The 144,179-nt window shown below is 41.3% G+C and overlaps 3 protein-coding genes and 2 non-coding genes across 8 annotated transcripts; 1 reads left to right on the top strand and 4 right to left on the bottom strand.

Annotated features, from left to right (window-relative positions):
* Nucleotides 1–24,273: 24,273 nt before the first annotated feature.
* On the bottom strand, nucleotides 24,274–48,174 carry HSD17B3 (hydroxysteroid 17-beta dehydrogenase 3). Of its 2 annotated transcripts, XM_010967455.3 has the most exons (11): nucleotides 47,933–48,168; nucleotides 44,600–44,646; nucleotides 42,246–42,321; nucleotides 40,383–40,490; nucleotides 39,259–39,326; nucleotides 38,052–38,087; nucleotides 35,178–35,212; nucleotides 33,600–33,681; nucleotides 32,937–33,002; nucleotides 31,497–31,646; nucleotides 24,274–25,172 (listed from the first exon to the last, which is right to left on the bottom strand). In XM_010967455.3, exons 1-11 carry the CDS (start codon nucleotides 48,081–48,083, stop codon nucleotides 25,062–25,064), a joined length of 930 nt encoding a protein of 309 aa, XP_010965757.2. In that variant the 5' UTR covers nucleotides 48,084–48,168; the 3' UTR covers nucleotides 24,274–25,061. The 2 variants fall into 2 exon arrangements, with proteins under 2 accessions (XP_010965757.2, XP_045360598.2); XM_045504642.2 differs by lacking the exon at nucleotides 31,497–31,646 and having other exon boundaries at nucleotides 47,933–48,174.
* Nucleotides 48,175–56,840: 8,666 nt separating this feature from the next.
* Nucleotides 56,841–102,067, bottom strand: SLC35D2 (solute carrier family 35 member D2). Of its 3 annotated transcripts, XM_074363047.1 has the most exons (13): nucleotides 101,849–101,971; nucleotides 94,622–94,709; nucleotides 93,348–93,381; nucleotides 91,493–91,579; nucleotides 86,565–86,632; nucleotides 80,750–80,821; nucleotides 79,863–79,931; nucleotides 74,874–74,976; nucleotides 73,274–73,366; nucleotides 67,433–67,500; nucleotides 59,183–59,339; nucleotides 58,129–58,211; nucleotides 56,841–57,490 (listed from the first exon to the last, which is right to left on the bottom strand). In XM_074363047.1, exons 2-13 carry the CDS (start codon nucleotides 94,648–94,650, stop codon nucleotides 57,388–57,390), a joined length of 966 nt encoding a protein of 321 aa, XP_074219148.1. In that variant the 5' UTR covers nucleotides 94,651–94,709; nucleotides 101,849–101,971; the 3' UTR covers nucleotides 56,841–57,387. The 3 variants fall into 3 exon arrangements, with proteins under 3 accessions (XP_074219148.1, XP_074219146.1, XP_074219147.1); XM_074363045.1 differs by lacking the exon at nucleotides 94,622–94,709 and having other exon boundaries at nucleotides 101,849–102,067; XM_074363046.1 differs by lacking the exon at nucleotides 94,622–94,709 and having other exon boundaries at nucleotides 59,183–59,261; nucleotides 101,849–102,065.
* TRNAA-AGC (transfer RNA alanine (anticodon AGC)) lies at nucleotides 68,072–68,144 on the top strand. The gene has a single exon. It is a non-coding gene; the product is annotated as a tRNA-Ala (tRNA).
* A 2,023-nt stretch (nucleotides 102,068–104,090) lies between the features above and the next one.
* On the bottom strand, nucleotides 104,091–127,731 carry ZNF367 (zinc finger protein 367). Its single transcript, XM_074363044.1, has 5 exons — nucleotides 125,682–127,731; nucleotides 113,097–113,247; nucleotides 110,358–110,477; nucleotides 109,402–109,540; nucleotides 104,091–106,669 (listed from the first exon to the last, which is right to left on the bottom strand). The coding sequence occupies exons 1-5, from the start codon at nucleotides 126,096–126,098 to the stop codon at nucleotides 106,447–106,449; spliced, it is 1,050 nt and encodes a 349-aa protein (XP_074219145.1). The 5' UTR covers nucleotides 126,099–127,731; the 3' UTR covers nucleotides 104,091–106,446.
* TRNAA-AGC (transfer RNA alanine (anticodon AGC)) lies at nucleotides 122,162–122,234 on the bottom strand. Its single transcript has one exon. It is a non-coding gene; the product is annotated as a tRNA-Ala (tRNA).
* Nucleotides 127,732–144,179: the final 16,448 nt, after the last annotated feature.

Below are 144,179 nucleotides of genomic sequence, written 5' to 3'. Positions count from 1 at the left end.
AAATACAATTAATAATATAGCTAACACACACTACAAGGCTACAGGAAAGAAAAGGGAAAAGCCAGAGGAGAGAGATAAAACAGAATGAGTATAAGAGCTCGTACTATTATGTCCTGGGTTCTACACCCTTGACGGGTGTACCTTAAAACAGGCTTGCGTTTTCTAGCAGTCACTATAAGCAGGGAAACTAGATCACTGAGTCAAATATGGGGGCCCAACGTGACAGAATGCACCTTGAGAAAGTTAGACTTTCTAGCCTCTGCCTGCTGTCCGGAGAATACTGACTGCTCATGCCCTGAGTTTTCATGAAGGAGACCCCGGGTTCTGTAATGAACAGCATCCTCAGCTATACCATCTGAGAAGAACGAAGACAGACTCCATGAGACTACTGTGAAAGATGTGGTAAGCTTTCATACCTAACATGGCAGAAGACAACTGTTGCATCAAAGAGTATTTGATACTCTTGTTTGAAACAAGTCACTGGACCGCCAGGCTCCCCCAGGAGACCATGTCCGCTGGAGCACCAGCAGTCTCCCTCGGGCAACGCCTAAGACTCGAGTTACGGGTTTGGCTGATCACTCTTCACATGAATTCCTGGCTTTCTCTGAATTTCAGTTTCCTTCCTTGCAAAGTGGAGATACATGCCCCTGCCTACTACTCAGGACTAATATGAGAATCAACTGAGTTAGTATCCAAATACTATTACCAGGTTGTTAAAATATTGAACAAATGCAATATATCATATCTTTTCATTGTCTACAATTGTTCCAGAAGTCTTAATTACCACTGTGAGAAGCTGCACCGTCCAGCCTCCCATGGTCTGAGATGCCGTACCCATGACGCACTATGAAGCCTTACAACACACTGGGCTGACTTGTGTCCTGAGACACACAACCATCTCCCCCTCAGCTCTGAATGCCCTGAGCCTAGAGCAGAGAATCTAGCACAGAGGATGCTCGGTACAGGCAGAAATGCAGTCAGTAAAGAAGGCAACAGTGTAGGGCGGGTAGTGTCAGAGTCATTCCACATTCGCTCTCTCATTATGCCTACAGTAACCCAGGGTGCATGCTACTCCTCTCAATTTACAGAGAAATTAATTGAATTGTTCAAAATTCACGAAGTAGTGGGGCACTTCTGAGTCCTAACTTTTGTCCAGCGTCCATCACAGCCTAAAGAATTTGTCCAACCAGGGACAACGGTGAGAAGTGAGAGAAGCAGGGGAATTCTGTCTTCTGTTATCTGTAAGAGACACACTCATTCGCACACATACACACACCAAAACCATAAAGGATCCGTCATCACCCAAAGACTCTGGGAATAACTGTGACAGGCACAAAACAACAATAATAAAATGAAATCCTCCTTTCTGGGGATGAGCTGAGCAAGTTATTTAAATCTGGCTTAAAGTTAGATCGAAGGAAACATGCTTTAAGGAATCTTTGTTTAAAACCTTGGAGGATAAAGTCCTTTGTTTAGAGTCTGTCTCATGCCCCAGGAAAAGAACATTGTCTTTCTTGAGCTTTGTCTGAAATTCCCAGAGTGGAAGCCCCTTGGCCCTCAAGCAAACCACTTATAACAGCTCAGGGCCAAGAGTGGAAGGAAAAGAAAGCCGTTTCGCACAACTACCAACCCCAGCACTTCACCCCAAACTGCTGAGAGAACGCTCAGCTCCTGGGTCACCATGAAAGGCAGCAAGACGTGGAGGGTGGACGGCAAAATCCACTTGGGGCAACGTAATTTTGCTTCAGAGCCTCTGCGCACATGATGGCTGGGGTGCAAGTCCTGGGGGTAAACAGTGAACAGCATGAAGGTCTCAAGGTGGATTTGCTAAGAATTCTAATGCTATGGCTGGCTATTATTTAAACCAACCCCAGCCTCCCCCTACTGAAAACAACCAAAAATGCTGGCAATTTTTTAATTTTTTCTTTACCTTTTGGAAGCATCAAAGAGTTGATCACTACCAGGCCAAATCTAAACGAAGCCAGGAAACCAAAGAGCTAGTTGTGATTTGAAGCTCTTTGCCTTTAAGGGAGTTTGCTGAGCCTGGCACATGTGAGCTGCAGTTTCTACAGCCTGGGGGAGCACTGGGGAAGGAGATGACACCCAGGGACCACCCAGGGTGGGAAGTCTGGTACCAAAGCGTGACCTAGGAGGCTGCCCGCCCCGCCTCTCCCCGGGAACTGCGAAGAAACGTTGCCCAGGTGGGTCCTTGCCCTGAGCAGAGCAGGGGGAGGGAAAACCATCCCAGAGAAGTTGCACCAGCCAGCCTGCCCTCAGCGGTGTTTGCAGCCAAACATATAAAACCTCACGCTGTGAACTGAGTTAAAATTGCTCCAGATGGACAGTGGCCTCCGGTGGCAGAGGAAAGGACAGATGCTCTCTGAAGACACTCTCTCATCCCGAGCCTCAAGGGGTTCTCACAAATAACTTTCTAAGGGCAACAAGTAACACAGTGAAAAATAGCAAAGCGCACCAGGACAAAGGCATCGTGAGCGGGAACCAGCAGAAACAAAGCCAAGGTTCCCGGCTTTCATTTAGAGCCAACAAAGTTTATTACAGAAGAGCCACACAGACACCATCTGACCATACCGAGACCTGAGAACATTTTAGCCAAAAAAAAAGAACAGAGTGTTAGAACAGGGAATTGTCCCCAAGGCACAGAACCACACTGGTTGAGTGGTAGCGTGGCTCCCTGAAGTTTAAAATGGCTGGAAAATTAAAGATGTGCTTTGCGTGGCTCTTCCGCCCCTTGCTTTGTTCCCCGACTGCTTTCACTCCCACCTGCATCACGAGAGAAGCTGCTGCCTTCCTTCTATTTCCAACTGTCAGGGTCCTCTGCCGCATCCTGAGGACTCGACCCCCCTCCTCTCTCTCAGGAACCTGCTGGAGCCTGCTCTTAGCGCCCCAAGACCCGGAGGTCTCCCCTCATTCGGGATACCCTCAAAATCAATCTAGTCGAAGTTCGTTCCATGGAAATTCAGACGTTTTCTGCTACTCGGACCAGTTTGGCAACTGGTGATCAAAAACCATTTTTATCTACCTCAAGATCCTTACACTCTTTTCTGAATAACCATTTTCTCTTCAGGATCAGGGTCCCTGACCCCATGAGGTCTGGCTCCTAGTATCTCTATGTTTTCAACTTTCACAAGCACTCAGGTCAACCACCCACAGCACAGCCACCCTTCAACCTCTCAGACCCAAGCATGGCCTTCTGGTCTCCTCCAGCCATTCCCCTGGGGCTCAGCAACCCCCTTGCTGAAGAAATGTGCACCCCCACACCAGCTTCAGCCTCCTGCCCCTCCCCATTCACCTCTTTTTATACTGATTTCTCCACCCAGCCTGAGTTCCTGCCTCATCACTGCCGAGCCCCCAGTGCAGGAATCAGTGCTAAATTTGCTAACCTCTCAGCTGAGACCTGAATGCAAGAGTCTAAGGCAGGAGCTCTCCAGGCAGAATGGTAAGCAGGTGCAAAGGCCTTGAGGTAGGGACAAGCTTAGTGGGTACAAGAAACATAAAGGAAGGCCAGGGCCCTGGTTAGGGGGTGAGTGAGGGAGGTGTGGAGGAGAACAGGATGCAATGTTAAATAGTTGTGTACGTGTGAAAACAGAGCTTGGGGATTGGCACTAACATCTGCTCAGTAAACTTGGATTTCCTTTCCTTCTCGGTTCAGTGGTATCCAAACACACCCAAGCTTCTTGCATTGAAAATACAGTCAATGGATTTAAAAAACTGTGGTATATTTACATAATGAAATACTACTCAGCCAGAAAAAAAGAATAAAATAATGCCATCTGCAGCAACATGGATGGACCTAGAGATCATCATTCTAAGTGAAGTTAAGCCAGAAAGAGAGAGAAAAATACCATATGAGATCACTTATACGTGAAATCTAAAAAAGAAAAAAAGACAAATGAATATATTTACAAAACAGAACCAGACTCACAGACATAGAAAACAAACTTTCGGTTCCCAGGTGGGGAGAGGGTGGGAAGGGATAACTGGGAATTTGAGATTTGCAGATACTAACTACTATATATAAAATAGACAAACAACAAGTTTCCACTGTACAGCACAGGGAGCTATATTCAATCTCTTGGAGTAAACGATAATGAAAAAGCATATGAAAATCAATATGTATGTGTATGCATGACTGAACTATTATGCTGTACAGCAGAAATTGACACCACATTCTAAACTGACTACACTTCAATAATATATATGTATATATACATATATAGAAAGAAAGATCAAATGTGGCCAGATCAGAAAGAAAAATGCCATATGATATCACTTACATGTGGAATCTAAAAAATTAAAACAGAAATAATAAGGACACAAATGAACTACTATTTATAACTAATATGATTGATTTCTTGAATACGTGTAAGCACATGGGACTGTCCTTTATGACCGGATTACCGCCTTCTGTTGATTCTTATTTTGTAGTTGGCTTTATTCCTTTGATAACTATGTAATTAAAAAAGCTGAAAATCTAACCTGCTCTTAGAAACAATGATCAGTACATATATGTAAACTAAAAGAATGTGCAGTAAACGGTATATATGTATTTACATGCCATATAATGTGTATGTGCAGTTGAACTGTAATAATTCTACCTAATAAAACTGAAAAAGAAAAAAAAAGTGGCCAGATCATGCAGGGACAAAAGACAAGGTCAGAGCATTGGACTTCACCCCGATCCCCTGGAAAGCTGGTGGAGGGTTTCAAGCGAGGAAAGAGCCAGTCTGAATATTTTTTTTTTAATCATTTTGGCTGCTGTGTGGAGGACAATCAGTGGGAGTAAGGCTCATCGAGAGGCTCCTGCAGCAGGAAGGTGAGCAGGGACAGAGGCTCAGGCTAAGGCAGCGGCCCTGGTGAAAGCTGAACTAGAGAAAAATGAATGGACGGGGAGGCACTTTGGACGTAGGGCGCACTGAACGATGTACGTCCCGGAGTCCCAGCCGCAGCCCTAGACCTTCTGGCATCCGCCGCCAGTATCGGCATCTCTGGCCTGAGGCTTTCCCCCCAGAAGCTCGGAAGTCACTCTGCCATGTGCTTGGGGACTTAACACACCCCTGCCGCCCCCACTAGTGACCCTGAGTCAGTCCCTCTTAAGTTTGCTGCGTCAGTCCCCCAGCAACCTTGCGCCTGGGGCTGGCTAGATCTGAGATGTGAGTTTCCCGTGTGTCCCCAGGGCAGTGCCCTGGAACATCCCACTGTGCTAGCTGGCTTAGTGCTCACCGGTTGCCGGCTCTCAGGTCCGCCCCTCTTCCTCCTCGGTTCCCGCCAGGGGGATGGGCAGGAAGTACGGAGCTCCCCGGTGGTGTTCACAGGCAGAGGCCGACCCCAGGCCCTTCTGCAGTCCTCCAGTGATGAGGGCCCAGCCCGTCTGAGTATTTTGAACATGTCCGTCTGTCAGATTTCACCTTCCCTCTGGTCTGCTCCACCAGAGGGATGCCCCAGGGTGCTGAGTTCTGGAGGAACAAAAAAATTTCACCTACTTTAAACATCTCCCTCCTCCCAATGCCAGACTGAAAACTCCAATTAGAATGGCACCTCTGTATCCAGTGCCCCCAGAGGAGCGGGGAATGGGGTGCGGAGAGCGGGGCACGCCAGCAGATCAGCCGCAGGAATGCACCATCCCCAGCTGGAGCAGACGACTGGCAGCGAGAGAACAGAGACACCAGTGAAGGCAAGGAGAGCAGATACTCAGCGTGAACGTAGTGGTGATCTCTGGGTGGGGGGGGGACCTCCAAGTGATGTTTTTTCCCTTCTCCTCAACTCAACTTTTCAAACGATCCAAAATGTACAATGTAGGTGATGCAGGAAAAACGGATGTGGGGCGTGAGGAGGGCCTTGTCCCGGGTCTTGATGGAGCCCCTGGGACCTGCCCTGCCAGGTGTGGGTCCTGGGCTTCGCACAGGAAAGAATCCAAGAGCGAGCCACAGTTGAGTAAAGGTAGATTTATTTAGAGAGCTACATACTGCATAGAGCGTAGGCTGTTTCAAAAGGTGAGAGAGAGGCCACGAGGTGTGGGGATTGGGGGCTCAGGTTAGAGTAAAAGTGGGTACACGCTCCACGGACAGAGTGCGGGCTGTCTCTGAAGAGGAGGGAACGAGTGAGGAGGCCACGAGGCATGGTGTTGCCAGTCTTTATGGGCTCGGTAGCTTCACATGCTGACAAGTGGGAACTACCCTGGGGAAGTGGCTGGGGTTCCCAGGAATTGGACCACCGCCCACTCTTTGACCTTCTATGGCTAGCCTTGGGACTGTCATGGCGCCTGTGGGCACATTATTCACCTTGCTAATATGTTATAATGATCATATAATGAAGCTCAAGGTCTACTAGAAGTCAAATCTCCCATCATCTTAATCCTCAAGGCCAACTGGGGGTTGAATCTTCAGCCATTTTGGTGTTAATTGCTGTCATTCCTTGAATGGCTGTGCCCTGCCCCCTTCCATCCTGTCTCATAGGGAGGAGAGTATAGCTCATGTGGTATGCACAAGGTCCTGGGTTCAATAAGAAATATAAATACATAACAGTTTAAACATAAATAAATAAAATGTACAATGTATATCAAAAATAGGATATTCCCAAGATACTTATTAATTATGAAGGGGAAAACTCTGTTTACAATGGAGAAACCTGGCAGACACCAATTAATCAAGTGATAAAGCAACTTCTCTAGTATTGGTACAAACAGACGTTATCTGCCTCCTGACAGGATGCGCTGGGCAGAGCCCTGTGGGGTCCCACCCAGTCTAATCATGAGAGAAGGTCAGGCAGGCCCCAAGGCAGGGACTTCCTACAAAATAACTGGCCTATCCCCTTCACAAATGGCTAGGTCCTAAAAGACAGAGCCAGATTGAGGAACTGCCCCCGCTTAGAGGAGACTAGAAACCCAACAGCTAGTCCACAGCATGATCCAAAGAGGAACAGAGAGGGGCAAGAGGGCAATTACAAATAAAGTCTACAGATAACGTAGTAGTACTGTCAGCGTTAACGTCCTGATATGATCTTGATACTGTGGTCATGGTTCTAGGGAGCAGAGACAGAAGCACGGAGAGGTACAGGGACATCGTGTCTGTAACTCACTCTCACGTGCTGTTACTGAGGGGATCTGGGTAAAAGATGTATGGGAACTTATGTAATTTATCCACTTTTCTATAAGTCCAAACTTATTTCAAAATAACAAATTAAGAAATTGACAAAACATTGTAAGCCAACCATGCTTCACTTAAAAAAGAAAAAAAGAAAAAAGAAGTTAAAAAATAAAATGTGTGTTAACTCTAACATTTTTTTAAAAACAACCTTTTCGGAAAGGAAATGTGTCCAAGTTCATAGCCCATGCTATGAATCCCTGGGATAGATTTTTGCTGTCAGCAACGTTCCCAACAGCCAGAGACTGAACAAGGAACAAACGCCCCGCCCTGCCCTCGCGAGCTGTCAGAGGGCCAGACACACACAGAGCTGGCTCTGGGGGGCTTTACTGAGAGATAAGTGCTGATAAGGCCTGCAGGTCATCTTTGTCAGCCGCGGCCCCCCAGCTAGCTGAGCGGAGGCCAGCCCCTCCAGAGCTCCTTCCGACATAAGCCAGAGCACAGCCAGCGGCTTTCAAGTCCAAAGCTGCAGCTGGTGCTCCCCCCGCCCCCCTTATGAGCAGCCCCTCGGCGGGGTGCCCGCCGGAGTGGGGGTGATGCTGGCGCCCCTTCCCAGAGAGGCTGGGAGGTCACAGCCGAAGTCTCCTTCTGATTTACAGGGACGGCTTTCTGTTTGGTTCAGTTCAGGAAACTCAACAAATCCCCACATAACTCTTAGCAAAAAGATAAGCTGCAAAAACTAACCCGTGGCTAAAGCTGCGTCTCTCCCTTCAAGCCCAGTACAGAGTAGACCAGGGAGAATGTGTCCTTTGCCAGCCTTTGGGCAATGCCTGCCAGGCCTGGGTGGGTACTCAGTGACCACTGACCTCTGACACTGCTCCTTGTGGGACAAAGGACCCATTGCCTGGGGACCAAATTCTGCATAACCACCACGATCAATTTTTCCAGGCCAGGCTGACCACGTTGTAATTGTCCCAGGGAAGTGTTACCCTGAAACACAGTCTAGGCAAGTCTGTGCCTGCTCCCCCTTTAAGCAGGGCCTGGAGCTGGGCGTCTGCGTGGGACCCTGGACAGACGGACCCCAGCTGGATCCATAAGAACAAACAGAGGCCATGATCACAGCAGACGCCAGACACAGCTCTCCCCCACTTTAAGTGGGGAGCCGTCATTATCCAGCCCACAGGTTTTGTTTTTTTTTCTTTTTGACTTCTGGAACATGTACCGATGAATCAAACCCATTCCAACACCTTGCAATCATCCTGAGAAAAGAGAACTGAATGAACCTTAATGCCAGTGGGCCGGCTTTGCGAGGGGCGCCGCTGGGCGCTAGCACGGAGGCACAGTGCCCTCGTGCGGCGGCTCTGGGCACTACCCCGGGGGCCGGCCTTCTCCCCGGGCCCCTCACTCTCACCCCCGCCTCCTAAGGGTGTAGAATTTAAACAACGACCATGGCTTGCCTGTATTACAACTAAGATTGGTGTGTGGGCATCTGGTCAACCGGAAGCTGGAAAGAACGTTCCAAATGGGGAGTTGCAGCCCTTTAAGGCTTGGCTCTGAAACTCTGGGCAAGATGCTGGCATTCTCGGTTCTCCTTTGCAAAGGGAGGCAAAGAATTTAAAGCTGTGTTGTTTGCATCGCAGGGCTGTTGTAAAGATTGCATGAGGTAATGTGTGTGATACAGGCTTTACCACTACACACACGCGCGCGCACGCACACACATACAGAGCAAAGTAGTAACTGTCCGGTTTCAAAGGGATTTTCAACAGAACGCTGTCCCTTGAACATTGTCCAGCACAGCCCAGTCCAGCTCTCAGGCTCACCCGGGATCTTTCTGGTTGTCAGGAGCAGAGATCTCCCCACCTACCTCCATGAGGCTCGAGGCCCGGGGTGGGGTGCGTGCTGCAGTGGGGGCTGGGAAGTCCAAGGACAGAGCCGGTCCTTCAGCGGCGGATCAGGCCCAGCTTCTGTGGGGTGTCCACTCTGCTGGGGCCTGTGCCGCTCACGGCCTCTGCCAAGTGGTCTTTTCCACCTGACTCGCCGCTTTGCTGTGGTCGTGGCTTCTGGCTCTGAGAAGCTGTGCCCCAGTCCAAAGTATCCTGTTCCTTCACTTCCACGCATACAAAACATTGCCGCTAACCTCAGCCTCTCCGTTTCCAACCCCCACACTCCCCAAAGAGAAATGCGTTCAGCCTCACTCGTCTTCTAGAGCCAGGCCACTGGCTTCACTGACCGGCCCACAGACCACATCTAGGACCAGGGAAATAGTGTGACTTTGCACAAAATATGCTTGTGCCTTTGGGCAGGGCTGTGAGCCAAACAGGGGGGTGATTTGGGCCAAAGACTCAGGTGGAAGGAAGGCGGAGAGGGTGAAGGCTGCACCCCTTTCTTAGATGCTAACGTTGTAAGCTTCTTTCTTTGATTTTCACTGAGTTCCAGGAGCTAGCAAGGCACCCTGAAGCAGAGAGCAAAGCCTCATGGCTGGGGAAGACGGGACTCAGCTGCACGTCGAGGAAGCTCTGGGAGCCCCCTGGGAGCCAGACACCGTCCCGGGGAGCGCAGCGGACCTGCCCTCCGGCGCCCCCTAGCGGAGCGGCGGGCGTCCTCAAACCCGCCAGGGCGGTGAGGGGACAGACAGATCCGTGCTTCTCAGCCGCGCCCTCACCCCACCCTGGAACCAGACCTGAACCCTCGGTCCCCTGCAGCTTGTATGTCCTCACCCGGGATGAAAGATTCGGATTCATCTAGAACTACTTTTCCTAAATGCCTCATTTGCCTCGCTGTCGTCCCAGCCCTGCTTCTCAACCTGCTTGATTAGCGAAAATCTGCAGAGTTCACAGCGCTGGGCTTGCCTCCCTGTGGTGCTCGTCTAGCTGTGTGTCCACCTTCGTTTCTGTGATGATCTGGTGGTCTGTCTCCCTACTTGGACCATCAGCTCCAGGACAGCTTACGCGGGATCTCCAGCGCCTTGCACACTGCCTGGTGTGTACTAGACATACAAACCGTGCTTCAGTTTTCTTATCTCAGATTTAATATGAGACGCTTGGGGCTGGCTGCCCTATAGCGCTGACGCTGTGTATACAATGTTGACATCTCCTATTGACACCTCTTAATATGCGTGAGTGGTTTTGTTTCATTAATGTGGGAGTAGGCACTAGGTTAGGTTCAGGTCATGCAAATGTGGTCCATTCCAGACACCACCTACCTGTCAGGCACTGAGCCTGGAATAAATTCCACACGCCCTGCGTCACCGGCGAAGGAACAGGCTTTACCAGATGTCTTAGTCTATTCAGATGCCATGACTAAACTAAACAACAGAAATTTGTTCCTCAGAGTTCTGGAGCCTAGAAGTCCAAGTTCAAGGTGTCAGCAGGTTGGTTGTCTCCTGAGGCTTCTCTCCATGGCTTGAAGATGTCCACATTCTCCCTGTGTCCTCGTATGGTCTTTCGCTCTTGGTGGGCGCTGCTGGGGTCTCTGTGTGCCCACATTTCCTCTTCTTATAAGGACAGCAGGCAGATTGGATTAAGACCTACCCTAATGGCCTGATTTTAATTTGGTCACCTCTTGAAAGACAGACACATTTTGATTTCCTATGGGTTCAGACTTCTGTATATGAAACATGGGAGACACAGTTCAGCCCGTACCCCTGGGGCAACCCAGCAGGAAGGAGCAGCATTAGTCCCCTGAGGTGGGTTCCAGGACCAGGGCTCCCTGCTGGAGACTTAGTGCGGGCCTGCAGTCCATGGGAAGGTGGCCAAGCTCTGTTGCCCTCTGTACAACGCAAGAGGAAGCAGGTCAATGAAAGGATGTGCAAACCACTTGGGCACCGCCTGGATCTGGGTGCCAGCAGTTCTAAAGAGTTATCTGGGAAAGCCAACTGGCCAACCACCGGGGACCGCGGGAAGTTGTATCCCTTCCAACCAGGAGAGGGGAAGACGATGCAGCACCTTCTGCCGGGAGACGGGGGATCTCAGGGACCTCATTGTCCAGGCAAAGCAGAGCGGAGTCCCAGGGTCCCTTTGAACAATTCTGCAACTTGTGCCAGGTGGAAGAGGAGGGTGGGAGACCATGGAGGTGTTTCAACTGTCTTTTATTTCCCTTAACCCTCCCATCAATGTGGGACAAACTTGCAGCTTAATCTTGCAAATGTCCACGTTGTCCTTATAGAACAAGATCCCCTAGACCTATCTGAAATAAAATAAATTCGAATTAAAAGGATGGGGCCCATTCAATGCAAAACAGATAAATAAATACACAAAACCTTCTAATCTAGTAGTCCATGCTTTAAGTCACTCTCCAACAAGAAGGGAAGAATTAGACAAAAGAAAAAGAGAAGAATGTTGATAAGCCAACAGCCATCACATTAGCTGAGTGTATTTGCTGAGAAGCATCTCCCCAAGAAATATGCTGACCCAAAAGATTTCAGAGGCAAGTTCTTTCCGACTTTCAAGGAATGGAAAATGTCTTTGCTATTTAAACTGTTTGGTAGGATAGAAACAAATGAAAGTCTTCCAAGTTCATTTTACTAAATTAACACAATCCTGGTGCCATGGCTGGTGGGAGGATTCATTAGTAGCCATGATCTGGAGCAGCCAGGGAGGTAGAAGAAAAGTAGGGTTTGGTGTCTTGAAGTCGCATAAAGAAAGTGTCCCAAGAAGGATCAATGGGTGACAATCACACTGATAACCAGACAAGCGACCACTGGATTAGCAACATAAGGGGCAATACTGATCTTGGCAAGCATAGCCTCTCAGTGGGGAGGTGAGAACAAAGGCCGACTGGAATGGGTCCAAGGGAAAAGGTGAGATGAGGAAGTGGAGCCCATGACAAAGGAAAACCCTTCTGAAAAAATCCACGAAAGGGACAGACAAAGGAGGCAGCAGCTGGAGGGTGACATAGAGACAAGGAAGGACTACTTGTTTAATGGCATACAGACTAGATCTTATCCGTATACCAATGAGAATGATCCAAGATGGTAAAGAAAGGAGAGGAGATAATTACAGGCAGGAGGGGATGGAAACGAGAGGACCAGCAGCCTTGGATGAGAGCAGGGACCTTCCATCCGTAGTAAAAGGAGGAAAATGCAAAGTGTGGACAGTTAAGGGTATGCATAAAGCTTTTGCTGTAAGAATATTTATTGAAGCATTGTTTGTTATAGCAAAAAATACGAAACAAGCTAAATGCCCAAAAGAAGCATCACTTAAATATACCAGATTATTATGCAATCATTAGAAGTGATGTTATATACCTACAGCTAACATCATACTTAACAGGAAAGACTGAATGCTTCCACCTAAGATCAGGAACAAGGCAAGGCTCTCATCACTCCTACTCAACATAGTGTCAGAAGTCCTCGCCAGTGCAATAATGCAAGAAAAATAATAATAAAAGCCATACAGATCGTGGAATACTACTCAGCCATAAAAAAGAATAAAATCATGCCATTTGTAGCAACATGGATGGAACTGGAAGCCGTCACACTAAGTGAATTAAGCCAGAAAGAGAAAGAAAAATACCATAGGCCATCACTCATATGTGGAATCTTTAAAAAAAAATGACACAAATGAACTTATTTACAAAACAGGAACAGGCTCACAGACGTAGAAAACAAACTTGTGGTTACCAGTGGGGAGAAAGAGGGGGTGGGGGGGTGCTAAATTGGGAGTTTGGGATTTGCAGATACACACCACTATATATAAAATAGATAAACAGCAAGGTCCTACTGTATAGCACAGGGAACTACATTCAATACCTTGTTATAGTCTATACTGAAAAAGAATATGGAAAGGAATATATATATATATATGTATAACTGAATCACTATGCTGTACACCAGAAATTAGTACAACACTGTAAACTGACTACACCTCAATTTTAAAAAAGTCATACAGATTAGAAGAGAAGAAATAAAACTGTTCTTATTTGCAGATGACATAACAGTCTATGTAGAAATTCCCAAGGAATCTACAAAAACATTCTTAGTCATAAGAAGTGGCTTTAGCAAAGTCACAGGATACAAGATCAGCAGACAAAAATTAATATATTTCTATATACTAGCAATGAATGGTTGGAAAGTGAAATTAAAACACAATACCATTTATAATTGGTGGGGGAAGAAGAGAAAAAACGAGGAAAAGAGATATGAATCTAACAAGACATGTATAGGATATGTATGCTGAAAACGATAAAATTCTAGTGAAAGAAATCAAAGAAGACGTACATAAAGAGAGAGACATTACGTGTTCATGGATTATTAAGACTTAACATGGTAAAGATGTCAATTCTCCTCAAACTGATCTACAAGTTTAACACAATTCCTGTTCAAAAACCCTAGCAGGATTCTTTGTAGATCTAGACAAGCTAAAGCTAAAATTTATGTGAAAAGGCAAGGTAACTAAATGACTAAAATGATTTTTTGAAGTGTTACCTGATTTTAAGACTTACTGTAGCTACAGCCACAAAGATAATGTGATATTGGCAGAAGCATAAAAACATAAATCAATAAAACAGAATAGAAGATTTAGAAATAAGACCACACAAGGATGGCAAACTGATTTTTGACCAAAATGCAATAGCAACTCAATGGAAAAGAATCTTTTCAACAAATAGTATTTGTCTTTTTTTTTTTTTTTTTGGAGAGGGGAAGTAATTAGGTTTATTTGTTTGTTTGTTTATTTACTGGAGATACTGGGGATTGAACCCAGGACCTCAGGCATGTTAAGCACGCGCTCTACCACTGAGCTCTGCCTTCCCCCCCTTCAACAAATGCTATTTAAACAACTAAACAATCGTAGGCAAAAACATGAACTTCAACTTCACACATTGTACAAAAATTAACTAAAAATAGACCATAATATGAAACTATAAAACTTTTAGAGAAAAACAGGATGAAATGTTTGTAATCTAGGATTAGGCATAAAATGTTTAGCTATGACACCAAAGGCTCAGTCCTTTTAAAGAAAGTTCTGATCGATTAGACTTCACCAAAATTTAAAATGCTTGCTCTCCAAAATGCCCTGTTAAGGGGATAAAAAGACAAGTCATGGATTTGGAGAAGGGGTTGCAAGTCACATCTGTAAAAGTCAGACGTCTATGCAGAATACATAGAAAATTCTCTAGACTCTATAATAAGAAAACAGAGGGGGGATTGCCGAGATGGTTGAGTAAAAGGACACATAGCTCATCCTCTCCCAAGAATATACCAGAAGTTCCACCTGCAGACAGAACAATTCGCCCACAATGCCTCCTTGACTTTGACAGAATATCTCTTACTCCGGAAATACAAGAAGATTCCTCACAAAAACGGATAAACAACAAGTTTCTTCTGTATAGCACAGGGAACTATATTCAATCTCTTGTAGTAACCTATAACGAAAAATATGAAAACGAATATATGTATGTATGTGTACGACTGAAACATTATGCTGTCCACCAGAAACTGACACTTTGTAACTGACTATACTTCAATAAAAACAGAAGGAAAACAAACACAAAAAATCCTTTTAGAAAATGGGTAAAAGACTGAAACAGACACTTCATCAAAGAAGATACACAGATGGCAAAAAAAAAAAAAAACATAAAAAGATGTTGAATATCATCTATTTGTAATAACACAAGTTACTCTACACTGGGTCAAAAAAAAATGCATTTTCTACAAATTCAACTGGACACTCTCTGTTGAAGCCCTAAGTTGCCAAGCAAGATCTCTGTGCTGGGAGGAAGCTCCAGCCACATGGAGAGGTGTCAACTGACAGCCCCAGCTGAGGTCCCAGCCAGTTGCTCACATCAGTTGCCAGACATTGTCACTTCTATCCATCAAACCTTCCAGCTGAGGCTCCATGCATCTTGAAGCAGATACAAGTCTTTTCCATCAAATCCTTTCTGAACTCACAATCAGCAAAATCCAGGAGCATAATAAGACAGTTGCTTTAAGCTGCTAAGTGTTGGAGTATTCATCACACAGCGATAGTAACCAGAGCAAACGGGCACTCTGTTCTTTCTGAAAAACGTACCGACTGCAAATCAGTGAGTATGCTTCTTAAACGTCTACTACCAAGAATTCAACTCCTCTCTGCTACACACCCTTTCATTTCTTTCTACCAGCTGAGTTCAGTGCTTCTGAAGAGGCACTGTGTTTTTCCCAAGCCTGTTTATGTCAGCTGTTTTATTATTATAATTATGCAATTGAATTAAAATTATATTAAACCAATAAACCTTGGTAGGAAAAGAGAATTATCATTATTATGAAAACTAAGGTTAATGCTTTGGAAAGACTCAAGTGGAAATCAATAAAAAGTATTACAGTAGAATTAAATGTGGACAAGATAACCATAAGATATTTTGGGAGGATTTTGAAAGCCCAAAACGATTCTACGTTCAGATTGCTTTTAAATGCCTTTAAGTTCACATTCCTCTTTAAAGAAATAAAAACTATATGCTGTAATTGATTGATCATACGGGTGTGATTTATGTAAGAAAGACAAGTTGCAATTTCAATGAGTGGATCCATACTTAAAAGACAAGACTTGGCCCTGCATCAAAAGATTGGTAAATAAATATATATTTTAAAAATAAAATGTTTAATACACCAAACTTTTGACCCAATAAATACACTCTTGGCTGTAAACCTAAAAGAAATGAAAACACATGTTCACAAAAGTACTTAGACAAAGATGTTCATGATAACCCAAACTGGAAAACCAAATGTTCATCACAAGAAGACTGGATAAACAAATTGTGGTATGTTCCTATATGAAATAATACTCACTAATAAAAAGGAACAAATGAAATAGCATGGGTGAATCTCACAGACATGATACTGAGTTTAAACAAGTCAGACGCAAAAGAACCCAGACAGTATGATTTCATTTATATAAAATTCTAGCACAGGCGAAACTCGTTTATGGTGATAGAAGGAAAACTTTCTGGGGGTAATGAAAGTGCTCAGTAACTTGATAGGATTGTGGATCACACATCCGTCATTTATCAAAATTGTACAGTTAAGATTTGTGTATTTTAATGTACGTAAATTTTACCTAAAGAAAATGGAAATGAAAAACTCGCGTGGGGGATGGGGAGAAGACGGAGTCGTAGACGAAGCAAGAATGATGTGGATAATTGTTGCAAAGTACAATGAGGGTGCGTTATACTATTGTGATTGCTTTGTGTGTGTTTGTGTGTTTGGAATTTGCCATAATGATTTTTTAAGTCAAAATGGTTAAGGTATGTGTTATCCTCCGTGACTCCCAACCTTTGTGATGAGCTGCCCAGCTCCCTGCCCTAGACGAGGGCTCTGCCACACAGGTTCCCGCCTGCCCTCTCCCGGGGGCTGAGTCGCAGCTCTGGCTTGGGTTTGGCATCCGAAAGCTTTTAAAATCGCAGCTGGGCGGTGGGTATAGCTCAAGTGGTAGAGCGCATGCTCAGCATGCATGGGGTCCTGGGTTCAGTCCCAGGTACCTCCGCTAAAAAAAAAAAAAAACCTATTTTACCACCCCTACCCAAAAATAAATAAAATTAAATTAAAAGAAAGAAAGAAAGAAAGAATTCTGTGTGTTAAAAAAATAAATAAAAATAAAAATAAAATCTCAGCCAGAACTAGGGGCGACTGCTCTCTGACACACATTCTAACACTTTAAAAATAGGTGCCTTGTTTTTATAATTAATTCATGTCTTGGTACCTCATTAAAACTTTAAGTGAAAGGTGATGTGATGTAACAGAAAAAAAAAAAACACATGAATTTTGTTATCAGACAGAGCTAGGGTCAAATCTCAGATCTGGCATTTTTCATCTATGTAACATAACAATTTAAGGTCCTTAAAAAGCTTCCGTGTCCTTAAAAAGCGAGCAAAAATTGTGCACAGACTACTGTTGTCCCTCCATATCTGTTACCCTTTTTTCCCTGTCATAGATGTCTTGAGATTTGCATACGGTGTCACAGAATGCCAGCCTTCCTTGTAGCTAGGTGAGGCTTTAAAACTAAGCTCTGCCCGTAAGAAAGGAAAGAATGTATCATGTGACGGCTTCTAGGAATCTTCCTTAAAACAAAACTGGCATACATGCTTTGCTCTGCTCCATTTTTGTCATCCCTTTCTTCCATTTTTCTATCTAAATGTGGACGCGATGGCTGGAGATCCTGCTACCATCTTGGACACCTTAGGACCAGAGTTGTGGAAAGCTGGCAGGAAACCGGGCACAGCACTTCAGAACATCATGGAGCAGAGCTGTCATTCCTGCCCTAGACTATCTACCTGTAGACTTATGTGAAACAGGAAGGGGAGGGTATAGCTCAGTGGCAGAGTGCATGCCTGGCATGCCTGAGGTTTAGGGTTCAATCCTCCGTACCTCCATTAAAAAAAATAATAAGTAAACCTGACTACCTTTCCTCCCCCCCCCAAAAAAAGAAATAAATGTCTTCCTTTTTTAAGCCACAATCTGTTGTAGTCTCTATTACACAATCGTAAGTTCACAAGTGAACTGCAATCTAGCGATACATGATGTAATATCTACGTCATAGCATGCTGTGATGAGTGAAAACGTACACAAGACATATAAAGCATCAAAAACAGCAGTAAATAATTATCATTACGTCCTTGGAGTGAATGTCACTGTTTTTCTATTTCTGTTTCTTTTGTTGTTTTCTAGCAATAAGAAACAGGAAGTAGATCTCTATGAATACTCAAGGGAGTGGACTGAATATATTGTACTCCAGCTTTTAATTGAAGGAAGATAAACTGCTCCAAAGGGGGATAATAGAAAAGTCTCATGGTTAATCATTTGGCAGGTTTTAATTTTAAAACCAAGAACTGATGGATGAAAACAATGGTATATTGAGATAGATACCTCACAAAGCAAAGATCACAGTTTCTTAACATCAGTACCATTCATTGACATTCTGGGTTGGATAATTCTGTCTTGGGGGGAGGGAAGGAGGCTATGTTGTGCATCGTAGGATGCTTGGGAGCATCTCTGGCTTCTACTCACAAGAGATACCAGTAGTATCCTCCCTCCCTGAGTTCAAACAACCAAAAATGTCCTCAGATATTGTGAAATGCCCCCTAGAGAACAAAATCACACCCACAGTTGAGAATCATTGCTAAAGATGGAGTTATAAATTTATACGACTTTTCTAGAAACATCTTGGTAATAAATATCAGGGTTTTTTTTTAATGTTTAGATCTTTTCTTCCAGAAATTCTACTTCAAAGAAATAATCAGTAATATAAAGAGATACACACCAGAATTTTAAAAGACAACCTCAATTTAAAATGGGCAAACAATCTGAGTACACATTTCTCCAAAGAAGATAAAGAAGAGGCCAGTAGGCAGGAAAAAAAATGCTTTAACATCATTAGTCACCAGAAAAATGAGAATCAATACCACAGTGAGACATCACTTTATATCCACTAAGATGGCTGTAATAAAAAAGGCAATCGCGAGTGCTGGTGAGGATGTGGAAGAATTGGAACCCTTGCACACTGCTGGTGATAATGTAAAAAGGGTATGCCGCTCTGGAAAACAACCTGGTGGTTTCTCAAGGGGCCAAACATAGAGTTACCATATCATACAGCAATACCCTCCCAGGTATATACTCACAAGAAATGAAAACATATGTCCACGCAAAAAATCTGTACACAGATATTCTTAATAGCATTATTTATAATAGCCGAAAGTACAAACAACCTAAATGTCCATCAATTGATCAACTGATAAATAAAATGTGATATATTCCTATAATAGAATATTATTCTATAATAAAAAGGAATGCAGTATTGATACCAGCTACAACATGGATAAGCCTTGAAAACATTATGCTAAGTGAAAAAAAAAAAAACCCACATATTATAAGACTCTAGTAAAAGTTCAAATTAGGCAAATCCATAGAGACGGAAAGTAGATTAGTGGTTGCCTGGGGCTGGGGAGGGGGAATGTGGAGTGGGGAGTGACGGCTAATGGGGATGAAGTTCCTATGTGGGGTGGTAAAATGTTCTAAAAATGTTCTAAAATTAATTGTGCCAATGGCTGCACAACCTTGTGAATAAACTAAAATCAATCAAAGTGTACACTTTAAATGGGTGAACTGTACCGTATGTGAATTAATAAAGCCATTATAAAAATACTCAAACACCAACATCATCGACTCTAAAAAGATGTATATACAGGGATGTATATTGTTTGTATATTGTTTTAAGTTATTATATTATAAGATTTTAAAAGTTATTTATACTACAAGGTTTTAAAAATCAGAAAATGCCTAAACACAAAGCAAAAGAGGATGGTGAAATAAATTATGCTCATAGTAAGTAACCATTGTAAATCATCTTTTGAATACTAACACAAGGAAATCTCATGCTGTAATCTTAAGGGGAAAGGCAGAATGTAAAATCTGCACTTAGACATACACAGAAAACTTACAAAAGAAAACCCATAATCAATGAAGAATGGTTAATATTGGGTGATGAAATAAATGGCGGTTTTTATTTTCTTCTCTCTCTTCTATAGTTTCTATGTTTCCTACACTGCATGTATGTCTATAATCAGGAAAATTATTTTTTAAAAATTGAGAAAGTTTATTCGCAAAACGTACTTGAGAGGTATAGACGATAAGAGCTGAATAGAAAATTAGAGATCATGTGATCAAACCTTCTAAGTTTACTGTTGAGATAACCAGCACCCAAAGTAGCTAAGAGCCTGGACCCCTTGTCGGCCATCTTGTCAGAGTGCGTGAAACTGAAACACTTCCTTTTCCTTTGGTCTCCTCCTCTTCCTCTCAACGATCCCCCTACACACACACGCAAACACACGCACATGCAAAAGCAGCTCGAAAAAATTGAGGGCTAGGCCTTGAGGGCACTATGCTAAGACAAATAGGTCAGACAGAGAAAGACAAATACAGTATGATCTCACTTATATGTGGAATCTTTAAAAAAACAAAACACAAACCCAAACTCATAGATAGAGAGCAGATTGATGGTTACCAGGGGTAGCAGGAGGGGAGGGGCAGGGAGCAAAATGGATGAGGGTGGTCCAAATGTACAAACATCCAGATATATAATAAGGCAAGTCCTGGGGATATAATGAGTGTCACGGTGACTGTAGTTAATCGTACTGTGTTGTATATTTGAAATTTGCTAAGAGAGTAGATCTTAAAAGTTCTCATCACAAGAAAAAAAATTTGTAACCACATGTAACGATGAACGTTAACTAGACTTATTGCGGTGATCATTTTGCAATACATACATGTATCGAATTACATGTTGTACGCTTGAAAATACTATAATGTTACATGTCAATTATACCTCAATTTAAAAAAAAAAACAAACCTAAAACTAATTTGAGGAATTTCTTTCCCCAAATGGAATTCTATTCTAAAAGTCCTAAAGTGGGGGTGGGTATAGCTCAGTGGCGGAGCACATGCTTAGCATGCACAAGGTCCCGGGTTCAATCCCCAGTCCCTCCATTAAAGTAAATAGATAAATAAATCCAATTACCTGCCCCTGCAGAAGAAAAAAATAAAAATTAAAAATAAACTCACAATTTATAAAAAATAATAATAATAAATAAAAGTCCTGGCAGGATTATTACCCAACAGTCTCCGTTCTGGACCAGTAGAGGGCAGTAGCAAGTGACACCAGGCTGAGCCCTAAATACAGTAGATAAACTACAATAAGAATATTCATCTTCTTTTTGGCATCGGAAGCAGACAAACATGATTAAAATCATGCTGACCTTGGATTGACCGTCTTCAGCTTTCTCTGGCAAGCGCTGGCTCAAAAAGTCTTTTTGAAGTGGGGCATTCTGGTTCCCATCCCACAAGAACAAGAAATGGATGATGCCTTAGGGAGGTACCCCAGCAACAGCTCTCAACGTTTTTCAGAGCAGCTGCCCATAATCACCTCATTTTCCTGCTCCAAGTGTTGTCAGAGGGATTCTCCAGCCTTTGGCGTCCAGGGAGGTAGTCCAGATGGAAGAACCAGAGTAAACGTTCGTATCAAAATGACCAGCTGCTGACACTCTTTCTTGGGGTCCCGAGCCCCCCAGACAAAAAGAAGAGAAACAAGAGCTCAGGGGAGCTCCTCAGGGGAAACAAAAGTTCAGTGAAATTTGGCAAGCCTCCCTATTCCCAAATGATTCCCAGACGATGGGAAATTTGGAAAGTGGTCAGTGTTGAAATCTGGATACGTGGGCCTGGTTTGCAAAGCCAATTCCTCTCCTCCTTCCATGACATGTGAAGGTGAAAAATACGGAGTTGGGGGAATGGTGTTCATCCCTTGCCGTTAACCCCGCTTAAAGAAGCTTATCCAGACAGGCAGGGCTGTACTTTACCCGACTGATGCTGAAAGATGACCCACGTTCAAATCCCAGCTCTGTCACTCACTGGTCAGGTGACTCTGGGTGGGTTACTCAACTTTTCTGTGCCTCAATTTCCTCATCTGTAAAATGAAGGTAATAATAACAAGATTTCCTACTTCCTAAGTTATTCCAAGGATTTACATAATCCGTGACACATTATTTTAGTGCTCAAAAAATGTTAGTTATTATCTAGCGCTAGTGGTGATGGGAATAAAGATCTTAAAATAAGAAATTTTTCTTCCCTCGTTTCATCCAGTCCAACATCTTGGGAGGCCTTTACTATGAGGAGATTCTCTCTTAATTTAAAGACCCTCAAAAAGCTTGTTAGATAATTGATCATTGAAATCAACCCAGGATTAATACATTGGAAAAATCCCTATATCACACAACTAAAAATTATCTCTAAAGTCTGTCCCTGGTTGTATAAGGTGAAGTGCATTGCTTTTCTCACCTAAGCTGCTGGTTATATAGAAATTCTCGCCCAAAGGCAAATTTATCAGGGTTTGAAGTAAAGGTTTAGAAACAACAGGTCTACATTTTTATAAGTTTCTCCATTAACAGTTGAAATGCCAAGTAATTCCCCATAATGGATACAGGCTAGAGAACACCCTTATAGTAAGATTGATTAGTGTGGCTCATTGTATTTTCCAAAGATGGCCACAGCAACATTCCCTAGTGCATGTGATCTTTCTCCTATCAGGAGAGATGCCATGTGATTTCCAAGGTTAAGTCATACAAGACAGTATGGCTTCCTCCTAGTTTTCTTTGGGATGCTCGTTTTTGGAACCCCACCACCGTGCTGTGAGGAAGACATTTAGAGAGGCCAGGAATAGGTTTCCATCCAGCAGCCCCAGCCAGGGTCGCAGGCAACAACTGCAATCAATTGCCAGACATGTAACTAAGCAACCCTTTAGATGATTCTTGCTCTAGAGGCTGAATTGTTTCCAGGCATTGAGTCTTCCTGAGTCCCCAGACATCATTGAGCAAAATAAACCATCCCACTGTGCCCTTTCTGACCCACAGAATCTGTAAGCATGAGAAAACAGTTGTCATTTTATGCCACTAAGTTGGGGCATCTCTTGTTACACGGCAATAATAACTGATACAGCTAGCAAGCATGACTGTCTCACATTCAAGTAGATTAGTGTTTAATGTTTGTAAAATACCTCCCACTTTGCTGAAATCATAAGTTCCACAATGAGGTACTTATTCTTTAGGCTTAAAGTTTCACCCCTTTTGAAACACAGAGTGGAGGATAGTAAGAAAGAAGCCCAATGTCCCAATCCAGGAGCTACCAACTATTAATGGTATGATTTTGAGCAAATCACTTAATATGTGGGTCTTATGTTGCATCCCTTCCCTCCAGATCCAGTCCCTACCCTTCTCCCTCCCCACCCCCAATTTAGTATCTCAGAAGATTGACCTTTTGAATTACATCAATGAGCTTTCAGTTGGATATGATCAATAGAAGGCACCAGCAGAAGACCCAGAAGACACTAGGAGAATGAAGTTTGGGTATGCATTCCACAAAGGAGAAAACATCTTTGTTTTTCCTCTCAACCCTCTGTCTATCTCAAATAATTCTGATCACCAAATGTGTGGGGAGATTCTCCCACACCCAGCTGGGTCTCCTAAAATTTAACTCAATTCTGACCTATGAGCATCAGATCCCACAGGTTAAGGGCTCAGTCCCTCAAGACTGCTCCCACTTCATATGCCAAATGCAAGTCCAGCTTGTTGCCTGGGCTTCTGACCAAATGATCATAAATCAGATATTTCCACAACCCCTTCCTCAAGTTAGATCGTTTGCTAGAATGACTCACAGAACTCAGGAAAACAGTTTACTTACTAGATTACCAGTTTATTATAAAGAAATACAACTCAGGAACAGGCAGATGACAGAGATGTATAGCTCAAAGTATGTGGGAAGGGGTGTGGGGTTTCCATGCCCTCTGTGGGCATGCCACCTTCTGTGGGCATGAGCACTTCCACATGCTCACCAACACAGAAGTTCTCTGAACGCCATAGTTCATAGTTTACATTTATAGAGGCTTCGTTACATAGACATGATTGAGTTAATCGCTGGCAATTGGTGATTGAACTCAGTCTCTACCCACCTTCCCTCCTCAAAGGTTGAAGAATAGGGCTGAAAGTTCCAGCTCTAATCACATGGTTGGTTCCCCTGGCAACCATCCCCCATCTTTAGGGGCTTTCCAGAAGCCACCTCATTAACTTAAACTCAAGTATGGTTGAAAGGGGCATATTATGAATAACAAATGACACACTTACTGCTCTTATCACTTCGGAAATTCCAAGGAATGGGAACGAAGATGAGCTATATATTTCATATTGTAAATCACAGTATCACATTCCTCTCTCCCTCTTTATGGATGGCCACAGCCTGGCAGCATCTCTCAGCTGAAGGTGGCAGCTCCTCTAAAGCAATGTTTCTTACACAGTTCCTTTCCTCTCTCTCTCTCTCTCCCCCCACCTCCTAATATTTGCTCCCTACCCAGCCCCTTCAGGCCTTAAGGTGGTAAAAGCACCCCTCTATCACTAGTTCTGATGACTTACCTACACCCTTCTAGACGATTTTACTTTTTTCTTTTAACCTTCCCACACACTTGCAAACAACTTCTCATATTGCTCTGTTGTAACTTCCATATCCTTCCTATCCTGACAAAGAGTTTTTGATTCTTCATTGTATAAGAGAGATTCTACCCATCCAGCCTGCTTCCTAGATCAAGCAAGATAATCTGTATGACAGAGTCTCAGTCAGGTCCAGTCACAAAAAGACAAAAGCAGAGCCAAACAGAAGCACACTGAGTATTTCAAACAGAGAGAATTTAATAGAGGGAATTGATAACACCAAAGTCAAAAGTCTGAAAGAGGAAAAAGAGGATACCGAGTAACTCAGATAACAGTAACTGCAGGGCTGCAGGAACCAAAAGGAAGAGGTGATGTTTCTGGGAAATGGATGCTCAGAGGGGGATCCCTGCGTGATTAATGTTCAGATCCCTGAAGAGGGCTTTGTGGGGCTGGTGCTCAGATCTTTACAGGCTGCCTACTGGTTGGTGCTGTCTGGCTAAAGCTGCTCTCTCTGCAGAGTGATAGTAACAAAAATGCAAACAGGAAGGAGTTTCCCCAGCCCCTTCCACCTCCTTTTACGCTCCCAATTTGCCTCCCGTTGGCCTACTCGGACACAAAGCCAGCTGGCATGAGTGCCTTAGGGTCTGAGTCTGAAGCTTCCCAGATCATCATCACAGATCAGAGTACAAAAGGTGGGCTTAGGACTGAAACATACCAGCTAAATAATCAACACATATAGGTAGCATTAAAACGTTCTGTATTATGGCTATTATTGTTACCCATAATTGAGAAAATAGAAATATATGTCTGCGCCTTAGAATGAATAAACTTTCTTAGTTTTACTCTCCCAAAGATCTCCAGACCTGAGTAAAATTGGGGAAAAAAAAAAAAAAAGGTGGTATTCTAGGTACTATATCTGTGACATAGGCCCTCCAGCTTCAGGAAGATGTTGAGTCCTGGTCCCTTATGGCCAATGCAGATGTTGGTAAAGAAAGCAACGCTGGCTGGTGCATCAGCTCACCCGGACTATCTGATGTTGGCATTCTTCTTGAGGTAGTCCACATAGCGAGTCAGGAGTAGCTTCTGAAATTTGCTGCTGTAGAAGACCCACGACGGAATCAGGCTCAGAATGCTTGCCTTTAATAAACCAAAGCATGAGTGAGAGAAAAGAAGAGCATGGAAGTTGCAATAAAACAACTCAGTTTATATTCATCATCTTCAAAAACGTATTTCTGACTGCTGAAGTTGAGTCCCAGTGTCTTTTACGTAGTTACTAAAGTTTAAAGATCTTGTGACACTTTCTTAGCAAACAAGGTTTTCTCAGGAACCAAAGCAGTCACTTGCTGGATCAGCTGTGGGGAAATTCCAAATTAAGAGAACTCTGTCCATGGTAACACCCTCCTTCCTTCTTTCTCTTAGTGAGCACTTTCCCTTCCTGGTGCTTAACCTCCCAGTGTCTTCATGTTCTTTCTACTAAGGTTCTATTCAAATGAGATTTCAGGAAAGAATCAGGAATGCTTTCCACCACCTGACACAATGCCTAAGGCATGGTAGGGGCTTGGCAAATACCTGAATGCATAAAGGAGTTAATGAGTGGGAGAGCAGCCAAGATGGTGGAGGAGGAAGATTCTGAGTTCACCTCCTCCCACGGGCACACCAAAATTACAGCTACTTACAGAGCAACTGTTGATGAGAAAGATCTGAAGTCTAGCATAAAAGATCTTCTATAACTAAAGATATAAAGAAGAAAAACAAAGAGATGGGGGGGTGGCACAGATATGCTGTGTAGTCAAGAGCCATACCTCTGGGTGAGTGATGCACAAATGGGAAGATAATTACAATTGCAGAATTTCTCCCCAAGGATCAAGGGGTATGAGTGAGTCCTACATCAGGCTCCCTGCACCAGGAAGATGAGCCCCCAGAATGTTTGTCTTTGAAAGCCAGCAAGGCTTACTTTCACTAGAGCCGGGGGGGCCTTAGGAAATAGAGATTCAACTTTTAAACACAAAATCTCACATGCTCCAGGAGCTAGGATAGAAGCATTCATTTGAAAGGATCCTGAGTCAGACCCATTTGCTGATCTTGGAGACCCTCCTAGAAAGGTAGGAGGCAACTGGAGCTCACCCTGGGTCACTGAAGAAATCAAAGGAGAAATAAAAAACTACCTGGAGAAAAATGAAAGTAAAAATACAATGATGCAAAATCTATGGGACACAGCAAAAGCAGTTCTAAAGGGGAAGTTTATAGTGATACATGTCTACTCAGGAAATAAGGAAAATCCCAAATTAAAAAAAAACTAACCTTACACCTAAAGGAACTAGAAAAAGAAGAACAAACAAACCCAAAGTAGTAGAAGAAATCATAAATATCAGAGCAGAAATAAATGACATATAGACTAAAAAAGCAATAGAAAAGATCAATAAAACTAAAAGCTGGGTCTTTCAAAAGATAAACAAAATTGATAAAACTTTAGCCAGACTCATCAAGGAATAAAAAGAGGATCCAAATCAATAAAATCAGAAATCAAAAAGGAGAAGTTACAACCAACACCACAGAAATAAAAAGAACCATAAACGATTGCTGTGAACAATTACATGCCAATAAAATGGACAACCTAGAAGAAATGGACAATTTCTTAGAAACATACAATCTCCCAAGACTGAACCAGAAATAGAAAATATGAACAAACCAATTACCAGTACTGAAATTGAATCAGTAATTTAAAAACTCCCAACAAACAAAAGTCCAGGACCAGAAGGCTTCACCGGCCAATTCTACCAAACATTTAGAGAAGAGTTAACACTTACCCTTCTGAAATTATTCCAAAAAATTGCAGGGGAAGAAACACTTCCAAAATCATCCTATGGGGCCACCATCACGCTGATACCAAAACCAGACAAAGACAACACACACACAAAAGGAAAGTACCAACCAATATCACTGATGAACATAAATGCAAAAATTCTCAACAAAATATTAGCAAACCAAATTCAAGAATCCATTAAAAAGATCATACACCATGATTAACTGATATTTATCCCAGGCTGCAAGGATGGTTCAATATCCATAATCAATCAATGTGATATACCACATTAACAAATTCAGAATAAAAACCATGTAATCACCTCGACAGACGCAGAAAAAGCTTTTGACAAAATTCAACACCCATTTATCATAAAAACTCTCCAGAAAGTGGGTGTAGAGGGAACATATCTCAATATACTAAAGGCCATATGTGACAAACCCATAGCTAACATCATACTCAATGGTGAAAAGCTGAAAGCATTTCCTCTAAGATCAGAATAAGACAAAGATGTCCATTCTCACCACTTTTGTTCAACACAGTATTGGAAGTATTACTAGCCACATCAATCAGACAAGAAAAAAAAAAAAAAAGGAATCCAACTCGGAAAGGAAGAAGTAAAAGTGTCACTGTTTGCAAATGACATAATACTACACGTAGAAAATTCTAAAAAGGCCCCCCCCAAAATGTTAGAACTCATCAACAAATTCATGAAGTTGCAGGAACAAACTACTATATACAAAATAGATAAACAACAAGGTCCTACTGTATAGCACAAAGAACTATATTAAATAGCTTGTAATAACCTATAATGAAAAAGAATATATATACATATGTATTATATATAAAACTGAATTACTATACTGTACACCAGAAACTAGCACAACATTGTAAATCAACTATACTTCAATAAAAATAAAGTTGCAGGTTTTAAATTAATATACAGAAATCTGTTGTATTTCTATACACTAACAACAAGCTATCAGAAAGATAAATTAAGAAAACAATCCCATTTACCAACACATTAAAAAGAATAAAATACCTAGGAGTAAATTTAACTAAGGAAGTAAAAGGCCTGTGCTCGGAAAACACTAGGACACTGATGAAAGAAACTGAAGATGACACAAACAAATAGAAATACACCATGTCCCTGAGTTGGAAGGATTAATTTTGCTAAACTGACCATACTACCCAAGCCAATCTACAGATTCAATGCAATCCCTATCAAAATAGTAGTGGCATTTTTCACAGAACAAGAACAAATAATTCTAAAATGTGTATGGAGACACAAAAGACCTGGAATGGCCAATTGTGAGAAAGAACAGAGCTGGAGGAATCATGCTCCCTGACTTCAGACTATACTACAAAGCCACTGTAATCAAAACAGTATGGTACCGACACAAAACAGACACATAGATCAATGGAACAGAATAGATAGCCTAGAATGAACTCATACTTATATGGGCAGTAAATCTACGACAAAGGAGACAAAAATATACATTGGGGAAAAGACAGCCTCTTCAGTAAATGGTGTTGGGAAAACTGGACAGCTACGTGCAAAAGAATCAAACTGGACTGCTTGCTCACATCATTCATAAAACATAAACTCAAAGTGTTTTAAAGACTAAAATATAAGACTTGAAACCATAAAACTTCTAGAAGAAAACATAGACAATACCCTCTTTGACATCAGTCTTAATATTTTTGGATATGTCTTCTCAGTCAAGGGAAACAGAAGCAAAAATAAACAAATGGGACTACATAAAACTAAAAAACTTCTGCACAGCTAAGGAAACTATCAACAAGACAACAAGGCCACCTATCGAGTGGGAGACGAATATAGCCAAGATTTAGCTCATAAGGGGTTGATGTCCAAAATATACAAATAACACGTACAACTCAACATCAAAAAACAAACAACCTGATTTAAAAATGAGCAGAGGATCTGAACAGACATTTTCCCAAAGACATACAGGTGTCCAACAAGCACATGAAAAGATGCTCAACATCACTAAACATCAGGGAGATGGAAATCAAAACCACAAGAGATATCACCTCGCACCTGTCAGAATGGAGGAGTGAGCGACTAAATGATGAAGGCCCCAAGTTCCACGTGGACTCTAGGGTAGGTGCTCCATTCCCACCTCAGTTCCTGCCCCCAGACTCCTCAGGGGTGGAGAGGCTCTGTCTTTGTCTCATTGCTTGCTTGTTTACTGGTTGATTCCATTTGATTATCTATAACTTTAGATTCGAGGATCTTTCTAAATCCTGGCAAATTCAAAATTGGTTTTTGTGGTTTTAATGATTTATGTGCTTTTCTTCGTTTTCTCTTTTGCTTCACTGGGCGCAAAGACTTTGTCCTACTCTGTTCCTGGTATCTGTTGGCCAGTAGAGATTAGAATTTGTTACATAAGAAGTCAAAAGAGAAAAGTCAAAACATTTTTTCAACTTTTGACATTTAGATCTGGATTATGTAGCCAAATAAGTCTTCCAGGCCATGCTGTTGTCTCTAGAAAACATTTTCTAAATGCTGATGGATTCCATCTAAAACATTAGTATCCCAGAGGACTAAAATTACAGAATTCTCTTAAGGGGTGGAGAGGGCGTGTTACCCACTGGAGGTAGCTTAACCCCTCTGAGATGAACAGGATGTGGCACTGGGAAAGCACACAGAAACCCTGTCCTTTTTCTGTCCTGGAGGTAGTGGGAAGTGGACGAGAGAGAGATGGGGAGACATAGCCAGACGTGTGTCCTCTGATATGTGTGTTCTCTGCGCTTAGGCTGGAAGTCAGGGGCTGGAGGACTGGCATGAAGGATAAGGAAGGGTGATAAGTAATTAAGGGTGACACTAAGGGCGAAGGAGGGGTTACTGCCCCTGCTCTCCTGCAGTGCGACCACAGAACATTAGCTCAGCATGACGAGGTTGGTGCTGAGCTCTGGTTTGCCAGCACCCCTCAGGTTCACACTGGTGCTGATTCAGAGCTGAGAGTCAGAGGGCCTCTGGGAACCAAAGCTGCAGGTGGGCAGCTGGCCTCTGGCTGGATGAGGGAGGTAGCGGAAATTCAGGGGTCTGCAGGCATCAGTAGCTGGCGAGTCTACTGGCTTAGCCAAAAGGACTGAAAGTCATCCCTCTCACTCCCCACAGACATAAACCAGCAAAGTGGGGAACCACCAGGTAGATGAGGGACACCAGCCACACACACTTAAGGACCAGCAGGAGATCACGGGGGCTCTCATCCCCAGTGTCATCCTAGTGAGAGAGGCAGGAAGAAGGGACGCTCCCAGAAACACTGAACATTTTTCTCTAAATAATGGACGGCACATTTCCTCAATCGGCAGTTTAGATGATCAGACCAAACTAAGTTTAAGACATTCTACTAATTTGCTTTCCTGCCATGCAGCAAGTATAACCTAAAGAGAAACCAGATCAGCAACGGGCAAAACAAAGCTCTTCTATTCTTTCTGCATGTCCACTTTGCAATGTGAGTCCAAATGGTAATTTTGCCCATTGTTGCGAATCAGCAGTAAATGGGAGCAAGTAATCGACCAAGACGATGCAGGATCTCTTGCCAGAGTCTCAGTACTGAGTTCCAAGGAGGTAGCTGAATGCTTTGGGAAGATTTAGTGCATTGACTCGTGAATCCCTCCAGCATCAGAGAGAGACAGAGACAGAGAGAGAGAGAATCCTAACTCCCACCGAAGAAAAGCATATGAGGCAGAGGAGAAAGCTGACCATGGAAGGGAAGGAAAGGTCTGTCTAAGATTCTTTGTTAATGCTGGAAGCAGAACCACCCTGACACTCTGTTTGTTCTCAGTATCAGCATGCAATACTCAAGTCTACTCTTGTTTCAAGTTTGTGTTTTTTTTTCTAAAAGCAGCCCAGGGATGGTAAGGGCTCCTCGTGCCAGATGCCCCGAGCCTTACTCCCATGTTTGATGGAGTTCCTGGTGTGCAAGAACCAGCTGGTCCTTGCTCACGAGAGTTGATGGTGAAGCCTCCTTCTGAATTCCCCTGCAGCGACAACATGCTGGTAGCTTAAACATCAGTGTGGGGAGTACTTACCATGGCAATAGCAAATGTTACCAGAAAATAAAGGTTTTTTTTGTTGTTGTTGTGGGGGAAGGTGATTAGGTTTTTTCTTTTTTTTTTTTTTTTTTTTTTTTTTTTTGGTTTTTCAACAGAGGCACTGGGGATTGAACCCAGAACCTCACGCATGCTAAGCATGTGCTCTACCACTTGAGCTATACCCTCCCCCTGTTTTGTTTTGGGTTTTTTTTTCCTGGGTACTTAAACATTTACTGACACAGAGGGCCAGGGAAGTCGACAGCCCCTACAGGGAAGCTCGCTGTGTCTTGGCCTGACCCTTCCAAGAGCTCTGGGAACCCCCTTCCTTTCTGAGAGGAGAAGTGAGGCAGCCAAGGGTGCGGATGGCCAACTTCGGAGTTAATCTAGGTGAGCACTCAGGCCTCCAGTGTCTCCTTGCCCTTGCTGCACACGCCTTCTCACGGGCTGTGTCACCCTCCGCAGCAGCCCTCGGCCATCACTCTCCTCGCCGCGATGGAGAAAGGCTGAGGGCTCCAGCAGCAAGGAAGAGCCAGCTAAGTAAGCCCTGCCTGCCTGTCCTCACTTGCTTCGAGAAAGGTGAATTGATCAATCACCAAGATTTCATGGGCAAGGCAGCCACACGTTTCCTCTCCACTCGTGACGTAACTCAGTGATTCTTTAACAAACTCATCAGCGGTCTTGGTTATCATGTTGGTATTTAGATACTTTGTCATTGGGGTTGAAACAGCATATGGAGTCAGCACCTATAATGGGAAATAAAGACCATAAGGCAGGAGCCATCTGCCCCGCCCTGACAAATTAACGCCCACTTTGCCATCCTTCATGTTCCAACGCGGTTCTTTTTGTTTTAATTGAAGTACAGTCAGTTACAGTGTGTCAGTTTCTGGTGCACAGCACAGTGTCCCGGCCATGCATATGCATACATATATTCGTTTTCATGTTCTTTTTCATTAAAGGTCACTACAAGATACTTACTCTAATTCCCTGTGCTATACAGAAGAAATTTGTTTTTTATCTATTTTTATATATAGTGGTTAATATTTGCAAATCTCAAACTCCCAAATGTATCCCTTCCCACCCATTTCCCCGGTAACCATGAGATTGTTTACTATGTCTGCCAGTCTGTTTCTTTTGTAGATGAGTTCATTACTGTCCTCTTTTTTCTTTTTTTTTTTTTTTTAGATTCCACATATGAGTGATATCATATGGTATTTTTCTCAACTCTGTTCTCCTATAAAAGACCCTAAATGATAACAGAACAGTAACGGGAGTAATAATAGCACAGAGCTGGGAATCAGAGAGGCCAGTTTCTGGCTTAACTTTGCAACTAACTCCAAATGAGGCCTTGGCCACACAACACCAGCTGGTTCAAATGCACTTAGGGTGACCGAGGACAGAACACGGTCCCCAGGCTTCGAAAATGAAAATGCAGGACACGAGTTGTATCTGAAGCCAAGACAAACAACGGGAAAAAAATCAGTTTAATTATATCCCAGGTATTGAATGGGATATCCTTATTCTCAATAGATTATTTGTTACCTTAAATTCAAATTTAACTAGATGTCCTGTATTTTATCTGGCAAAGCTATCTCCGAGGTTTATTTCTAACATGTGTAAGCAAAGTTGGAGCAATTAAAAGTGCTTTAAGATTCCCATTTTCCCCCTTCAGTTAGGAGCCAGGAGTGGCACATATCTCATAGTCTTGTCTGTCCTGGTAAGAAAAATAAACAACCACACATTGTACCCTGCAAAATCCAATGCCTTGTTTCCACCGGTGGCCTCACCACCTTGTGGCCTGGCAAGAGGTTTCATAGTGGGGTTTCTTACCTTATTCCCAGACCAAGAGACCTTGGCATCTTTAGGGGAAAAAAAAATCCTTGCTTGTTTTCTTCATTTTATTTTTCATACCATCACTTATTTTTCTCATCATGTTTGAAATGATGCTATTTTATAACTGAATCCAATGTATGACTCAATCAATTTATGGGGATTCAGGGTTCCTCTTCTCAAGGACTCAGAACTGTTAACCTCACCTGGATAATGATTCCTTTTGCTTTATACTCCGCTTGCAGGGCCTTGGAAAATGTGCACATAAAAGCCTGGAGCAGAAAGGAGAAATGCCTGAAGACCTAGAACTTCAATCTCCATCACAGCCAACTTAGATGTCAAAAGGCACCACACAGAGTTTATCTGTTTTACCTTAAAATGCAGCAGTTCGTCTTGAAGGGAGTTAGAGCTTCATTTCTTGGTCTAGGAAGAGCTCCCTCAAGGAGCAGGAACATACACTTTGCGATAAACACATACCTGGGGCCACTGCATGTAGGTACCCCACCCAGCGGCAGACCCCCTTGTCTAGAACACCCCCTCTTCCTCAGGTCTGTTTTTATGGCTACGGCGAGAGGACATCTGGTCCAGGAAGGAAGCTACAACGTTCCTTGCTGGCAGGAGGAGAGCAGGCCATCCAGGCAAGGAGCTGAGTGGGGCTGGGGTCTCACAGGGGCTGCCCGGCTGTGCCAGGCATCAGCAGATCCTTTTTGTGATCTGCTCCCAGGCACGGGCTGACTAGCTCCGCTCTGTACCTAGAAGAGTTCCTCCAGGCAAATCTGTCCATCAGCTTGCCAGATGATCCAACGGAAAACGCTAACTGGGAAAGCAAGAGGAAGGAGACGGAGGCTTGGACCACATCTGTCACTCACCTTGGAAGCCGAATACGTGGCATACAGAGGCCAGGGAAAGAGGGCCATCCCAGAAGAGATGTTCAAGATGAGACCCTTCTGCCTAAAAGGCAAAGAAACCAAGTGTCAATTGCTTTGCTGCCCGATTACGCCTTGAGAAGGAAGGAAATGAAGGAGCTCATGTGAACGCTGGGAAAATTCCATCAACACCTCTAGGTTTCCGTGTGTGTTACACGTTCTGCTTCCAAGACCTTGGAGTGGGACTCCCTCTGCATCACAGGCTACCCCGCCACAGTGATGTCACCCAGCGGTCAGTTGACAGCAAGGGCTTGACTGGAAACCGGGGTCTCTGCTGCAACGAAGACCCCCACCAAAACGCAGGGAACCAACTCAGCTCAGATACGACTCAAGGGGGGAGGGAGCCTTCTCTCTCAAATGTGACCACATGAGCTCAAGGTCCCTTCTGATAACAGGACAGATGTCAGGTGCAGAATCCTGTCTTGGGTGGAATTTGACCGTCCATCATCTGCTCACACAGGCGCCCCCAAGCAAGCCTCTGGGGTCCTTACTTCCCCTTTTGAAATTCAATATCCTTATTCCTTCCCAAATAGATGGATTCAATCCAGAAAAAAGCCAAGAAACTGCCAATTAGAACACAGGGCCCAGCCCCTCCTTCCACTATGATAGAAAACTATCAACCATTTGCCTTTAATGAACACCACCTGAGAAAAACCAGCCCCCAAATGGGCATTGTAACAGGGTGATTTCAAACGGAATAAATAAGGACACTGATGGGGTGGTGATTTTTACCCCTAAATCGGAGTATTCGTTCTGACAAGAGCTGAAATGTGTAATAACAAAGAGATGGTCTTGGCCTCAGGCCAACTTCTGAAGTCTCTTTTAGACTCACTATGAGTTAATTTTTTTTTTTTTTTACGAGATCAACATACAAAACTCAATTGGATTTCTATATGGTAACAAAATTAAAACACAACACCCTTTGCAATTGCTCCAAAGAAAATGAAATTGCTCGGGTATAAATTGAACAAAACATGTACAGAATCTTGTGGACTAAAAATTGCAAAACACTGAGGGGAAAAAAAATCAAAGAAGATCTAAGTAAATGGAGAGATACTCTTATTACTTCCAGCCTTTTATCGGAGTTTTTTGGGTTTTTTTTTTTTTTCTTTCTTTCTTTTTTTCCTGTGTTTGCCTCTCTACCTCCACTTAAAGGTAAAGAGGGCACAAGAAGAAGACATTAGGGGCACCTAACAATGCCATGTTTCTTTTTTTTTTTTTTTTTTAATACTACGAGTTAATTTCTTTAATACAATGTCTGCTGAAACACACATTTTCTTTTCTTTTCCTCCTTTCAGTGTATGCTCACATTTGACCTTCAAATATGCTTCTCTGTTTGCAAAACTGGCCTGGTCCAGAATGTCACACTTTCTCCCATAATCTCCCTGTCCTTTCATCATAGTTTTATCACTCCTGAAAGCAGCAGTGGGTGAACCTTATCCCCCCAGGTCCCCAAGTCAGCTGACTGCCAGGCCAGGGAGACCACACATCGCTTCACACTTTTTCAAGGAAAGAGCTTACCTTGATTCCATGTGTTTCAGAATCAGCTGAGTCATCTGCAAGAGAAGGCCAAAGGTAAGCCTTGACAAAGGAGCTAAGCTGCAATGGGAAGAGGGTGCGGGAGGAAACTGGAGAAAGGTTTGTTTTTTTTTAGATGGCCTTGAAAATCTGCTGACACGCATTGGAGGTAATTCTGACAACACTAGAGTCTGGCTGGAACCCACAGGAGGCAGCCTTGACAAATGGCAAAAGCTTCAGAGGCCTCTGGTTTCTTCTGCATAAAACTGAAGTCTTCCTGGAAAATGAGGGCAGTGAAAAATTATGGGAATTGGCCAATGGCTGTAGGCCCAACACCAAGTCCCCCCGGGTACTCTTCGTTCTGGGAGACGGGCCAAAGTAGACGGGCCACTGTCAACCCCGCCCATGAGTTAGAATCAGGGGCTGTCAGGACCTAACAAGTGTCCATGAGCATCTCATTTACAAGGTATGAGATGGAGGATGTCTCCTCAGTTTAACAGCAGCCTCATTAGCAGCCTGAGCTCCCTAGTCACAACGTGTCTGTCTGTCTGTCTGTTGGAATCACAATAGCGTTGAGATGTCCCTCCGCATCCTAACCTACTGGCCCTGGGAGAGGTCCTCCTGACAGTCCTAGAGGTTAAATAGTCTGTTAAAAGAGCTTTACATGGCATGATTATAAGGCACCCATGCTAAGAATTAAGAAAGATGCAAACCCATGGAAATGTCCTTAGAAACGCAACTGAGTGGAATCAGGCCCCGTCTTGGGAGCAGGGCTGAGACAGAGAGGATCCAAAGGGATGGGGAGGGGCAGAGAAACAGAGGTGACCGGGGACCAAAAGGCAAGCTTTGCCTGTTTCTTCACGCTGCCTGGGGCCCCACGGCAGCTTCTCAGTGGGCTCCGTCCCTGCCGTCACCCACGCGTCCTAGGCCAGGAAGCCCATACTGGGGGCCTCCAGATAATGCTGTCACTGCTCTGGAGCAGCGGCAGGGGTGAGAGTGGTGGGGGCTTCCTAGAACCCACAGGGCTGCCTCCGGGAACCCTGGATTTTGAGGGAGGTGAGAGAAGGATGTGGATGAGAGCTCGTCTGCACCCTTCCCTTGCTCCTCCCAACTTCATCAAGGCTGTAACTGGAGCACTGTTGGGCAGAGTGTCTCAAAGTCTCCCAAAAGCCTGACTGGGTGACTGATCCCAATTAGACAACACTGGACTTTGTGGGTCCCTGTCTCAAAGTTTCTAGCTTTTAGTCTCATATTCCACCTTCCCTTTGTCCTCATACTCATTCTCCCATCTCTGCTCTCGATAGAGGAGTCTAGTGTTTCCAGATGATTCCTTTGGAATAATTACATGATACTAGTCATGCTTCCAGCCCACGTAACCAACTTGGACATGGCGTGCTTAGAAGCCAAACTTCCATTTGTTTTCTTTGTTACTTAAAAAACTTAATGTCTACCAATGTATGAAATAAATTTTTTTTTCAGAAAATCAAAGCATTTCTCTGCTAAAGGAGTCAGAGGGTTGTCAAATACATTTGGGAAACTCTGTGATCAAACGGATCAAGACAGGAAGATCAATGTATACATTCACGGAAAAGATTTTAGTAGTAAGGCTGCAGACACAGTGCCACCATATAAAACTTACAATTACATCAGCTGGAGATTTTTAAAAGGCATTGATTGCTCAGCCTAAAAAGAATGTGTGTACCAATAAAAAAAAAAGAGCAGGAAACTATGAAATACTAGAATACTTACAAAAAAAACAACCAAGGGTGCAAATAATTTTTGTCAGCTCAACTTCATGCACCTGAAAATAATTTTTTTTTTTTTTTTTGGTCTGCTCAGCATCCATCCCTGCTTTTGATATTGATAGCAAACAATTTTCTCCTGGGAAACCAGTCCTCTGCTGCTAGTCCCCAGATGAGGGTCCCGGCTCTGTGAAGTCAGGGATCACACCTGATTCATTGCTGAAGCTCCTCTGGACCTTCCAGAGTGGTCATGAGGGCTGCCATGTGCGGTAGTGAATGTTGTGTACTGAGCAAGCTGCCCAGCTAGGAGGGTGAGCGCAAGCTAAAAGCACAGGGTTCACTCACGAGCCACTTAGAGGGCTGTCACCATTCAGAGGAAAGGGAAGCAGGTTCATCTACTCACCAGTCACGGGGCTAAATCTGCTCTTAAGCTGCACCTTTTTCCAAATTGTCTGCCGAGAGGGGGCGCCTGTCTACTATTCACACAAAGGATAGCGTAGGATGGCTTCGCAGCAGTCATGCCTATAAATGCTCACGCAGTCCACTCAAATCAAACGACTTAAGTGCCGACATACCTAACACATCACATAACCCCAAACTCTAAATAGCAGATCAAGAATCTGAAGTTCAAGGGAGTTCAATAGCACGCTCGATGCTGTCCAACTAATTGGTAGCTGAGCTGGGTTCAGAATACACATGAACTTGAACTTCAATTCAGCAAATATTTTCAGAGCAACAAGAGTCCATAAAATCCAAACCATACCCTTTGTCATTTTTCCAAACAGAGCGAGCTTTCCTTTCTTGGCAAGACTACAATCAGAAGAAAGTATTAATATTTTTAAGTTGCTTTGGAATGCTCAGTAATTTCCGGCATCATCAGGTCTAATATGTTCTGACTTATGACAAAACTGAATGCAAAGATAAGATTCAGGTGCTAGGGAGAATGAATCCATCACTGTATTTTCTTGATGAAAACGGGGTAAGACGATTAAGAGGCTACTACATGGCCTCTCAATCAAGTGTGGTTCAATTATCAAGAATTCTGCATCTCCGGGAAGGGGCCGATTCTCCTGAGTTGCCGAATTCCTGCAGCTACTACAGTTTACTGTATTGAGCACATATGTTGATCACTTACCTTCACGACGGAGGTGATGTTACAATGGATGAGTCCCTGCAAAATAAAGAATCCCAACCGTGAATCAGCCAGATCATTTGAGAAATTCTCTTGAGAAGCAGTCAGTGCTAAAGAACCATCGAGTGGGCAGCGCTGTGTGTCTGAGCGGTTCCGTCACTCACCCAGCCTGCAACGGAGGCTGCTGGTTGATATTCAGCAAATGAGCACTGGAACTGGGGAACTTCTGACATGATTCTCTAAGCATGTGGTCATAAAATTTAGGGAGGAATATGGGCACGGTTTTTCAAAGGGAGATGTTCATTTCCAGCTGACCGAAGAAGATGTGGGTCCAGAGACCACAGCACAGAGATTAGAAAGGCGAATGGTTGTATAATACAAGATAGAGGTTCTGGGCTATGGAGGCCAGGTAAAGAAGCTACTAGAAACACAGAGAGGGGAAAAGGGACAGATACAGAGACAAGCACAAAGGCAGACGTAAATAGAGAAAGAGAGGCAGGAATGGAACCTGCTTACTGGAGAGACACAGACTTGTGCCAGAAATAGGGACCATGGGGTCGGACGTGTGGCCAAGAGGAGCTTTGGTGAGGATGCTCAGCCGTGTCTGAGTAATCCGGCATTGTATGTCCATGCAGTAGGCTCAGGGCTTAAATAAGACCACAGGAATACTTGCGAGATTGGAGAATAGAATAATCCGCCTGAGGAAGAATCAAAATATAGTGCCTTCAAAGGCTATTAAATGCACAGTAAATTTACTCAGGACCAGCAGTGGCGTCCTGAATTTACTTGCTGAATTTACAACACCCCCAACCACAGAGTGTGTATTATGGACTTCGCTCACACTGAAAGCTGAACAAATCTTCTTACCTGGGAAGACGAAGAAAGTCAAAGAGTTGAATCGCACTGAATCCACAGCTGTGAATTTGTTAGGCAGAATTACCCACTTATAAAGCAAAGTGCAGAGTCCCAAAAGACTGGGACAGTAGCAGGTAAATTTTGACGCGTGCAGAGGAGGGAAGATGTCCTTATCCTAGAGACAGTCCTGAACCCTGGTACCCTTAACTGTGTATCAAGTAGTAAGGCAAAAAGAAAGGGAGACCCCCCCAGACATCCTTCTGGAATACAGACTTTTGGCCGCACTCCCATTACGCCTTCCCAGCCATGGTAATTACTCAGCCAGGGACCCACCCACAGACGAGCACGTGCCTACCTGGATGTTATCCGGTGTGTTAAGGAAACGGGTCGGGAGAAGGTCTGGCAGCATTCCGACATTGTTGACTGACCCAAAGAGGCAAAGCAAAAAGGTGTCAGAAAAGCCCTTGGCAAACGTTCATGGAAAGCCTTAAAAACTGTCATAGTCAACCCAGAAATTCTTCTCTTGGGAAGTTTCCCTAAGGAAATACGTACAAAAGATTTATATACAGAGTTGTTCACTGCAACGTGATCTGATGACAGTGAGGAAATTGGAGGGAAAAAAAAAAAACTGTGGTCCAATAATCCAAAGCACATAAAATGAATCACGATGTGGTCATACGGTGGAACTTAATGCAGTCGTTCAAAACTATGACTGCTCAGAATTTTAAAGAACATGGGGAAACATTCATGATATATGGCTTTTTTTAAATGTTGCAAAACGATATGTAAGTTTAATCCTGATTTTGAAAATATGTGTGTATGTACCTGGAAGGAAATGTACCAAGATGCTATCTTAGGCTGTCGGGATTTTAAGAAATTCATAATTCTTTTTTGTGCTCATCGGTTCTTTCCAGTTTTCATGCAATGATATATTTTCCACTTTTATTAGTAAAAATTGTAATTTACTAACTTAAGTTCAGCAGGAAGTTTCAAAATCAAATCTTCCTTCAACATACAATAGAAACACGATACTGTGTGTATATGGTTATAAAATAGATTTTCTATTAATTGTCACAGAAAAAAAATCATATCTTGTTTCCTGAGTGAGAAAGTCAATTCTCAAACAACCACACTGACTCTCTATTTCATGGATCATTGCATCATATTTATTTGCTAAATTAATTCCTCTCTGTTTCCCTCTTCCTGCCAAATGTCAATATCAGTCCAGTGAGAGAAAAATAGTTTAAATTAGGGAATGTGATGGGGAAGGTTGAAATATGTAGATTTACTACATTCCAAAGTCATATATAAATTTGCTAATCTAGTAAAGCCTCTTGAAGAATGGAGCTTTAAGATTTGATTTAATGGTGTAGCTGCCAGTCATGGGTGAAGTTTAAGCGACCGTACAATCAAATTATCACCAAGATAATTGTTTCGCTGATCCCTCACAACAACCTTTACATTTTACCACTTACTTACCTAAAATTCCGATTTCTAAGCCTTTAAGGTTTTCTTGAATATACTCGTAGATGTCATCTTTGGTAAAATCTGCTTGTATAATCTTCACGCTACTCCCTATGGTCCACTCTGCGTTAGAGACAAAGGTTATTTTGTAACCAACAGGAGTCCACATTCCCTCTTGCCCACCACGTTCCCCCAGTGCTTCTGCACTACACCTGACAAGCCATCACCTTAATTGGAAACAAGAAGCAGCCTCGGATAAATGCTAGGATGTGCTGAAAGATTTGTGAATGACGGTTTCTGTGTGATTCCGAGAGTTACTACAGTGACAAGTAAAGGCATTAAAACAGATTTAGTGCAAAGGTTTGCAAAGTGGGGTCCCCAGAGCACAGCATCAGCATCCGTGGGAACTTGGTAGGAACACAAATCTCAGGCTGCTCCCCAGACTTACTGACCCAGGAAACCCTGGGAGTGGGCGTGGTGATCTGTTTTCACACGTGCTCCCGGTGGTTCTGGTGCCCTTGGACTACGGGCTGTAAGAGCCAAGTGTGATGCCTCTGCTCAATGTGTGTCAGGTCCCCTCCACATAGACACAGGCGCCCTTTGTATTTGTTCAACACTTTGGCAATGTATAAAACATTGACCTACCACGATACCCTTTTTAATCATCTCTATAACCTTGCAAAGTAGATTTTAGCCCCATTTTCCAGAGGACAAAATTAAGGCTCAGAGAAGCTTACTAGCTTGCCCAAGAGCACTCACACGCTGCTCCCTCCAACTTCGATACCCTTTCCACTATTCTATGTGAACTTGCCTTGTGCAGGAGCTTTGGGGCAGATATAAAAGCAACATGCAGATTTCACCAGCTGCCACCTGCCCAGCTTAGGAGTTAGACCCAATATTTCCAGGGCAAGTGATCTTTAGGGATAGTTTGCGAGTGGAGGCTGCTTTTCAAAAACACTACTTGCCTTTCAAAAGGATGATACAAAGTATCCTTTAGCACTGTAAGGGAAACACTGAAGAGGTCCTAGTCCTGGACAAAGTTATTTCTGATAGCCAGACACAAGAACAAAAGCAGAATTCATTGGTTCAAGGGCACTGAGCCTCCTCGGTGTGATTGCTCAGCCTCACGCCTCCCACATCCATCTCCTATCCCAAATCTCCCCCAGGGAAATAAGGCTGCCCTGTAGACAGTCGGCCACAGTCTTCACCAGCCTTCATAGTTGAACTAATTCCTTTGAGTGAAGGTGTCTATTAATTACTAAATTAAATCAATAATGATTAAAATTCAAATGCCCAGAAAGGGATACATATGATGCTCATTACTAAGAACATTTCAGAGTTGTTCATAATAAAACATTATAACAGAATTGCTGTCTCTTAGGGTTGTATAGTGTACAACCTTCACAACCGTACATGGCAGCCCTGGATCAAAAAATTTTTTTAATCTAACAACCACCAGCAAGCATTGTCCCTCACCCTACTACAAGGAGCAGGGATCTGGAGAAGTAAAGCCCCAAACACAGATCCTGCTTTTGAAGGGAGGGGCAGAGGCAACCAGGCAGCTGAAGCCTCTGGATGAAGGGGTCTGATTCCAGAGATCAAAATACCGACCAAACAAGAAAGTGGACATATTTGTGGGGTGAATCTGTTCCTGCTTCATGCAGCCCAGAGAATCATTGGTGAACTAAACTAAAGTGAATTAAAGCCACTTACATCCTGCACTGGGCTTTGTAAACTGGGCTCCCCACGGGAGGGCTGGTTCCCCTGGCTCCAGAGAGCACATGCAGGGATGCTGACAGATGCCTCGACAAGCGGGACAGAAGCAGACTTGGCTGGCAGACTCCCCATACGGCACCTTCATTTCTTGGGGACACTCACCAATGTCCGCAGCAATGGCCTGTAGCTTTTCCAGTGTCCGGCTGATCAGCACGACGTTAAGTCCCTGTCTTGCTAACTGGGGGTGGAGATGGGAAAACCAAAACAGACAAAGATGATAAGCAGACAGGGAAGCCTTGTCTTACAGGTGAGTTGGGGCATCGCCCACTTGGTTGAAGGGTGATGTGCTTGCTTGTCCTGAGTTTAAGTGTGCAGAATGTGACCGAGGTTTCTGGGTTATGAGTGAAACAGCCACACTGGGCCGGGCTAACCGTGACATAATAATAGTTTATTTGTGTGTGTTTATTATGTACTAGGAACTATTCTTCTAAGTGCTTTTTTTTGTACAGAGCCACGATCTGAATGCCCTCCCAACTGAAGCACCTGAGGTCGGAGGCGTTGGAATTCAGAATCTGGATGTTTCCCTGAGATCAGGAGGCACTCTCCTCGAAACGGACACTGCCTCGACTCACGGGGGCTGGGCCACAGCGTGTGGAAGTGGTGTGTGTGACCACGGCACAGGGGACAGGGAGACACAGTGTGCTGGGCCGTCAGGGACAGGCCGGGACCCCTCACACCATGAATGCTACAGGTGAGAAAAGAGAGAACTTTCCCGAAGAAATGCCGCATCTTTTTCTATCTTGATTTATTAAACTATACTATTAAATGCACAAGTACATTCTCATTGTAAAAGATGTCCCTAATGTCCCTGCGGCCCCATTTCCCCTCCCACTGCTGGGTTCCCGCTGTTTTTAGTTTGGTGTTGATTCTTTCTGACTTTTTCTCTGCATCTATTGTAAGCATCTATAAATGCCTGCAGAAGTGAAAGTTTGATTTGTGGGGCTTCTTTTCTTTTCACATTTTATAGATGGCATTTTACGTTTGTCTTTTTAACTTGATGATGTGTTTTATCTCTAAGTATTGTGTTTATTTCCATGTCGTCAGCCACTTGCCTTTTTCATTGCTTTGTACTGCTCTATAATTCACTTTCGTGTGAGTGTTTAAGTCATTTTCAAGTTTTCCAATTACCAATATTGCTATAGGGAGAAACTTTCTGTATCTTTGTATATACGGGTGAATTAATTCCTTGAGTAGATAGACAAGGAGAAATGGAATTGTTGTGTTAAAAGGTAGATGCGTTTCAGGGGAGAGGGCATAGCTCAGTGGTAGAGCACATGCTTAGCATACACGAGGTCCTGGGTTCAATCCCCAGTACGTCCTCTAAAAATAAATAAACCTAATTATCTCCCTCCAAGACACACACACACAAAAAAAGGTACATACTTAACCAGGAAGAGACACACATCATTTCTGCTTGATTTCATGAGCCACACGGCCCCACCCACCTGTAAGGGGAGTCTGGGAAATTCCCTGCCTGGACAGCAGCTTACCAGGTACAACTCTATACAATGGAAGGAAGAGTAGGGACCTGGGGGACATTCAGTTGTTCCTACTGTCCTCTTATCATTTCTAGGATTATTTCTATTCCTTCTATTGTATTTTGAGTCATTCTTGAGGTTAGTATTACAGGCACAAGGAAGAAATAAAATATATTGGAATTCCAGGAAACAACACTTCATTAATGAAAACGTGAACATTGTAATGATAATAATAATAACACACAAAACTGCATATGCTATCAATGCACTTTGAGAAAAGCATGATTACCTACTATCCATCTAGCTAGCTAGCTACAGAGCAACAAAGAGCCTGAAGGAAACACGCACAGACGCTGCTCACACTCCAGCGACTCTCAGCCCCATCACATCCTCTCTTTGTTTTTTAATGCCCATTAATCTTCTTGAAATGAAAGTTACAGATGTGTCCCGCTTACACAAATAATTTTTAAAATCAGTATATGCCCTAGCTATAATGTAAAAGATAAATATAAGGAAAATAGCTTATAATTTTCTTATTGTTTTAAGTATATAAATACTTATGATGCAATTACCTTACAAAGTAACCGCACCCTCACAAATTCCTAAAACAACTCCTAAAAGGGAGATACTGCCACTTTGAATATCATTGTATTTTTTTTTAAAGGTAGCCGGGGGTGAGATTATGATTTTTAAATTTCCTTTTTTTTTTTTTTTTTTTTTACTTTTTAAAAAAATGTTTTAATTGAGGTATGATTGACATATGCCATTATATTAGTTTCAGGTGTACAACCATGGTTCAATATTTGTATACATTGTGAAATTACCCTAAATTTCTTCTGTTTTAAATAGAAAATTATTTCTTTCATAAAAGAAGGTCAATTCCTTTTCTAATTAGAAAACTAGTGCTTGGGGTGGGCATCATGTGAGTCTGATGTTTTAATAAAAGGGGAGGAGAAAGTCTCCAACAACACAACGTACCTCGAATGAATAAGCTTTTCCAATCCCATCTCCGGCTCCAGTGATCACTGCAAAAAGCGGAAATGGTTGTAAAGGCTAGAATTCATCCCTAAGGCCCTCTTTCTCACTGGCTACATTTCCTTGCAGACTGACCCTCTAGGATACTTAATATTCCAGAGCAGCGCCCTCCTGCTTTCCAGCCCCACTCTGTTCATCTATGAAGTGTCCAGCCTTGACTCCCTTTACTAATTGCTCAAAATGAAGCTTTGGGCGGGGGGGGAGGCTGTGGGAAACACACTCCAAAATGAAACCAAAAACCTCAGCTGGGGAACATTTTCTGCAGAGCCCATAAGGGTTTAGACATTTCCAAGCCTTAGTTCATCCAGGGCAAGCGGTGTGGCTTATCTCTACCCACACGCCCACTTGGCGCAGGAAGGACATTTCAAAGTTCCTCCTCCAAGTCAAGTTCTCCCCACTTCCTAGGGGGAGGTGGGGACCCTCACAGAGCCCATGGGAGATAGAGAACAAAGGACAATACAGAAATGCAAGAAAAGGATGCAATGGAATGAAGGGACCTAAAGAATTTGTGCTCACTAACTCTGATGATTAATAGGTGACCATCAGACAGGTCTTCTAGACCTTTTTTAGCCAATAGCACATACATATTTAATGACTGAGATCTAAACCCCATTCGTGGGAATGTCAGAATTTCAAAATGCTCTACAATTCAGTCTAGACGTATCTGCAATTTTCCCTTGGACCAACAATCGAAGGATAACACTTTCTTAAAGTGTGTGCAAAAGCTGTGTATACATTTAACTTACGTGAGAGTGAGAACAGACCGAATTGTACAAGCTTCAAGCAGCACCCTGGCAGAAGCACCTGCATTTTAATAATTACAAATGATTCTCTTTGTTCATTTGGGTACTTTTATGTGACTTCACGCGCGATAGAGGTGCTATGCTCAGGGTTCCGTGGTCTTCGGCATCACCTTCCCCTCCATTACACCCACTCCATCCTCAAAATCCCCCACTACGGGGCCTCAACTATGGTTAAGATGAATGAGTAAGTAGCTGGCATCTAAGGCGAGCTTAACTTTCTGCCATGCACAATTTTTTTATTTTTCATTCCCTTAGACTTTGTTATTTACAAGTTAAATTACACAGCAGCTTTACACAGCTTGAGATGGAAAGGGAAGGGAAGGGGAGAGGAGGGAAGGGGAAGGGAGAGGAGGGGAGAAGGGGGAGGAAAAGTGAAGCTGTCTCTGAGGCTCTTGGTCACCTCCACCTCCTCCGTTTGTGTGCACAGCATATAATGCAGCAACCATCACTGGCCGTCGCTGATAACTAAGGAAATTAATGGAGAGGAAGTCCTTGACCCAATCAACGTCACGGTGCTAAAAATGATGACGGCACGATTTGAACCCAGGCTGTCTGACTTTGGGGCCACAAGTCCATAAAGAATACCAGCGCCACCATTAAGAAATCAACCACACATGGCCACATGTGAACTTCTCTTGGAATCTGTGTTCTGAGAAGAGCTTCGGGCTGATGGGCAGAGTTCTAAGCCCCGTCAGTGCGTGGGCATTTGAATCTGTGTGGAACAGGGCATTTGGATCCAGAACATTCAAGTTCAAGCTGCTTAGCAACATCATACTGCCCGGAGAGGAAGGGATATTCACACACATCCCGTCTCTCTTTCTCTTTCTCTGTCTCTCTCTCTCTTCAAATGTAACAAGCAACAATCAAAAAATGCATTTTTCCCACCCCGAACAATTTTCATATAATCATTTCTTTCTTTCAGATGCTGAGGGTGTAAGGTTGCCAGCTTTAGCAAATAAAGACACAGGATGCCCGGTTAAATTTGAATTTCAGGTGAACAACAGAGAATGTTTTCGTGTAAGAATGTCCCACAAAATAGTTGGGATGTCATGAACTAAAAAATTATTCCTTATTTATATGAAATTCAGATATAACCGAGTATCCTGTATTTTATTTAGCCTGACATTGTATTTCTAAGGCCACTTAAATTCTTTTTTTAAGTTATTGGATTTTGGGGGGCCCAATTGTAATGTAAAACCTGGCAGTTGGAGTTTTGGGTTTTTTATTTTTGTAATGCAGGTGCCTGATGGATGCTTTGATTGCCAGATGAGGCAGCCACTTCAAAGAGGCATGTACTTCAAAGGATTATTTCTTAATTATTATTAATTATTTCTATAAACACTATGGGCCACCTGGCTAGTTAATGAGTCAGGCCACCGCCTCCAAATGAGGCTCCTCTGTTTTAAAAGTCTTGGTTGATTTCAGTAACTGACCATTTGGGTTCTTTGTTTTTCCTCTTCCTGTGCTTTAAATAAATTCCCAGTTATTTTTTAAATTCACCAATGAAGAATGAGCCTGTGAAACCCTAAGCCCCAACCTCAGAATAGAATAAAAGCAGAACCCCAGGCCCATTCTCTCTCTCTCTCTCCCCGCCCATGACCTTGCTGTGTGGCACCAGAGTGCTATGCAATTTCCAGGTCCTGTAAGTAATAAGCCTTTTTTTTTTTTTTTAAGTTTCCTGATGGCTACTGCTGAAAGGCATCTTGCAAACACAGAAGAACCAAAAGGGCCGGCCCAACTAAAACATCAGTTAGTGACAGGCTGAGACCAGCACATAACACTGAGTTGGAAATGCAGCCTTGGCACTTCATTCAAGAAGATGCTAAAATCATAGCCTCGTGCCCTTCACCTCAATTAAACCCAGTCATGAGGCTGAAACTCTGCAGAGCAGTTCTAGGTGATAGATCCCATTGGGAGGCAGCAATTAATCAATCTACTTGGGACCCAAACCAGACCCAGATTCTGTATCTAACCGTCTTTAAACACATGTCTCCATAGAGATCTTTATTGCCTGGAGTTTGTATTACCCTCCCTTCATGAAAGGGCTTGGAGAAACTTTTTTAATAAAGTGAATTTAAATTATTTGGATATCAGAATTTGGAAACACCCTTTAACAAAATGAAGGCACCCTGGGGCTTTTGAAAGTCTGGAGAAGAGGATGCAAAAATTTCTGCAGCATCTATTATCTGTACCGTACGAAATTCCAAAAAGAGGAAAACCCAGCTAATGAGGACAAGTGCACTGATAAGAACTCAGTCGCATTGTCCCCGAATTATTCTCCTGATGCCTGACATCTTGTTTTTCAGACAACCCTAATTTCACTCATGCTGTCCAGCGCCCCACCTCAAATTAAAATCACCCAAAGGAATTATATCTTTGCTCTCAAAGGGAAAAGATGCAATATATCTTTTGAGACCTAAATAATAATACATAAGAACAACGGAAAAAACGGGAGATGGGAAGTTCTCTTTACCTGCCCACTGTCCCATGGACTTCAAGAAAGACCTTGGTGAAACTTTCCAGAAGTGCAGGAAAATGTGTTTGGAGAATCGCACACACTTCCCCAGGAAGACCAGGCACACCAGCAGCCCTACGAACATGAAGAATTGTTCCAGAAGCTCCATCAGGACGGCACCACAGCAAGATGCTGTTTCAGACCTGGTCCAGCCCGCACAGCCTCCGAGGGCACGTGGGGCTGCCCTGGAGGAGTGTCTGTCCCCTTCGGGAGACACTGGGCACATTCCACCCTGTCACTGTTTCGAGGCATTTAGATTAGAGTAACTTCTTTACACAGTCCTCTGATTCATAGGCTTTTGATAAAATAGTCTTTTTAATAATACTGTTGGGCTTTTGTGACCACAGGGGAGTTGGTGAAGAAGTGAAAGGTGGACAGGAAGAAAGATAAAGCCTGGACAAAGAAAAATGGCAGCGCAGAGTCCCCTCCCTGAATTTGGAAGCCAAAAGGGATATACGGAAAATGTATGCAAACTCCTGTAAGTCACTCATTCACTTATTCAACAAATATTTATTGAAACAGGCGGCATTGCTGTTTGAGGCATTGGGAGGAGCATATTATAGTAAACAAGACCAGTCACAGTTGTAGGGGAGCTGAGAGTCATAGATGATACGCAGATAAATAAGAATGTCAGATATCAGTGCCACTGATGCAGGGAAAACGGATGTGGGGTGTGAGGAGGGCTGTGTCCCAGGTCTCCGTTGGGTCCCTTCCCCATCAGGTGTGGGTCCTTGGCTTCGTGCAGGAAAGAATCCAAGAGCGAGCCACAGTTGAGTAAAGGTAGATCTATTTAGAGAGATACATACTGCATAGAGCGTAGGCTGTTTCAAAAGGTGAGAGAGAGGCCACGAGGTGTGGGGATTGGGTGCTCAGGTTAGAGTAGAAGTAGGTACACACTCCACAGTTTTTATGCCAGTTTTTATGGTCTCAGTAGCTTCACATGTTAACAAATGCGAGGACCATTCTAACTACCCCAGGGAAGGGGCTGGGATTCCCAGGAATTGGGCCACCACACACTATTTGACCTTTCATGGTTAGCCTTGGAACTGTCATGGCACCTAGGGCATGTTATTTACTATGCTAATATATTACAGTGAGCACATATTGGAGCTCAAGATCTACTAGAAGTTAAGTCTCCCGCCATCTTAATCCTCAGGGCCAAATGGGAGTTGACTCTTCCACCATTTTGATGTTAATTGCTGCATCATTCCTTGAATGGCTGTGCCCTGCCCACTTCCCTCCTGTCTCACCATGAAAAAGTGCTATTGAGTGACTTTTCAGAGTGACTAGTAAGCAAACACTTTAGAGAGGCTGTTCAGGAAGGAATTCTGTGAAGAGGTAATATTCTGAACTGAAATCGGAGTGAAAAGGAGACAGCCTGACAAAGGCAAGTTTCCTCCTCCAGGCTGAGGGAACAGCTAGTACAAATGCCCTAACGTGAGAAGGTGCATGTATTTGAGAAATAAACAGCACTACACAATAAGGAATTGGTCTGTAGAGATCAAAGGAAGGGAAGAATAAAGTAAGTTGGAGGCATCGGGGGGAGCCAGATACTCCTGGTGAGGAGTTTGGACTTTTTGAGCAACAGGAAACCACTGAAGAGACTTAGCCGTGGCGTTACATAACCTGAGTCACTCAGATGCTGGGAGAAGACAACATTTTGGAGGTGGGGATGGAGAGTGGGCATGACACTGAAGCAGGGGGAGTGAGGGGACTATTCGAGATCTTGTGGTAACCTATAATGAAAAAGAACACGAAAATGAATATATGTATATATATTTATGACTGAAGCATTATGGTGTGCAACAGAAATTGACACAACATTGTAAACTGGCTATACTTCAATTAAAAAAAAATACCTAGAAACAGACAAAAACAAAAACACAATGATCCGAAAACTTCTGGGATGCAGCAAAAGCAGTTCTAAAAGGAAGTCCATGGCAAAAAAAAAAAAATAAGCTTACCTGAGGAATCAAGAAAAATCTCAAATAAACAACCTAAACTTACACCTAAAGCAGCTAGAGAAAGAAGAACAAACAAAACCTAAAGTTAGTAGAAGGAAAGCCATCATAAAGATCAGAGCAGAAATAAATGAAATAGAGACTAAAAAGGCAAAAGGAAAGATTAGAGAAACTAAGAGATGGTTCTTTGAAAAGATAAACAAAATTGACAAACGTTTAGCCAGACTCATGAAGAAAAAAAGGGAGAGGGCCCAAATTGATAAAATCAGAAATGAAAAAGGGAAAGTTACAACTGAAACCACAGAAATACAAAGGACTGTAGGAGACCATACAAGCAAATAAACGCCAATAAAATGGACAGCCTAGAAGAAACGGACAATCTCTTAGAAATGTACACTCTCCCAAGACTGAACCAGGAAGAAACAGAAACTATGAACAGACCAATTACTAGTACTGAAGTTGAATCAGTCATTTTAAAACTCCCAACAAACAAAAGTCCAGGGCCAGATGTGCATGTTGGCTTCATTTCAGACAAGCTAAACTCTCTGTCCCTCAAGTTATTCCTATAAAATGGGATTGTTAATACTTCTTACTTCACAGGGCTATTGTGAAGATTAAATGAAATAACATTAATAAAAATGTAGGTGACTAAACAGCGCACTCCCAATTTTCTTTTAGATACGATGATTAGTAGAGAAAAGTTTATAAAGATGTGCACCAAAATGTCAACAATTTCTGTATATTGAGGTGGTGGGATTTATGAGCTTAGTTTTTGGGGGTTTTTAGCTTGTATCTCTGTGGCTTTCTATATTTTAAGAAATTTCCACAATGAACATATATTACTTTTGTAAATAAAAATCATGAAGTCTGAATTAAAATTCCACCAAACCATTAAGAACCAGCTGAGATGATACTTCCTTCATTAAAACTTTCCAGATTTTCCCATTGGCAGAATCAAGGCTCAGCTGAGGAAAGGTTCATTCCAAGCTCATTCACACGTTTGTTGCCAGGATTAAGCACCCCCCACCCCGCCCCCACCCCACACACAGCTGTTCCTTGCCCCGTGGGCCTCTCCACAAAGCAACTCAAAAAACGGCGGCCTGTTTCATCAGATCAAGCAAGTGAGAAGTCAGAGAGACAGAGAAAGACAGAAGCCACATTTTTTTGTAACCTAATCTTGGAAGGACCTTCCCATTACTTTTGCTGTTTTCTATACATGAGAAGCCAGCCCACATTTTAGGTCCAGCCAACATTCCAAGGGAGACGATTACACAAGGAAGTGAATATAAGGAGGTAGCATTGAGATCCATTTTAGAAGCTACCTACCACATGTGCATACTATATGACGCCAAACCTAATCTTCAGTAAAATAAACCAGAACACTGGTTTTTTGGCAGAGGTGCAGTGATTGGTTACGGTCACAAGGAACTTCTATGTAATATGAAGATGTTCCATATTTTGATAAGTATGTATGTTTATGGGAATACACCTTTATCAAAACTCATTCTACCATACACTTAAAGCCGATGTAATTTACTGAATGTAAATTACACATCAATTTCCTTTATACCTCAGTTTTAAACAAATTTTATCCTGTGGTTCTTTTTTTAGGGGGTGGATAACTCAGTCTTCTATATTACCAGAAATGGATGTGGTAATTCATTTGTGTGTTTGGTTTTAGACCAAAGTTCCCACCTTTACTTTTCAAAATCAAAAAATGTATTCAACTCCACTTAGTAGGTTAAGAAATTGCATGCCAATATCTGGCTATGAATTCAGAAAAGATTTAAAGTAAATTTGTATTTTACTCTCACTGGAGTACGTCGGTGCATTTGCAAATTAAATTCTTCAATGTGGAGACATGTTATTTTTTCCAGTCTACATGAGCTGTTTTCCTCCACTAAAGAAACTCAATTGAGTGATGTTATTACAGCAACAAACATTAACTCCAATGTAGTACTTTTAAAATACATTATTTTTTTGTCTTTTAAAAGTTTTATTATATATTTTATTTTAAAAACAACTATATAAGCTGGAAAGCCATCATGAGTATACTTACATTAGCAAATTTTTTAAATGTTTGATTTTTTATTGAGGTATAATGGACAGAAAATTATTTAGTTTTAGGTGTACAACATAATGATTCAATATTTGTATACATTTGCTGAACAATCACCACATTAAGTCTAGTTAACATTCATCATCTTACATCGTTACAAATTTCTTTTTCTTACAGTGAGATCTACTCTCAGCAACTTTCAAATATGCACCACAATGTTATTCACTATAGTCACCATGATGTACATTACATCCCCATGACTTATTTAGTTTACAACTGGATGTTTGCACCTTTTGATTCTCTTCATTCATTTCACCCATCCCTACCCTACGCCTTTGACAACCACTAATACGTTATCTGTAAATACACTTTTTTATGATTTATCTTTTTATTTTTTTCCCCTTAACAGAGGCACTGGGGATGGAACCCAGGACCGCGTGCATGCCAAACATGTGCTCTACCACTGAGCTCTACCCCCTATCCCCCAAATACATTATTTTCATAGCACAGTAAATAGTAACAAAAAAATTTCCCTGCCACGTGTATCTCTATGGAGACAAAACAGTTCAAGAACTGGACCCCCAGAAATGGGGTCAAAAAACACAAATGGCAGCAGTTGAGGTAGACCAGCAATATTAACTAACGCAGCCAGCCAGGCACCTTAATCTCTATTCTTTCAACACAGGCGCAGAGTAGGTATAATTTCTATTTTCACAAACAAATACAGTCTTGAAACTTCGGCTCTCTTGATTCAGCTTTTATTTTCCTGCTATCCTCTTAACTCTGTTTTAAGGAAAACACGACTGATGAATAGGGTGATGTGCAGCCGTATTACTGTGGTCTTGTCTACATTCAAACGAAAAGAAATGATACATTTTTGGTTAGGGAAAATCAAGATGTAGTCTTTCCCCATCCAAGTTTACCAGCCCTCTAAACCCTATGAACGCCAGGTTAGGAACTTTTGATACTGAAATTACAGTCTGGACCAAAAGCCTGGGGTGGTGTGTCTCAAATCACGTGGGTTAAAATGCAGATTTTGATTCAGCCTGTGCACTCTGATATTCTGCCTTTATAACAATCTCCAAGTAATGCTGATGTTCTGGTCCAGGTATCACACATTTCAGAGGAAAAGTTCTGAGGCTTATCATGGGAGACTTCACCTTGGAGTGGTCAGAAAGCACACGAATGGCTTCCCTGACCCTGGAAGTCCCCAGAAACAGCTTGGGGTTTCTGGCTTCATCCTAAAGGGGCAGCTTTCTTTCTCTGTGTGCTGCAGTATCTAATGACAGAAAGGAAACTTGGAGATTCTGAGCTGCTGGGCGCCCTCATTGTCCCCAAAGCCACGACAGAGTAGCAGCGACTGGTCAGCTAAATGCACAAGGACACACATCCATTCACAGAAAACAAAAATTACTCCCTAGTCTAAATCAGCTTCTGTTCTTTGAGCAAACTCAACTGTCACAAAACTCCAGTGCCCTGCGCTTGTACTGATATACTTAATATATAGAAAAAATATTAAAAACGGCAGAAAAAAGTCCAAGTTAACAAATGTCACTGCTATCAGCAGTAATAAGTGAGCAAACTAATTTTCCTTGTCCCACCCAGAATGGTTTTTATGTGTGTTTTTTGTTTTTTGTTTTTTTCAGTAAGAAAAAAATCCGGCGACCTGGGGCACTGGCTGCATTTCCTCTTCAGCCTCCTAGGAGCTCATGGGTCCCTTTTCACCATCTCTCTACATCCAGCATTCTCAACTATCCTTAATTCAAAAACTAGATTGGAGCTCCCATCAACCCCACCCCTCGGGAGTCCGGGTCTTTAGAGAAATAGCAGAAATTGCCAAGTTTCAGCCCAGCTCCTAGAGTGCTGCTCTTATGGTGCCCTCTGTTGGCCACATGTGGAAGCAGCCAAAGAAGCCTTTCCGTGCTGGTAAAAAAGAAAGGATCATTTAAGGCCAAGTTAGGTATTTGATAATGCCATTTGCAACAACATGGATGGACGTGGAGATTGTTATTCTAAATGAAGTAAGCCAGAAAGAGAAACAAAAATACCATATGATATCACGTATATTTGGAATCTAAAAAAAAAGACACAAACGAACTTATTTACAAAACAGAAACAGACTCACAGACACAGAAAACAAACTTGCAGTTACCAGCAGGATAAGGGGGTGGGGAGGGATAAATTGGGATTTTGAGATTTACAGGTATTAAGAACTATATGTAAAACAGATAAACAATAAGTTTATACTGTATAGCACAGGGAACTATATTCAATATCTATCATGAAAAAGAATATGAAAACAAATATATGTATGTGTACGTATGGCTGAAACATTATGCTGTACACCAGAAGTTGACACAACATTGTAAACTGACTGTACTTCAAGTTAAAAAAACTGGGGAAAAAAAAAAAAAGAAGGGTATTTGAGGTGATTGCAAAAGAAAAATATATAAATGAGGACCCTCATCCCAAGGCATCCTGGCCATTAAAACAAAACTCACCATATTAAGACTTTTGAAAAACATAAAAGCATTTTCATTCTAAGAATGAAAATTAGAAAAAAAGTGGGTTTTTTGGGAAGAAAGCACACCTTCCGTTTCGTCACTAGAAAACAATGAGGAGTTGATGTTTACACTTTTCGAATCTTAGCATTTTTGGTCTCTGAGTTTCAGAAATAATGCTGATAATCCAAGAGAAGGTGGTTACATGGCTTAGGAGCCCCAAATACTCGAGAAGCCTTGAAAGTAAACCGAAACAATAAAGAACTCCTATGACTCAACAACTAAAACACAAACAGCCCAATCCAAGACTGGGCAAAGGATTTGAACAGACATTTCTCCAAAGAAGATACATAAACGGCTTACAAGCACCTGTGAAGATGCTCCGCATCACTAATCATCAATGAAATGCAAATCAAAACTACAATGAGTGGGGAGGGCATAGCTCACCGGTAGAGCGCATGCCTAGAATGCACAAGGTCCTGAGTTCAATCCCCAGAACCTCCGTTAAAAAATTAATTAATAAAAACCTAATTACCTTCCCCTGCCAAGAAGAAAAAAAAAAACAAAAAACTACAATGAGCTAACACCTTACACCCATTAGCATGGCTACTACTGCCAAAAAAGGGAATAAAAGTGTCGGTGAGGATGTGGAGAAATTGAGGCCCTTGTGCACTGCTGGTGGGAATATAAAATGGTGCGGCTGTGCTCCACGTGTTACTGCGCAAAACAGTAAGGAAGCCTAATGACGGGGTCTGGAGAGCTTCCAGGTGGGTCAGCCCACTGATGTGCTGGGAGGGTGGCGCCCCTGGACCATTTCCCACATCCCTTGTCTTATGCATTTCTTCCGTTTGACTGTTCCTGAGTGTTACGCTTTATAATAAAGTGGTAGCAGCGAGTAAGGCACTTCCTTGAGTTCTGTGAGCCACTCTAGCAAATTATTAAACCCGGGGAAGAGGGTGTGGAAACCCTTGGTTTATGGCCAGTTGGTCAGAAGCACCAGTCACAAGCTGGGACTTGGGATTGGCATCTGAAGTGTTGGGGGAGGCAGTCTCGGGGGACTGAGCCCTTAACCTGTGGGGTCTCCACTAAGTGCAGTTAGTTAGAGTCAGAATTTAATTGTAGGACCCACAGCTGGTGTCCAGAGAGTTGGAGAGTTGCTTGATGTGAGGGAAAGGTCCCACACAGTTAGGGTCAGAAGTGTTGCGTGTGTTGAGAAAACTAGCTTCCTTTTAATAATGAAAAGAATTGAAAACAAGGTCTCAAAGACACATTTGTACACCCATGTTCACAGCAGCATTATACACAGACAGCCAAGAGGCAGGAGCAACCCACGTGCCCACTGACAGATGAATGGATAAACAAAGCGTCGTAAAGCCATATGATGGAATATTATTCAGCCCTTTAAAAAGAAGGAAATTCTGACACACGCTACAACATGGATGGACCTTGAGGACATTATCCTAAGTGAAATAAGCCAAGCACTGAAAGACAAATACTGTGTGATTCCACTTATATGAGGTTCCCTGAGTAGTCAAATTCATAGAAGCAGAAAATAGAATGGTGGTTGCCGGGGACTGGGGAGAGGGAGGAATGGGGGGTTATTATTTAATGGGTATAGAGTTTCAGTTTTAAAAGATGAAAAAGTTCTGGAGATTGGCTGCACGGCAGTGTGAACATACTTAACACAACTGAACTGTACACTCAGAAATGGTTAAGATGGTAAATTTCAAGTTATGTATATTTCACAATGAAAAAATTTTTAATTTTTCAAAGTAAACTGGAACACATCGACACAATCATTCCTTCATTTGCTGCCTTGGGCCACATCTGGCTCAGTGTCTAGAAACTTAGAAAGTTAGAGCCAGCAGGGACTTGGAGATCTGGTCCCATTTAAAAAAATCAAAAACGGAGGCCACAATGGCGCGGTGACCTGTGAAGGCCTCGGAGGGTCGGCAGAGGAGATGAGACTGGAAAGAAGGGCTCCTGAATCCCAGAGCGCGGCCCCACCCTGCACCACAACCGGGCGGGGACAGGGCATTTCCTGATGAAGGTGATAGTGACCCTCTTCCCATCTCGGGCTCTGGGAGGTCAGGAAATGCACCTTGGTTAAAGTCCCCATGATCTGAATTTCCAAGGCCCCTGAGCAAACCTGGAGGGAGAAGAGGAGAGAAATAAGACCTATTAAATGTTGACAGGGCGCTCTCACTGAGTACCACTGTTTCATCAAACTCTTTTGTAAGTTTTCCCAACATGAGCCTTAAACGGAATACTACCGTCCAAGGCAGACCAAATAAATGATGTACTATTTTTTTCTGCCTGTCTAGTATCAGAATATGAGCCATGCATATAAATTATTCTTTATTTTACTTTGATGATTGGGAAAGGGTAGCAACATTGGAAGATCAAATCAAAGCTAACAAGTAACTTTCCTGGCAGTTCATTGGCTGATTTTAGTAAAATAAAGACATGTCTGTTTCACTGAAAAATAAATGTTCTCACTGGCCCTTTGCTTTGGCGGGGACCTTCGAAATTAAGGCCAAGGCGCTGATGAGAAAACAATCACCCTTACAGCATCACAGCCTTGCACCTCCTCTGAAGCACTCGCAGGACACGCGAGTGCCTTGGAAACAATCCCTTTCACCAATGGCTTATTTTGAGAAGATGCATGTTCAGCTGGTGAGGCTTTGTCCAGATACATTTCCCAGGGCGGACGATGGCTCCTGGTGCAGCAGGTGAGGTAGATTCTCTTTGCATTTTGCAGACACTCCTGTTGTACCTTAACCAGGGCGGTGAGTGGACCACAAGCAACACATCCGGCTTCACATTCCTCCATCTGGGAATGGACCGCCGTCCCCCTGGTCTGCGAGCCAGTCTGCAGCTCTGCCCCGCATTCTAGGCCTTGCAGTCTTGAGGGATGTTTTCTTCGTCCACAGTTGGTTTAGGTTTTAACTGGCTGCTTAAAGTTAAAAAGGAATATCCCAAGCCCCCTGCCATGCTGAAAGGAGAAAAAAAATAAAAAGTGACCATAAATAAATCCCACGAAGCAGTCGCTGACATCTTTATAAACACAGTCCATTTTAAACTGAAGGTAGTTACTGAGTCTGCTGTTTTACACCCTCAAATTTGTGGATTAATTGATGAGAATCAATCTTCTTATTTACAAATCTTTGGGGGCAGAAAAAGAGCCTATCAAATTTAATACAGACACTTGGGAGAGAAAATAAGGTTATTATTTAAATAAACTATGCCCAGTTATCTAAAATAGTGTCCCATGTCTGAGATCCCAAAACACCTTTTCAAAAGTATCTTTTAGTCACTCCTCCCCCAATCCCTAGTGTATGGCACTTCGATGGTGCACAGATTTAAGGAGGCGCATTCACAAGAGGAAGACACATAACGTAGGGGCTTTCCTTTCGATGCAATTCAGATCTTGACCCCTTAACTTTTCATCACACACGTCTCCATGATCCACGTGAGCGAGCAGGTCATAAAAATAGATGAACTGAATGATTTAAGTACAATTTGTCTTCAAAACTGTAATGTCAAAACACCTCCTGCTCTTTTGCTTGTATTAGCCAGGTTTTTAAATATTCCCGTTTTACTAAAATGAGCGCATTGACAAATCCCACTTACCAAATATTTAACCCGATGAAGTTTAACACCGAGAAAATGTAGTCTCCACCAACTAACATCCCAATGTAGGCGACGGACACATTCTGCAGGAAAAGGGAGAGGATTGGTGACTTTAAAAGTAAAACCTTAAGGGGAAAAATATATATATATATTGAAATCTGAAACTAAAGATTTCAGTTACTTTTCACTGTCTTGTATTACAGTAGGGGTTCGTGAAATATTGAATGAGTGGATAAAAACCATTACATACGGCTTCATAAAGAAACGAAGTAAATTAGGGCACAATAACCACAGAAACCACATTATCCACGCGCCCTTCCAGTTAGCACACAGGAAGAAGATGTAGGAGTTGAGTTGTAATCAGCTTTCCAGATCCCATCTCTTTACTATCACTGGGTAATGAATTTTAATCACATTAGCCCTAAACGTGAACAGAGTGAGGCATCTGATCAATTCCAAGCTGTCCTCTCTGTCCAGTGTATTCTCGGAGGTCCCTGGGCAGACAACAGACAGGGTCTACTGCTGAAGCATTCACTCACTGTAGGAGTTCATGTGAACACAGAAACAAAGCAACCACAGAGAATTCGGAACACCCCCAGCCTCCTATTCACTTGTGTGTGCGTGTGAGTGCGCGTACAAACACCTGCAACATAAACCCCAACCCAAGAGTTTGCTGCCTTATAATTGAGCACAGATCTGGAGTGAAAACAGTTCTTCCCAAGGATTCTCTCAGTCAAAAGGTTCTCCCAGAAAACTGTAGGCCCAAAGGGATCTTAGCCCAGAAATTTGGAATTTTTTTCAGCTATTTCACTTGGTTTTCCCAGACCATCCCTTCCACCACTCCCAATTTGAAAGTCCTAATTTGTCTCTTCCTTTTAAATTAGCAAGTTTTCCCTTCGTTGTACGGATTAGGAGAAGACATAAGAAGGGATCATCGCAGGCACAGCTGGAAATACCACAAGCCTCCATCCTTACTGCACCCCTGCCAACAGCAGTGAAGCCCAAGAGTCAATCCCCCAATTCGGTTGTGCGTTCTAAGTCTTCAGCCACTTACCTTGATGGCTCCAACCACTGCTGTCGTCAGGGGCGAATTGTAGTAGCTGCACAGAACTGTGGCGTACATCAGCAGAAACCTGGGGCAAGGAAGCAGACACCGTGCTGCGTGACAGCAGCAGAGCGAGAAGGGGCAGCAAGGGACAGACACACTGGTACTTTGAACAAATAAGAAAGAAACACAACGGTATAGCACAGGGAAATGTATTCAATATCTTGCAGTAGCTCATGGTGAAAAAGAACAAGAAAATGAATATATGTACGTTCGTGTCTGACTGAAGCACCGTGTTCTACACCAGAAATTGACACAGCGTTGTAAACTGACTAGACCTCAATAAAAAGAAAAAAAAAGAAACACAGAACATAAAGATCTTAAAACCTACATCTTAAAACATCTTTTTTTTTAACAAGGACTTGTACACCACAGGGAACTATATTCAATTTCTTGCAATAACATATAATGGAAAAGAATCTGAGAAGAAAATCTATGTATGTATGTGTGTAACTGAATCACTTTGCTAGACACCTGAAACTAACACTGTAAATCAACAACACTTCAATAAAAAATTTTTTTAGAAAAACAACAAAACAAAACAAAAATCTCCTTTTTAACTCGGACTTTTTACGGGAAAATGGTCCAGTCATGCATCAGCCGAATTTTCTACCTTAGGTGTCCTTTTCATTTTGTCTGTGCATTTCCTGTTAGTGTTTCCACCCAAACAGTTAAGGACAAAGAGATTTTTTTTTTTAAATGATCTGAAATCTTTTGTTTAACAGCTATGTTCCAACAGTGGTTTTCAGTCCTCTCTGTGCATCAGAATGACCTGGTGCACTTTTAACACGATGACGCCTGGCAGAGGGTCCCCTTCAACAGGTTAGAGATGGGGCCCCAGCCGTGTGCAGGATCAAAGATCCAGAGGTGATTCTAAAGTTCTGCCAGTGCTGAGGACCACTGGTGTCAGCAGGGAAGGATCAGCCGAGCGATTGCTGGCTTTAGACAAGGAAGACTTATATAATGGAGTCCACATGCCAATACGACTCCTGTACCCTATGACCAAAGTTAATTCAACAGGTATTCAAACTGACCGGTATATTGATACCTGTCAATTAAATGACTACAAAATCGTGACCAAGCACCAGATAAGAAAATATATATATATATACACACACACACGTGCGCGCACACACACACAGGAAAGAATGCAGAATCCAATCAGAGATCAAGAAACATATTCATTTCACTCAAGTAGTAAATGAAATTAGTCCTAAGTGGGGGACAAAATTTCATCCACTGAAATCAGGTGATTCAATGTTGAAAGAGGTAACAATCAAAACCAGTTGAGAATGAAATGAGAGACACTGCCAGGGTTCAGTACATGTTCCGTGCGATTCAGTGGGCTTGTAGATGTAATTCTTGGTGGACTTGTGGGAGGGCGCAAGCCGTGAGTCTCTCTACTCTGCCGTCTTGGCTCTGCCCCCCAAAACTGGTTGAGAATGAAACTGCAAAGATTCCGAGAGAGCATAAGATGTGCCGGATTTCAAAGCTAAACCCCAGTTGGAGGGCACGAGCTTTTGTACGCTAAGAACAGGCTCAGCCCAGGAGGATCAGGGAGACGCCTCCTGTCGCAACTCAGTGCCTAGTCCGAGGTCCAGGCCCAGTTCCTGATTGTTAGTAACAGAATCTAGATCACAGACATTCAGTCCAGGAACCGCTTTTGACCTGAGTATGTTTATTACCAGGGATGATAGAGAAAAAATATTAGAGACCACGCACATCAAGATTTTACATTAAGTTAGGGACTCAACTCAATTGCAAACAGATTCTGCAGTCTTCAGAATAACATGTATCTTTGTTATTAAGGTATTTACAACAATTTGACAACTTAAGAGAATCCAACATCTTGGCCTTTGTGGTTTGTATCTGAAACGTACAACTGATATCAAATCTGCAATTTTCATTTGAAAGGAATAAGACATTCTTAAGTCTGTACATAGTATTCAAATGTTTAGAAGAAGCTGATTTACCGCATTGCCAAGTCTGGTTTATTAGATTTCAAAGAGTTGCTCAGACTTGTAAAGCAACCTGGTCCGTTAGCTTCCCTAGGGCCTCACTAGGGCTTGGAACTGCTGGGGTGAAAAGTCAGGTAAATAAAATTTGTGAGTCCCATTTTAAATGTTTAGTTTTTTTTTTTAATTCACTAAGTTGTAAATGAGACTGATTTACAGTAAATTGTTTAAGAGATTTCAATCAGTTACACTTGAGTTAACAAACTACTGATCGAATAATGAAAGTAAATATTCTTATGGTAATACAAAAATTACTAGCTTTATAAATAGAGCAATAGCAATAGCATTTATACGTTGGCTCGAGAAAAATCTACTTTTTTATTTTTACAATTTTAATAAATTCAACATTAATTTAGAGTCCCAAGGAACTGTAAATAATCCTACTCATGCATAAAATGAAAAGATTAAAAAACTCAGCCTGATGTTGCTGGGTGCCTGCACGGCTGGGCCTGGGTAGCAAGAGCGTAGAACCCACAGCATCCCCACCCTGGAGGAGCCACGGGTCTAATAAAATGATAAAGATTACAGCTCACGGAAGGGATCCCAATTCCAGTTTCCAGGACTCGGGAAAGCTTTCTGCAGGTCCTAACCTGGAGCGCAGCCTTAAACCCAGGACAACCAGGGATGTCCTTTATGTGTATTTCTGCTTAAACCTTCCTACTGCAGGGTTCCAATCATGCAAGGCTTTCTTCATGCTACACTTCAGTGAAACCACCTTGGCCAATATCCATCTCCCGTAAGTGCGGGCGCCCAGGACACGCCCCCACCAGCTGGGCTGAGCGACGGGGAGGAGTCCCTGTCTCCGGCCTCCCGGCCTCCCGCGGGAGTCTGAACTCGAAGCAGTCCTAAGAACCAGATGGCATCTGGTCCAGGAACAGCCACCTTCCGCAGATAGAAAGGCTGCACTTCCCAGCACACCCACTGGGTGTCCCCAGAGAGGGTAACTGTGAAATCACTGGGATCAAAAGGAGTATGTCAAAACATTTTTTCTAAGAAATGTATGCAAATATGTACCTATACAATCCTTTGGCTAAGACCAAGTTTCTGAATTAAAACACCCGCCATTAAGTCAGTCCAAAGGAAACCACTTTTAACACCAAAAATGTCAACCTCCACATGACAGCTTTGATTTTAGCATCCGGGGATTAACAAAATGCAAAGACATTTAAAAGCACTGCTGTCGGGGGCAGGGTGTAGCTCAGTGGTAGACTGCATGATTAGCATGCATGAGGTCCTGGGTTCCATCCCCAGTACCTCCATTAAAAAACAAAACAAACAAACAAAAAAACCTAATTACCTCCCCCACCAAAAGAAAAATAAATAAATAAATAAAAAATAAAAATAAATAAAAAGCATTGCTGAATTCTCAGTAGCTTTCTGCCATTCCGTACTTTTAAATCATATTTACCATCTATGTACATTTGAAAAATAATGGCACATATGTGCAATCCACATTTATTCGGACAACAGATGCCAGCTGGTGTTTTTGGCTGCCAGGGCCCCAAGGGAGGGAGGTGCCCATGCGAAAACCCCTGGACCAGAACCCCTGCTCAAAGGTTTCTTCCTGTTTCTGAAAATAACACGAAAAATAACTGATTAACCCGAAGCTGGATGGCACATTCGTGGCAGTCATAAACAGAACTCAAATGACTTCGTGTACAACCTGTCGCTGGTTACCATTCTACGTACAAGCGCATATGCAAATCCAACACAAACGTTCAAATAATACAAGGCATTGTTACACTCCTTCCACCAACCACAATGGTGCCCAAGCCCATTACTCTCTGGTTTCAGATTTCAAAGAACTTCAAGTAATCTCATCTTGCCCATCTCTGGTAGGGACTCACTCCTACCCGAGACCTCAGTGGTGCTCCAGGGAAGCCAAAATCGTGGGGTAAATATGATCTCGGTTTTACACCAAGATTTGGTTTGTTGGGAAATGATGGGAACACCTGCATTCTTGAAGATGCCCAAGCAATCGGCAGAATCCTGTCATCTCCTGGACCCCACATTTTGGCAGTATCAGCAATGGTTCAAAGAATAGAACATTTTTTATGCGGTGAGTAGGGAAAATTGTTACTTTTGTGCTTCTATTAAGGAATATATTAACTGCTTCAAAGAGGCTGCTCCTGGGGCAGAAACGGATCAGAATAATTTCCTCCAGGGCTTGAGGGCTGGTATCAGCTGCTGGTGTCAATGAACCGGAACCTGTCATTTCTTGGCAAGATTTAAAAAAGACCAGCAGAGCTAGCTTTTAAAAATCTGGCTTGTCAACTTAAATTTCAAACTCATTTTACCTCTGCCTGCATTAAATTACCGTGGCTCCCACAATCCAGTTTAATGGCCTGATGCAATTTCACTCCATCATGTGCCTTATTTACAAACTCTTGATTACAAACAGCACTTCTTAAAGCTGAGTCCTTCACCACAACTCAAAAGAGAAGTTAACAGTCTGCACTTTTCACAATCCCATTGGCTTATTCACATACACTTTTTTAAGTGTTATCATTTTTTAAATTATATTTTCAACTCGGGAAAGAGGTATGATGGTCAGAAAAAGCAAGTTTGAAATGCAACTTTGAAAGCAGTGAAAATAACCACAAAGTTCTGCAGTCCAGGGTTGAGATGGGCACACGTGAACCCTGAGAAGGTCCCTGAGCAGGAACCGGAGAGAAGGCACAGTCTGAGCTCAGTGCCAACCGTTCTGAAAACCAAGGATGCGCTCAGAAGCTTAGAATGGTTTCAATTACTGCGAAGAAGCAAAAAGGACACCACTGATCAGAGTGTCCTTTGAGTGAGAAACTGTAAGAAAGCAGGATTCTGAAAAATCCACCCGGCTCAACTTGAAGCTTCCTTCTAGAGCAGTTTCAGAATTAAAACTTGACCGTTGAAGGAAAAGGAGGTGTATTAAAAGAAAAACTGTTGAAGCCATGGGCTATAGATAGAAACGAATCTGTCTGGGGTGAAAGAGGACAGCCAAACTGAACAGGTTGGCCTCAGGAAATGGAAATATTAACAACAGTTAATACTTACTGAGTATTTTCTTTGTGTCTACCACTGTACTAAGTGCTCTTAATCATTCAATCCACATAACGTCACTTTATAAATTGCTCATTATGTTGGCTCACTGTTCCCATTTTAACTATGAGGAAACTGAGGCTCCTAAAGAGATAGTAAATAACTTGTCCAAGGACCCAGAGCTAAAAAAGTGGCAAAGCCAGGATTCAAACCCAGGCCACCTGATTCCAGAACACAGGCACTCATCTGTTGGAATGATGCTGACTTCAGCATCCTCAAAAGACCCACTTACAAAATGGACAGCTACTTCGTTTTCATCCTCTTTCGAGCTGTGGAGTCTGAAATGTTAATGTTTTCATCATTTACTGATTATTTATAATTACTGTGCCTTTATGTCATTTTCATTTGCACAGTGACTGCTGATAAAACAATACAGGATTAACTTTCATCAAGATTGTGTTTGTTTTCTAGAAAGCATGTTATCAACTGGAAAAAGTGTATGGAGAGATAGACAGATGGGGTCAAGACTCTGACAAAGAAGCCCCCAGAAGTGACAGCTCACATCCAGGCACTGTCCCCCAACATCACTCGCTGCAGACGGCTGACATCAGAGGGTTTACTTCTCAGTTTCTTTCATGGAATAGCTGAACGGCAAAGTACAAGTGAAAAAAACAAAACAGAACAAAAACAGTATCTCATCAAGTTTACAATGACAAGAGGAAAAACTAAAACTTGGCTCCGCTGTTCATAGGTGAACGTGGGCTCAGGCAGGGCAAGTCGCTGGTCTGAGTTTGTGTGATATGGGTGGAAATTTTTTTTTTTTAATAGGAATGGGGGAAAAAAAGATAGTTTGACAAAGGGTAACTCACAAACACAGCTTAGTAGATTTTTTTCAAAGTTAAATGTTCTCAGTCCACAACGGGGAAAACCATCAGTAGCCTTACTGCACGTAGGCATCCAACAACAGCTGCCTAAGTACCGGGAGGGCTCAGTGCTCGCCCCTCGCCAAACCACCAATGCCTGCAAAGGACACATTATTCTGAGAGATGGCTGGTCTTGAAAGAGGCGCAGAAGTGCTTTGAAAAAGGGAGGAACTGGGTACAGAGCGATAAGGAGGCAGAGGCGGGCAGGAGTCTGAGCAGCAGACAGGAGGAGCAGGACGAGGGCGCCTCAGGGCAGAGGCCGCTGCAAAACAGAACTGTCTGGAGACTGAGCCCTGGGCCAAACCCCAGGTGAGGAGGGACACTAGCCCACGGAGCCCAGACCCTGAAAAAAGAACTGAAGCGGTCCAGCTGATGGGCACACCTGGCTATAGCCAGAGTAAAAACAATTTGTCCCTGCAGGAAGGTTTCTCAAACTCCCAATTTCAGTCCACAGGACTGACTAAGACTGAACCATATGCTCACAGATGACAGGTCACCAAATACATAAGAAAGCAATCATAATGACAGTCACAAACTACATATTTAGGCAACAAATTACATATTTGGGGGGGTGGGGGGAGTAATTAGGTTTATTTATTTAATGGAGGCGCTGGGGATTGAACCCAGGACCTCATGCATGCTAGGCACACGCTCTACCACTGAGCTACACCCTCCCCCTACATATTTAGATTTTTAAGAACTGCAAATATTAGAATCATCAGATACAGAATATGGAATAGCTATGTGTGTAATATTTAAGGAAATAAAAGGTACAGCCACAAAGATCACCAATGAGAGAATGTTAAGAATAAACATAAGTTTGAAAACACACTGTGGAGCTTTTACAAATAAAACATAAAATTGTCAAAATCAAAACTCCAGCGGGGAGAGGCAAGATAGGGGGAGGGGATTCAGAGGTACAAACTACTAAGTATAAAATAAATAAGGATACACAGCATAACACAGAGAATATAGTCAATATTTTATACTAACTATAAATGGAATATAACTTTTAATAACTGTGAATCACTACATTGTCCACCAGATACTTATATAATATCGTATATCAACTATACCCCAATAAAAATATTTTAAAAAAGGAAACTTCAAAAACAGGTTAAACATCAAATCAGATAGTTAAAGAGAGAGAATTACTACCCCAGAGGATATATATAAATATTTTTTACTGTATGTGACCACATTACTGCAATTAAGATCAAATTTGAGGTGAGGAGGGCATAGCTCAGTGGTAGAGTGTGTGCTTAGCATACAGGAGGTCCTGGGTTCAATCCCCAGAACCACCACTTAATAAACAAACAAACAAACAAACAAACCTAATTATTTACTCCAACCAAAAAAAAAAAATCAAGTTTGAAAATTGAAGTGTGTTGATCAAAGTGATTATGAATTGTCCTATTAGTTCATTTACACATAAAAAAAATTATAGTACTAGTAGTTTAAAAAAATTAGGGGAAATTTATCTTTCTTTACTGGAAAAATCTTTTGATAAGTAATTCCAAGACAGTTATTCAAAGACCCTTTCTTCTGGGAAAAGACACAGGTGCTGTGCACGCATGGAGCCCAGTCCAGGAAGGATGCTCCAAAGACTTCAAACAGCGGCGGCTTCTGGAGAGGAAATTGCAGTTCCACAAGGCGGGGAAGAAGCGAGCGTGGCTTATGCGCCCTGCACATTCTTTTGCAGCTTTTGGATTATTTACTGGTTGGATACAGTAATCTATTCGTGCAAAGGCATTTTCGAGTTTGGGGAAAATATAAAAAGACACAAGCTGCATGGCTTTACAACAGGAAGATATCCCTAAGGAAAAATTTAAGAACAAAAGCCTAAAATTATTGGGCAATGTATTGCCCTAGACATCTTTCCTCAGAAAATTCCCTGTATATAACAGATGTGGTGCACAGAAAATGGTTGTTTCCATATATTTACGTGAGGCGAGGATCTGGGGAAACTTGGGGCACTGAGACAAAGACAATGAAACATTTGAATCTGATACACCAGATGACTTCATTTCAAGCTAACTTTCAGAAATCATCAGGCGACATCAAATTGTGGAGGTTTATTTAGCACGGGTCCCCATCTACTCTTCTGCTGCGAGGGTACTTTCCAGAAAAAGCTGGAGAAGACAGACAAAGGGATTCTGACAGAGCAGACAGAACGTATATTTTGATTTGACTTGTCAAGAGATACCACAGACCAGAGCTGCTTCTTATCTACGGTTTCTTACCCCAAAAAACAGGAAAGAAGAAACTGTATGATAAATAGAACGTCACTCCATTGGTTGAATTCAGCAGCCTATCAACAAAAAGAAAGAAAATTAAGGGTTAGATGAAGAATATTGGTCTTAACACCCTGAACATTTTAGTACAGGAATCACTTTCCCAAACAGAAAAAAAAAAAAAAAAAGTTCAAGAATCCTAGGAAATACCAGCCACGTGACATTGGACAAATGACTTTTCCTCCCTGAATCTCAGGTTCATTGTACAAAATGGGGATTACTTTTTTTAAAAACTTCCTCGAAAGGTCGGTGTGAGGATTCCATGAAGTTGTTTGGAACCTTGCAGGTGGCAAGGAAAAAATGATACCTGTTCTTGCTGTGGCTATCATTAAATCTTTACTAATTCATAAAATAGTAAAAAAAAAAAAATTTTAATTTCATAAAATCAGGGTAAGGTTTACTTTTCATAAATAATCTCAGAAGAAAGTTTATTATAAAATTAATAATGTTGGCAAGACGAAGAAAACTTTAAGTTCATAAACTATTTTTAAGAATTTGCAAATACTTAGAAAGTATTATGAGTAAATAAATTATTGCCTATCTATAAAGCAATCAAGAAACTGGGATAGACAGAGGTTTCTGGAGCGGGGAGGGTATAGCTCAGTGGTAGAGCGCATGCTTAGCATGCATGAGGTCCTGGGTTCAATCCCCAGTACCTCCTCTAAAAATAAATAAGTGAACCTAATTACCTCCCCCTCTGTCAAAATAAAATAATTAAATACAACAAAAAATAAAGCTAATTTGTAAAAAAAAAAAAAAAAAAAGTGTGCAAGCAAATATTAAAAGAAAAAAGACTCGGTTTCTGCTCTTAAAGTCTACCTGAGAAAATAAAATGAACCCTCTGGCAGTGACAGGTAACAATAAAAAAGAGTATTTGATTCATGATTTTTCCCTTGCCTGCACCCAAAAATGATTTTAAGGTGACTCAAGACTACATAAGAGCATGGGCTGAATAACATGATTAAACGTATGTCCTATTCACTTTCTATTAAGCAATACTTTGTTAGCCACGTTTTAGTAACTTTATGTATTTAAAGCTACTTGAATCTTTCTTGAGTTTATAATTCAAATTTTTAGGCCAACTGAAATGGAATTCTCTTCTCTGACTGGTACAACCTTGTCCCACGTTACTGTCATTGTCTCATTAGTAATACTCTGCCCACCTCCCTATGAAAAAGATACTCATTAAATATGGATACTTGCCAAAACCTGTTGATGGGTACATGGGGTTTGTTACATTGTTCTTTCTGCTTCTCAACAGGTTTGAAAGTTCCCATCATAAAACTTTTCTTTTTAATGCTTACTTGTGAAAGAAAAATACATAATAAATATCTTCAACCAACCAAACAGTCAGAAAACAAGCAAGACGCTTTATGCCAAGGCAGTCAAAACTCAAAACCAAACACACTATGGAAAACACTCTGAAAAGATAAATAAAACTGGGAATAAGAGAAAAGCCACACAGCCTCAACTTCAGACCAAAGGGAGGAAAACATTTATTTAACTCAAAGAACTGGAAGTACTTCTGCAAATAGTAAATAAAAACTATACATTCCAGATGCCACATGAAGCATGGAGGGCTGTGCAGTACTTTTCATAAAAATACTTGGATTCTTTGCCAACCTAAATTTTGATAGATTTTAGTTTTATTTTGTTCTTTAATAATGATGAAGCTGTGCTGGTGGCGTTTTTAAAAATCATGTAGCATGTTGTAGTTGGCTTCATTCCTTCGACAACTATGTAAGTTTAAAAAGCTAAAGATCTAATCTGTTCTTAGAAAAAATAATTAGTATACACATGTAAACTACAAAAAAGTGCAGTGTATTGTATACATGTATTTACATGCAATATAATGTGTATGTGCAGTTGAACTGTAATAATTCTACTTAATAAAACTAAAAAAGGCAAAAAGTCACGTAGCATGACATTTCTTTGAAAACATACAAAATAATTAAAGATGAGTAACTATAAAGCACTTCCTTCTTTAGACTTACTTTGCTGTGAAAGTATGTTAGAATGTGAGTCTTTTTCATTCCGCATTCATGTGCTTATCAGAAAAAAAAGTCCTATTAATTACCCCTATTCGTCAACTGCAATACACCAAATGTACTTTGAATTTATTGCAGTGGTTCAAAAACTAGAGTTAAGTTCACTCACTTTTTTCCAGGGGCCTGATTTGTTCACCAGAGGAGCTGGCGCTCTGACTTTGTTAATCAGAAATCAACTCAAGGTGTTGTTACCAGAGCTATTGACTGCAGGTCCAAGGTCCAGGAGTGAACCCCCTGTACAGTGAGTCACACACACACACACGAGTCTTAACCTCTGATCCCCTCCAGTCAACAGGGGGATGTGACTCATCAAAGCACTCCTTCCGTTAACAAAAGAAGTTAATATTTCACTCTTAACTCTTCAATCAACTTTCTATCCAATCAAACCAAACTTGGTAAATAAAATGTAATTTTATGTTGCAGATGACACACCTAATTACCTAAGTTTGCTTCTTTCTTGTTTTTGGTTCCCAGTCTGAAATGGATTCAGCGTCGTTAAAAGTGACCAACTGGAAGTTCGCCCTGGTTCAACGAACACAGCGCAGAACAATATCGGTAGTGAAAAATCTGACCATTTTGCCCACAGAGTTTTTAAATTACTGATTACAGTCAGTGTCTCATCTCTTTTGGCATCTCTCGTAACACAGCAGTTTTAAATTAGAGTCAAGTTTTGAACTTTACGACTTTCGTATTTTTGTCATTTTAGAGAAGGTCTTCTCTCATAAATCTATTCTATTTTTTTCTCATTAGAATTTTTCTTACAGATTTCTAAATCAATCTATATATTTAGCTCTGATCCATCTGGAATTCCAGTGAATAATGATCATTACTGGGGCCCTAAGGTAGCTATAGGAACTTCTGTTTGAAATCTTAAGAGTCAAATCGAAGAGGTGACCCGAGGTAAATATTGAGATATTCCAGCACCAAAAGCCAGAACAGAAACACAATGCGCCTCCTAGAACACCTGGATTTAATAAAATAAACTAAATGCCAGGACTCTTGTACTTTCTAAGCTATAAGTGATAGGTTATGGTTTTTCACGTGTGAAGGAAAAGAAATGTTTTTCATAGACAAATTAAAAACGTGAGATTATAGCAGAGAATGTGTTCCCAGGGCCACAGCTCCTGGCTCTACCACCTACTGTCCTTGGAAAGTTATTTAAATTAGATTATTAAACCTAGTGCCCTAGATTCCTTGTCTATAAAATGGGAATATTAACAGTACCTTCTCCTCAGGCTATTGTGGAAATGCAATGAGATAGAATAATTTCTCAACAATTATTATTACTTGAGAAAGTATAATAATACTGCGTGATCATCATTACAGGCAGGTGCCGACTTCTGCAAGCACCATGCTACATTTATAAGTCAACGATTTGAATGCACAAATACATATTCCTATTGAAATACTGTTATAAATTATTAACACAATACATCCAGTCGGTTTTACTCAAAAGATACCTGAAATTCAGTTTCTGGCCACTGTGCCATTCGTAACGCTGTTCCTTACGGAGAAACGTGCTCTTAGTTTCAATCGGCTGTTCTAAGACTCTAGGAGTTTCTAGATGTCTAATTCTAGAAACAAATACATTTCTGTAAAGCTGTAAAGTGCCAGCATCTCAGCACAGATCAACTCCAGTGACTTCAAAAGAAAAACTCATTTTTTATGATAATGAAATGAGACTGAGGCTCGTAATTTCACTTTACGTAACGCTGCTGACGCTAAACGGAAAACTAAACGTTGTGTTTTTAGATACCCTGCCCTGTTCATTATTCCTGGAAACAGGTGGGGTGCTGGCTTAACCTTCCAGAATTCTGAAGTTATTCTGAAGTTATTTATCAACAGCGAGGCCCAGGTTCACACAATCAAAGCCCTTTATCAAAACTGGTGTTTCTTGGTGGTGTTTTGATACAAACATACGGAGATGGACGTTTACCCCTGGGGACATTGCTGCTGAGTATTTCCACTCTTCCCTTGCTCTGGGAAAGGAACCGTACAAGGGAGAAAGAATGAAGAAAAAAGAAGAGAAAAAAGAAGCCCTGACATCTGCCCCAGGGGTTCCCAGGGGCCCACAGCCTTCTAAAGTCATTCAAACCCCTACCCGGCTAGAAATGGGATTGACGCTCAGCCAGTGTACACCACACAACCATGCCGACTGTTAAATATGGTGATATTGCCATGTGGGGGGATCAAAGGATGCTGCACGGGGCCCCTGTGAACCCCACCCCCAGCCCAGCAATAAGAGAGTTAGTGCCCAGCGCAAGGCAGGGGCGGGGGGCGCTCTGTGGGAGACGGTTTTGCCCCACAAGCCTTGTTTCTCACTCGAGCTCAAACATCTTCCGTAAGACACAGGCAAAATTCTTAGTAGTGGTATGTCTGGCGACTTTCTGAAGAACCAGAGTTTGGCAAGAGCCAGCACACTTCATGGTGGTCGTTCGGGATGTAGTGGGGTGAACGTTCACCCCTCCTAACCCCATCCCCCCTCAGCCCCGCTGGGCCTCCCATCCTTCCACTAATTTACCATTTTATTTGTCTCTGACGGGTGTGCAGCAGATAAGGTGAACAGGGCAAATACCAAAAGAACAAGACCGTCTCAAAATTCAAACGTACATCCTGGAATATTTAGAGGCAAATGCCATGATGTCTGGGATTTACTTAAAAATATTCCGGGGGAAGAAAAGTGAGGGCAGATGGGGCTAGATGAAATAAGAATGGCAAATGCCAGTAAGTGTTGAAGCTGCGTGATGGGTACGTGAGAGTTCATTACATTATTCTCTCTAGTTTGTGTGTATGTTTCCAAATGTCCATAATAAAGGTAATAGATAAATAAATCCCACTTTTTTAAACTACCAAAATCCTCTTCTGAGTTAATTAGCTTTCCCAGGGTCCCCACACCAGCAAAGGGGACAAGTGAGACTCAAACTGGGATTTTTATTTTTGCTGTTTTCCAAAAAGTTTCAAGCCCAGAGCTCTTTTGACTACTTCCTGCTGCTTCCCACAGGTCTAAAGGTAAATGCCAGTGAAAGGACAGTGCGAAAGACGTTGCGCCTGGAAGGAAGGGGGCAGGGCACGGCCATTCAAAGAATGACACAGCAATTAACACCAAGACGAGGAAAATTCAACCCCCAGTAGACCTTGAGGTCCAAGATGGCGGGAGATCTGACTTCCAGTAGACCTTGAGCTCATTATACACTCATTGTAATATATTAACATGGTCAATGGCACTCCCACAGGTGCCGTGACAGTTCCAAGGCTGAGCATAAAGGGTCAAATAAGCGGGCTGTGGCCCAATTCCTGGGAGTCCCAGCCCCTTCCCAGAAGTAGTTGGAATAACCCTCCCACTTGTTAGCATATGAAGTTGCTGAACCCATAAGAACTGACAACCCCCACACCTCGTGGCCTTTCTCACCTTCTGAAACAGCCTGTAGTCTATGGAGTGTGCATCTCTCTAAATAAATCTACCTTTACTCAACTGGGGCTCGCTCTTGGATTCTTTCCTGCGAGAAGCCCAGGACCCCCCCTTGCGGCGGGGCACGTCCCAGGGGCTCAGCCGCGACCTGGGACACGGCCCTCCTCTCGCCCAGCATTCATTTTCCTGTATCGGTATTACTGGGGATAGTAAACAGCTTGCTTCCGTGTAATCCTAGCTACCTTCACACACTTTTGATTTCAGTGAGTCCCACCTGTTAAATGTTAAAATTTTTAAAGGCTGCTAGGAATGCAGTGCCTGGCATCCGCTCACCTGTTGAAGGTCTCCAGTGGACACGCTGATGATGAGAGTTGGGATAATCATGAAGCAGGCGTTGTAGAAAAGCACTCCATATTTACCTAACTCCTGCAAAAACCAAGAAAGCTCCCCTCAATTTTAGAAATAAGAAGCATCAGTCTTCCCGGAGCCACTTACTTAGTGTTTTCCCCTGAAGCCATTGATACAACCGCCAGCTCAGGCAGTCAGAATATATATTCTGGGGGGAGGGTACAGCTCAGGGGTAGAGGGCGTGCCTAGCATATACAAGGTCCTAGGTTCAATCCTCAGTACCTCCATTAAAATAGATAAATAAAAACCTAATTGCCTCCCCCCAAAATAAAATAAAAATAGAAAAAAAATTTTTTTAAATATATACATTCTGAACAGCTCTGTACTGGAATATTTTCAGCACGTTTATGATGTAAAATGCTGCATTTCAAGTATAAAACATTTGTTTTATCAAAAAAAAAAAAACAGATTAAAATGGATGGAGATGGATGGACGCTGATGGACTCTGAGGTTCCACCCATCTCTAACATTCTAATTGTTCTTTTTTTTTTAAAAGCATGCTATTCAAAATGGGAAATCTGGTACAAAATAAATAACATTAAAAACGTTCATATAAAAAGAGCTCCTTAAAAACTTCTGCTCTTTCTTTTAAGGGAACAGCAGGGTTGAAACACCAGGTATCCTGTTTTTCAATCTTGCATAAATTTACTTTTCATTAAAAGACTCTACACCCCCATTTTCCATAAAGGATGACATATTGTGAGTCTCAAAAGGCAGCAAACCCAGTTTTGTAAAATAGCCCGTCATTAAAAAACAAATGGCAGCACAGAAAACAAAACAACAAAACAAAAACAGGGCAGATGAAAAACAGCTCATAGAAATAAGCCTGTCCGTCAGAGCCAACATCCACGCTCAATACAAAGAACTTGAAACAAAGAAACATATGCTTGGCTCATCCTCTAGAGCTTCCGGAACAGCTGGGGAGGGGGGTGTGGGCTGGGAGCCCCGACATGGAGGCAGCCACACGGAAGGAAAGCTGGTCTACCCACTCCCCCCTCATGACTAGGGGAGGCGGTTACTGCTGGACGGGACCTGACAAGTTACCCATTCCCATCCTCTCATTCATTCCACAGATCAGGAAACGGAGCTTTGGAGCAGTGAAGGTTCCAGGTCACAATAACCAGTCAGCATAACAAAACCCGTATCAGTCACCCACATCTCCAGACTCTCAAACTACAGTTACTTTCAGAATACCCTTAATTTCAATGTTGGTCACTAATGATGATGGTTAAAAAAAAAATCCCAATTTTAATTTGCCTTTCAAAATAATCCCCCTTCTAGATATTATTCTGACTTTGCACCTTAAAAAGTGCCCTCTTTTCCTTTCCTGTCTAATTTTCACCAAAAACTTTTGCAAGACGAGGAGTAACAAGAACCTATACAGACAAGATCATTGAAAAGAAATTAGTGACTTGTAGATCATAACATGTAACATATATCAGATGCCAGCTTTACAAGCTCATTCTATTCTTTTCATGTAATTTCAGGGGCCAGACGACAAAGCCAAAAAGCGAAGATCTGGTACCTTTGGGTCCATTTTCTGCTTGGTATAAACTCCGTTCGCTGCTGTGAAGATATCATTCAGGAATACAAAAATATAGCCTTCCAAGTTAAAAGCAAGGTCAGAGCTGGGAGGGAGAACACAAAGGCATAGGATTATTCAGAAACTCACAACTTGGCCTCGGAGGCGGTCTGTTTCATCTTTCCCTAATCAAATCCATTTGTGATGCCAGCGACTACCTTTTCTCTGGCATATTGTCCCCATGTGGTTAACTCTTCTGCTTTGAACCCAGACAAAAACAAAATCAGGCCATCAGGAGGCTTCAACTTAATCACGACAGTTTAGAACCAGAGGGACGTTAACCATCTTCCTTTAACTGCGAAGCCCTTTCTTTTGCTAATTGATAAATCGGCACAGTAATTGGTGAGCCCTGCTTTTCTAAGGAGAGTGATTTGTTCAACCCACCAGGTGGCTTTTCTTATTGTAATAAACAGGGCCATCCCCTGGGTACAGCCCAGCGGGGACAGCTGGGCAGTGACAGGGCAAGAGGGATCGAATGAGGAACTGACACCTCCATCTGGTCCCTAAACTGACGTTATCCGCCAGCACCTCCACTATCCTGTCCATCAAAACGGCAAGGCAGGGATCCACTCCTTCTCCGCAACTCCTCTAAGGTCCCCTTCTTCCTCTTCTTTGAAGCATCTTCTCTTCAATTTCCATTTTAAATAAATCACACTAGTATAAAAATGTTTGGGGGATATGGCAAAGCGGGGAGAAAGCGAACAACACCAAAGCCTGGGTAATTCATCCACTTGCACTTGACCTTGCAAACAGTGCCACACCCGTGTCATAATTCCTAAGTATATATAATCAAAGAGGTTTCCTCCACCCTCTTTGGGTGAGTGCCTGGGGGGCTGCGAATTAAACTGACGCTAGACAGAGTAACAGGAGAAAAAAATACAAATTATATTCAATATTTTACATGCACAGGAGTTCACAGAAAAATGAAACTCAAAGAAGTGGTGAGACTCTGGGGCTTATGTTTTAGCAAAGAAGAGGATTTACACTTCAGGGAACAAACAGATTATGGGAAGGGGACTAGGAAATATATGGGGGAAATTAATGGAAGGGTTATTTTAATAAGGTTTGTTTATGCAGAGTCACCTCAATGCTTTCTGTCTCCAGTGATAAGAATTCCTTCCCTATTACTGATACAGGACAGGGGGACACCTTCACAAAGGGAAATTTATGGTCTATCTTAAGGCAGAAAAGGACAGGGCAGAGAACTCTTCCCATATCTGTTGATTCTCAATTGCCTTCAACTCAAAATAATGTTCATGGCCAAGTGGCGTATTTTGGACTGGCTTATACTCATCCTCTTTAACACCAAAATAGGATGATTTCTAACCAAATAGAAGGAAATAGACAGGCAAAAATTGCAACAAAATCTGAATGTAAATCAAACCAGATTTTGCTTGAGGCTTCCACTGGCATTATTACCTACAGATATATTTGTGAGAATGTAAATTAATTTCACATGATCATAAATCAGAATTCTCTGGCTCAATCACAAAACATAAGGGTCTTCCAAATCTTGCCTGCCCACATTTTTCTCAGTGTTAAGATAAGTCCCTAAAATGGCAAAGAACTGAATGAGGAAAATAGCCAGGCTTCCAGAGGAATGCAAAGGAAATGCTGTTCCCTGAGGGGAATTCCTGGAGTCCTCAGGTCTTGCAATAGATGGAGCCGGGAATTCCCAACATCACATGTTCAGCCCAGTTGTGAAAACACAGAAGTTTGAGAAGAATTTACTTCTGTTATAAATAGGAGCAGATTCAAGGCTAACCCTTGTGATTGTCATTCAGGACTGTTCACAGACATTCGATTTCAACTTTTGCAGCCCACGTGACTTGCTTTGGCAAATAAAATGTAAGAAGTAACACGTCACCTCTGGGGAAAAGCCTGAAGAGCTGGTGCACAACTCCCCACATGACGTCTTCCCTTCTGGATGAGTAAGGAGACCCCCCCTTGAGGTAGGGGATCCATCAGCCTGGGTCCCTGAGGAGCTACAATGAGCAGGGACACCCCCCCACACACACAGCATCAACTGATGTTGGTTTGCGTGTGGAGTCTGAGCAGAATGTACTTGGGATGTGAAACTACCAAGATGTAGGGGCTGTTTGTTACAGCAGCCTAAGCTGGCTCATTGGACTCAGTCCGTTCTCCAGTTACCTGCATTTGGATGATTTAATATAAGTGAAAGCAGAGAAGGGTGTGGTCCCAGCTGGCCTGCAACTGAGAACTGCTTGTCACCCACAGGGATGTCATCCATTCTGTGGGTGCCGAGGACGGGGAAGGTTGAGAATTACCATTCCAAGCTGGCTCTTGGGTAAAAGTTAGATGCTTTGGGAAACACTATTTACCCTTTCAGTTCACGTGTTAAATATGGGCTGAATTCCTACTAACTACCCCTGGAAATGTTCCTCCAGACAGGCAGCACCTGAAGTGTCATTCCCCACCAAAGACCTACAGACATTTTTATAAGCCCTTTTTTGTAAGTCTTCAATTGTCTCCAAGTCAGTGGTTTTCATATTGAGCTCTAAGAAACTCAGAAGAGAGAGGAGGCCCAGGGGAGACCCCCACACTTTTAACAGAGCACCTCCCTTTTTTAGCTACTTTACTCATGCAGTTTCATTTGAACAAAAATCTTCATGACCAAAACAGGGTCTAAGGGCGGCTATATAATGTCTTGTCCATACTGGCACCATACTGTTAGGTAGTTAGATAAGTGGGGGCACCGAACAGAAAGGTGGAGGAGAGGGAGGAGGGTCCAGAAGATGGCATGATGCCCACCTCCAGCATAAAGGGGCTTTACCTCCTCTAAGTGACTGCCAGCAAGAAACGGGTTAGAACCCAACAGTTGCAACCGCGCGGTGGCGAGAAGGACCGAACCAGACATGACCAGTGCTCACTGTAATATAATTAGCACTGCAGTTAGGTACCCACATGGGTTCTTCGGTGTGCACCATGGGTAAGGACACGTGCAAAGAGGACTAACATGACCAGGCATTCCGGGCACAAGAGCTGTCAATCAATCAAAAGACCTCCTCGAAACGGGGGTATAAAAGAAAGGCACAGAGACCACCGCTCTTCCTCCCTTGGGTCAGCCCACCGCCCATTCTTGGAGCTGTACTTGCCCTTTGTTAAATAAATCCTTTAAAATTTTTCTCTGCACAACGCTCCATCTCCCATCTGAATTCTTATCTTTTGGGTATGACAAGAACTGGGTTCTTTTCCCTTCCCCTCTGAGGGTAACAATACTAGAGGCATAAAACAGTGCTGAAACCAAAGAGGCCAGCTTTTAAGGGGGCTGAGCTCAGGCACAGCCAGAACTGGAGAAGAGGAAGTTACAGGCGAAAACACAAATAATAAACCCTTGTCTAGGCAAGGGACGAAACGCGGTTACTACAATAATAAACATCGTTATTACTGCTAGTATCTGTCACCATCTGGCATGCTATATTTTTAAATCAATTTCTTTTGCTTATTATCTGTCTCCACCAAGTAGAATGCATGAAGGCAAGGATTCCTGTTGGTTTTGTTTAACTGCTGGATCCCTCAGCACCAGAATGATGCCTGGCATGCAGTAAATGCTCAAGGTGTTTTTGCTGAACTTGGCCACGAACCCCTGTAAACCCTAGTTTACTACTGATTCGTTTAATTCTCACAATGACGCTATTACGTGGATGAAATTCCAACCTGCACTTCACCGTTGAAATAACTGGGGCACAGGGAGGTTAAATAGCTTGTCCTTGGTTACACGGCTAGTAAGTGAGGAGATCAGAGTAACCGGACACCCTGGCTCTGTAGCCCACACCCTTATTTAACTTGTAATTAATGATCCAGAATTCGTTTCTAAATGAGTTTCTGAAACGAGTTTAACTGAACCTCCTCCAATCTTTTCTTTCTTCCCTTCATTCACGTAGGGTTTTCTTTCCTATTACAGTCATCCCTCAGTATCCGCAGGGGACCAGTTCCAGGACCTCACACCGCCCACCTCCCCGACACCTTCCACGTGCAGATACCCAGATCTGCAAATGCTCATAAACAAAACGGTGTAGTATTGGGTATAATTTACGTGCATCCTCCCAAGTACCTTAAATCATCTCTGGATTACTTATAATATCTGATTCAAGGTAAACGCTATGTAGATAGTTGCCAGCTCACGGCAAATCCCAGTTTTGCTTTTTGGAATTTTCTAGATTGTTTAAAAAAATATTTGGGATCCACAGTTGGTTGACTCCGCAGATGAGGAAGCCTCAGATACAGAGGGCCTCATTTATACTTTATATATGAAGAAACTGAAGCACAGAGAGGCTAAGAAACAGCTGACAGAGGCAGGGACAAGTTTCGAACCCAAGAAATGTAACTGCTCACAAGCTTTAACCACCATGGTCTGAAAGGAGCCTGAGTGCTTGTCTTCAAATGCGAACTTGGAGTCAGATTACGGGTCAGGCATATTCATGAATATGTAGCAGTTACGCACTGGTACTGGCTCATGTCCCAAACACATAAATACATTTCATGAGAGTCTTCCATCCTTGGAAATACTAACTGCTAAGGCGTCACAGGATGATAAAACAAATCGGCATACAAATCTGTTATTCTTAGTCAAACGTCTAAGAACTTTTCAAACTCTTTGCAAATTTTTTACATTGAAGACAAACATTCAGTAATAAAAGTACATAGTTCACTCCTTTTTATGAAGAAAAACTGTACTAATCAATATCTTGTAATGCTCTCTCTCTCTGTATTCTCAGAAATGTTCTGGCCAACCTGGAACCCAGTTTGACTTTCACAGGAACACACGGGGATTCCACGAACATCCACAGATTTATCTCTTGGCTGCTCAATTCAACGGCAGCCAGATGGAAAACGAAAAATGAGGATGGGGCTGGGCCCAGTGTCAAAGACACAAAGAAGTCATTGAGCAGAAACAGTCCAAAGTCTTACCCAGCTGCTATGAAAGCACCAAGAATGATGGCAAAGACACTGATGATAACGTTCAAAGAATACTGTTTCCTGTAATAAAAAAATAATGGATGGACAGATAGGTAGATAAACAGATAAGGAAAGGAGGAAGGGGAGGAGAGAAAAAATACGGGTTATATTTTTACATAAACTGAACACAGACATTGTTAACAGTTTTATAGCTGAAAAATCTAATGGACAATGTGCTTTATGTAAAGAGAACACTTAAAGTAGCTGTAAGTGGATTAGTAAATCAGAGCAAAGTTCCTTTAATTCTTAAGTAGTTGTCTTAATCGAATTATAAACATATTTCTCTGTTCTCACCAGAGATGCTGGTAGGTCCAGTTGATATGTATTTTTATCAAGCATCCAAAGATTAAGATAAAATTTAATAATAGCACAACTTAAAACATTGGGTCTCCATCCAAATTTCATCGCTAAATAATCTTCACGGCAAAATCAGGAATCACCTTTTTGGATGTCAGCTTGAGTATCTTTATGAGAACATTATAAATCAACATTATAAAAATTAATTCATTCCAATGTTACTATAAAATTACTGCCTTATAATGAATTTCCCTGATTTTCTGTACTTTGGGGTGTTTTTTTTTTATAATTTTCTACCACACACATTTGTCTAATATAAAGTTACAAAATTTAAAAACTACTCATTACATTCTTAGGGAATCATGGAAACAGGAAATTGTGTTTAAGTGAGTAAACCATTTGTCTTTAAGTTATTCAATTCAATTCAGCAATTCAATGCAACTATTTGGAAAGATGACTAGATGTTGAGAATTTGCTATGTAAAAATAACGTGTGGGTGGAGGGAGAGGACACGAGAGAAATAGAGGAAAAGTGAAAATCACCCGAGTATGATGGTTTCCAGGAGCAGAGTGAGTGGAATGGTAAATTTCCTGAGCACAGTGAACATCGGCAGGCTGTCAGGAAAAGATTCAAGCATCATAATATCAGACACCAAGTATTTGTTTTTAATGTTTTACATTTTTAATTAAGTCCACTCATTTTCCAAATTAAATATAAAGAATTAACCTTAACTCTCACATATGCCACTAATAAGTCACATTAAATAACAAAAAAAATGGAGATTTAATAATTTCATGCTACTTTTACTAATTAGCAATTCAAAACATCCTACTATTCAACTATTACAAGGATTGCGCTGAAACTACAAAGATTGTGCTAAAAGATCACATGCAATGTGACAAATCAAGTTGGGACTGTGAATCAACAGTCATTAATGGTCTGAACCTTGCACCTAATAATGTCTTGATGGGAAACTGATCCAAAGGAAAGGGAAAAACCATTTGCACAAATATGTTCGTTTCAGTAGTGTCTGGGGAAAACATGAGAAACAACCCAAATATCAGATAACAAGGCAATGATTAAATAAGTTATGATAAATCCATCTGAGGGAACATTATACATTAACTCCAGAATATAAAACTTTCCCATTCTTGGAAAATGAATATTAAATAAATCAAGGAGGATGCAAAACTATACAGAGTCCACAACTGTAATAAGACACATTCTGTATGCACAAAAAGACTGAAAGTGAATATTTAAAATACTGTTAGAGGATAAAGTTATGGGTGATTCTTCCCCCAAAACTATATAATGAGGCTACACTGGCTGTGTTTTAAAAATACTATGAACCTTTCACCCGCTCTCAAATCCCAGAGATTCCAGGACACAGCTCAGTGCACAGCCACAGACTCCCAGGGCTGGAAGCACCTCCATCTGCTTCCAGTGTGACCCTGAGAAGATGGTGACCAGGGGAAGAAAAGTCAGAACCATGGTGGTGGGGAGGCAGCTCTTCCTGACCAGACCTGAGGAGGGGTTTCACACCACAACCAGAGAACAGGTGCAGAAAGAATTCTCAGGAACTTCATATCCACACTTAAAGATGTCTTATGAGACTAGTTGGGACCGTCTTTTTCAAAGCCAGCCCCCAGAAAAGTTGAATTATATTTCAATGGAATTCAGAAAGTATTTTTAGGTGATGCCTTTTAAAAGCAGATAAGGATACTTAATGGTGAAAAGCGGAATGTTCTCCCCTTAAGATTAGGAATAAGACCAGGACGTTCACTCTCACCACTATGTCTGCTCACCTTTGTACACGAGGTTCTAGAAGGGCAATTGAGTCCAAAAAAAAAAAAAAAAAAGAAAAAAAAAAGCATGCAGCTTGGAAAAAAGAACAGAAATAAAGTTCTCTACTTTCAGCTGATATATATATCTCCTAAGGAATCCACTAAAAAGTTATTAGAACTAATGAATTAGGTAAGTGTGCAGAAAACAAAGTGAATATACAAAAATCAATTATACTGCTATGCACTAGCAATGAGAAATCCAATAAGGAAATGAACAATTCCATTTATGATAGCATCAAAAAGAACACAATTCTTAGGACTAACTTAACAAAAGCAGTGTAAGAATTATACACTACAAACTACAAAATATCATTAAAAGATGAAAGAAAGTTAAATGGGAAAACACTCCATGTTTATGGATCAGAGGCTTCAAGCTGTTAAAATGGATACACTTCCCAAAGAAATCTATGGCTTCAACACAATCCCTATCAAAATGTCAGCTGTCTTGTCCCCCCCCCAGAAATTGACAAAACTGATTCTAAAATCAACGTGGAAATGTAAGAAAACCAGAAAGCCAGAACAATCTTGAAAAAGAAGAACAAAGTTGGAGGAACTTACAACAATTTCAAAACTTACAACAAAGCTACAATTACCAGTATTATCTAGTACAGGTTAAGAGTAAACATTTAATCAATGGAGTAAGATTGAGAATCAAGAAATAAATTTTTACAATTATGGTCAATTAATTTTGAACAACAGTGCCAAGACAACAACAATGGGGAAAGAACAGTCTTTTCAATAAATACTGAAATGACTAAACATTCACATGCAAAAGAGTGAATTTGGATCCCTACCTCACACTATATACAAAAAAAAAATTATCTCCAAATATGTCAAAGACCTAAACGCAGGAGCTAAAACTGTAAGACTCTTAGAAGAAAGAATAGGATTAAATCTTCATGATCTTGAGTTAGGCAAAGTTTTCTTAGATGCAATGACAAAAGCACAAGCAACAAAAGAAAAAATTGATACATCAGACTTCATCAAAATGTAAGATTTTTATAGATGGATAAACAAAATGTGATAGATGCATACAACAGAATATTATTCAGCCTTAGTAAGGACTGAAATTCTCATACATGCTACAACATGGATGAAACTGAAAAACACTATGCTAACCAAAACAAACCAAAGAGGACAAATGTCGCATGATTCTATTTGTATGAAATACTAGATTAGGCAAATTCATAGAGATAGTAAGTAAAATAGAGCTTACCAGGGCTGGGGGGCAGGGGGGAAGGGACATTATTGTTTAGTGGGCACAGAATTTCTGTTTGGGATCATGAAAAATTTCTGATAATGGATAGTGGTGATGGTTGCTCAAGATTGTAAATAAACTTAATGCCACTAAACTGTACAGTTAAAAATGGTTTAAATGGTGAGTTTTAAGTTATATATATTTTGCTATGATTTTAAAATACTTTCAATGGTTGAAATTGTAACTTTTAGGTTATATACATTTTATCTCAATTATTGATTAAAGTTTTAAAAACTTAAACTTCTGTGCTTCAAAGTACACCACTGAGAGTAAAAAGACAATCCACAGAATAGGAGAAAATTTTACAGTCATATGTATAATAAGGGACCTGTAGCTAGAAATATATATAAAGACTTAAAACTCAATAATTAAAAAGATAAAGAACCCTATTAAAAACAGACAAAGGATCGGAATAGACACTCCTCCACAGAAGCGGGATAAATGGCCAACAAGCACATGAAAAGAAGCCCTTTAGTCATCAAGGAAATGCAAATCAAAACCACACTGAGATACCACTTCACAACCACCAGAATAGCTATAATCAAAAAGGCAGACAATAAAAATTTGGCAAGAATGCAGAGAAACTGTAACCCTCATGCATTGCTGGTGGGACTGTAAAATGGCGCAGACACTTTGGAGAACAGTCTGGCAGTACCTCAAAATGGTAAAGATAGAATGGCCATAAGACCCCAGCAATCCTTCTCCTAGGTATGGACCCAGTCAGTAGAAATCTCAGTCTTCCACTTTATCAGGCCAAATCCAGGAATTCATCTCTGCCTCTCATACTCTACATTTTACTCATCAGGATACTGCGTAAGCCCTTCCTTCCAGATATATCCAGTACCCAGACTGTGCCCTCAGCCTCACACTGTAAATAACCAGGGGATTCTTGGAGAAATGGCAGGAAAAGTCCAAGATAAACCTAGGACATCATGTGCCAGAAAGCAAGGAAGTAATCAAAGACTACTCAGGCCCTAGAACATAGCACCCAACTCAAAGGGGCTCCCACTGGCCAGAGACAATTTGAACATCAAAAGGATTATTTATATAATGAGTTAAAGCATCAAGTAAATGAAAGAAATAGATCAGTGGAACAGAATAGAGAGCCCAGAAATAAACCCACACAAATATAGTCAACAGACCTTTGACAAAGGAGCAAATGTAATTCAATGGAGAAAAACTAGTCTTTTTAACACATGGTCCTCAGACAGCTCGACATCTACATGCAAAAACTGAATCTAGACACAGGCCTTACACCTTTCACAAAAATTAACTTCAAAATGGATCATACACCTAAGCGTAAAAGGTAAACTATAAAACCCTGGAAGATAATGTAGGAGAAATTCCAGATGACCTTGGGTTTGGCAATAAGTTTTTAGATGCAACACCGAAAGCACAATCGTGAAAGTAAACAATGTTAGTGGCACTTCATTACAATGTAAACTTCTGCTCTGTTAAAAGAATGAAAAGACTAGCCATAGACAGAGGAAGTATTTGCAAATGTGTATCTCATAAAGGACTTGTTTCAAATACATGAAAAATGCAGGCGTTCATCATGAAGTATAAAAAACAAAACAAACAACTCACCAATAAAGGTGACAGGACACTAATTTGTTACTCTGAACATTTATAAATAAAGCTTTTATCCTGCTTTTCCTGTGTGAAATGGTGAATGAAAGTCTGTATGTACTGAAGAAGTTTAGACAATAAATACAGAAGGGATGATACAGTTAGAAAATCATCATTTTTCAATTTGTAATGAAGTAATGGATCTAGACAATGATCGTAATAGATGCTAAAACCATTAGGTGAAAGATTGATGGGGAACGTTCTAAAGAAGAGGCCAGACAGACCCCTTCAATCATTATAAGTGGAACTGATCACTTACATATCACTAAAAGTGGGATAAAACATTATGTGCCCCATGAGGTGATGCAGTAGAAAGAATCCAGCATCACCAATAAATTGATCTTGCCCGAGAAACTGAATCTGAATCTGATCGTCTCTAGAATCAACTATCGGTTTATGAAAAATATGAGGGATAGAGGAACACGCTACATGACAGCGCATATAAGCAATCTTCCTTCCTTCCTCCTCACTCTCATTTGCTGCTTCCTCCACCAGAGAGCCCCCACGGCACCCAAGAAGCCCTCATCTTGCCTGTTCTGCTCTGCATGTAGAACACTGCTAAGAAAGATGCTTCTAAGATCTCTAAACAGAAGGCCCCACCTGCAAGGGGGAGACCCCCAGTGCAACAGCTGGGCAGCTTCCAGAGTTAAATGAAGCCATCCCCCACCAGTGCAGGTGAACTCAGAGACAGGCCAAGAGGATCCGTGGCAACATAGCAAGAGAATCTACCACACAATGCTTTAATACAAATTTGAGATAATTAAGGAAAATGGATTGTCCTAATCCTAGCAGGAAGCCACAAAGCAACTAAAACGTATAACTAAAACTAGCACTGCACATTTCGTTTCACAACCACCACAATCTGTCTTTCCAAACAAGGGTGATCGGCGAAAGGCCTAATTTCACATTTGTCAGTGTCACGTGTCCTTTCTCCTTCTGGTCTACCTCCCGCCTGCCTCTTCTCTACTCTCCTGTGCAAACAGGTTTTCCTCCACTTCCATCACCCTTTGCACAAACTTCATTTTCTCATTATTCACATCCTCATCATACGGTTGGTGATTCTAACATGTGTTCATTAGGCTACATATTTCACATCATGTTTTCCAATTTATAGGATGGTTTGGTCTTTGTACATTTCCATTTTCATTTTACAGTGACTTTTAACAAAAGCTGTCCAAGGACCATAGAATAAATGCAAATGCCAATTTCAGAAGTATACAGCACACACTTGAAAAAAATGTCTGTTTGTTTTTCCCTGTACCAAACGTGACCTACAACAAATCTGACAGCATATTCCTGCTTTTATAAGACTGTGATGAAACCAAAAGTTATACAGAACCACATTCATATAAATGAACCTTTCTGGATAAACTATACCTTCTCTATCTTGATCTCTACAAATCTCATATTCTATTTTCAGGCTTAACATAAAGTAAAAAAATCAGCTTTTTAAGACTTCTAAAGCATTATCAGATTAAATTCAAAGCTCCACCTTATTTTCTTAAATTATGAAGTATTATTGTCTTCTGTATTGCCCAAGCAATCCAGAAAAATCAAACTTGATCTTTGTGACACTAAAAGCAAACAAGTGAAGAATGTCTGATCAACCATCACCCTGCACTTTACCTTAATTTACTTGTGCTTGATAATCCACTTATGTGGTTTCCAACATAGAGGAGAGGCAGAGGAAACAGCTTCAATTAAAAAAAAGAAAGAATATTTGGTTAGGATTCCAATAACGTATTTCCCTTCATACATAAAACCAGTGACATTCACTCCACATCAGTAAATAAATCATTCTGAGCTCCTTTCATTGCAATGACTGAATTTTCCATAATCTAGAACATATCACGAGTTTTACCATATGATCAAAAAATAGATAGGCAGTGATAATCCATAATCATGGTGGTGAGGGCAGGGGGGAGCTGGACAGAAACTGAAACTTCGACCTTGCCCAAATTAGTAGACTATTTCCCTAAAAGAATGCTCTGAACAAACCCTTCTCTTAGGTGGCGACCCCTAGCTAGCTGATGAGTTTAGGCGTGACTTTCAGAAGGCCTGTGAAAAGGTGTGCAAATTTCTGTTATTTGCTCATATATGCGCTGCTCCTGACAAAGGCAAAGGTTCATATCTCTCACTGAAATGTCACACAGTTGGTGACACTTTCACAAAGTTGTGTATACCAGCCACACTACTTTGGAGTTAAGCCTAGAATAATTAAATATCTCCCAAGGTCAAACAACGTACCCTGTACTTGAACTAGGTTTACAGAGCTCTGAGCTCCTGAATGGTTTTCTGATTGTTTACAGAAATAGTGTTCAGAACGTACTGAAGAAAGACCTAGTCTTCCATAAGTGAAAAAATACACATATCCCTTCATAAGGTCATACTTTTTAAGAACTTTTTAACTGATACAATACTCCATAGTTATCAAGGTGAATCCAACATTTCTTTTTCCACTAAAAAGACATTAAGCATGCAACTCAGATACAATATCCCTTGACAGATTTTTAAATACTATGTGCCATTTACCAAAAAAAGCTATAGAATTTTATTACGAAATTTGCTTAAGAAAGGTAAGCAAGATAATAGATCCAGGACCCTCCCCTTTATTCATCAACATTCTGGTTAACAACCTACAACTAACTCAGCAATGACACGGCTGGTGATATTACAACCTTAAAGGGTCTTAGGCACTGAAAGAATCAGCTCCCATTTCCATATCTAATTCAAAATAAAAACAATACTGACTTCTACTTTCTGGCAACTATGTGCTAAGTTATTTGTGCCAATTCCCCCACTGAAAGCAATTAAAAATGCTAGATGAAATAACTTCAAACCTTCCTAAATACATGAAAGCGTAGAGAAGGTGGTGGGGAATTCATAGGCCAAAACTAAAGGGAGAACAGAAACCCAGAGAGAAGCAATGGAAGCCAGAGGACAGCAGAATTGCATCTTTGAAGTTCTGCCAAAATAAAATAATAACCCCCAACAAGAGTATCTTCAAAAACAAAGGAAAAATTTTTATCTTTTTTCAGACAAATGAAAACTAAGGGAATTTAAGCAGACCATTAGAAAGTCAATGCTAACGAAGGTATTGCTATCCAGGAGGAAAGCAGAAAGTGTGAGATCCAAGAAGGAAAGGAAAACAGAGGAAGCAGTAAATATGTATGGACATTTAAATATAAATGGTAAATATAAATGGACATTTCTTTTTTTAAAGAAAAGAAAAATGTTTTATGAGATCTAAACAGAGTTTTAAAGTACTTAGTAGCAAGAGCATATTTAAGTTGGGTGGAGAGGTAGAGGGAGTGAAGTGGTAAAGTGGAGTCTCTGCATTGTTGAAAGGGAGGATACATTTATTAATTCAGCTTTACAATTTGCTAAGTTAGATATGCCTGTTGTGAATTCCAGGGCAACACTGAAAGAATTAAAACAGAAGAGGTCCATCTCGTATAATTAAACACTTTAATTCACCAGAAAGATTAAGCTAATTTAAAATTTTATGCACCTAATAATAAGCTTCAAAATACATACAACAAAAACAAAACAAAAAACAGACAGAAATACCAAGAGAAATTGACAAATCCATCATCAGAGATAATGGCTGTAACAATATCTCCCTTCTCACATACTCTTAAAATGTGACTTTGACAATCCCTTCCATCCAGAGGTAGGGTCTATGCCCCTTCCTCTTAAAATTGGATGGGACTGTTTTGACTAATAGGGTACAGTTGAAATGATGATATGTGACCTCTGAGGCTAAGTCAAAGCAATGCAATTTTGACCTTGCTTTCTGGAACCCTCATCCTTGAAGACTTAAGCCATCATGCAACCATTCTGACTCCCCAGAGCCTGCCATTTTGTAAGCAAGGCCAAACTAGCCTACATCGTTGATCACATGGAGAGGCCAGAAATTACTGGAAGAGAGAGATGTGTGACTAGTCCCCAGATGCACTAACCACCCCCAACTCACCATTTTTTCAGCCCTGCCATTGTTCATCTACAACAAAATTCTGAAAAACAATACATCTTTTATCTACAAAACGATCTTTATAACCTCAGACTAGGGAAGGATTTCCTAAATAAGAAATATAGTCATTAATTATTAAGGAAAAGGAGGGGGAGGGTATAGCTTAAGTGGTAGAGTGCATGCTTAGCATGCACAAGGTCCTGGGTTCAATCCCCAGTACCTCCTCTAAAAATAAACCTAATTACCTCCCCCCCTCCAAGAATAAAAGTAAATAAAATTTAAAAAAAATTATTAAGGAAAAGACTGATAAAATTTATTTTAAAATTAAGATTCCTTTTCATGATAAAGGATACATGATAAATACAAAAGAAAGAAAATAAAAACATATAAATCAGTAAGAAAAAGACATCAACCCAATAGAAAAATGGGCAAAAGCCTTGAACAAGTACTTCATAAAAGAGGATATCTGAATGAACATTAAAAAATGAGGGGGAGGATACAGCTCAAGTGGTAGAGCGCATGCTTAGCAGGCATGAGGTCCTGGGTTCAATCCCCAGCACCTCCATTAAGTAAACAAATGAACAGATAAACCTAATTACCTGTCCTTCCCACCATAAAGTAAAAGTATTCTACAGCAGACTGAATTGTGTCCGCTCAAAGTTCCTATCTTCAAACCCTAACCCCCAGGGGGCTGCATGTGGAGATAGGGCCGTTTAGGAGGTAGTTAAGGTTAAATGAGGTAATAAGGGTGGGGTTCTAATCCAACAGGACCTGTGTCCTTATAGGAAAAGAAAGAGGCACCAGGAGTGCACAGGTATAAAGGCCACGTGAGGTCACAAGGAGAAGGCGGCCATCTACGTAGCAAGGAGGGAATTCTCATCAGAACCCAACCCTCTCAGCCAGCACCTTGATCTTGCACTTCATGCCTCCAGAAGTGGGAGAAAATAAATTTCTGTTAAGCCGCCTAGCTTGTGGCATTTTGTTACGGGAGCCTTCCTTGGCTGACAAATACACGTGCACTGAGATCCAACTGTAAGTATGTTCAGAACAGTACTTTTAATTTTTCTAGGAACAACCCAAGTTATCATAAACAGTAAAAACAGGTAAGTAAATTGTAACATATTTATACAATAAAAATAAAAGAACACATGGATGAATCTGACCATCATAATATTAACTAAAAGAAGCAAGATACAAAAGAATATATAGAATTTAACTCCTTTTATATAACTTTCAAAAATAGGCAACTAACTACAAAATTCAGGGATACATACAGATTTAGAAAACCTACAAAGAAAGCAAGACAATTTTTATTACCAAAGTCAAAATAGTGGGTAAAGAGGATTTTGTGATCTAATCTCATGACCTAGGCAGTGAGTATAAGCTATACATTCATGTATGATGCTTTCCCCCTATGTCTAGATCATATTTTATAATTTTCAAATGTTTAAAGGGTTTAAAAATGATAATACATCACAAACTAAGTGTAGGCAAGCCCAACAATATTCTGGTTTCTTATGATGCTTGGTTTAATAATATCTTTCCTATACTTGAAGATTTTATTTTTCTCTTTTTGTGAATGTCGCTGGTTACGGATGTCGTAAGCATGTGCTTAGTCAGTCTGATGACTAACCCTGTGCTAGATGCCAGCATTTTTCCAGGCCTTAGAGATACGGCAATGAACAAGCCATGTGAGGTCCTCACCCTCAAGGAACCGACAGTCTGATTTAATCCCCTTAAATCCAAAAATTACCATGACCCACTCAATACTCCCCGTTGTGTGGGATTGCTCTAAGAATTAAGTGCCTGATACCCAGTAACTGTTCAATAAAAGTTGGTTCTGTTCCACATTCCCAGGAAGGAATGGCAGATCTCATGCTTCTGATTCCACCATGGGAAAAAGCTACATCCATCAAATTATATTTATTCTTCATTCCACTCACAGCCTCTATCAATCCGAGCTAAAAACGAAAGCTTAAAACAGGGGTCATCAAACAGGGAGAGCCCAAGAGATAAATCTGGCCCAAGTTTTATGTATCTAAATAGTGTCATTAGAGCACAACTACAATGGTTCATTTACATACATAGCATCCACGGATGCTCTCATGGTACTGTGACAGAGCTGAACAGCGGGAACAGACACGCCTGGGCTCACAAAGCCTAAATATATACTATCTGGCCCTCTATCAAATAAATTTGCCCATTCCTGTTAGAAGACGTTGCCATTTCGGAAGACACACAGTATTTATCTAACGTCCACTGCTAAGCACACACTTTTACTATGTCATATTAATGGATAACTGAATGACATAAAATCTTTATTAAGAAGTTTCTGGGGGAGGGTATAGCTCTGCTTAGCATACACAAGGTCCTGGGTTCAATCCCCAGTACTTCCCCTAAAAATAAGTAAATAAATAAACCTAATTACCTTCCTCCCCCAAAATTAAAAAAAATTAAGAAAGAAGTTTCTATCCAGTTTAAGCAGGAAGCAGTGTATATAGAAATGGACCTGTATTCAATTTGTAATTCCACAGGATTTTCACATCTCCCATCATAGCTATTTGTACTTTTCGTCACATACCTTTATAGGAATTTTCTTGTCAAAATCAGGGAAGTGAATTATTTTATTTAGCTTGGACACATACAGGATCATTATGGTGACTGCCATCTAAAGAAAAGGGGAGAGAAAAACTTCAGGAAAATATCTGGAAAGACTGAGGTACAAACATGTCATCAGAAGAAAAAAGATTCATCAGGAAGAAATGTACCTGCAAAGTCCATTTTCTAGGTTCCAAAAGAATTATTAATTCCTTGAAATATTAAAATTGTTTTTCTTGCCACTGCATGGATTCCATCAGAACTGTAATCTATATATCAAGTTGATTTACACACATACACGTTATTTCAAGGGGCTCAAAAACAGTGTCCCCAAAACTGACCAGAGTGACTGCAGTCGGTGAGGCCTGGACCACACCTCCCATTTACTAAGCATATGATCACCTTTCCCCATAAAGTAAGTGGGAGGGGGGATAAGGAAAGGGGAAAGGGGGGCCAACTCCATACATAAACACTTTTTGAAAAGTCCAATATTTCTATAACCAAGAAGACAAATTAAGAGAAAAACACATTCCAAAAGGGATTTATTTTTCTTTTCAATCTAGCCAGTATTGCAAAAAGTCTCATTCAAATTCTATTAATCTGGGGTACACCAGGTATCTTAGAAATACTCCTGATTATTATTATGAAATAAAAAATTTCAGTATCATCTTCCTATGCAAATCGTAGAATTCACTCACTTTTCTCTACATTAGGATGCAAAAATTTATTGACTCCTCCAACGTGATTATCCTCCTAAACCTTGAGCCTGATAAGTGTAGAAACCTAACACTTAACGATGGATTTATGTATCTTGAGTCCACCCTGGATTATAATTGTAGTATGTATTTATGACTTACTTACGAGGTCCTTAGTTATAGACTTAACTTTTCATACCTTACTTCCTTATAGAGCACCTTATTAGCAAAACGTTTAACCAGAATAATATTTAAGCACATAAAGTTCAGATTTACAATTTAAAATTTAGTTAACAGATACAACTTTCATAATTTTAAGTTTTTCTCCCTATCAACTAAAGGGAAACAAAAACAAAAACCTTAGGTGCCTGTTACCAAGTTTCTACTAGAAATCACCAGCATATGACCAAAAAAGTAAACAAGCCACAAATTAATACTAATGGAAAATTTCAGAGGGGGAGGGTATAGCTCAAGTTGTAGAGTGCGTGCTTGGCATGCATGAGGTCCTGGGTTCAATCCCCAGTGCTTCCTCTAAAAATAAATAATAAACCTAGTTATCTCCCAAAAAATATTAATGGAAAATTTCATAAACAGTCAAATGGAGTTAGTCTGAAAATTTATCCAACTTCATCCTTACACTTGAGAATAAACATCACACACTTCAAGAAGGAAGCTGCAAACATGTTCTGGTTGGCCCATAGAGAGTTTCATGAAAATATGAATCTGTTGCCACCATCTACAAATTGGGTGATTTCATGTAAAAATAGATTTCCCTGATTCCTAGTGGGCCTCACCTCACCTCCCCAACCCTTTTCTTCTCAGGCACAGTGGCTTAAACGGTGCACACTTATCTGTTAACCAGAAGACCTTGGAGGTGGTCAGTCTGCTGCCCCCCTTTTTCTAAAGTAATTAAATTCTATTAAGAAAGTTAAAATAAGTAGCTGTTTCTTCTACAAATACAACTACTCCTAAAGTGTAAAATGAAATAAAATGTGTGTCAATATTTCAATGTTGTTTCACCCTAAGTACCATTGGTCCTCCACCAGCCAAACAAATTTGTAAACCACAGTCTTAGACAAAAGCATTTAAAACTTCACCATGGGTACCAACAACTAATCAAGAGGTTAATTTCTTTTCACTTACCTGTCCAATTCCAAGGACAATTGGAGATGGGAAACTACAAAGAATACAGAATAACAAATAATTTTAGCAACTGATAAAATCTGAAAACAGTATGATGACACACAACACACAATGCCAGGAGTTACTAGACAGTCTTAGACATTTTTTTTCAGTCTTAGACAGTGAGAACATCCAGTCTGTTCACTTTTCATTTGCTCATTTCTTTCTCATTTTTTAAACTGATCGTTACTAAGCTTAGCAAGCTTCTATTGCTTCTTGAGGTAGCCTGTCATTGTATTCACAAACAACACAATCGTATACGTAGAAAGCCAAAATAATCTGGGGATAAATTATTAGAATTGATCAATAACTTTAGCAAGGTTACTGGATACAAGACAAACATATGAAAAAAAAATCATTTCTATGTCTATATACCAGAAAGACACAAAGAACATGAAAACTTTTAAGACATCATTTACAATAGCATCCAAAAAACACCAAATAGCACTAACCAGGCATTTTATGGTAATAAGGAATTTTTACTTTTTCAGGTATGAAATGATACTGGGATAGTGTTTCTTTAAAACAAAAAGGCCTTCTTATCTTTCAGAAATACATATTGAAATGCATATAATGATGTATTTTTAATTTGCTTCAAAATAATCTGGGGGGAAATGTTGGGACTGAATGGAAGGGGGATATAAATGTAACAAGGCTGTTGAAACAGGATGATGGCTACATGGAGATTCATTATACTGTTTTTCCTTTTTTTCTTTTAATAATACAGCCATATAAAAATCTAATAAAAGACTTCAAAGAAATACCTCTACATAGAAAACTATAAGCTAATATTTAAAAAACTAAAGAAGCCCTGAATAAAGCTCATGGATTAGAATCAATATTGTAGTGGATCATTATCCACAAACTGGTCTCTAAAATCAACTCCATCTCTGTAAGAACACCAGTAGGTAGTCGGTGGAAACTGACAAGCTGATCCTACCATCAAATGGAAAAGTAAGAGCAAACATTATCCAAGATGGTCTTGAAGAAAAACAAAGTTGAAGGAATGACTCTGCTGGATGCCAGGATCCACTTTAAAAATATAATAAATGAGAGACTGTGGTATCTACACAATGATAGTCCAATAGGACAATGGAAGGGAACAGAGATGGGGACAAACACACTCATATATGGACACCTGATTCATGACAAAGATGAAAGTTCAGAGTAGTAGGGAAAAGATGGTCTTTCAACAAATGGCACTAGGTAACTAGATATAGGATCTTAACTCCTACCTCATACCATACTTAACAAGGCAGCGCATCACTTCACTGGGCTCACTCACTGCACAGCCCTTCCCTGGCTCCCGGTCATTCTCTCAGGCTGCTAAGAAAGGGAGAATATTACACATACACACACACACACACACACACACACACACACACACACACACCAAAAAACCTTAGCCCTCAAACTTTATGTCGGGGGAAACATACCTATTTCAGATAGGGTAAGAAGGGAATAAAGAACCAACTTAACCAATCGGAGAAAACCAAATGAATGCTTAGACAGTACCATCATCAGAAGAAAATTAACTCTAGTGGATGCTGCATGTGCCATCCAGATACCCGCTTCTGGACTGAAGCACTGATTCCCCAGTTGTCCAAGAGTATCCTCAGCTGAAGAACGTTGCCTTGCCAACAGCCCCCACCCGCTCCGAGAGCAGCCTGTGTTCCAAGAACTGGCCTGTGCAGTGATGTAAAGGCCAGGGCCCCCGCCCTGAGGCAGGACAACTCTGCAGAGCTCTTCCAGCCCAGGGGTCCTGGGACCAGGCTTCCTTATGACTGCAGCACAGCCCAACTTCTCCCTCTACCTAACCCTGCATCCCTCACTCCCCTGCAGCACCATCCCCAGGATACTTTCCCTGCATCCGAGAGCCTCCTTCCTTGGGACTACAGCCTGCAACATCAAACAAAATTATAAGATCACAACATAAACAGTAAAACAACAACAAAAGGCTTACTTACAGAAGGAAGACAGAAGAGCCCAGCCTAGAAGAAAATATAACACAGGGAGAGACGGCACCCTTTGTAACTGCTTCCAGCTGCAGAACGCCTTAATAAGAAGATACCAATAAAACAAGAGCTCAAAACTGAAACTGATGCAGGAAAAACAGATGTGGGGTGTGAGGAGGGCCATGTCCCAGGTCTCCAATGAGTCCCTGGGACATGTCCCGCCAAGTGTGGGTCCTGGGCTTCACGCAGGAGAGAATCCAAGAGCGAGCCACAGTTGAGTAAAGGTAGATTTATTTAGAGAGATACATACTGCATAGAGAGTAGGCTGTTTCAGAAGGCAAGAGAGAGGCCACGAGGTGTGGGGGGTGGGTGCTCAGGTTAGAGTAGAAGTGGGTACACTCTCCACAGACAGAGTGCGGGCCATCTCCGAAGATGAGGGAGCAAAAGGGCGTGAGGGGCAGTACTACCACTTTTTATGGGCTTGGTGGCTTCATATGCTAATAAGTGGAAGGACCAGTCTAACTACCCTGGGGAAGAGGCTGGGATTTCCAGGAAGCTGACCATTTCCCACTCTTTGGCCTTTTGTGGTTAGCCTTGGGACTGAAATGGCACCTGTGGGCACATTATTCACCATGCTAATATGTTACAGTGAGCATGTAATGAAGCTCAAGGTCTACTAGAAGTCAAATCTCCCACCATCTTAATCCTCAAGGCCAACTGGGAGTTGGGTCTTCCACCATTTTGATGTTAATTGCTGCATCTATCCTTGAAGGGCTGTGCCCTGCCCACTTCCCTCCTGTCTCAAAATGACAAAGCAGTCAAATGAGATGAAATAGGAGCTAAGGAAACCAACTGAGCATCAAAACAGCATGACGGCCACATGAGTAATTTAGAAAAAACACGGAACTAAATGGTCACTGCTGAAAACTGAATTACCAAGATGAGGTCATCACAATGAGCACCCAGGAAAAAGACGAACTCTGAAAGAAAAGATACAAAAGATAGACAGACACAGCCATAGAGGGCTAAAGAACTCCATAAAGAAACAAAATAACTCAAAGATAAAAGGCCCATGTGTTTCCTTGACATGAGGAAAATAAATAAACTCCAGATCTAAAAACATGCTTGTTACAGAAACATCTGTTATGAATATTCAGCACAATGAATACAGTGTCCATGAACTCTCCATAAAAATACTACCAGACCATGGAATCCACCAATTGGGAGTCAAATCAAAATAATGAACTCTGGAATGGTGACACTGTGGTAAAAGTGTGCTGATCATTATACCCAAATAATACAGAACAGATTCAAAACATTGTGCTATTATCATTACACAACAGGATGCTACACTCTAAAAAAAAGACTGGGAGGGGAGGGGAGACAGGAAGAAGTAGGTACGTGTCATCATTCATAGCAGGAAGTTCATATATATGATCAGAAACTGAAGATGTGTATTTGAAAAATCAATTCTTTTAGTTGAGCTTTAATTTCTCTTTTCTCCATTCAATTTGGTTAAAACCAAATTTCTTACATACACGCAACCTGCGTTCCTCACCTCACGTACGCCTTCAGACACAGCCAGCATGACTAATGGTGGGACGACCCCTTGTATGATGCAAGCAGAAGTTCACAAGGTCAACTACAAAGCAGTCTTGCCAAAGAAAAAAAGTTTAATCTGAATGTAAGCAAGCTTTTAGATCTAACTTGCCATTAAATAAACAGAGGAAAGTTAAGTGAGACTTCAAAAAAGAAATCAGACAATCTATAACGTGGGACATTTTACAACACACTTGGCTCGGGCTTTTCAAAGTCACTATCAGGGGGAAGAGGGGGGAAAAGGGGGAACTTTTCTAAATTAAAATAAACTAAAAAGACATAATTCTATGCCTTGCTTGAAGCTTGACTGGATCTTGATTCAAATGTTTAAAACAACCTTGAAGACATCTTGGGGTCAACAGGGACGATTATAGATTTGGTATCAGATTATTTTAGGAAATTATTTTGTTAAGAGCAAAAATGATACTATGTAGAGAATATTCGTATTTCAGGAGACGTAAGCTGAAATATTTCAGAGTGCAGTGTCATGATGTTCACAACTTATAGTCAATGGTTCGGGGAAAAAAGTGCAAATTTAGCAAAATGTTAATTATTGAATCTCAGTGGCGTGTGTATGTGTGTTCACTGTACTTTGTTTTCCATTTTCCCATGTGCTTGAAACTTTTCATAATAAAAAGTGGTGGAGAGCCTTAGGTGAGCCTCAAAAAAATGACATAATGAAATGAAAGCCCCTCTTTTCCAACTTCTTTTTGGATTAAAGAAAACAGTTTATAAAGAAATGAGTAAACACAGAGCACCTATAACATGCCACTTTATATAAAAAGTAATTCAAACTATCCATCTACATCTCCAATCCTTCCATCAATCTAAAAAGATGTCTGAAGTTGTTGTTCAATGTCAATTATAGTCATTTTTAAATTTTCACCCTAATATTTTCTTTCATTTGAATTCTTTATAATGGTCACAATAGAACGACTTTCTTTTCTTTTTTCTTTTCTTTTCTTTTCTTTTCTTTTCTTTTCTTTTCTTTTTTTTAAAGATGTTTCAAGATATTGATTCTAGGTAGTTCGGTTTCTATTTCCTCAATGAAGTATCAGAGGAGAATGGAGGATGGGGGTGTGGGAGGTCTCAGGATGGAAGAGAAAGAACCAAAGAGTCACTGCTGAGACAAGGAAAGCAAGCTCCTAGGTTCGTTTGTGATCATCAGTTGAAAGTCAACCCAGCCAGCCCAGAAATGGTTCTTGTCCCAGGACAGTCAGAGCAGCTCAATGCTGAAGGAAGGACACAGACGGTAGGCTGTGCGGGACAAGTACCGGCCAAGGCAGGGGTGGGGAAAGGAGTCAAGTGGCTTCCAGAGCGGCAGTCCTGGGGGCCCAGGAGGGAAAGGCTGCGGCAGAAATGGGCCGGGTGGTGGAGCGGCACGTGGACATCCGACACAGGACCCGAGCGGCCAGCGGGGTCACACTGAATACACTGAACGCCCTGGGAGTGACCATGGGAGGTGGGACGAGATGCGCTGCAATGGTTCAGCGCGTGGATCCCAAAGTCCTGAAGGCTTGGCGAGTCTGGGTGGAGAGGAGGACCAAGGAGCTCAGGAGCCATTACAGAGAGGATGGAAAGGGGATGGGAAGTCCGGACCCTCCACAGAGCAGGGGCCGTGGGGAGCAATGAGGACTCAGCCCCACGTCCCGGCCACACCCAGGTGAGACCAGGATCCAGCCCCCCTTCCCAGGGGCCAGTGGGAGCAGCATCTTCAGGAGAGAGCCAGTTTTCAACAAAGTGAGAGAAAATGAGCCGAGTTGTTTCTATTTTTTTAATATAGACTTCCAGTTTCCACCACTAGAGACTCTGATTCAATAACTTTAAAACAGTAACACTCCAAGGGATTCACGTTACCAAGCAGGTTGTGTTAAATGTTTCCAAAGCCCTGGATTGCATAAAGAAATAGACACACAGCAAACACCGAGGCAATATTTGTTGCACTGAATACAACTAAGTTCTATACTTTTCATTAAGCATGGTTAGTAAGTTTTTGCATGTCATAGAGAATAGTATTAAATTTAATAGTATTAAAATAGTATTAAAATGACAACAAAAAGACAACTCCAGACCACCTGCACACTAGTGTAACCAAGTGGCCACAGATTCTTGCTTCCTCCTCTCACCCCAACAGGGTCGGACAGTTCAAGCCCTTCAAAGGCTCCTCTCTGTCCCACCAGGTAAGTTTAGCATCTCAACAAACTAAAACTAACAAGTAATGAAGACGATCCATCAGTCTTGTACCTTAACTGGAAACAAACTGCTCAAACAAATTGCTCAGAGGACGTGGAAGAGAAAAAAAAAAAAAAAAAAAATCCCCTGAGCTACGTTCCCATGACCCTGTGAATTAGGTAACTCTAGAAACACAACATTCTATCCTTAAACAGCTAATGCCCGGGTCAGATTTCTATGGTTTATTGTTAATAACCAACTCACCACAACCTTCCCCCAACCCCTCAAAAACATGCTCCCAAATAAAGCATTTGGAGAAGAGAGAATAAACAATGTTATTTGAACACCTCCAACTGTATATTACATTACAGAAATGTGAAACATTTATTTATAAGGTTATGAGGGGGTTTGTTTTGTTTTGTTTTGTTTTCCCTTACTGAGACAAACACTTGATTTCCCCCTTCAATCATGCAACTCAAAATTTTAAAGAAGGAAAGGAGGGAGCATGAGATGTCTCATATAATTCTTTCTGGTTGGACACTGTCCTTCATCTTACAAGCACGTAACCAGCATTACTGGTCCCTGCTTCCAGCAAAAGGACACATGTCTTTGGCGGCACTGACTGCCATAGTCAACGAGCACACTGCTCAGTCAAGTGCAGAATGTAGAGACTTACTTACCTTCAAACTTCAACTGACATAATTGCCAGCCACTCCCCAAAATCCTATTAATGGCATTCTCTCTCCCTCTCTCTCTCTTTTTTTTTTTTTCAAGTGTTTGAATTGTCTTTCATTTGCTTGCATTGTCTACTAAATGCTCCAGGTTTAGATACATGTTCGTTCTAATTTCTTTGAGGCAGGGGTTGTGTTTCCCATGGACACTGGGAAGCATGCTGCAACATGCTGGTACACCTTGTAAAGACTATCAACAGTTGTAGGGTCACCAGAAAATATCCCCAATCCATCCCTTCCCTCTATATCTGCTGCTACCCTCCACCCCCGTCCAAGCCATCAACGTAGAATTATCTGGAATCCTGCAATTGATTCCTAGTTCCTCTCCTTACTTCCAATACCATCAGTTCTCCACCCACCCACCAGCCAAAGAAATCTTTTTAATCATACAAATGATGTCATGTCACTACCCAGGCTAAAACGTTCCAAGGGACTTAAAATTGTATTCAGACTAAAATTAAAACTATTTACCATGGTCTCCCTACTTCCACCGTGGTCCCCCAATATCTGCTTTCAATACAGTGGTCAGAGTGAAATAGATCATGTTACTCCTCTGCTTGACACCTTCCAGTGGCTCCCATCACCCTCAGAGCTTCCGCAGTGGCCACAAAGACCCTACACAATCTAGCAATCCATTACCCTGGGACCCTGTCTAGTACAATTTCCACCTAAATTCCTTATTCTCCACACCTGGAATGTTATTCCCTCTTCTCCCTCATCTGACTCAAGTCTTGGCTCAGATGTCCCCTCCTCAATGAGGATTCACTGATCACACTGAGGCTGTAAACTCTTTCCCATACTCACATGCCCTAACTCTTTCCTCGTTTTTTCTCCTTCTGACCACACAGCTACATCTGACATAATATAAATGCTACCAGTTTATTTATTGATCCGCTGGAAAGCCCCGTGTCTGCCGCTTCCCTGGTGCCGGCGATGGGCTTGGCACATAGTAAGTGCTCAGTAAATATCTGTTAGAGGTGGAACCAGCCAAGCTTATGTGGGTCTCAGCTCTGGCAAGTATAAAATAAGAAGGCCGAAGATACTCTCTGAGGCACCTTTGGACTCTATAAAATTCTGACTTTACATTCTTGTAGCACAGTACAGTTTACACAGAGCCCTCAATTATGACAGCTCATGCAGAACTCTGGGAGGTAAGAGCTGTAATTACCCAACTTTTGCCAGAAAAAAACTGCCAACTCTGGGACCAGCCATTAAATAGTGGAGCTGGGTCTAAATTTGTAGCACTTTGAATACTGATACAGTGAACGCTGAATTAAACAGGATTTTCTAGTCTTCACAAATAGGTTCAAGGAACCACAAGTTGCTGGTTTACAGCAGACTCATCCAGAAAATATAGAATAGGAACTTTTCATTGTTTTCCCCAGTTTTCCATGACCATGCTGGTAATTTGAGAATGAAATGATCAAACAGTGCAAATAAACTTATCCATTCAGGACTTCTCTGACTGCTGAACACCTAAATTTGTAGAAAGAATTGTTGACATTTAAAGAACACATTCAGCTCAGCTGTTTCAGCTCACGGGGCTCGTGAAAAGCACCGGGCTCTCGAGGCACAGCTGCGCAGCGTCCTGAGCAGTAAGTAGTGGCGAGCTGTGCCCACGCTCACCGGGAGCAGAGTGACTTGCTAGGTTGTGGTTTGGCTCTTAAAACGCTGCGAAGGTCCAGCCCTGTGAAAACGTGGTTGCTGTGCCGAGGGCCCAGCCACCCACGCTGTCACCAGACTCAGCAGCGAGACGCCCAGCTCGCTGTCCCCGCCCGTCCGCTGAGCCGGGCGCGGCCGGAGGGCACCGAGGGCACAGGCAGCCCCGCCGGCTCTCCCCGGCCCGGGGACCTGGCGGGGTTTGGGGGGAGGAGGGGGGGTCGAGGTGGGGGTGGGGGGGCTCTCCGGCCATATCGTGCCGGACAGCGCGGCCGCCGGGGCGGGTCGCCGCCAAGCAGCCCGGCGCCCCCGCGGATCCCGCCCGGACCCCTGGCGCCCGCCTCACCGGTAGGTGGTCAGCAGCGCCTTGTTGACCAGCACGAGGAGGAAGGAGCAGGTCCCGTAAAAGAGGGCGGACAGCAGCTTGGCCAGCCGGGAGGGCGGCCGCGCGGAGGCGGGGTCGGGGTCCACGCCCGCGCCCGCCGCCGGGCCGCCCCCCGTCATGTCCCGCGGCCGCCCGCCGCCCCGCCGTCATGTCCCGCCGCCGCGGGCGCCCCGCCCCAGTTCCGTCCCCGCCCCGGGCCGGCGCCGGGGGGCGCGGCCGACACAGGAAGGGGTGCGGCGCTGGCCCCGCGGGCGCCCCGACGCTTCCCCCCGGACCTCTCCCGCACAGACGCCGCCTTGAACAGAGGAACAGGTCTGCGGAGGCTTTGAACGTTCTTGGGGAGAAACGTTCGGACTTAACGATTTGTCCTGCCTTGTTTTGTTTTGTTTTTTACAATACTTTTTTTTAACGTGTAATTTACACACAATGCAATGCAGACTTTACGAGTCCTGAGTCCACAGTTCGATGTTTTGACAGACGCCTACGCCCACGTAACCGCCCAAGTCAAGACATCGAACATTCCCATCACCCCAAAAAGTGCCCTTTGTGTGCCGTGGAAGTCAATCCCATTTCATTCTGATTTCTATTAGCGTTTGATTTGCCGTTTCAGAAATTTCATATAAATCAGCATGTACTTTTTCAAGGCTCTTTTCGCAGTTTTTGTTTTTTTTTTCCGACTCACCCATGTTTGAGTCTTTTCGTTGTTGAGTAATACCACACTTTATGATGGCCTTGTTGGTTGTTTCCAGCTTACGGCTATTATAAGAGAAAAAAAAAAGATGCTTCCTTGACAATTTGTGCACAGGGTTTTGTGTGGACGTGTATTTTCATTTAGCTTCGGGAAATACCTGAAAATAGAATGGCTAGGGTTGGGGGCGGGGGTGCAAAGTCTGCTTTTCTTGCCTCTGGGTGCTTCATGGCAGGTTGTCCCCCTACCCCAGGGCCCATTTCTGTTCTACATGGATACGTCTAAGCATCAGATTGTTCATGGTAATTGAAGGAGAGCCTCTCAGAACTGCTTACTCCCACCAGAGTCTACCTGCTCTTAACATCTTTTCAGTTAAATGTCCCATATTTTCATTATAAAGAATTAACTCTAGAAATCTGAAATTTTAGCTTTTTAGGAATAACGTGCACTAAAAAAAGCCAGAAAGGAAGAGTTTACATTACCCAGGAGAGAAACCAAACACACATAAGACTTTTAAAATAAAAAATGAATTCATATGCAAGTTGAACCCAAAATCTGAACTTGAAGTCATTTTGGTTAATTTCCTCAAAATGATAAAGTAGGTTTCCAGTGAGTCTTCAAATCAGTTCTGGCTGCAAGGCAGTATTTTAAAGTCACTTTTAATGACACCTTAATCATATTTGCATTTATTTTGCTTCTATGTACATACTTCCAGGAACTTGAGTCACTGTCAGAATCTCATCCTTATTCTGTTTAAACCACAACTCACACTGAAGAGTTGCTTGTGAAACTCTTTTGCACAGCCTGGATAGGCTGAACCTTGCCATTGCAACACAACTAAAGATCAACCAAAAATAACTAATGTAAAAGATCAAACCAGTTTGCTTGACTCTTAGAAAAGTAAACAGGCCCTGAGTGGATTCTCCAAGGGTGACCCCAGATTCAGCATATCCTGAATACAAGTAAAATAAGACCCTCGTTGCTGATCACCCTGATACAAAGCCTGGGATAGGGCTGGCAATGGTTTAATACCTATCTACACCAGTACTCTTAACACTGTAATAATGAAACAGATGAGGTGGTTAAATGACTATCTGTAGTCTAAAAGGCCATAATTTTAAAGTAAGAAAAAGGAATTCACCTTAGGGTTCCAATTATGCTAAAAAGATGCCTGGGATATGAGACTGGAATGAAATACAAAATGTACCAAAATACATAGCACAGGGAAATAGATACAAGATCTTGTGGTAGCTCATAGTGAAAGAATGTGACAATGAATATATGTATATTCATGTATAACTGAAAAATTGTGCTCTACACTGGGAATTGACATTGTAAACTGCCTATAACTCAATTAAAAAAAGTTAAAAAAAATTTTTTAAATGCACCAAAATAATAATGATGAAAGAATGTAAGGTGACATTTCTTTCTACCTTTAAAATTTTTATATCATGGTTATTATATTTTTGAAAGGAAAAATCATAAAGGGTTTAAGAATGAACATGTACTTTAAACTGTAAATTAAAATAAATTTTTATTTCAAAGCATCTTTTAAAATTACAGCATGTCTATCTTATGCTGTTAACTCTGCCCAACTACAACTTAGCCATATGAAGCATAAAACACTTCAAAAATTTGAATGTAAACCACATTTTTAAAACAAAAAGCAGTCTTAACACACCTCAAATTTTAGATGCCAATGTATTTTGTCCAAGTATATAGCTTATATCAAAAAAAGAATATTTTAAATATTTCTATAGTAAATAGTTGTAATAATTTCTTAAACTTCCAATTATACAAATTAGAAATGTTTGTGAATGTAGTTATTATAGTTGACACAAGCTGACAGGAGAAAACAAACAAGAACTCTTACTTTTGAAGGCCTTAAATTTTATTATCCACAAAGTGGCAAGTATTTGTATCTTGTTTGCACTTACTTCTTTAGATTAAGTTCATCACATTTTAAATTCTCCAAAAACGATGAGTGTTGCTTTTAAGTCCATAGTTCATTTAAGTCATATTTGAGAGAAAAAATACTAGAGAAAAATGTTGAAACTTAAACCAAAAAAATTCAGATGCTATGGTCTCTCTTACGCGCTCATTAAGTGCTGCTGGTAGAATTCTATATTCCAGATTACAAATAAAATTCTTAGACCATTACAAATATAAATTCTCTTATTACCAAGGAGAAAAATCCCTCAAGATTTGTGATTTACTGTACAGAGGAATTACATTTTTAAAGTATGTCCTCATCATACACATTATTTGTCACTATCATCGTTCACGCTTTTGCTCCATTTCAAGACGTTTACGTACCTCCCCATCCCCCTGGCTACATATTTTAAACTACTTGGGTACTGCAACAGATTTTTGGATTTTGGGATAAAGAAGCCTACATTTTAGATAATGTTTAAAGTACATCTGTAGGCTACCACTTCAATTCAAAAAAGAAAAAACAAAAGGCGCTGAAGAGCCCATATTCCCCTCTGTTCTTCTGAGGTTTACTCCAATTAAGCAATCTATAAAATGACCACGCTATGCATGTTACTTACTTTCTGCTTAAAAGCTAAAATGATGGCGGTTTATGCCTACATAAAGGAGGTGAACTACTCAGCTCTTGATTTTTCTATTCATGCTTCAGTACATAAAGTGATGTTTAAAAACTCCATCTATTTAGAAAAAAAAAAAAAGATTTAAAACCACCACACAAGTTAACACACTTTCAGTTAAAACTATTCCAGAAGCCTGCTTATCTGAGTCGCTAATATTTTCTGCAGTGTTTAATTAACTGATAGCTAAATTTAGTGAACACAAAATAGCTTGGCATGTTATTCTGAAGTAAAGCAAGAAGGTGGCTTGATGCACTGAAAATATAAATAAGAGGCTTCCATTTGCTAATAATTCTAAACAAGCAGTACATTTAAATTTAGTGTTTGCTAACAAAAGATCTAAAACAGTTCACTACAAAACAACCCTGTAGATGTCCCTTTTATTAATAAAACTCCAAGTGCCAAATCTCATTACAGGGCCCATAATATTAAAAAAATACCAATTACCAAGTTACCTAGACTTTGCAAGATTAATCATTCAATTTCAGCGAATGAGAAATATGAAATGTGCAAACGTTCCCAAGTTAACAAGCGAGGGATGACAAGTGCTTTCAAACCTGAACATCAGAGTGAGTTGTAAAGCCTCCGAAAGATAGAATAAGACTGGTTTGACTCCGATTTTGAGAATTCTGAACTACTACCGTTCATCTTACCCAGATCTTCAAATACCTGTTTTCTTCCAAAGTCCCTAAGTTAGAAAGTCATCCGAAACGGTCAGTTTTCCATTTCTCTAGTCTTATTAGGCATACTATTTTGCAATTTAAAAATATATATCTTACACACATATCTTATACTCTCCTGCTTGCGTCAGTGTTTACAGTATTGCTAAAAATACTAATATACATTGTTAAAAATGACCTCATAAATAATCTACTTAAACCTTCTTTGGCTACATGTACCATTCTGTTTTTCCACCCAAGTGTCTTATTCAGAAAGTGCTTCCTGTGAGAACTGCTTCCAATGAATGCATTAAACTTGCAAAATCTAGCTTCCCACAATACGTAGTCTTTTTTCTTTTCTACCCTGTACTAGAAGTCCCATATTTACAAAAATAGTTTAAACTTTACAACAAATCCATTACCATATAAAAAAAAAAGTGCAATTCTCTCTCGCCCCGTATTCTGGGGCAATGACATTCTTCATACATTTCTACAGAATAGCAGCCTATGATAAGCAAGTAAGGTGCTTAGCTTATGCCCAAGGATCTACTTTTTAAGTACGCCGGGCAGTACTTTTGTACAGTAGGGGGGTCCGTGTGCGGGCTACTGGCGGAGCGGCGCGCCGGTCAGGTTGGCCAGCTCGATGAGCGCCAGCGCCCCGTGCAGCCGCTCCCGCTGCTCCTGCAGCCGCCGCTGCGCGCCGCTCTTCTCGTCGTCCTCCTCGTCCGACTGCAGGTACTCCAGCGGGTCCTGCTGCTCCTGGTCCGCCTTCTGAGCCAGCTTTCCTTTCAGGGTCGGGGTTCGCTGCTCTCGGGTTTCCCAGTACCTAGGGGAGACGCATCGCGTTAGTGGTGCCGCGCGCGTGGCATTCTCCAGGGTGCGCTTGTCTTTGGAAAAAAAAAAAAAAAGAAAGGGGGAGACATTCTCAAACGTTCACTTTTCTTTAAAAATAAAAAGGGGGGGAGACATTCTCAAACGTTCACTTTTCTTTAAAAAAAAGAAGGGAAACATTCTCAGATGTTCACTTTTCTTTAAAAAGAAGGGGGGAGACATTCTCAAATGTTCACTTTTGTTTTAAAAAAGGGGGAGAGGTCTTTACTATGGTATTATTTTATGTTTCAGTTTATAAAGTTATACCGTGATTTCACATGTATTACATGTATTTCCCATAACGAGGCAGATTCAGGTTCAAGTTGAAGGGCTTGCTCAGATTTCCAGAACCAACCCTGTTAACTGGGAGAAAGTTTACACCCACAAAATACTGCAAATGGATTAATATGTGTAGCACATAGAGTTTACCCAGAAATTTAAGAGCACCATCATTATTCTCCTATGTCACCAATGATAATTCACAAGAAATGGTTTCTTTCTGATAACCAAAGAAAGGTGTATTTTAATGACAGGACCACCACCTACAAAAATGTCCATTCAAAGACTTGTATATTCGTGTTCATATAGCAGCTTTATTTGTAACCGCGAAAAACAACCCAAAAGCCCATCAGAAGGTGAAGGAATAAACAAGTGGAGGTGTAGCCATACAGTAGAAAAAGGAATGAACTGATACCCTCAACATGATGACACTCAAAACAGTCCCGCTGACTAAAAGCAGTCAGACAACCAGGACTATATACTGTATGACTTCACTTGTATAAAACTCCACTAAATGCAAACTCACTATAGTAACAGAAAGATCAGGGCTGTCTGGGGAGGAGGAAGGCGGGGAGGAGCAGAGTGGTGGACTGCAAAAGGCCATGGGGAAGCTTGTGAAAGTGATGGACATGTTTATGATCTTGATCAGGGTGATGGTTTCACATATGGTGTCTACCTACATCAAAATTTATCACATTGTATGCTGTTAAGTATGTATAATTTATTGTTTGTCAGTTATACCTCAGTAAAGCTGGTTTTTAAATTACATACCAAAAAAAATAGTACAATGACCAGATTTCAGGAAATCCAGACTACTCAAACTGGAAAAGTTTTGGCAATACTCAGAAGTGTAAAAAGAGAAATTCGAACAGTTCAGTACGACGTGAAGGACAACCAGGAAAGGAAAATAGCAAAAGGTAATTAGCAAGGTCAGCAGGGACCAGGTAACGAAGGGCTTTGAATGCCGTAGTAAAGGGCTCAGACTTCATACTGAGGATCATAGTAGCATTTGAGAAAGACCCCTCCGCCCGCAGCATGGAGAATGGATTGAGAAGACCAAAGTGGCTGAATCTGAGAGTTGTTAAGGAAGTCGAATCCAAGGTCAGTCACTGAGCAGACAGGAGAAAAAGGAGATAAAGACAAGGATGACTTGGGCAGAATTAGAGATACGGGGGCAGCGGGGCCCAGCCAGGAGGAAGAGGGAGGGAGGAAGTGATGCAGTACCCGAGACAGAAGAGACAGACGCAACCCCTGCCCCTGTGGAGCTTACGATCCAGCAGGGAAGACAGACGGTAAACAAATAAATAAACGTGTGATGGAGGTTTTGAGAGGGAAAATACAACGTGTTGTAAAAGCATCTATTAGGATTTAAGGATTTAACCTTGTTTGCGGGGTTGGTGGGCAGGTTAGGAAAGCCCTTCCTGAAGGGATGTTTAACCTGAATAAGAAATGAAGAGACGGGGGTGGGAAGGGATAAATTGGGAGTCTGAGATCTGCAGATGCACACTACAATATATAAAATAGATAAACAACAAGTTTCCCCTGTATGGCACAAGGAACTATATTCAATATCTTGGAGTAACCTATAATGGAAAAGTATATGAAAAGGAATATGTGTATGTATATGTATGACTGAGACATTATGCTGTAACCAGAAATTGACACAACATTGTAAACTGACTAGACTTCAACAAAAAAAAAAGAAAAGACGTGAAGAATGAGCTGAGGGGCTAAATGAAAAGGGAAGTGAGCACAAAGGCCTGGAAACTACAGCAATGGTGGTGCCGAGGGACAGGAAGCCCAGGTGGCTAGGGGAGACGGAGTCACAGCAGCACGATGAGGCATTCTCGACTCCACCCTAAGTGCAGAGGGAGCCACGGAAGCCAGAGAGTGGCACAATCAGCTGCTGCTGGGGAGTACACAGTAAATGACTCCTTAAAGCAAGATACCCTTAGAGAAATTATTTTTATATTCCTCCTTGTTGCCATTAAAAAAATTAAACTGGGTGCTTTTCGGAATTTTCCTTTCGAAGAACCTCTAGCCTCCATCCATGTAATAATCAACAGATACTTAACTCCAATATAAAGAAAATGAAGGGGGATTGAACTGATGGCAAATGGAATCCAACACATACAAAATATTCTTTTCCGAGGGGGTAAACTCTTGCTTTTAAAATAAATCGTGGTCTGGACACTCAGACTAATTAATATCCTATAGTAGTTTTCTGTCACACACAGATCCAAGCAAAACTGCTAACAATTCTGTGGTGTAAGGAAATAGCGAGCCATTTCAAGTTATTTTATAAAATATGTATACAAGCAACTTATTTAAATCGAGAGAACTGTCGGTGTCCGCAGCTCCACCCACACACTGGGCAGTGCTCCGCAGTAGGTGCCAGGAGAGCCTTACTTTGCCAACCACTCGGCGGCAGCCTGGTTGTCCACAGCCTGGGGCTTACTGAGAGCATCCGTGGGCTCCTCCCGCTTCAGCCTGGCATAAGGGTGCTTCGGACAGTGGCGGTTTGCATGGGTGAATCTACTCAGGCAGCCTTCAAAACATACAGAGAGAAACACTTACGAGGATCTGGACATCCAGCAGACACGAAACTGATAGCCCAGAAAGTAATTTCATTCTTGGAAACCATCATTAAAAAACATCCCGAAAGCTGAACAAAGCTTTAAGTAGGAAAACATGCCCCTCAGGTTTGTTGGTAACAAGCAAAAATTTTAAAAGCAAATTAAATATTTAATAATTAACATTGAGGCAACCATTGTGTATAGCTGAAGCAAATTCACTAGATGCTACATTTGTAGCAACTGACTAATAATCAAAAAAAAAAAAACCATGGAGCAACAGAACAAAACTGTATTGAATTTCAAAAATAACTATGTAAAAATGTACAGAAGAAAAACATCTTAAGAAACTGTGATAAAAGATTAAGAAAACACTTAAGAAAAAAGTGTTAAAAAATCACCAACAGCAGTGGTGTTGAGATGGTAAAATCAACTCACCCCCCGCCCCTCCTGTACTCAAAATTTTAGACAATAACGTGCTTCCTCCAGTTTAACAGTTAAAAAGTTTAAAACCAAAGTAAAAGCCGACTCTAAAGTCTGTATTTACTTTTATAGATTTTTCTACTGCCTACAACTGGACATAACATCTTTAATTGTCCATTAAGGTTTTTTCAATTAAAAAGAATATTTAAAAATCAGTCATTTCCCAGAAACACAATTAGCAAGGAAGGAAACAGGATGTTTTACAAAATCTTTATCAAAAATCTCGCCTCCCAAAAAGTCAAGCAACAGATATTTTAACTCTTAACTCAACAACTAATTATTCCATAAACTTAACTCCTAACAACATACCATTTTCTGAACAAACAAAAGGTTTTTCTCCGGTGTGAAGACGCTGATGTGTTTTGAGCTGTCCGCTTTGAACAAAGGCTTTTCCACAGTCTGGATAGTCACACAGATAGGGTCTCTCACCTAGGTAGACAGGATGCTCTATATTATTTCTGAGACAATAAGGTGAGAAGGGGAAGGGGAGGGAGAGTGAATCATGACTCCAAACAATACACGTCACAGCCTCAACAGAGCAGCCAGCGGCAGTGCTAACAGCCCCCCAGTGATGTCAAGCAGCTGTCTACTTGTGCTTTTAAGTACACGGGTTCAAGTCTTTGAAGTTAGCATCTTCAGCTTGTCCCCTATTTTTCCTCCCCACCATCGAAATCGCTAACTCTTGCTGATGCTTTAAAATGTCTCCCACTCCTGCTTTCTCACTGCCACCTGCCCTGGTCAGGCTGGCAGCCCCTCCAGGCTGGCCTCTAGTCTCTCACCCTGCACAGCACTTCCAGAGTAGCTGGCACAGAACACTTGCTTTTTACACTCAACTACTCCCTAAAATCACCCCCAAGCCCTACTGCACTCCTTGAACAACTGAAAATTATCCAGTGACTTTTAAATGGTCCCCTATTATCCGCACTATAGCTGCTGGGTTAGGGGGCAGGGTTTAGCTCTGCTTCCCTCCTGGGGATGCCTTCCAGCCATGCGGCAGTTCCCCAGCTTGTTCTGCTCCTTGAAATCCCTATCTTCCCTGCCCATCCAAATCTCCCCAACCCTGGAGGTCCTCAAGACTCCTCCTATCACCCCCTACTTCCAAATAACGGAGCTGCATATCGCATCACTCACTTAGCATCCTGTGTTCTTTATGTATCATAACACTCTCATTATACAAAGATGCGCCTCATGCTCCATTTCAGTTCCTATACGCAACACAGTGCTAGGCTCAAGAAAACGCTCAAAAAGATGTTGCTCAATCATAATTAAACTTCTTACTTCTTGAATAAACATTCTTTGGTCAACAATTATACACCAGTTCTTCCAATATGACTCAAAGAACACGAATGGGTCTTCCCTAAATTTCTCATTGTTTAGAAATGTACTAAATGAATGTGATAGTTGGACACAAGTTAACAAAACACAGGATATAGTTATTTAAAATAGTAAGAGAAACGATTTTTACAAAGCATATACTTGTAGAGCTTAACGATTCCATGGAGATCTTGGGTTCAGGTCCCTGGCATACGGTGTATTAGGAAGCACTGGGTGACACACAGTGCGTTAGCACATCAGGAAAGGGACGCAGGGACCCTTTTATGATGCCACATGGTCTCGAATCTTATCTACACAGGCAACATGTACTCTACAGCTGTGAACCAGTTATTTGGGGTTATTTCAGACTAAATAGATTGAAAAAAAAATACAAGAATTCTCAAACTCAGATATTCACTAAACAATAGTTATACTGAATGGTACCTGAGTCAAAAAACCTCTTGGCCACCTTAGTTTATAATAATTCAAAATTAAAATTTTACCCCCTTTCAGGGATTCAGCTAAGAAAACTGTATTCTGTCATTAAAATATATCTTTTCAAAAACTGAAAGAAAAGAAAATGAAAGAAACGGGTGACGACCATGAACACAGTGGAACAAACAGGATGCCAAGGGTTAAAAGCCCAAGTTCCAGATCAGGGCTGCCCAGGAAAGATGCCGTGAGGACCACTCCTCACGGTCACGTTAACAAAGTAAAAAGAAACAAGTGAAATTAACTGATAACATACTTTATTTAACCCAGTGTATCTCAAATATTATCGCCTCAATTTGTAATCAGCATCAAAAACCATGCTAATACTGCTCACCCCTCTAGACCAGCCTCATTTCTAGTGCTCAGGAGCCACGTGTGCTGCCACAGTGGCCAGCGCAGTTCTAGACTCAAGGGTATGAGAAGTTGTGAGTCAGTGGTAATTGGTTTTTTCGGTGCCTCAGTTCCCTTATCTGTAAGTTAGCTGATCTCATTATTAGAACCATAAGGCTCCTTCTTCCGTGCCAACTTCCTCTGTGGAAAGAACACAGCCCTCTTTATATATATATATATATTTTGCTGTTGGCATTTTAAATGCAAGTGTAACTAGTCTACACCAACAAAGATAGTCGTGGGCTAGCTCCCTACAAGACATTTAATTCTGAAAAATTATACTTCATCTTAGATTTCATGGTTAGGTCAAATACTCTGATGGTACAATTAAGGACTCTAGAAGTTCTATTAAAAACTTGACAATTATTTAGGATTTGGCCTACAACTCAGTTTTTTATTTTTTATTTTTTTATTTTTTTGGGGGGGGAGGTAAGTAGCTTTACTCATTTATTTATTTTTAGAGGAGGCACTGGGGATTGAACCCAGGACCTTGTGGATGCTAAGCATGCGCTCTACCACTTGAACTACACTCTCTCCACTACAAATCAGTTTTAAGAGTTATCCAGACATATCAAGTAACATTCAGGTAGACAGAAGGATAGAACCAAATGTAGTAATAACACTCCTGTGACAACTACATTAATGACCGTGATAACTTTAGAAGTCACGTGGTATCGATGTTCAGAAAACCATCCGTCCCCACAACAGAGAAACTGACCACACTGCCTGTTTGAAAACCTTTACATTACGGAAACACAACGCAACTAAAAAATTAATTCATAGACCCAAACATCAAATCAGTTTTCAGCGTAAGCGTCACTTCCGGCATTCTCTAAAATGTGCTCAGCTTACCTGTATGAGTCCTTTTGTGAGCCTGAAGTGATTTCTCCCGTGGAAACACCCTATTACAGATGTTACAGCGGATTCTGCTGGACGAATGCTCTCCTTCATTTATCAAATCCCGTACAGTATCTGCTCTGGGTCTACCACGCCGGATTCCATCCTGTCAACACATTTGTATAAACATTAATGTCACTTACGGACTCCACTCACTAGAACAAAGTGTCACAATGCAGGCATACCTCGCTCACTATGCTTCATTTTATCACACTTGGCATACTGTGTTTTAACAAATTGAAGGCTTGTGGCAATCCTGTGTCATCAGAAGATGGTTAACATTTTTTTTAGAAATAAACTGTTTTTTAATTAAGGTATGGATGTTGTTTTTTTGGCCATAATGCACACTTAAGAGACTACAGTATAGTGTAAACATAACTTTTTATGCCCTGGGAAACCAAAACATTTCTGTTACTTGCTTTACTGCAATATTGGCTTTACCGCAGCAGTCTGGACCTGAACCCACAGTATCTCCAGGGTATGCCTGCTAATAACTTTTTAAAACTTTTCTTGAGTAATTATCAGTAAAATGGCAGAGCAGGTAGTTCCAAGGGCCCATACCTCCACAGATCACTGAAAAATGGAGCAACTGTCAGAATCAGCTGTGTCACAACTCAAGAAAATAATCAGAGATTTACAGCAACTCAGCGAACACTGAATCAAGAAACAGGCAATGTAAAACAGTAGGAAAGCTTTGCAATGCTTTTGACTACCCTTGCCCCACGTCTTCCCCGCAGTGGTCTTTGAAGCCAGCTGCCTTCATTCTCAGTGTGGGAACCTAGTTCCTGGTTCAAGAGAGAACAGAGAAGACTCTATTCTGAAAGAATTGTGTTTGTCTGTTTTGACCAGCCTAAGGGCTACCTGAAGGTCTCACACAGATGCCAGTCTTTGTTTTGTCTAACTTAGAACTCTCTCTGGGCAGAAAAGCAGCTACACCGAGGGCATCTCTCTCAAAGACTAACTCCTAAAGCCAATAACAACTTGCTTCCATCTGGAGGAAACAATTTCAACTAAGGCATGCATGCGCACACACACACACACACACCAAAAGCCTGGAAGGAAAAGATGGGAGAGTTTGGGAAATGAAGGCTGTGAAAAGTACCCACATATCCTAAAGACAAGAATTTAGGAAGCTGCACACTTGCCAGGGCAGCAAGCATGCTCAGAAAAGACCTGCAAAGAACCTAAGTTTTCACTTCTGGCTGATCTTTAGGTGCAGCACAAGCAGGAAGTGAAGGCTAAGACAGAGCCATAAATGTCCGGCTAAACATAGAAGGAGAGCGATATACAGCACAGAGTTATTCTGCAAATTAAGAGTTTTTTCAAAGGGGAAGGGTGTAGCTCAAGTGCTAGAGCACATGCTTATCATGTGTGAGGTCCTGGGTTCAATCCACAGTACCTCCTCTAAAAATAAACAAATATATAACCCTAATTACGTCCCCCAAAAAAGAGAAGTTTTTTTCCCTTTCTTTTCTTTTCTTTTTTTGGGGGGATAGGGGAGCACCAAGCATTCAAGGAAATCTCTCTCAAAATAAAAGGTCACAAGCAGAAGAAACAGACTTTAGAGAACAAACACAACAAAGAATAGTTTACAAAAACAGTTTATCACCGAACAATTACAAACTGCAGCACACAACAAAAATGAACTCTGAGAGAAGAATCTGATTTGCAGAGTTACTACATTGTAATACTCAAAACATCCACCTTTCAACAAAGTATTACAAAGCATACAAAGCATGAAACAAAAATATGGCCCATAAACAGGAGAAATTAATAGAAACTGTGAGGAAGCAGACATTGAAACTGCTAGACAAACATGCTAAATAAACTGCCTTAAGTGTGCTAAAAGAGATCATGGAAACTATGGACAAAGAACAAAAGAAAACCAGGAGAACACTTTCAACAAACAGAGAATGTCAATAAAGAAACAAATTATTTTTAAAATAATAGAATTCTGGAGCTAAAAAAAATCAGTCACCGAAATGAGAAAAATTCACTACAGAGTCTTAATGGCAGATGTAAACTGGCAGGAGAAAGAACCAGTAAACTTAAACATTGGTCAACTGAAATTATCCAGTCTGAGGAACAGACAAAGAATGAACAGGGCCTAAGACACCAGTAGGACATCAAATGTCTTACAGGTCCATTCAGGCTACGATAACCAAATATCACAGGCTTGCTAACTTATAAATGGCAGTTTATTTCTCACAATTTTGGAGGTTGTAAAGTCCAAGATCAAGGTGCCGGCACAGGCAGGTGAGGGACTACTTCCTGGTTCATAGCCAGCACCTTCTTACTGTTTCCTTACATGGCAGAAGGGGCAAGAGAGCTCTCCAGAGCTTTTTTCACGAAGGTACTAATTCCATTCATGAGGGCTCCACCTCTATGACCCAAGCACCTCCCAAAGGCTCCTAATAGCATCATCTTTAGGAGTCAGGATCTCAACATATGAATTTTGGGGGGACACCATAGCATCAAGCATACCAACATGCACAACAACTGGAAACCCAGAAGGCAAGAAAGAAAAGGGCAGAAAAATATTTGACAAAACAATGGCTGCAAATTTCCCAAATTTGCTAAGACACATATCTAAACACTCAGGAAGCTCAATTAACTGCAAGAAGAATAAACACAAAGAGAGATACACATGGAGACATAATCAAACTACCAACAGACAAAGACAGAATCCTGAAAGCAGCAAAAGAGAAGCAGTTCATCACACATATGAGTCCTCAATAGGATTAACTGGTTTCTCAGGAGAAACTATGCAGATCAGTGGGATGACATGTCTAAAGGGCTGAAAGGGGGAAAAAAAAGTCAAATAATAATCTTACAGTCAACAAAGCTGTCTTTCAAAAGTGAAGAAGAAATTACGCATTTCCAGATAAACAAAAGCTAAGAGTTCATTGCAAGTAGACCTGCCCTACAGTAAATCTAAAGGGAGTTACTTCTTCAGGCAGAAGAGAAAGGACACTAGATAGTAACTCAAAGCCACACAAAGAAAGAAATAACACCAGGCAACCACATGTGCCAAAAGTATTGTATTTTGGGCTTATAACTCCTCATTTCTTTCCTATAGAAAAGGCAAATGCCAAATGTATTGTAAAAAAATAATAAAAACCTTTGTTCATGAACATAATATAAGATGTAACTGTGACAAAAGTAACAAAAACAGAGGACGAGAGCTGAATGGGAGAATTTTTGTATACTTACTGAAGCTAAAGTGGTATTCAAAATAGCTTGTTTTACATTTAAGAAGTTAATTAAAATTCCCAGGGTAACCATTTCAAAAAATAAAAATTTAAAAATTTAAAAACCAGAAAAGGAAATAAGAGAGGAAAGAAAATAGTACAATCCAAAAAAAATCAATTAAACACAAAAGAAGGCAGTAACAGAGGAACTGAGAAACAAAACAGGTGTAAGACATATAGAATATAATAAAATGGCAGAAGTTCTTCTTTATAAGTAATCACCATAAATGTAAATAGGTTAAATTCCGCAAATAAAAAGCAGAGACTGGCAGAATGATTTTTTTTAATAAACCAATTATACGCTATCTACAAGAAACTCACTTTAGATCCAAAAACATAAATAGGGTAAAAGTGAAAGGATGAAAAAAGATAACAATTATAAACACATACACACCACAAACGAGTCTCCGAAATGTATGAAGCAAAATTTGGCAGAATTGAAAAATAAAGAGATAGTTCAGTAATAGCTGGAGACTTTCACTTTCAATTAACAGATAAGGACAACCAGACAGTCAACAAAGATATAGAAGATTTGAACAATGCTGTAAACCAACTACACCTAAGAGACATATACAGAACATTCACACAAAAACAGCAAATACCCATTTGTCTCAAGTGCACATGGAACAATCCCCAAGACAGACCACATGTTAGGCCACAAAGCAAGTATCAATGTATTTTAAAAGACTGAAATCATCCAAAGGATCTTCTCTGACACATATGGAATGAAACTATAAATCAATTAACAGAGGGAAAACTGGAAAATTCACAAATAAGTGGAAATTAAACAACACTCTTCAACAACCAATGGGTCAAAGAAGAAATCATGCAGGAAATTAGAAAATACTTTGACACGAATGAAAAAGAAAAATATAACACATCAAAACGTACGGGATGCATTTCTTGGAATGGAAGGCTCAATATAAAATTTCAGTGCTACCCAAAGTGATTTGCAGATTCAATGCAATCCCTAGGAAAATTCCAACGGCCTTTTCTGCAGAAATGGAAAAAGCAATCCTCTACTCACAGATTTGCAAGAGGCTCCAAATAAGAAAAACAGTATTTTAAAAAGAACAAAGAAGAACTCATACTGTTGCGGAAAAATGTGTTACAGGTCGGTGTTACAGCTCATTTGTGACAGCAACCTGGATTCAGGCGAGAGACCAAGCAGCACTCAGGTTTATTACACCAGCAGGCCAAGAAGAGTTAACACTTTAAGCTCTGGACCCCGTCTGTAGGTTTACACAGGTCTTTTATAGGCTGTCAGTTTTACACTTTGTAACATCATATGTAAATAAAGTACAACAGAAGTTGACCAACCAGGAACAAGCTTTGTAGAAACAGACCAATCAGGAGTGAGCTCCATGCAAATGAAGTACTACAAATGGACCAATCAGAAGTTAGGGAAGTGGACCAATCAGAAGTGAGAGTAATAACCAATCAGGAGTGAAGGAAAGTGAGCTCAGGGAACCAATAGAATTTTAGGTGTAAGTTAGCCACTTTAGAGGCAAAAAGTGAGATAGAACCTCTGGGCCAGGGAACCAGACGGTACTAAGACGAGAAGAGCAGCCCTGCCCAGGGGTCCTTCCAGTCTTTTTATGGGGCTTCCCGCCTCAATACTTCCCTACTACAAAACTTACTATAAAGCAATGGTAATTAAGACAGTGAGGTACTGGCATAAGGAGACACAAAGACCAATGAAACAAAACTGAGATCAAGAAATAGGCCCTTATTCTATGGCCAACTGGTTTCCTTTTTTTTTTTTTTTTTTTAATTTATTTTTGGGGGGCAGTAATTAGGTTTACTTACTTAATTTATTTTTAGAGGAGGTACTGGGGATTGAACCCCGGACCTTGTGTATGCTAAGCATGCACTCTACGAGTTGAGCTATTCCCTACCCACTGCCAACTGGTTTTCAACAAGGGTACAAAGAACACTCAATGGGAAAGAATAGCTCTTCAACAAATAGTTCTGGGATAACTGGGTCGTGGACCTGAACCTCACACAATACAGAAAAAATTAACTCAAAATGCATCATACCCCAAAATGTCAGAGCTGAAACTTTAAACTCTTAAAAGAAAGCATGGATAAATCTTCATGACCTTGGACTTGACAATGGTTTCTTAGAAATGGCACCAAAAGCAAAAGTAACGAAAGAATAAACTGGACTTTAAATTAAAAATATTTGTGTGCCAAAGGACATTACCAAGAAAGTGAAAAGATATCCTACAGAATGGGATATAGTATTTGCAAATCATGTATCTGATAAGGTTCCAGTATCCAGACTATATAAAGAACTTTTATAACACAACAAAAGGATAACCCAGTCAAACAGTGGGTAAAGGTCTTGAATAGACATTTCTCCAAAGTAGTGATACAAATGGCCAGTAAGCCCATGAAAAGATGCTCAACACCAATTAGTCATTGGGGAAATGCAAATCAAAACCACAGTGAGGTCAATTATATCTCAATAAAGCCCGAAGCGGGGAAAAAACAATTTTTTAAAAATGAGATATTACTACATTATACTCAAAAAAAAAAAAAAAAAGGGGGGGAAACAAGTAAGTAATAAAGGGTTTTTTTTTTTTTTTTTGGCAAGGGTGTGGAGAAACTAGAACCTTCGTATATTGCTGGTGTGAATGTAAAGTGGTTCAGCCCCTGTGAAGAAGTTGGATAATGGGATACAGTGTCACGTACACATGTACATACACCCACGTGGAATACACATGCAATGGGATGCGATTCAGCCATAGATATGCCCCATGCTACAGAGTGGATGACCCTCAAAAATAATAGCCTCATTAGAAGAAGCCAGACACAAAAGGCCACATAGTGTATGATTCCATGTAATGAAATATCCAGAATAGCTAAATACACAGAAACAGAAAACAGATTGGTGTTTTTCAGAGACTGCCTGTAGAGGGGAGAAGGGAGTGAGTACCTAATGAATACAGGATTTTCTTTTGGGGTTATGAAGATGTTTTGGAACTTGATACGGGTGGTGGTTTCAAGACAATGTGAATTACTAAATGTCACTGAATTATACTTTAAGATGGCTAATTCTATGCTATGTGAATTTCAGCTCAAAGACAAAATACAGAAACATGAACATACTAATGGACTTTAATTAATAATAATGTATCAATTTAGTTCATTAATAGTAAAAAAAAATATACCATATTAATATAACCACATTGGCAACAGGGGAAACCAGGTATGCAGTTTATGGGAATTCTCTGTACTGTCTTAACATTTCCATATATCTAAAACTAATCTAAGCATTTATTTGAAAAAACAAATCTTTCTTCCCAGGCAAGTTAAATTTTTAACATACAAGTTATATGAAAAAAAGAAAAATCATGGAACCATGTACACCTCCATCCAAACTAAAGATATTTTGACTACTTTCAATATAAACACATAAAATCTTCCCAAAGCTTAACAACATCAGCCTGAAACTTGACGATAAACCACAGCAAAATTCCCTTCAATCAATTTCCACCTCGAAAGAAAAACTCAATCTCACCATGGATGAGTTATCTTATAAGATAAGTCATGTTTAAAACATTTTTAGGTATTAAAATCTATTTCCCCAGCAGCCAAGAGGCAGAAGCAACCTAAATGCCCACTGCCAGATGAATGGATAAAGTGTGATATATACAATGAAAAAGTATTCCACCTTAAAAGAGAAGGCACCCCTGCCATGTGCTACGACATGGATGAACATTAAAGACATCCTAAGTGAAATAAACCAGCCACAAAAAGAAATACTACACGATGCCTCTTTTATGAGCTATTAAAATGAACAGAAACAGAAAGCAGAATGGTGGTTGCCAGGGGCCACAGAGAGGGAGAAAAGAGGAGTTTGATGGGTATAAGGTTTCAGTTTCACAAGATGAAAAGTTCTAGGGCTCCATTAAACAACAATGTTCATACAGTTCATACTTTAAAATGGTTAAGGTGCGAAATTTTATGTTATGTGTTTTTTGTCACAAAAGTAAAAGAAGGAAAAAAAGAACATGGGAAAGCACTGTGGCAGATTATATTCTTGTGAAAATATTCACTGCCTCTCCCTCACTGAGGTCACAATGAGGCCAGCCGGGCTATAGGACTTTCTTTAGCCAATAAAATGAGAACAGAAACCACACTTGTGACTTCTGAGCAAAAACCTTAAAAGCCATCACAAGGTTCTACCACCTCTCTTTCCCCTCTGCCTTGAGAGCCACATGTCCCAGGGTCCCAGAATGAACAGGATGAGGAACACACCTGCTGTTAATCCTCACAGGATGTATATAACATGAGCCTTGTTGAGATTGAGAGTTTGAGCTCGCCTTCTGCAGCATGCTTTAGCCTAAGCTAACTGACTCAGGCACACTATTAATAAATATTTGTTGATGGGATAAAGATCTCATAAACTCTCCACAGTAATTTTATGTTATGATCACATCACGAGTAATTGTTTTCAATCTTATCTTAAAAATGCAACATAAACACAGCATCTACGATCCATAGAAATAGCAGGTGACTGATTCTGTTAAGAAAGAAATGAAACATGAAAGTTAAAAAGCTTAGTGATACAACTCTTCTGCCTTCAAACGATCATTTCCCTAGTATTTTTTAAATACATAAAAACATATTGTTGACTCTGCTACAGTTTGAAATCAATGATTATCTAACATCAAAATTTTAAGATTATCCATTACTTTTTTTCTCTGTTTCTGGTTAAAAAATTAGCAAGCATGTTTAATAGTGGGGGCAGGTTTTGTGTTTTGTTTTGTTTTTAAGTTAACCATCTGGCTGCCTCCCAATAACTCTATGATCTTGTTTCAACTACAAACCACACATTCACCCTTTACAGATGAAAAATAGACAGCTGAAAAATACAATATAGAACAACATCCCAGCCATAGAGAAGTAAAGCTTCACTAAATGCATTCTTTCAACTAAGAAATTAAGCAAGACAAGTAATTATCTAATACTCTAAATAAATGAATAAAGAGTATCTTCTAACCATATACACAAAAATAAGCAGTGCCACTTAAAGAGGACCCTTTTCATTTTGGCCCTAGCAATTTAAAAAATCATGTTTCTCAGACTCATAGACATAGAATACAAACTTGTGGTTGCCAAGGGGGCGGGGGGGTGGGAAGGGACAGACCGGGATTTCAAAATGTAGAACAGATAAACAAGATTATACTGTATAGCACAGGGAAATACATACAAGATCTTGTGATAGCTCACAGCGAAAACAAATGTGACAATAAATATATGTATGTTCATGTATAACTGAAAAATTGTTCTCTACACTGGAATTTGACACAACATTGTAAAATGACTGTAACTCAATAAAAAAAATAAAATAAAATAAAGAATGTTTCTAGGTACATTTTGACAATTACAGAGTCTTAACTCATCGGCAACCAAATATACCTGTAGCTGAAGAGACATATCTTGTCAAGACTGCTTGATGATTTGAAAAGGAAAAAAAAGAGTTAAAAAGAAATTCTAAGACATCCTATTGCTATTATGTGGCAACTGCTGCAAAATAAGCTACTAGAAAGCAGCAAAATGATTAAACTGCCAAAAATGTTTCCATACTTTGGCAAATTTAATTTTTAAAACAATCTCAGTACCTCCAGAAGATAAGTTAGTGATTTTGAAAGTGTTTTCTAAAATATTTTATGATAAATGTTTTGAGTTTACAATGTCAATAACTAAAATATCTCTTTGAGGGGAGAAGAATCAGATTTAGTTATTTATTTATTTAAATGGAGGTACTGGGGATTGAACCCAGGACCTCGTGCATGCTAAGCACGCACTCTACCACTGAGCTATACCCTCCTCCCTATAATTAACTTTAGAAAGTTATCTAATAACATTTGAGTTATTTATTTCTCAAGCCACTTGGAATAAGGTACACATTTACCTAGGCTTTAGAAAAAGTTATATTCAAACTTGGTATTTAAGTTACTGAAAAACTAAAAGTCCTTGGCACATTTTTATACAAAGTAAAATTCAAATAAATTGTACAAACACAACCTAGAAGGAAAAGAAAAATAGGTCTCGGAAGGAAGTGTGTGCACCCTGACAAGAAAATGAGAAAATGTGAATGACCTTATTTCCCTTTTTGAATTCAGATTTAGATCCAAACTTCCTATGGCTCACGTAGCTGCTTCCTAACCTGATCCCCCACCCTGATCTATCTGCACAACTTTCCAAGTCTTGATTTGCATCTGTCTTTTGTACTATGTGTCCTCTCATAAAGCATCTCAGTTGAGAAATAGGTAGTTACTGTGTGAACTTCACGTCTACTTGCATCTTCTTAATATTAAAAAAAAAAAAAAAATCCCTAAAGTCAACTCACGCATGATATACACAGAAGCAATATCATGTAAGGCTTAAGGGCAAGGGCTCTAGAAGATTCCAATCAGTTCTGCCCCTTTATCATATGATGTCAACTAAACTTAATCTTGAAGACTCTTCTCTCATTCATCCTTTTTCATCAGGTAAACAAGGTAAATTAAAGAATTCAAAACCCTCAAAACAGAGCCTGTTGGTTTGCTCTGCAAGGCAATAAATAATAAATGACTACTATGTTCACATAACATGTTAACATGATGTTATGTTTAAACTTGGTGATCAAAAACGCCTGTGTACTAATCAGCTGTTATGTTTATGTTTAAAGTGTTCAGTGATAAAAGGTGAAACAGCGTAGGCAGCGGGTAGGTCCTGAAGGGTGAATGGTATCTGAGGATGTGCGGAGAAGCCAAACCACACAGGTCCTATAGTAGAGAACTAACCTCATCAGTGCAGTCTGAGTACAGGGCACAAGGTGTGGAGGTTTGGAATAGCCTATGGCAGAGGGAAATCAGACCTGCTCCCTCCCCTCCCAGAATTCTCCAGCCTAGGAAGACAAAGCGCTAATATATCATTATCGTCCCCATCATGCTAAACAATCTTGTGATGAGGGGCCAATATGAGTTGGCAGATGATGGATATTCTCCGCACAGGCAGGGGAGGCAGGTTTGGGCAGGAACAAACCAGACAGGAAGCAAAAGCTGACACCAGGTGTGCAGGACTCAGATGTTAACTAACAGCTCCCTTGTGAGCAGTGGCAACATACAGACAGTAAAGGAACACAAATGTTGTTCTCAAACCCACAGCTGTTACTGCCTCTAGCCCACAGACTGAGAAGGGGTGGAAGGAAGCATGTTATTGGCATCAGCTATATTACAAACTTGCCTCCCATCTTCTCAAAAAGTGAACAGACTTAGCATGATTCACCTATGATGCATGTGGAGATTTAAAAAAAAAACAAAACTACGGGTACTTTAGAGAAACAAAGTAAAAAAGGATGGAACTCTCTATCTTTAGTCTAGAAAGCATGAATGAATCACCAATCAAACTAGGTGACTTCCTTCAATGAAGATATATTCCAGATCTTTCCCCTTCAAGATGGAGAAACTGAATTTTTGGAGCTGTATTTGGATTGCTTCGTTGATAAAAGGACAGTGAAAATCAATGTCTAACAATTTATGAAACAGTTACAGTGTGAAAGACTGTTAGGAGGAAAAAAAGTGAAATATATATAAAAGCCTTTTCACTTCATAACTTGTGGTATGTTTTACCTCTGAAAAGAGGTCGATTAAGTGGAAATAAAATTCAATCCTATGCATTATTAAGCAACTTTTATAAAACGTTTGTGTGACACTAAGTCTTATTTTAGGCCAAAAAAAAAAAAAAAACACCTTGCAGATCTCATTTATCTATAATAACATTAATCTTCTTGGATAATCCAAAGTTAGATTGTTATAACTAACAATAAAATAATAGATGCAAAATCTTCCACAAGTATTTGTGCATGTCTTTATGTTGCTCAACTATATAACCTACTGTATGTTTCTTTTTTAAAAGGTATTAAACATTCAAATAATATTAACACAAAAATATCTAGGATATCCAGCCATCTTAACTAAGGGCTACCTAGAGACAGCACTCAGACTGTCCACAAACTCACTCAGCACTATTTTGAATATTTCTACTGCTTGTTCTTTCAAATTTTTACTGAAATGCAGCTTCAAGAGTTGAATGTGTCAAGGCATAGTTTTATAACTTTACAGTTCTTTAAGAACAATGCCATTAGCAACAAAGTGTATCAATGTCCTCAGGGCTCAACCCGGAGTTTCAAGATCTTTGCTACTGCGTGTAAAATGATAACCAAACTTGTTTCACTTTATACAGTATTTGTTGATATCGATGTACTTATCCACAAGGTGACTTACTTGTTTTATCTTTAGCAAACTACTTATTTTATGTAGCCACTTAAATATTAACCTTTTATTAGAACCATTCATTACACAAATACTTAACTGAGCGTATTTATTCAGTATTTGCAGAGTGAAAAGCATTTAAGTTGAATATGTCCACCAGAGAGAAATGGTCCCGGCCCTCCCGGAGCTTACAAAGTGTACACAGGTATGTGTCAGCACGGAGGCACCCCCAACACATGCTTCAGGACTAAGAGCCACAAAAACTCGACTATAGTCCCAGCATTCGCGCTACGTAGCTGTGTACCTTAGGGAGCTCTCTTCACCAATCCCTCTAAACCTCAGCTGCCTGATCCCGTAAATTGTAGGTTTGAACCAGGTAGTCACATCCTTCCCAGTTCTAAAACAGTCTGAAACTCAAGCAGTTCGCGGTCGGTGACGAGAGCGTCCCATTCCAGTGTGTGCTGTCAGAATCTAGCAAAGTGGTACGCTGGATGCATGAAACAGAGCGAGGGCCCAACTCCCGCTGGGGAAGATTCTCTTAAGTCCCTTCTTGTTCTTCGGCCAGTTCTGCAAGGCATCTCTAGCGAGATCGGGGTATCTGCGGTGCTGAAGCAGAAACGGCGCAACCCCCTCCCTGCGGCCTCTTTTCTCACTCTCCGGCCCGACAGAACCCGGCGATCGGCCGCAGCGGCGGGCAGAGCGGGTTGGCCGGCCTCCTCCGCGACGCGAAGCCACTCTCCGGCACACGGCACCAGCCGGCCAGTGGCCTCCCCACCTCCCTGGCAGACGTCACGTGACCGACGCCCCGCCCCCCCTCGCCCCCGCGGGGGCCAGGTTTTGGCGCGCGGCAGTGACGTCAGCGTCCTGTCACCCGCCACCGCCCCCGCGGCCGCCAGAGCGACCCCGCGTTTTAAACTCGGCCCCGCCCCGCCCGCCGCGTCCGCTGGCGCTGCCGGCTCCCGGGCCGCGCCGTTAACGGGCCCCGACTGCCCCGCGCCCCGCCCGTCCGCGCTGCTTACCTTGAGGTGGCCGCTGTCCGGGCTGCTCGCTTCCTCCTCGTCCTCCCCTCCCGAGGCGGCGGCGGCCGAGGCGTTGGGCAGGGGCACGCCCCGGCCCCGAAGCCCGGGGTGCTCGGCGGTGGCGGCGGCGGCGGGCAAGGCAGCCGAGGCGGCGCCCCCGGCGGCCCCGGGGCTGAGCGTCACGTTGTGCGCGTTCTCGCCCCAGCGCCACGGGTACACCATGAAGTCGCTGAAGCCGGGGCTGGTGGGGATGAGCGGCGGCGGTGGCTCCGGCTCCCCTCCGCCGCCGCATGTGGGCTTGATCGGGGTTGTCCTGATGACCGACACCAGCACCCGCTTCGGGGAGTCCTGGCAGAAGATGACGGGCGGCGGCTGCGGCGGGTTGTCCGCCATCGGCCCCTCCACACCCCGGATCATTGCCCGGCTCGGATCTGCAGCTCCGGGGGCCGTGGGCCGCACTCCCTGAGCCCGATCTGGTCCTTCGCTCCGCTCGCCCGCGCTGCTCCGAGTCGCCGGCTCTCAGTCCCGCCGGCTCATGGCAGGCGGATGTTTCCCTGAACCTTACTGCTCCGCGGCCAGCAAAAGAGCGGAGCGGCTCGGCCGGCACCAGGCGGCCACGGCCGGACCCCAACCCTGGGTCAAGCCCGCCCTTCGCTCTTTGTACTCCCCAAAACGGAGGCTGCAGCGGCGGGAAGCAGCGGGCTGCCTGCCTTGCGATGACAGGAAAGCAGGACGCGCGGCGCCGAGTCCCCGAAAATAACAACCTGCCGCCAGGGTCCCTGCTCCAGTTTTTCCCGCGTTACATTTCGCGCCTGGGCGGAACCAATCACCGCGAGGACCCTGCCCGCTGGCCGCAGCGGCGAGTGACAGGTCGCGCGAGCCAATGGCCGGGCCCGGACTTCTTTCTAGCCAGGACGGGGCGGAGCCGGAGCTGCGCGCGGGTCCTTTCTGGCACGCCATTGGCCGCCGCCCTTGTATTTTTTTTCTGCCTGGAGAGCCAACAGCGTTCGAAACTCCGGGGGAGCGCGCGACGTCTGCACTCGCCCAGACACACCCTCCAGAAGCCCCGCCCCCGCCGACCCTCTGCGCGGGTAGTCAGGGTTGGAGGCGCACGGGAGGGCGGTCAGGGGCTGGCGGCAAGAGAGTTGCTGATTGGAGAGATGTCGGCGAAGGGCGGGGTCAGGGGCGGTCGTTGGCCGACGGGGGCGCGCGTCCGCCGGCCCCACCCGCCTGCGGCTGTTGGGCTGCGGTTCCCGCGCGGCTGGGAATTTAAAGGGCTGGGGCCTGGGCCGCCCGCCACGCCCCCGACTCCCGCCACCCGCTCGAGGGGGACCCAGGCCTTTCTACTGCAGTTTCTAGTGGACACCAAGAGGTGCCTAGTTTCTTAATGGCTCGCGTCTGCCCAGCTGCTGGATTCGCTGTGAATTGACCCTCTCCGCGCCTCCGACTCCCCCCAAGGCTGAGGTGGGCATCAGTCCCAGCCTTCGCCTCACCGGGCCTCGATTTCCCGTCTGTGTAAAGTGGGGTAGTTACGGAAGTGGTCTGAGGTCCCCGTGTGCTGCTCGCGGCTCGGAGGGCACACGAACGCAGGCGTGAGTCCATTCTCACACCCTGACGGATGCCCAGAAGACGCCCCGAGGACTCCCCGCCGCCGCGCCGTGGTTCCCCACCCAGTGCCGGGCCGCGCCTTCATCCCCGCGTCCCAAAGGGCTTGGAGCTCTGGGTGCCCCGGAGGGTTCCAGTCGTTCCAAACTCCATCTGCCCGCCCCCGCCTCAAGGACCTTACCTCGCACTAGGGGGGATTCTGAAAGACCCCGCGAGTCCAAGTCTGTCAAGCACCCACCGAGGCCAGTGTGGGGCTTGGAAGCACCGCACAGCAGAGGATGGGGCAAAATGGGATGTCCAGCCTCATAGTCTCTAGAATGTGAAAGAAGCAACCGTGTCTTGTTTTGTTCTTGGCTGTATTGCTAGGGCCTAGCCTGACTCATGGTAGGCCTTCAGGAAACATCTGTTGAATAAATGAATGAATATCCAGCTGTTAAGGGTTAGAATTAGTAATTAGAACATGCCTGCATAATATGCAGCTGCGTGGTGTCTCTCAAACACACACACAAACAGCTATGCCACAATTGTTCAAAACAAATTTAACTTATATGAACAAATTCTAAGATACATTTTAAGTGATTTTAAAAAACATGGAATATGATTTTCTTCATGTTTAAAAAAAAGTGGGGAAAATATAACTATCCATTTTTGCTCTTAGATATACAAAATATCTCTAGCAAGATACATAAGAAACTGATACATAAGTTGACCCCAAGGAGAGGAATTACGTGGCTGAGAAACAGAAGTGGAAAGATTTCAAAAGATACAACATATAACTCTTTGTATCTTTTGAACTTTGAACCAAGTGAAACTCTTTTCAAAAACAGTGTCACTACCATTTCCTGGAGACCTACTATAATACTGTTATTATATATATATAATACAACATAAAATGTATAATAACATACAATAATATGGATGGATGCTTATATTCTACTACTCTCAACAATTTTGTAGGGTAGATATTCCTGTTTTCATTTTACAGATGAGGAATGTTGAGGCTTGTCCAAAGTCACATGATGATAAAAGTCCTTTGTAAGGATGGCTCTGAAAACTGCCTATGGCTTACACCCCTTAGAGTCTGCTGAACAAAGGGAAGCAGCTGAAAAACGGGGCCCCCGCATTTCTGAGACTTGTTTCTCGTCTTCCAGAACTTTCAGGGGTTAGAGGTTAAAACCAGTTTGATAGTTTAATAAATAGTTGATGTGGAAAGTTGAACGTTCGTCTCTCACTTCACTTAATTCAGTAAATGCTCATTTACAATTTTATGCCAAATGACACATACTTCTGAGTCCCTTGGAAGGGAAATGTAATCTATAGATTTTATACATGAAAAACAGTAACAAGAAAAAAGTGATATTTCCATCACAGATTCTGTTTAACGCACCCCAGAGAGCAAGACGAATCATTCGGAACCAGGACACTGACTTTCTGCTTCTAAAAATTATACTTCATCAACAGTAACCTGGCAACTCCACTTTCTCTCTGCCACAAGAGAATGAAAGACATGCCAGGAATGTGTGAAGTGGGCAGAGGGTGATTCCAGGAGCAGCGCTGAGGTCATGCAAGAGCTGCTTTCTTGGCTCTATTTCCATGCAACTAGGAAGCTGTCTGAAGTGTGTGGGTCATACTCCTGATGTCCTTGTTCTGCCCTAGAAAACATCCCGTAATGGTCAACATCCCATAACGTACACTAACTCTGAAGAATACTAAAAACCCATCTCAGGGTACTTATTATATTATTACAGTAGCCTTTCCAATTGTTAAAAATTTAGGCCTCTTCTGATAGAGATACATATCTCAAATCCTCTTTTTAAAATGTATTTTAAGGTTTCAAGATAAAATCTGAGTAAAACAAAGCAAGTTTCTTTTTCACTTCGAAAACATAATAACAAGAACATTTGAAGCTGCTTGATTGCTACAAAATCCTCTACCCTCGCTGGTGTGGGCAACTGAGCGTAACATAAATCCTTTTAAGTGATTTGTCTTCACAGCTAAAAGTGCAGATAAAACAGCTTTGCAAGTAAGTGTAGATGAAATAGGATAAAAATGCTTGATCACTGGTTTTGAGATTAGCGGGAAGATATTTTACCATAAAAATTCTCCAAAATAATTTTCTCAATGTTCTATTTGGCAACAGACTGGAAACTTGAGTTTGAAAAAAACCCTCTTATAATGAAAAAAAAATCTAGGGGGAAATGGTTTCCTGTAATATTTCAACAGGATTTTTTTAGCTCTAATAACAGGAAAATAGCTACACAAACCAGGTACACTTTTCATCTGAAAGAACCTTTCCCAAAATCTATTTCAAAAACCTTGCCCATGAGAGTTTCCTCAAGTTAAGAGAATAAGGAAATAAGTTTTCACATCTATTTGCCTACCTACCATCACAAATGCCCAAATATTTCATAATGAAGGTATTGCTAATTTTCTTAGAAATAGCTCTTCTGGTTTCAGATAGGCAATCTAACTTGTAAGTAAGAGTAAGCCTGTTGGACCAGTTTAGAAAACAAAGACGGCATCATTAAAAGGAAACAGGAGTGTCAAATTGACTACCAAGTCAGGATTACAACCTGAAACCGGTCATCAAAACCCTTTGGGGACACATGGTTTCTGGCCTCCGTTCCTCCCTCTATAGATGATGTACTTCATTTTTTCCTCCCTGTGGACACACTTTGCTTGTCCACATATACGGCAAAATGCACACAACCATGGACCAGCCTCTGAATTATTTATGCTGTATTCAAGCCATCAGAAGAAACAGATTAGCCTCTGCAAATCTCAACTTCAAATTATTAAGAGGTGGAATCTGATCGCCCCACTTGGATCAGGTGGTCCGATCAGCAGGCGTGACCCAGTACAAGAAAAGGCGTGGACTAGGACCTTTATGATCTGAAAAACAGTTCTCAGAGAAGGGGGGAGATGGCTTGTAGATGGTACTAAAAATGCAAAAAGCCCATTTTTTTTTTCAGCAAGTTTTCCACTTACAATAAATCACGAGCATGTATTATGTCAGAAGTATTCTTTCTCAGTGATCTAAGTGACTTGGTATTCAGTAAGGATACAACATGACTCACAGAAAGGGAGCAACGTAACTTCTTGAACTGTCCTCTGTTACTGGAATTGCAGGGTTGTTTTTTTTTTTTTTTTAATTTGCTGTTTTTAAAATCAATGCTTTAATAACCATGCATATAGTTAAACCTTTGCCTGCATCCTTGTTAATCTTCTCAGGTTATATTTCTCTGAGTAGAACTGATAGGTCCAAAACTTTTAAGTCTTTTGATGTGTTTTAGAATATTATTTGTTCTTATATACCCCATTTGATGGGCCCTGAATTCAATGTGCTCATGCCCTGTCACTTTTTCATCTTCTCCAGTGGCTTTCAAGCTACCGAGCATATTGTAGAGTTTAAATTAACATTTGTTAATTGACTGACTAACTTCATAAGTGAATATGTGTGATGTGGCCTGGAAACACCATATTGAAGTCTATGAAATCTGTTTAACACACACATAAGGATGAAAATTGGTGATTATTTCGACTGACTATAAATTGGAATTTGACTCAGAAAAAGGACAGACTCTAAAAATATTCGTGGTTTTTTGCATTTACTCAATTCATTTTGTTAGTCAGAGGGAATAAAGTATCCAATGTACATTGAATCATTATTACCCCAAAATGTAGTAGGAAGCTACGTGTTCCTCCTTTCTATATTCAGAATGACCCTATGGCACTAGCTGCCTACACGAATAATTATTTTTCCCTTCTTTCTTCATAATAAAAGCACTATATTGTTGATGCATCATTGCACATAGCTAAAACTCTATGTCTGCCATTCTCCCTTGAAATTAGATTTGGTCACTGTCCATGCGCTATCAGGACATGTTACTAGGTGGAATTTCAGGCAGCTTCTTTAGCTTTTTCACCCTTCTGCCCTCTTCCAGCCTGAACTGTGAATGTGATACCGAGACATTTAGCAGCTGTTTTGAAAAGCTGAAGCTAAGTGTTAAGAATGGGAAAGCAGAAAGACAGAAGGAATCCAAGTGCTTGATGACTTCAGGCAACAGTCGTACCGGCCGAGACTGCCCAGTTCTGGAAATTTTTTATGTGAGAGAGAAACAAACTTTGGTCTTAAGTCATTCTTATTTCTGGAATATGTTATTAATGTCCCAAAGCCATGCCTAACTGGTAGCGTTCTTACATCCACGTTGGATTTCAACTGAACGGCTCTAATGATAGGGTGGTCTGGTGGGTCACACAACTAGATACCCGCCAAAGACGTGTGCTTTCTTTTTACAGCGTGGAGTTTGCCTAAAAAAGAACAGAACAGGTAGAGACGACTGTTTTGTCACTCCTTACACCTGGGTGTCACCACGTGACTTGTTCTCAGCAATGAGATATGAGCAAAAGCTTTGTGTTATTATTTCCAGACCAGCAATGTTAAGACGAAGATGTGCCTAACCCACAGTCTCTTCTCCTGTCTGTCAGCTGGATGCAAGAATCAAACCAAAGACTGAGTTCTTAGGAGACAGGAAAGCCACAATCTGAAAGGAGGAAATGTTCTTTTATCATCACAAAGAGAGAAGCTGCCAGTCATTAAGAATATCATGGAACTTTATATGAGTGAGGAAGAAAACTCTATCATGTCTGAGCTATCCTACACTTTTTTTTTTTTTTTGGTTCATTTTGTTTCTAATAGAAGTATAGTCAGTTTACAATGTGTCAATTTCTGGAGGACAGCATAATGTTTCAGTCATACATATACATACATATATTCATTTTCAAATCCTTTTCCTTATAGGTTACTACAAGATATCAGACATAGTTTCCTGTGCTATATGGAAGAAACTTGTTGTATATCTATTTTGTATATACTAGTCAAAATCTGCAAATCTCAAAGTCCCAATTTATCCCTTCCCACCCCCTTTCCCTGATAACCATAAGATTGTTTACTATGTCTGCAAGTCTGTTTCTTTTGTAGATGAGTTCATTAGTGTCCTCTTTTTTCTTTCTTTTTTTTTTTTTTTCTTAGATTCAACATATTAGTGATGTCAAATGATATTTTTCTTTCTCTTTCTGGTTTACTTCACTTAGAATGACAATCTCCAGGTCCATCTATGTTGCTGCAAATGGCATTATTTTATTCTTTTTTATGGCCGAGTAGTATTCCGTTGTATAAATATACCACAGTTTCTTTATCCAATCATCTGTCAGTGGGAATTTAGGTTGCTTCCATGTCTTGGCTATTGTAAATAGTATTGCTAGGAACACTGGGGTGCATGTATCTTTTCAAAATAGAGTTCTCTCCAGATATATGCCCAGGAGTGGGATTGCTGGATCATATGTTATGTCAATTTTTAGTTTTTTAAGGATGCTTCATTTTTTACAGCAGTCAGAATTACCTTAACTAATACAAAAATTAGTATCAGAAGTAGGATATTGATGTTACAAAAATCTAAAATTTGCAAAGCTGGGTTAATGATCAGGTGGAAGCAGCAAAGGAACTGATACCAAAGGCTGAAGAGAGAGAGAGAGAGATCATGCAGCCACAAGACATTCGGCAAAGCTGCCTAACTGGTAAGTTGAAAGGAAGACCAGAGGTGTAATGAGTCAGTAGCTTTAGAGGAAGTAGTCGGTAAGCTTTGGTGTGATACTGCATGCTGACGTTTACTTTCTGTTTTTAGCAAGTTATTACAAGCAAGAGATGGAATTTAGGGAAAAAACTGGCCCGTTTGCAAGCAGAAATGAAATGCAATAGAACAAATCCAAACACTGGGCCATCTAGGTGTTGCAAAAGCTGTTTGTTCGCAGACCCCAAGCAGTGAGAGACAGGACTGAACAAGGTTTAGGGATAACAAAGCTTAAAGCTAAGGCAACAATCAGATTAGCAGTTCAGGATTCTCACCCATTGTCTCACAGGGCTTCAATGGAGTTAAGAAGGCAACAGGGGGCAAAGAAGCAGAGAAACAGATTAGGGCTCAGAATTCTGCCTGGGATGTGGTTATAAGTACATTGAACTGCCTGGATGCAAATAGATCAGAAGCCTACAAAGTGTTGCAAAGAATTCATGACCACAAGGGATCCCAAAGAACATGGCCAAAGGGAGTTTCTTCCAGAAGGCATAACTAGAATCCATTCAATGAACCCCCAACCCCACCCCATTTCAATGCCAGCCCTAAAGTGTTTTGTCACCGCTATGGACCAGTGACTGCTGCGTGTCCCCATTTCCTTCTTGTCTGAATGGGTGTTTTATATTGTCCCTGCTCCACCGTTACATATTGTAGAGCAGACAGCTTTGTGGTTTAATCGGTGATAAACTACGAGGAGTCACTTTGGGGCTTTATAAAGCGGACTGTGTACCACCTGGATGTAGTAAATTGGATGGATCTTTGGAGGAATTGAGTGTGCCCTATGTATAAGAAGAAGGATGCTCTTGGAGATCTGCTGGTTAGAGGCGGAGGAGAGAGGCTAGCTATCCACTGTTAAAAAGCAAATCACTTGCCCCAGACGGGGCGGCGGGGGTGGGGAGGTCACTTATGGTAAGTCACGCCATCAAACCAGGGTTTAATGCCTAACCTAATTAGAACTTCAGTGTCCCCCAGAACTACAGTCTTAACAGGTCTGTCAGGAATTTTCTGCTCAGAACCTATGAGCAAATCTGCCACACGGTCCCTTTTGATCCTCCAAAGGAAGGTGAAGTAATCCGCCACACAGACCCCCTGTAGCCCCCACTGGGAGGTTACCTAAGCCTGAAATAACCGTCTTTGTTTCTGACTTCCTTGCATTGCCCTTCAAAGCCTCTCTCTTTCTGTAGCTCTTTGGTTCTCCTCTGTACTTGCCAGATGGGGTGCTGCTTCATTCATGACTCATTCAATAAAGCCAGATAGATCTTTACAAGGTACTTGGTTGAATTTTTGTTGCTTAACACCACTGAAAGTTCATTGTCTGCAAAGATTCTTTTTTAGTCCAAGGAATACATTTCCTAGTCCCTGTTATCTAGGTGGGATCATGCAACAAGCTTTACTGTCAATTAATATGATCAGAAGTGATGTGCTTCACTTTCAGACCAAGGAGATTACACGGCAGTTGACCAGCCTCCCCCCGCACCCACCTCCCCACCTGTCCATCTCCCACTCTGACGCTGAGGAGGCAGGAGAGGAAGCCTAACTCAGGGACCAACATCATCAGCACCACGCGGGAACTTGACAGAAATGCAAATGACTGGGCCCCACCCCACCCCACCTCACACCCACCCCCCAGCCTACAGAATCAGAAACGGGATGAGACCCAGCCATCTATGGTCCAGCAAACCCTGATGACACTGCAATTTTAGGGTCACTGTCTTAACAGATAAAGGAGCTCAGTTTCTAAGCTTAGGGACTGGGTCCTTCTCTCCCCAAGGAGGAAAACCTTCCATTAATCAGGAATACTTCTTCTGGACTTCACATGAGTGACAAACACAGTTCATTCATGTGTGAGCCATCGGATGTTTGGGGATTTACCTGTTTCAACAGTTAGAGTTACTTTAATTCACTTGAAGAGATTGGAAAGGAGCTAAGAAACAAAACCGTCTACACCCCACTAACTCCAGACACTGAGAACTGTAACAACCTGACTCCCCACTTATCACATTCTCTACATCAACATCTACATTAACACTTTAAAAATTCCTCTGTCTTCATTACTTTTCTGGGCATTTCTTTCCCAGGCAAAGGTTAACAGTTCATCACAGGAACTTCCAAAAGAAACTCTTCAAAGATGACATCAACAGGCAGCTTGTGCCCTAAGATTCTTTGAATTCCTAGCTTCAAAACCCATTCCTTGTTGTTTCCAGCAACCCTGAACAGCTTTATCTGAGCCTTACCCAATTCTAATCAAGTCCCTGCATCGAAAGACCTTCCTTAAGCCAGACTTCAAATTTTCAATGAGTTCTCTCCTAACTTTCCTCCATTTGAAAAACTGCCAAAACTCTGAAGAGATGTGTGCTACCCGTATAAGCAATAAACTCAGCTTTGTCTTATCCATAGATGGTGTTGGTGATATCCATCACCAGATAGTGCTAACAAAATACTTCTATATCCATGAGTTAGTAAATAGGGCAAGTGGAAATCACACAGATTGAGAGCGTATAATAATGTATGTGCTTATAACTAAAAGAATGAAATCACCACCTTCTGTCCTCCATGGGCAGAGTAGGACCTTGGCCAAGAATTTAATAAGAACTTACAATTCCTGCCTTTGTAGCCTTGGCTGGGTTTGATATAGCTAGTCAGCCAGTAAAAGGTATAGTTTCTGGGCTAACAATATGATGGCTTTGTTTTCCTAGAGGACCTCATAATTTGAAAGCAGAGATGAAGAAGGAGCAATGAGGACAAAGAACCAATATTTCTCCCATTATATTGTCCAGTAAATAATGTAAGAACCAATACTTCTCCCATTATGTTGTCCAGTAAATAATGCACAGGACAGATTCCATTGATTGATCCAGAGGCTGCTTATAAATTATGAGTAAGCAAGAAAAGACTTCTCTTCCTCCTCATGGGTTTGCCGCACTACTTCTGGGAATTAAAATTTGTCCTTGGGAGATGGGATAAGGAACGTAATGATGTACTGGTGCATTTTATTCAGTTTCGCCTAAATTGTCCAGAGAATAAAAGATAATGTTGGACTGCCACTGGTGGAAAGATATCAAGAGGACCAGATTTTAAGTGACCCACAGCTACTCCAAACTGCTTCTTGAAACTTGGAGCACCACATCTACCCTCACTTCCATGCCCAGTCATCCTGTGGAACCTGGAGAACCATCACCAACTCTTCTTTTCCAGCCCTTCTCCCCTGGGGGGTTCTTTCTAATCCAGACTGAAGAACAAATACTTAAGGGCTTAAGCTGCTAAGAAAGAAGCAGAGATCTCAAATGAGACCAACCCTTGTGTATGGGGACGAGGATTTCTTGAAAAGTAGCAGGGGAGGGGGACACCTGTATGGCAAGGTTTGGAAGGAGGCATGTCCATACGACCAGAATGGCCTTGATGACTAGGAAGCAAGGGATCAGAGCAGGAATGAGACATCCTGGTGGAGGCTTTAACTTTTCTGTACTTATACCGAGGACTTCAGGAAAGTGATATTCGGTGTTTATTTTTTTTTACATTCTTTTCTATGGGAGTATAGTCTGTTTATAATGTTATGTCAATTTCCAGTGGACAGAAGAATGTTTCAGTCATACACATACAGTGTATACTTTTGAGTTTTTCCTCTCCTGTGCAGCAAATCCAAGCATTCAGAAAAGGCTGGTGCATCCTTAGAGGCTCATGTTGTAGTCCAATGAACAACAGAGAAGAAGGTAGAAATAAAAGTCTGGCTGGCCCCTCACAAGATCGCCACCTAAAAATAGATACTTATATACTTTATTTGCATGTATAACTTTGAATGTATAATTGAAAAAACAGGTCAGTGAACAAATTACGTATTTTGTTTCAGATCAAATAAAAAGTTATTGTCTTAGAGAGGGTATAACTCAAGTGGTAGAGTGCATGCTTAGCATGCACAAGGTCCTGGGTTCAGTCCTCAATACCTCCATTACATAAATAAATAAACCAAATTACCTCTACCCTGCTCCCACCAAAAAAAGGCCTGAAAAAAGTTTTTTTAAGTTATTATCTCTCAACTATGAAATTGGATGTTATTCATAGATGAATATACTACAGGAACTCCACAAATGCTATGAGAATTTTGCCATATAAAATTGCCCTTTTTACAGATCTATAAAGACAGAAAGTAAGTTAGTGGTTGTCTTGGCTAGAGGTGGAAACAAGATTGACTGCAATTGGGCAGAGGAGTCTTCCGGGTGTGGAAGAAAAGCTCTACAGCTGGATTGTAGTGATGGATGCATAACTCTGTAAATTTATTAAGCTGAATTTTGCCCTTAAACAGGAGAATTCTGTGCTATGTGAATTACACTTCAATAAAACTGTTTTTAAACAAGAACCCCAATATGCCCTTTCAATTAAAAGGAATACTTATTTAAAACCCTCACATCATCAACAAAAGTCTCATATGAACATGCATCCTAGGGCTGCCTGGCCTACAATTAGAGAAGAAATTAAGAAAGAAAAAAAGAATCGTAATAATTCCAGAACATTCCATCTGAAGTGGCAAACTGATGACTTCACTGAAAACATAATACATGTCAACTTTTAAATAAATAAATGTGTAAAATCACACACACTTTTGCAATTGGTTGTGAAATATCTACTAATATAGAAAATTACCCTCAAATGTTTATGTATAACATGTTGTTAAAGCTCTTCTAGAATAAATTGTCAGTATCATTATGATTTTTTTTCATGCCTTGGAAAACAGTTAAAGCTGATGATATCTTTGAAGCGGTCTCAAAATTTTTGAAAGCGAGTAATCTGAATTGCTTCTTACCTGTACTGCTTGACCCAGCTTCCCTGGCTGAAACGGACTAAACCAGGAGCAGAATTTGGAAGCCAGGCTGCGGGCGGCTAGAGTGTAAGCACGTATGCTGCGGAGCAGTGGGACCCCAGTCAGCCACATGGTTGGAGAAGTGAAGAGATCATCTAAGAGATGAAATCTGACCCATGGAGCCCACAGAGGAGAGATCTGGAAAGGATGCAGTGTACTTCCTGGCCTGTCAATGGCCTCCAACTCCCAGAGGCCACGGGCCTTTTCTGAGGCCCAGCTGTGTTTCTGCCCATGGTTTCCGAAAGACACCAGGTTTTCTGTTTTCTGTTACTTGCAACCAAAAAGTCCTAACTAAATCAAAAATGTGTCTATGTATAAGGGTTTAACTGGGAAGATAGTCACCAAAATGGCTATCTGGTTCTGTTTGGGTGGTGAGATGAATTTTCTTCTTGTGCTTGTATAAATGATCTATGGTTTAAAATTACTATTTTGTCATAAGATTATTTTTTTTATTGAAAAAATACACATCACATAAATTTTACTCTTTTAATCATTTGACAGTGGCACTCAGTGCATTCACAATGTTGTACAATCATCCCTGTCTAGTTCCAGAACATTTTCATCATTCCAAAAGGAAAACTTATCCTCATGAAGCAGTTACTGCCTGCTCCCCCTTCTCTCCCTGGGCCCTGGCAACCACTGATCTGCTTTCTTTCTAAGGACTTGTCCATTTTAGAAGGTTATATTTCTTTTTGAAGGACTAACATGCATAAAACAATAGCTGACCCCCGCCCTGAAGGTTTGTGGTTCCCTTGCTAACCTGCACCCAGAGGCCTCAGACATTCTCAAGAACCTCTCTGGAGACGTCTGATCTCTTACAACATTAAATTTATCTTAGGAATTAAGTTTTAAAATGTTCTAATTAGAAGGCATGAAGTGAATGATTGTTACAAATGAGTTAGTTTAAGTACTGATATTTTCAAATGTGCACGTGCCAAAGTCAGAAAAATTATTTCCTAAAAATAACGTCCCTAACTCTTTTTAAATGATCTTCGTCCATATACCAATGCTTGTGTGGCTTTCATGGAGTGGAAGCTTGATGTTTGATAGGACTTATGCTATTGTCTTTTTCTGTATCTGGAATTTTAAACTACATGACAAAATTTTTGCTATTATTTAGAAGTTCCAAAAATTTTCTTCCAAGTTAGTAAATTAGTTGAAAGGAACATACAGGGTGAGCCTTGAGGAGAAAAATAGCATGATTTCACAAAATTCACAATAATAAGAGATAAAAGAGAAAACCGTTTGCTTAAACAAACGTTTACAATAAAAACTAAGCCCAAAAAATCCATAAAGAGACATGTCAATGATCAAAACTTATTATATGACATGAATTCTTCCAGTTGGAAAGAGAATTTATATATATGAGTAGACACCACCACTAATTTAACTTGGAAATGTGATCTTCATGCTAAAAACTCTAAAAATGCTGATCGGTTACTTAAGATGCAGTAGAAAATTACTGTTTTTAAAAAAGAGTCAGTAGCTATGCACTTCAATTTGTAATGACAAATCTGGAAATGCTGCTTTATTTAAAGTAATCCAGCCATACTCAAAACCATTAAAAATGGATCTAGCCTACTTCATGATTGTCTGAGGAGTAAGTGAGATAACTGTGTGAAATTTGATACTCAAAGAATAGCTTTTAAAAAATGAAATTAACCTTCTTTCTAAGTCATTTCCCCACATTCTTCACAGCACTGAATACAATACTCTTCAGTGAACACATGTGAGTTATTTATATAAAACATGCCAGAAAATTATGAAATCATATAAAATGTGTCATAAAATTGAAGTTCTTTATGGTGGCAATACATTCTGCAGTTATGATTCTGCTGTGTGAAACAAAAAAACGCTGATTGTCTATCTAAAATGTATTGCCTTTCATTCTTTTTTTTTGAAGTTTTTATTGTGGTAAAATATACATAACATGAAATTGACCATCGTAAGTAATTTTAAGTGTATAGCTCAGAGGCATCAAGTACATTCACAGTTCTGTGCAACCATTAACACTATTTGCATCATCCCAGACAGAAACTCTGAACTCCATTCCTCTCTCCCTCCGGCCCTGGTAACTTCTATTTCACCTGCAGTCTCTTTGAGTTTGCCCGTTCTAGGTAAGTGGAATCAGCCTTTCATCCGCTTTTAACCCGAGAGAAGGAAAACAGCCAATAACAAGGTCCTACTGTACAGCACAGGGAACCATATTCAATATCTTGCAGTAACTTATGGTTAAAAAGAGTATGAAAATGAATATATATATATGTTCCTATATAACTGAAGCATTATGCTGTACACCAGAAATTGACACATTGTAAACTGACTATACTTCAATAAAAATATATTTTTAAAAAAGAAAAAGAAAAAATGTCTTCCCCTTTGACTCTCCTTTCTCCAATACCCAAATGATATACAAATCCTGCAAATTCTAGATTTACAAATCCAGCATGTCTTCTGCTTTCATCCCCTCCTTTCCGTCCCTGCTACACTTTCCCGTTTGTTTCTTCTCACAGCGTTATAAAACCATCCTCCTCAATCTCCCTTCCTCGAGTCTCTCTGTACATCAGTGCTTTCTCACTTCCTAGAAGTGAGCTTCCAGGTTTTAAATTTCCTTACCCCAGCTAGGTATGAAGCTAAGCGCTAAGGATATGTACATTTTTGTGTCCGTAACATTTGGTATTGTGCCCAGTACATATAGTAGCCCCCACTCATTGAAACCATGCTCAATAGGGTTAAAAAACCCATCCTGAAACCATGCCTCATAGGGTTAACAGAAACTGGTGACTAAAGGAAACCCTTGAACTCATCTTACAGAACAGCAGTTAAGGGAATAGCTTGTTTAAAAACAAACAAACAAACAAAAATAAACCTGCATTTGTAACCTGCCTTCACTGAGCAAGTTCACCTTAGTTGTTGTTATTATTTTTTTTCCTTTTTCAGTTTTATTAGGTAGAATTATTACAGTTCGACTGCACAGACACATAATAGTGCATGTAAATACATGTATACAGTATACTGCATATTTTTTTAATTTACATAAATGTACTGATCATTGTTTCTAAGAACAGATTAGAGCTTAAGCTTTTTAAACTTACATAGTTATCAAAGGAATAAAGCCAACCACAAAATAAGAATCAACAGAATGTGGTAATCAAGTCATAAAGGACAGTCAGATGTGCTTACACATATTTAAGAAATCAATCATCTTAGTTATAAATAATAAGTAGTTCATTTGTGTCCTTATTATTATTGTTACTACTTTTTAGATTCCTCATATAAATGATGTCATGTGGCATTTTTCTTTCTCTTTCCAGCCCACTTCACTTAGAATGACAGTCTTCAGGTCCATCCGTATTGCTGCAAATGGCATTATTTTATTCTTTTTATGGCTGAGTAATATTCCATTGTATATATGTACCACATTTTCTTTATGCAGTCATCTATTGATGGACATTTAGGTTGTCCCCATGTCTTGACTATTGTAAATAGTGCTGCTATGAACATTGGGGTGTATGTGTCTTTTTGAATTTTATTTTTCTCCAGATCTATGCCCAGGAGTGGGATTGCTGGATCACATGGTAAGTGTATTTTCAGTTTTTCAAGGAACCTCCATACAGTCCTCCATAATAATAATAATATTATTATTATTATCATTATTGTAGGTTGCATACCCTCCAAGCTTCACTTAGCCTAGGAACTTGGAGTTCACCATCCTAAGACTGGCCCTGCACAGGTGTCCAATGAATGACTTTTTGACATCAGAGGGCTAAAAATTCCACTCTCAGATCATGCTAAGCATCTCCATTTTTAAACGTGCATCCCATGAAGACGCATGTAACTCACATACACCTGCACAGAACACAGATTATCTCACCTTTTCCCTAACTCCAATCACCTTTCCCCACTCTTAAGCCCACCCTACTTCTTTATCCCATAAATATCCCAAGTGCCTGGCCTTCAGAAAGGCATACCTGAGATTTGCTCTCCAGGCTTCACTGCCTTGTGTTTACTTTCTTGCTCTACTCTTACTCTGCTGTAAACTTCAGCATCTCAGTCTTTGCCTTGCTGAATGTCAGGTGAATGAACCTGGTTCGGTAACATTATCTGTGGTTTCGATTACCAGAGATCAACAGCAGTGCAAAAGCATTAGATGGAAAATTCCAGAAATCAACAATTCGTAAGTTTTAAATTGTGCGCCATTCTGACTGAGAAGTGTGCTGCAATCTCCTGCCATCCACTCAGTCTTGCCCGGGACATGAATCAACCTTTTGTCCAGCATATTCTGCCTGTTAGTCACTTACTAGCCTTCTCATTTATCAGCTCAACTAACCTGGCATTGCAGTGTTTGTTTTCAAGTAACCCTTATTTTACTTATTAATGGTCCCAAAGACTAGTGAGACCGCTAATTCGGATATGCCAAAGAGAAGCCACAAAGTGCTTCCTTTAAGTGAAAAGATAAAAGTTCTCGACTTAATAAACAAAGGAAAAAAAAATCATATGCTGAGGCTGCTAAGATCTATGGTATGAACAAATGTTCTATCTGTGAAATTGTGGAGAAGGAAAAAGGAACTTATACTAGTTTTGCTGTCACGCCTCAAATTGCAAAAGTTGTGGCCACACTGTGTGATAAGTCCTTCATTACAATGGAAAAGGTGTTCAGTTTGTACAATAAGACATTTTGAGAGAGGGAGAGATCACATTCACATAACTTTTATTACAGTATATCATTATAATTATTCTATTTTATTATTGGTTATTGTTGTTCATCTCCTCTTGTGCTCCCTTATTCATAAATCAAGCTTACCAATAGGTATGTATGTATAGGAAAAAACATAGTATATGTAAGGTTTGGTACTCTCCATGGCTTCAGGTACCCACTGGGGGTCTTGGAATCTATCCCCTGCAGACAAGAGGGACTACTGTAGTAGGTTCTCAACCAACGTTTATTAAATTGAATGAAGCCAAGTTGAGCAAAGTAATGTCCTTTGAGGACATGGCAGTCTAGTGGGGAAGACTAGCATGTAAATAACTGAAATCCAAATGTGGTTATGAAATTAAAGTGTGCAAACTGCACTGGAACAGACAAGGGATTGATTAATTTCACTTATAGAGGTGGAAATTCAGAAAGCCTTAAAGAAGAAGGGACATGCTCCTGGATTGGAAGAATTAGTATTGCTAAAATGGCCATACTACCCAAAGCAATCTACAGATTTAATGCAATCCCTATCAAATTACCCAGGCCATTTTTCACAGAACTAGAATAAATAATCCTAAAATTTATATCGAATCACAAAAGACCACAATTGCCAAAACATTACTGAAGAAAAAGAACAAAGCTGGAGGGATAACCCTCCTAGACTTCGGACAATACTACAGAGCTACAATCAAAACAGCATGGTATTGGCACAAAAACAGACATATGGATCAATGGAACAGAATAGAGAGACCAGAAATAAACCCACAGACTTGTGGTCAATTAATGTTTGACAAAGGAGGCAAGAATATACAATGGAGAAAAGATAGTCTCTTTAGCAAGTGGTGCTGGGAAAGCTGGACAGCTGCATGTAAATCAATGAAGCTGGAACACTCCCTCACACCATACACAAAAATGAACTCAAAATGGCTTAAAGACTTAAACATAAGACAAGACACTATAAACCTCTTAAAAGAAAACATAAGCAAAACATTTTCTGACATAAATCTTAGCAGTGTTTTCCTAGGGCAATCTACCTAGGCAGCAGAAATAAAAGCAAATGAAACAAATGGGACCTAATTAAACCTATAAGTTGTTGTACAGCAAAGGAAACCATAAGCAAAACAAAAAGACAACCTGAGGAAAAAGAGAAAAGATTTCCAAATGATGGGACTGACAAGGGCTTTACTTCCAGAATATATAAACAGCTTATACAACTTAACAACAACAACAACAACAACAACAATAACAACAACAAAAACCCAATCCAAAAATGGGCAGAAAACCTAAACAAGCAATTCTCCAATGAAGACATAAAAATGGACAATAGGCACATGAAAATACGCTTAATATCGCTAATTATCAGAGAAATACAAATCAAGATGACAATGAGGTATCACCCCACATCAGTCAGAATGGCCATCATTCAAAAGTCCACAAACGATAAACGCTGCAGGAGGTGGGAAGAAAAGGGGACCTTCCTACACTATTGGTGGGAATGTAGTTTGGTGCAGCCATTATGGAAAACAGTATGGAGATTCCTCAGAAAACTAAAAATAGTCTTACCATATGATCCAGCAATCCCACTCCTGGGCATATATCCAGAGGGAACTCTAATTCAAAAAGATACATGCACCCCAGTGTTCACAGCAGAAGTATTTACAATAGTTAAGACATGGAAACAACCTGAATGCCCACCAACAGGTGACTGGATA

Source organism: Camelus bactrianus, chromosome 4 (genome assembly GCF_048773025.1).
Source record: "Camelus bactrianus isolate YW-2024 breed Bactrian camel chromosome 4, ASM4877302v1, whole genome shotgun sequence".
Taxonomy (NCBI): Eukaryota; Metazoa; Chordata; class Mammalia; order Artiodactyla; family Camelidae; genus Camelus; species Camelus bactrianus.
Note: the sequence above shows the minus strand (reverse complement) of the source record. Positions and strands in the feature narration are given on the sequence as shown.

What these genes read in the sequence shown, in the direction of transcription:
- SLC35D2 (XM_074363045.1), bottom strand. Translation starts at nt 102,006, where the DNA reads ATGACGGGGGGCGGCCCGGCGGCGGGCGCGGGCGTGGACCCCGACCCC. An exon ending in ACAAGAAAATTCCTATAAAG is followed by an intron (nt 86,633 to 91,492) that starts GTATGTGACGAA and finishes TTTTAATTGAAG; the next exon opens with CTGTTTCCTCTGCCTCTCCT. An exon ending in CAGTGGTTGGAGCCATCAAG is followed by an intron (nt 58,212 to 59,182) that starts GTAAGTGGCTGA and finishes CTTTTCCTGCAG; the next exon opens with AATGTGTCCGTCGCCTACAT.
- HSD17B3 (XM_010967455.3), bottom strand. Translation starts at nt 48,083, where the DNA reads ATGGAGCTTCTGGAACAATTCTTCATGTTCGTAGGGCTGCTGGTGTGC. An exon ending in ACATCACCTCCGTCGTGAAG is followed by an intron (nt 35,213 to 38,051) that starts GTAAGTGATCAA and finishes CTTCTCTTGCAG; the next exon opens with ATGACTCAGCTGATTCTGAA. An exon ending in GCCTTGCCCATGAAATCTTG is followed by an intron (nt 25,173 to 31,496) that starts GTGATTGATCAA and finishes GGTTTATTAAAG; the next exon opens with GCAAGCATTCTGAGCCTGAT.
- ZNF367 (XM_074363044.1), bottom strand. Translation starts at nt 126,098, where the DNA reads ATGATCCGGGGTGTGGAGGGGCCGATGGCGGACAACCCGCCGCAGCCG. An exon ending in CGGACAGCGGCCACCTCAAG is followed by an intron (nt 113,248 to 125,681) that starts GTAAGCAGCGCG and finishes ATGTGTTGACAG; the next exon opens with GATGGAATCCGGCGTGGTAG. An exon ending in TTTTGTTTGTTCAGAAAATG is followed by an intron (nt 109,541 to 110,357) that starts GTATGTTGTTAG and finishes TATGTTTTGAAG; the next exon opens with GCTGCCTGAGTAGATTCACC.